The 144,179-nt window shown below is 40.1% G+C and overlaps 1 protein-coding gene across 3 annotated transcripts; it reads right to left on the reverse strand.

Annotated features, from left to right (window-relative positions):
• Window positions 1-13,452: 13,452 nt before the first annotated feature.
• On the reverse strand, window positions 13,453-110,223 carry SLC25A19 (solute carrier family 25 member 19). 3 transcript variants are annotated; one of them, XM_053708959.1, is made up of 7 exons: window positions 110,031-110,223; window positions 55,813-55,957; window positions 38,284-38,439; window positions 38,026-38,196; window positions 34,542-34,725; window positions 28,169-28,299; window positions 13,453-13,988 (listed from the first exon to the last, which is right to left on the reverse strand). In XM_053708959.1, exons 2-7 carry the CDS (start codon window positions 55,942-55,944, stop codon window positions 13,761-13,763), a joined length of 1,002 nt encoding a protein of 333 aa, XP_053564934.1. In that variant the 5' UTR covers window positions 55,945-55,957; window positions 110,031-110,223; the 3' UTR covers window positions 13,453-13,760. The 3 variants fall into 3 exon arrangements, with proteins under 3 accessions (XP_053564934.1, XP_053564924.1, XP_053564928.1); XM_053708949.1 differs by having other exon boundaries at window positions 55,813-55,960; XM_053708953.1 differs by lacking the exon at window positions 110,031-110,223 and adding an exon at window positions 109,945-110,019 and having other exon boundaries at window positions 55,813-55,960.
• Between the last annotated feature and the right edge of the window lie 33,956 nt (window positions 110,224-144,179).

Raw genomic sequence — 144,179 nt, forward strand, 5'->3', positions numbered from 1 at the left:
TTTAATTCAGCCCTAAATGAGCCGGTCCCAATAATCTGCAGTCAGTTTTTTTTATATTTTTAGATATTTTTTTATCTAGCTACAAGTTTAGCAAAAACAGTGTTGTCCCAACACCAGTATCACTCATTATTATACAGAGATATACACATTATACCAACACCAGTATCACTCATTATTATACAGAGATATACACATTATACCAACACCAGTATCACTCATTATTATACAGAGATATACACATTATCCCAACACCAGTATCACTCATTATTATACAGAGATATACACATTATACCAACACCAGTATCACTCATTATTATACAGAGATATACATATTATACCAACACCAGTATCACTCATTATTATACAGAGATATACACATTATACCAACACCAGTATCACTCATTATTATACAGAGATATACACATTATCCCAACACCAGTATCACTCATTATTATACAGAGATATACACATTATCCCAACACCAGTATCACTCATTATTATACAGAGATATACACATTATACCAACACCAGTATCACTCATTATTATACAGATATATACACATTATACCAACACCAGTATCACTCATTATTATACAGATATATACACATTATACCAACACCAGTATCACTCATTATTATACAGAGATATACACATTATACCAACACCAGTATCACTCATTATTATACAGAGATATACACATTATACCAACACCAGTATCACTCATTATTATACAGAGATATACACATTATACCAACACTAGTATCACTCATTATTATACAGAGATATACACATTATCCCAACACCAGTATCACTCGTTAGTATACAGAGAAATACACATTATCCCAACACCAGTATCACTCGTTAGTATACAGATATATACACATTATACCAACACCAGTATCACTCGTTAGTATACAGAGATATACACATTATCCCAACACCAGTATCACTCGTTAGTATACATAGATATACACATTATACCAACACCAGTATCACTCGTTAGTATACAGAGATATACACATTATACCAACACCAGTATCACTCGTTAGTATACATAGATATACACATTATACCAACACCAGTATCACTCGTTAGTATACAGAGATATACACATTGTCCCAACACCAGTATCACTCATTATACAGAGATAGTCTTTGGCTTCTATTTGGCATCACTTTTCCTACCCTATGGTTTAATTGTATTACAATGTTATCAGCGCTGCCGTCACCCAGACTGTACCTACATGCTGTGCTATTAGTATTATGACTACAGTGAAAAACAGAATTTATGCTTACCTGATAAATTACTTTCTCTTACGGTGTATTCAGTCCACGGATTCATCCTTACTTGTGGGATATTCTCAATCCCTACAGGAAGTGGCAAAGAGAGCACACAGCAAAGCTGTCCATATAACTCCCCTCAGGTTCCGCCCCCCCAGTCATTCGACCGACGGTTAGGAGAAAAAGGAGAACCATAGGGTGCAGTGGTGACTGTAGTTATTTTAAATTAAATTTGAACCTGACTTAAATGTCAGGGCGGGCCGTGGACTGAATACACCGTAAGAGAAAGTAATTTATCAGGTAAGCATAAATTCTGTTTTCTCTTACTTGGTGTATTCAGTCCACGGATTCATCCTTACTTGTGGGATACCAATACCAAAGCAATAGAACACGAATGAAGGGAGGGAACAAGTCAGGTAACCTAAACGGAAGGCACCACTGCTTGCAAAACCTTTCTCCCAAACATAGCCTTCGAAGAAGCAAAAGTATCGAATTTGTAAAATTTGGCAAATGTATGCAGTGAAGACCAAGTCGCTGCCTTACAAATCTGTTCAACAGAAGCCTCATTCTTGAAAGCCCATGTGGAAGCCACAGCTCTAGTGGAATGAGCTGTAATTCGTTCATGAGGTTGCTGTCCAGCAGTCTCATAAGCCAATCGGATGATGCTTTTCAGCCAAAAGGAAAGAGGTAGCAGTCGCTTTCTGACCTCTCCTCTTACCAGAATAGGCAACAAACAAGGATGATGTTTGCCTGAAATCTTTAGTTGCTTTTAAATACAATTTTAAAGCACGAACCACGTCAAGATTGTGTAAAAGTCGTTCCTTCTTAGAAACTGGATTAGGACACAGAGAAGGAACAATGATTTCATGGTTAATATTCTTATTAGAAACCACTTTTGGAAGGAAACCAGGTTTGGTGCGCAAAACAACCTTATCTGCATGGAACACCAGATAGGGTGAATTACACTGCAAAGCAGACAATTCAGAAACTCTTCGAGCAGAAGAAATGGCTACTAAAAACAAAACTTTCCAAGATAATAACTTAATATCTATGGAATGCAAAGGTTCAAACGGAACCCCTTGAAGAACTGAAAGAACTAAATTTAGACTCCATGGAGGAGCCACAGGCTTGTAAACAGGCTTGATTCTAACTAGGGCCTGTGCAAACACCTGAACGTCTGGTACGGCTGCCAGACGCTTATGTAACAGAATAGACAGAGCAGATATCTGTCCTTTTAAGGAACTAGCTGACAGGCCTTTCTCCAATCCTTCTTGGAGAAAGGCTAATATCCTTGGAATCCTAACCTTACTCCACGAGTAACCCTTGGATTCACACCAACCAAGATATTTCCGCCATATCTTATGGTAACTTTTCCTAGTGACAGGCTTTCTGGCCTGTATCAGAGTATCTATAACTGATTCAGAGAAACCACGCTTAGCTAGAATTAAGCGTTCAATCTCCAAGCAGTCAGTTGCAGAGAAACTAGATTTGGATGCTTGAAAGGACCTTGAAGTAGAAGATCCTGCCTCAATGGCAGTCTCCATGGAGGGACCGATGACATGTCCACTAGGTCTGCATACCAAGTCCTGCGTGGCCACGCAGGCGCTATCAGAATTACCGAAGCCTTCTCCTGTTTGATTCTGGCTATTAGCCGAGGGAGAAGAGGAAACGGTGGAAAGACATAAGCTAGACTGAATGACCAAGGCGCTGTTAAAGCATCTATCAATGCCGCCTTGGGATCCCTGGATCTGGATCCGTAAAGGGGAAGTTTGGTGTTCTGACAGGACGCCATCAGATCCAATTCTGGAATGCCCCATAGCTGGGTCAGCTGAACAAAAACCTCCGGGTGGAGTTCCCACTCCCCCGGATGAAAAGTCTGACGACTTAGAAAATCCGCTTCCCAGTTGTCTACCCCTGGGATGTGAATTGCAGATAGATGGCAGGAGTGATCCTCCGCCCATTTTATGATCTTGGATACTTCTTTCATCGCTAGGGAACTCCTTGTTCCTCCCTGATGATTGATGTACGCTACAGTCGTGATGTTGTCCGACTGAAATCTGATGAATTTGGACTCCGCTAGTTGAGGCCATGCTTGGAGCGTGTTGAATATCGCTCCCAGCTCCAAAATGTTTATCGGGAGAAGAGATTCTTCCCGAGACCATAGACCCTGATCCTTCAGGGAGTTCCAGACCGCACCCCAGCCTAACAGACTGGCATCGGTCGTGACAATGAGCCACTCCGGTCTGTGGAAACTCATTCCCTGAGACAGGTGATCTTGAGACAACCACCAGAGAAGAGAGTCTCTGGTGTTCTGGTCCATTTGTATTTGAGGAGATAAATCTGCGTAATCCCGATTCCACTGCTTGAGCATGCACAGTTGCAGTGGTCTCAGATGAATTCGGGCAAAAGGGACTACGTCCATTGCCGCCACCATTAAACCAATTACCTCCATGCACTGAGCCACCGAAGGCCGATGAATGGAATGAAGAGCTCGGCAGGTGTTCAACAGTTTGGACTTCCTGACCTCTGTCAGAAAGATTTTCATTTCTACCGAGTCTATTAGTGTTCCCAGAAAGGGAACCCTTGTAAGCGGGGACAGAGAACTTTTTTCTGCGTTCACCTTCCACCCGTGAGACCTTAGAAAGGCCAGAACAATGTCCGTATGAGCCTTGGCTCTGTGGAAAGACGAAGCCTGTATTAATATGTCGTCTAGGTAAGGTGCTACTGCAATGCCCCGCGGTCTTAGCACCGCCAGAAGGGACCCTAGCACCTTTGTGAAAATTCTGGGAGCGGTGGCCAACCCGAAAGGAAGGGCCACGAACTGGTAATGCTTGTCCAGAAAGGCGAACCTTAGGAACTGATGGTGATCTTTGTGGATAGGAATATGTAGGTACGCATCCTTTAGATTCAAGGTAGTCATATATTGACCTTCCTGGATCATCGGCAAGATTGTCCGAATGGTTTCCATCTTGAAAGACGGAACTCTGAGGAATTTGTTTAGAATCTTTAGATCCAGGATTGGCCTGAAAGTTCCCTCCTTTTTGGGAACTACGAACAGGTTTGAGTAAAAACCCAGTCCTTGTTCTGCAATTGGAACTGTGTGTATTACTCCCATTTTTATGAGATCTTCTACACAGCGTAAGAACGCCTGTTTCTTTGTTTGGTCTGAAGACAAACGAGAACTGTGGAACCTTCCCCTTGGGGGAGAATCCTTGAATTCTAGAAGGTACCCCTGAGCAACTATTTCTAATGCCCAGGGATCTGGAACATCTCTTACCCAAGCCTGAGCAAAGAGAGAAAGTCTGCCCCCTACTAGATCCGATCCCGGATCGGGGGCTACCCCTTCATGCTGTCTTGGTAGCAGGAGCAGGCTTCTTGGCCTGTTTACCCTTATTCCAGCCCTGCAAAGGTTTCCAGGTCGCCTTGGGCTGGGAAGCGTTATCTTGCTTTGCGGCAGCAGAGGTTGCGGCAGGTCCGCTCCTGAAGTTGAGAAAGGAGCGAAAATTAGCCTTGTTTTTGGCCTTAAACGGCCTATCTTGTGGAAGGGCATGGCCCTTGCCCCCAGTGATATCTGAAATAATTTCTTTCAGCTCTGGGCCGAATAGGGTTTTCCCCTTGAAGGGAATATTTAACAGTTTCGTTTTGGACGACACGTCGGCCGACCACGATTTGAGACAAAGCGCCCTTCGCGCCATGATGGCAAAACCTGAGTTTTTCGCCACTAGCTTAGCTAATTGGAGAGCGGAATCAGTGATAAAAGAATTAGCCAGCTTTAGAGCATGAATTCTATCCATGACCTCATCGTATGAAGTCTCCCTCTGGAGCGACTCCTCCAGGGCATCGAAACAAAAAGCCGCTGCAGTAGTTACAGGAATAATGCAGGCAATTGGTTGAAGCAGAAAACCTTGCTGAACAAAAATTTTCTTCAGCAATCCTTCCAATTTTTTATCCATAGGATCTTTGAAAGCACAACTGTCTTCTATTGGTTGTACGCTTAGCAAGTGTTGAAACAGCCCCCTCAACCTTAGGAACCGTCTGCCACTCGTCCTGCCTGGGGTCGTTTATGGGGAACATTTTCTTAAAGATAGGGGGGGGAACAAAGGGTACACCTGGTCTCTCCCACTCCCTAGTCACAATATCCGCCACCCTCTTTGGGATCGGAAATGCCTCAGTGTAAATAGGGACCTCTAAAAACCTGTCCATCTTACACAATTTTTCTGGGACCACCATGGGGTCACAATCATCCAGCGTAGCTAAAACCTCCTTAAGCAGTACGCGGAGGTGTTCCAGCTTAAATTTAAACGCTAAGGAATCAGAATCTGCCCGCTGAGAAACCTTTCCTGTATCAGAAATTTCTCCCTCAGACAGACCTTCCCCTCACTGCTACGTCTGAGTTTTGTGAGGGTACTACAGATAAATTATCCAAAGCGTCTGATTGCTCATCCTCTGTATTTAAAACTGAGCTAACACGCTTTCTTGGAAAAACTGGCAGTTTGGATAAAAATGCTGCAAGGGAATTATCCATTACTGCTGCTAATTGTTGTAAAGTAATAGGGGCCAATGCGCTAGAGGTACTAGGCATCACTTGCGCGGGCGTAACTGGTGTCAACACATGGGGAGAGGAAGAAGGACTATCCTCATTACCCTCAGTTAAAGAATCATCTTGGGCTACATTTTTAAGTGTCACTGGATGGTCTTTAAAATGCTTAGATGTTTTAGCACACTTCACACATAAATGCAATGGGGGTACCGCCATGGCTTTTAAACATAAAGAACAAGGTCTATCTGAAGTTTCAGACATGTTTAACAGACTTATACAGCACTACAATACAGAAAAAACATAATTTATGTAAGAACTTACCTGATAAATTCATTTCTTTCATATTAGCAAGAGTCCATGAGCTAGTGACGTATGGGATATACATTCCTACCAGGAGGGGCAAAGTTTCCCAAACCTCAAAATGCCTATAAATACACCCCTCACCACACCCACAATTCAGTTTAACGAATAGCCAAGAAGTGGGGTGATAAAAAAGTGCGAAAGCATATAAAATAAGGAATTGGAATAATTGTGCTTTATACAAAATCATAACCACCACAAAAAAAGGGCGGGCCTCATGGACTCTTGCTAATATGAAAGAAATGAATTTATCAGGTAAGTTCTTACATAAATTATGTTTTCTTTCATGTAATTAGCAAGAGTCCATGAGCTAGTGACGTATGGGATAATGATTACCCAAGATGTGGATCTTTCCACACAAGAGTCACTAGAGAGGGAGGGATAAAATAAAGACAGCCAATTCCTGCTGAAAACAATCCACACCCAAAATAAAGTTTAACGAAAAACATAAGCAGAAGATTCAAACTGAAACCGCTGCCTGAAGTACTTTTCTACCAAAAACTGCTTCAGAAGAAGAAAATACATCAAAATGGTAGAATTTAGTAAAAGTATGCAAAGAGGACCAAGTTGCTGCTTTGCAAATCTGATCAACCGAAGCTTCATTCCTAAACGCCCAGGAAGTAGAAACTGACCTAGTAGAATGAGCTGTAATTCTCTGAGGCGGAGTTTTACCCGACTCAACATAGGCAAGATGAATTAAAGATTTCAACCAAGATGCCAAAGAAATGGCAGAAGCTTTCTGGCCTTTTCTAGAACCGGAAAAGATAACAAATAGACTAGAAGTCTTTCTGAAAGATTTAGTAGCTTCAACATAATATTTCAAAGCTCTAACAACATCCAAAGAATGCAACGATTTCTCCTTAGAATTCTTAGGATTAGGACATAATGAAGGAACCACAATTTCTCTACTAATGTTGTTGGAATTCACAACTTTAGGTAAAAATTCAAAAGAAGTTCGCAACACCGCCTTATCCTGATGAAAAATCAGAAAAGGAGACTCACAAGAAAGAGCAGATAATTCAGAAACTCTTCTGGCAGAAGAGATGGCCAAAAGGAACAAAACTTTCCAAGAAAGTAATTTAATGTCCAATGAATGCATAGGTTCAAACGGAGGAGCTTGAAGAGCCCCCAGAACCAATTTCAAACTCCAAGGAGGAGAAATTGACTTAATGACAGGTTTTATACGAACCAAAGCTTGTACAAAACAATGAATATCAGGAAGAATAGCAATCTTTCTGTGAAAAAGAACAGAAAGAGCAGAGATTTGTCCTTTCAAGGAACTTGCGTACAAACCTTTATCTAAACCATCCTGAAGAAACTGTAAAATTCTCGGAATTCTGAAAGAATGCCAAGAAAAATGATGAGAAATACACCAAGAAATATAAGTCTTCCAGACTCTATAATATATCTCTCTAGATACAGATTTACGAGCCTGTAACATAGTATTAATCACAGCGTCAGAGAAACCTCTTTGACGAAGAATCAAGCGTTCAATCTCCATACCTTTAAATTTAAGGATTTCAGATCCTGATGGAAAAAAGGACCTTGTGACAGAAGGTCTGGTCTTAACGGAAGAGTCCACGGTTGGCAAGAGGCCATCCGGACAAGATCCGCATACCAAAACCTGTGAGGCCATGCCGGAGCTACCAGCAGAACAAACGAGCATTCCTTCAGAATCTTGGAGATTACTCTTGGAAGAAGAACTAGGGGCGGAAAGATATAGGCAGGATGATATTTCCAAGGAAGTGATAATGCATCCACTGCCTCCGCCTGAGGATCCCGGGATCTGGACAGATACCTGGGAAGTTTCTTGTTTAGATGGGACGCCATCAAATCTATTTCTGGAAGTTTCCACATTTGAACGATCTGAAGAAATACCTCTGGGTGAAGAGACCATTCGCCCGGATGCAACGTTTGGCGACTGAGATAATCCGCTTCCCAATTGTCTACACCTGGGATATGAACCGCAGAGATTAGACAGGAGCTGGATTCCGCCCAAACCAAAATTCGAGATACTTCTTTCATAGCCAGAGGACTGTGAGTTCCTCCTTGATGATTGATGTATGCCACAGTTGTGACATTGTCTGTCTGAAAACAAATGAACGATTCTCTCTTCAGAAGAGGCCAAAACTGAAGAGCTCTGAAAATTGCACGGAGTTCCAAAATATTGATCGGTAATCTCACCTCCTGAGATTCCCAAACTCCTTGTGCCGTCAGAGATCCCCACACAGCTCCCCAACCTGTGAGACTTGCATCTGTTGAAATTACAGTCCAGGTCGGAAGCACAAAAGAAGCCCCCTGAATTAAACGATGGTGATCTGTCCACCACGTTAGAGAGTGTCGAACAATCGGTTTTAAAGATATTAATTGAGATATCTTTGTGTAATCCTTGCACCATAGATTCAGCATACAAAGCTGAAGAGGTCGCATGTGAAAACGAGCAAAGGGGATCGCGTCCGATGCAGCAGTCATAAGACCTAGAATTTCCATGCATAAGGCTACCGAAGGGAATGATTGTGACTGAAGGTTTCGACAAGCTGCCATCAGTTTTAGACGCCTCTTGTCTGTTAAAGACAGAGTCATGGACACTGAATCTATTTGGAAACCCAGAAAGGTTACCCTTGTCTGAGGAATCAATGAACTTTTTGGTAAATTGATCCTCCAACCATGATCTTGAAGAAACAACACAAGTCGATTCGTATGAAATTCTGCTAAATGTAAAGACTGAGCAAGTACCAAGATATCGTCCAAATAAGGAAATACCACAATACCCTGTTCTTTGATTACAGACAGAAGGGCACCGAGAACCTTTGTAAAAATTCTTGGAGCTGTAGCAAGGCCAAACGGCAGAGCCACAAACTGATAATGCTTGTCCAGAAAAGAGAATCTCAGGAACCGATAATGATCCGGATGAATCGGAATATGCAGATATGCATCCTGTAAATCTATTGTGGACATATAATTCCCTTGCTGAACAAAAGGCAAAATAGTCCTTACAGTTACCATCTTGAACGTTGGTATCCTTACATAACGATTCAATATTTTTAGATCCAGAACTGGTCTGAAGGAATTCTCCTTCTTTGGTACAATGAAGAGATTTGAATAAAACCCCATCCCCTGTTCCTGAACTGGAACTGGCATAATTACTCCAGTCAACTCTAGATCTGAAACACAATTCAGAAATGCTTGAGCTTTTACTGGATTTACTGGGACACGGGAAAGGAAAAATCTCTTTGCAGGAGGTCTCATCTTGAAACCAATTCTGTACCCTTCTGAAACAATGTTCTGAATCCAAAGATTGTGAACAGAATTGATCCAAATTTCTTTGAAAAAACGTAACCTGTCCCCTACCAGCTGAGCTGGAATGAGGGCCGCACCTTCATGTGGACTTAGAAGCAGGCTTTGCCTTTCTGGCTGGCTTGGATTTATTCCAGATTGGAGATGGTTTCCAAACTGAAACTGCTCCTGAGGATGAAGGATCAGGTTTTTGTTCTTTGTTGAAACGAAAGGAACGAAAACGATTATTAGCTCTGTTTTTACCCTTAGATTTTTTATCCTGTGGTAAAAAAGTTCCTTTCCCACCAGTAACAGTTGAAATAATAGAATCCAACTGAGAACCAAATAATTTGTTACCCTGGAAAGAAATGGAAAGTAGAGTTGATTTAGAAGCCATATCAGCATTCCAAGTCTTAAGCCATAAAGCTCTTCTAGCTAAAATAGCTAGAGACATAAACCTGACATCAACTCTGATAATATCAAAGATGGCATCACAGATAAAATTATTAGCATGCTGAAGAAGAATAATAATATCATGAGAATCATGATGTGTTACTTGTTGCGCTAAGGTTTCCAACCAAAAAGTTGAAGCTGCAGCAACATCAGCCAAAGATATAGCAGGTCTAAGAAGATTACCTGAACACAGATAAGCTTTTCTTAGAAAGGATTCCATTTTCCTATCTAAAGGATCCTTAAACGAAGTACCATCTGACGTAGGAATAGTAGTACGTTTAGCAAGGGTAGAAATAGCCCCATCAACTTTAGGGATTTTGTCCCAAAATTCTAATCTGTCAGACGGCACAGGATATAATTGCTTAAAACGTTTAGAGGGAGTAAATTAATTACCCAATTTATCCCATTCTTTGGAAATTACTGCAGAAATAGCATTAGGAACAGGAAAAACTTCTGGAATAACCACAGGAGATTTAAATACCTTATCCAAACGTTTAGAATTAGTATCAAGAGGACCAGAATCCTCTATTTCTAAAGCAATTAGAACTTCTTTAAGTAAAGAACGAATAAATTCCATTTTAAATAAATATGAAGATTTATCAGCATCAACCTCTGAGACAGAATCCTCTGAACCAGAAGAGTCATCAGAATCAGAATGATGATGTTCATTTAAAAATTCATCTGTAGGGAGAGAAGTTTTAAAAGATTTTTTACGTTTACTAGAAGGAGAAATAACAGACATAGCCTTCTTTATGGATTCAGAAACAAAATCTCTTATGTTATCAGGAACATTCTGCACCTTAGATGTTGAAGGAACTGCAACAGGCAATGGTACTTTACTAAAGGAAATATTATCTGCTTTAACAAGTTTGTCATGACAATCAATACAAACAACAGCTGGAGGAATAGCTACCAAAAGTTTACAGCAGATACACTTAGCTTTGGTAGATCCAGCACTAGACAGCGATTTTCCTGTAGTATCTTCTGACTCAGATGCAACGTGAGACATCTTGCAATATGTAAGAGAAAAAACAACAACATATAAAGCAAAATTGATCAAATTCCTTAAATGACAGTTTCAGGAATGGGAAAAAATGCCAAAAAACAAGCTTCTAGCAACCAGAAGCAATGAAAAATGAGACTTAAATAATGTGGAGACAAAAGCGACGCCCATATTTTTTAGCGCCAATAAGACGCCCACATTATTTGGCGCCTAAATGCTTTTTGGCGCCAAAATGACGCCACATCCAAACGCCGACATTTTTGGCGCAAAATAACGTCAAAAAAATGACGCAACTTCCGGCGACACGTATGACGCCGGAAACGGAAAAGAATTTTTGCGCCAAAAAAGTCTGCGCCAAGAATGACGCAATAAAATGAAGCATTTTCAGCCCCCGCGAGCCTAACAGCCCACAGGGAAAAAAGTCAAATTTTTGAAGGTAAGAAAAAATGATTAAATCAAATGCATTATCCCAAATATGAAACTGACTGTCTGAAAATAAGGAAAGTTGAACATTCTGAGTCAAGGCAAATAAATGTTTGAATACATATATTTAGAACTTTATAAACAAAGTGCCCAACCATAGCTTAGAGTGTCACAGAAAATAAGATTTACTTACCCCAGGACACTCATCTACATGTTTGTAGAAAGCCAAACCAGTACTGAAACGAGAATCAGCAGAGGTAATGGTATATATGAGTATATCGTCGATCTGAAAAGGGAGGTAAGAGATGAATCTCTACGACCGATAACAGAGAACCTATGAAATAGACCCCGTAGAAGGAGATCACTGCATTCAAATAGGCAATACTCTCCTCACATCCCTCTGACATTCACTGCACGCTGAGAGGAAAACCGGGCTCCAACTTGCTGCGGAGCGCATATCAACGTAGAATCTAGCACAAACTTACTTCACCACCTCCATCGGAGGCAAAGTTTGTAAAACTGAATTGTGGGTGTGGTGAGGGGTGTATTTATAGGCATTTTGAGGTTTGGGAAACTTTGCCCCTCCTGGTAGGAATGTATATCCCATACGTCACTAGCTCATGGACTCTTGCTAATTACATGAAAGAAAAATCACTTTTTGAAAAAACGTTACTGTGTCTTTAAATAATAAAAAGCACACACTTTTTTTTCCAAATCACCAAAAAACATCCGATCTTTATGAAAATTTCACCACATGACCCTAATGCTTTGAAATGATTGCACACAAATTTTCAAATCAATTAACCCCTTATTGACCAAACCGGAGCAAATTGTAGTAAACAACCGGTTTAACACACTACAGCACGGTGCCACAGTCTTTGCTGCGGCCCTACCTTACCTTAGGGTTATTTGTAGCTGAAATATAAGCCTCCTTGATGTCCTCCTGCACTCTCAGGACTCTACACATGAAGCTGCATGAGCTGTCTTGAAAATCAACTGCGCAACTGAGGCGCGAAAATGAGGCCCCCTCCCTCTTCAGTCCAGAGTTATGGGGCCTTCCTGAGTCAGACTAGGCGTCTGATAATATGCCAGGCGAAATAAAAACCCCAAAAAGTGTTTACAACGTTTCAAACACTTAATAAATATAAGATTCCATCAATAAAACAATCGATTTAGCCCATCACAGTGTCTACCAGTATTTAAACCCTTAACTGAAGCCATCCTTCTATACTGCGTCTCAGAAAATGGCTTACCTTCCCTCATGGGGATTTCTATCAGCCTTCTAGCATTACCAGGTCTTGTTAGAAATAAATGACTGAGCATACCTTAAGCAGTTAAGCCTGCAAACTGTTCCCCCCAACTGAAGTTCTCCGGTACTCAACAGTCCTGTGTGGGAACAGCAATGGATTTTAGTTACAACATGCTAAAATCTTTTTCCTCTCAGCAGAAATCTTAATCACTTTCTGCCTCAGAGTAAATAGTACAAACCGGCACTATTTTAAAATAACAAACTCTTGATTGAAGAAATAAAACTACAATTCTAACACCACAAACTCTTTACCCTCCCGTGGAGATGCTACTTGTTAGAGCGGCAAAGAGAATGACTGGGGGGGCGGAGCCTGAGGGGAGCTATATGGACAGCTTTGCTGTGTGCTCTCTTTGCCACTTCCTGTAGGGATTGAGAATATCCCACAAGTAAGGATGAATCCGTGGACTGAATACACCAAGTAAGAGAAATATAACCAATGATCTATTAGGTGCCTTAGCCTGTCCTGATAACCTGCAGGCAAGAGGTCTCTCCACATTAGATACCTAGCACCTGGGTCATATTTTAGCCCAGGCAAACTAGACTTGTGCCTAGGGCAGCAGTATAATTTAAGGGTTAGTTTTATAGCATGATGTCTTTACTGCCTATACTCTGCAGATGTTATTTATTAATCTAGTGGGGATGCAAGATCTCTTCATGTGCCCTTGGCGTATGAATATGAGAAGTGTGTGTTGGAGGTCAGCACAGAAACAAACACAACCACTACCCAGCTTTGTCTGAGCCTGAGTAGGGAAGTCACAGTACATACAACGCAGCCTGATTCTGTTTGTAATACTCATATTCTGGCAATTAGTTTGAGCTATTTATTGAAGCTATAATGTTAATAAATACGATATTACAGAGACTGGGTATATAAAAATAAGACATTATATGAATATAAATAAAGAATATTAGACGTTATCATTCCATAAAACTGCCTTGTGCTCTCTCTAGCACCTGTGTAGTGTATAACAAGGCAATAAGGCATTGGCCCCCTCTAGTACAAGGGGGCAAGAGACAAATGTTTATCTTGTGATGCAGGAGGCTGGTGGGAGAGAAGTGAATGAGGAGTAAGCACAAGTATAAGTTCCCAGCACCACTTGCACAGGTTGTCAGGCTCAGGATCCCCGTGTGTGCACCACATTCTCGTTCTTCCTCTGCGGAGCCTCTTTTGCTTTCTTGATGTTAACAAGGAGGCTGCAGAATAATTCATAAGTAAAGAAGGTGAGTCCAGTTGAGAACGCAGCCTTTAGGATACTGGGTGAAAGTCCTTTAAAGAAACCGCGAAGCCCCTCCTCTCTCCTAATCCGTAATGCACAGTCCAGGAGGCCATTGTAAGTCCTGACCTGGGGGGAGAGAATATTAAAGGGACAGTCAAGTCCAAAATAAACTTCCATGATTCAAATAGGGCATGCCATTTTAAAAAAAACTTTCCAATTTACTTTTATCACCAATTTTTCTTTGTTCTCTTGGTATTCTCAGCTAAACCTAGGTAGGCTCATATGCTAATTTCTTAGATCTTGAAGGCCGCCTCTAATTTGAATGCATTTTTACCACTAGAGGGCGTTAGTTCAAGTGTGTAATATAGATACTTAGCATTGTGCTCATGCACGTGAAGTTACCTAGGAGTCAGCACTGATTGGATAAAATGCAAGTCTGTCAAAAGAACTGAGATAAGGGGGCAGTCTGCAGAGGCTTAGATACAGGGTAAAAAACATAATTTATGCTTACCTGATAAATTTATTTCTCTTGTAGTGTATCCAGTCCACGGATCATCCATTACTTGTGGGATATTCTCCTTCCCAACAGGAAGTTGCAAGAGGATCACCCACAGCAGAGCTGCTATATAGCTCCTCCCCTCACTGCCATATCCAGTCATTCGGACCGAAACAAGCCGAGAAAGGAGAAACCATAGGGTGCAGTGGTGACTGAAGTTTAATTAAAATTTAGACCTGCCTTAAAAGGACAGGGCGGGCCGTGGACTGGATACACTACAAGAGAAATAAATTTATCAGGTAAGCATAAATTATGTTTTCTCTTGTTAAGTGTATCCAGTCCACGGATCATCCATTACTTGTGGGATACCAATACCAAAGCTTAAGTACACGGATGATGGGAGGGACAAGGCAGGAACCACTGCCTGTAGAACCTTTCTCCCAAAACAGCCTCCGAAGAAGCAAAAGTATCAAATTTGTAAAATTTTGAAAAGGTATGAAGCGAAGACCAAGTCGCAGCCTTGCAAATCTGTTCAACAGAGGCCTCATTTTTAAAGGCCCAGGTGGAAGCCACAGCTCTAGTAGAATGAGCTGTAATTCTTTCAGGGGGCTGCTGTCCAGCAGTCTCATATGCTAAACGGATTATACTCCAAAGCCAAAAAGAAAGAGAGGTTGCCGAGGCCTTTTGACCTCTCCTCTGTCCAGAGTAAATAACAAACAGGTGTTTGTTATTTACTCTGGACAGAGGAAAATCTTTAGTAGCCTGCAAGTAAAACTTCAATGCACGGACTACGTCTAGATTATGCAAAAGACGTTCCTTCTTTGAAGAAGGATTAGGGCATAATGATGGAACAACAATCTCTTGATTGATATTCTTGTTAGAAACCACCTTAGGTAAAAACCCAGGTTTTGTACGCAGAACTACTTTATCTGAATGAAAGATCAGATAAGGAGAATCACAATGTAAGGCAGATAACTCCGAGACTCTTCGAGCCGAGGAAATAGCCATCAGAAAAAGAACTTTCCATGATAGAAGTTTGATATCAATAGAATGAAGGGGTTCAAACGGAACCCCTTGAAGAACTTTAAGAACCAAGTTTAAGCTCCATGGGGGAGCAACAGGTTTAAACACAGGCTTAATTCTAACTAAAGCCTGACAAAATGCCTGAACGTCTGGAACTTCTGCCAGACGCTTGTGTAAAAGAATAGACAGAGCAGAAATCTGTCCCTTTAAAGAACTAGCTGATAGTCCTTTGTCCAAACCCTCTTGGAGGAAGGACAATATCCTAGGAATCCTAACCCTACTCCATGAGTAATTCTTGGATTCACACCAATGAAGATATTTACGCCAAATCTTGTGGTAAATTTTCCTGGTGACAGGCTTTCGTGCCTGTATTAAGGTATCAATTACTGACTCAGAGAAGCCACGCTTTGATAGGATCAAGCGTTCAATCTCCATGCAGTCAGTCTCAGAGAAAGTAGATTCGGATGATTGAAAGGACCTTGTATTAGAAGGTCTTGTCTCAGAGGCAGAGTCCATTGTGGAAAGGATGACATGTCCACTAGGTCTGCATACCAGGTCCTGCGTGGCCACGCAGGCGCTATCAATATCACCAATGCTCTCTCCTGTTTGATTTTGGCAATCAGACGAGGGAGCAGAGGAAACGGTGGAAACACATAGGCCAGGTTGTAGAACCAAGGCGCTGCTAGAGCATCTATCAGTGCCGCTTCTGGGTCCCTGGACCTGGATCCGTAACAAGGAAGCTTGGCGTTCTGGCGAGACGCCATGAGATCCAGTTCTGGTTTGCCCCAACGGAGAACCAATTGAGCAAACACCTCCGGATGGAGTTCCCACTCCCCCGGATGAAAAGTCTGACGACTTAGAAAATCCGCCTCCCAGTTCTCTACCCCTGGGATATGGATCGCTGATAGGTGGCAAGAGTGATGCTCTGCCCAGCGAATTATCTTGGAGACTTCTGACATCGCTAGGGAACTCCTGGTCCCCCCTTGATGGATGATGTAAGCCACAGTCGTGATGTTGTCCGACTGAAATCTGATGAACCTCAGTGTTGCTAACTGAGGCCAAGCTAGAAGAGCATTGAATATTGCTCTTAACTCCAGAATATTTATTGGGAGGAGTTTCTCCTCCTGAGTCCATGAACCCTGAGCCTTCAGGGAGTTCCAGACTGCACCCCAACCTAGAAGGCTGGCGTCTGTTGTTACAATGGTCCAATCTGGCCTGTGAAAGGTCATAACTTTGGACAGATGGACCCGAGATAACCACCAGAGAAGAGAATCTCTGGTTTCCTGATCCAGATTTAGTAGAGGGGACAAATCTGTGTAATCCCCATTCCACTGACTGAGCATGCATAATTGCAGCGGTCTGCGATGCAGGCACGCAAATGGCACTATGTCCATCGCCGCTACCATTAAGCCGATTACTTCCATGCACTGAGCCACCGTGGGGCGCGGAATGGAGTTAAGAACACAGCAAGCATTTAGAAGTTTTGATAACCTGGACTCCGTCAGGTAAATTTTCATTTCTATAGAATCTATCAGAGTCCCTAGGAAGGAAACCCTTGTGAGAGGAGATAGAGAACTCTTTTCTTTGTTCACTTTCCACCCATGCGACCTCAGAAATGCCAGAACTATCTCTGTATGAGACTTGGCAATTTGAAAGCTTGACGCCTGTATCAGGATGTTGTCTAGGGAAGGAGCCACCGCTATGCCTCGCGGTCTTAGAACCGCCAGAAGTGAGCCCAGAACCTTTGTAAAAATTCTTGGGGCTGTAGCCAACCCGAATGGAAGAGCTACAAACTGGTAATGCCTGTCTAGAAAGGCAAACCTCAGGAACCGATGATGATTCTTGTGGATCGGAATGTGAAGGTAGGCATCCTTTAAGTCCACTGTGGTCATGTACTGACCCTCTTGGATCATGGGTAAAATGGTTCGAATAGTTTCCATCTTGAATGATGGAACTCTGAGGAATTTGTTTAGGATCTTTAGATCCAAAATTGGTCTGAAGGTTCCCTCTTTTTTGGGAACCACAAACAGATTTGAATAAAACCCCTGTCCTTGTTCCGTCCGCGGAACTGGATGGATCACTCCCATTACAAGGAGGTCTTGCACGCAGCTTAGGAATGCCTCTTTCTTTATCTGGTTTGCAGATAATCTTGAAAGGTGAAATCTCCCTTGTGGGGGAGAAGCTTTGAAGTCCAGAAGATATCCCTGAGATATGATCTCCAACGCCCAGGGATCCTGAACATCTCTTGCCCACGCCTGGGCGAAGAGAGAGAGTCTGCCCCCTACTAGATCCGTTGTCGGATAGGGGGCCGCTCCTTCATGCTGTCTTGGAGGCAGCAGCAGGCTTTCTGGCCTGCTTGCCCTTGTTCCAGGACTGGGTAGGTTTCCAGGCCTGCTTAGATTGAGGAAAAGTTCCCTCTTATTTTGAAGTAGAGGGAGCTGATCCTGCACCTGCCTTGAAATTTTGAAAGGCACGAAAATTAGACTGTTTGGCCCTTGATTTGGCCCTGTCCTGAGGAAGGGTATGACCCTTACCTCCAGTAATGTCAGCAATAATTTCTTTCAAACCAGGCCCAAATAAGGTCTGCCGCTTGAAAGGAATGTTAAGTAATTTAGACTTTGAAGTCACATCAGCTGACCAGGATTTAAGCCATAGCGCCCTACGCGCCTGGATGGCGAATCCGGAATTCTTAGCCGTTAGTTTAGTCAAATGAACAATGGCATCAGAAACAAATGAGTTAGCTAGCTTAAGTGTTCTAAGCTTGTCAATAATTTCAGTCAATGGAGCTGTATGGATGGCCTCTTCCAGGGCCTCAAACCAGAACGCCGCCGCAGCAGTGACAGGCGCAATGCATGCAAGGGGCTGTAAAATAAAAACCTTGTTGAATAAACATTTTCTTAAGGTAACCCTCTAATTTTTTACCCATTGGATCTGAAAAAGCACAACTGTCCTCAACCGGGATAGTGTTACGCTTTGCTAAAGTAGAAACTGCTCCCTCCACCTTAGGTACTGTCTGCCATAAGTCCCGTGTAGTGGCATCTATTGGAAACATTTTTTTAAATATAGGAGGTGGGGAAAAGGGCACACCGGGTCTATCCCACTCCTTACTAATAATTTCTGTAAGCCTTTTAGGTATTGGAAAAACATCAGTACTCGCCGGCACTGCATAGTATTTATCCAGCCTACACAATTTCTCTGGCACTGCAATTGTGTCACAGTCATTCAGAGCAGCTAATACCTCCCCAACACACGGAGGTTCTCAAGCTTAAATTTAAAATTAGAAATCTCTGAATCAGGTCTCCCCGATTCAGAGACGTCACCCACAGACTGAAGCTCTCCGTCCTCAGGTTCTGCATATTGTGACGCAGTATCAGACATGGCTCTTACAGCATCTACGTGCTCTGTATCTCGTCTAACCCCAGAGCTATCGCGCTTGCCTCTCAATTCAGGCAATCTGGCTAATACCTGTGACAGGGTATTATTCATGATTGCAGCCATGTCCTGCAAAGTAATCGCTATGGGCATCCCTGATGTACTTGGCGCCATATTAGCGTGCGTCCCTCGAGCGGGAGGCGAAGGGTCCGACACGTGGGGAGAGTTAGTCGGCATAACTTCCCCCTCGACAGACCAATCTGGTAACAATTCTTTTATAGATAAAGACTGATCTTTACTGTTTAAGGTGAAATCAATACATTTAGTACACATTCTCCTATGGGGCTCTACCATGGCTTTTAAACATAATGAACAAGTAGTTTCCTCTGTGTCAGACATGTTTGTACAGACTAGCAATGAGACTAGCAAGCTTGGAAAACACTTTAAACAAAGTTAACAAGCAATATAAAAAATGTTACTGTGCCTTTAAGAGAAACAAATTTTGGCAAAATTTGAAATAACAGTGAAAAAAGGCAGTTACACTAACAAAGTTTTTACAGTGTATGTAACAAGTTAGGAGAGCATTGCACCCACTTGCAAATGGATGATTAACCCCTTAATACAAAAAACAGATTAACAAAACGAAAAAACATAATTTATGCTTACCTGATAAATTCCTTTCTTCTGTAGTGTGATCAGTCCACGGGTCATCATTACTTCTGGGATATTACTCCTCCCCAACAGGAAGTGCAAGAGGATTCACCCAGCAGAGCTGCATATAGCTCCTCCCCTCTACGTCACTCCCAGTCATTCGACCAAGGACCAACGAGAAAGGAAAAGCCAAGGGTGAAGTGGTGACTGGAGTATAAATTAAAAAATATTTACCTGCCTTAAAAACAGGGCGGGCCGTGGACTGATCACACTACAGAAGAAAGGAATTTATCAGGTAAGCATAAATTATGTTTTCTTCTGTTAAGTGTGATCAGTCCACGGGTCATCATTACTTCTGGGATACCAATACCAAAGCAAAAGTACACGGATGACGGGAGGGATAGGCAGGCTCTTTATACAGAAGGAACCACTGCCTGAAGAACCTTTCTCCCAAAAATAGCCTCCGATGAAGCAAAAGTGGCTTTATGTATTTCTTACAGTGTAATTCTAGTGAAGTACCATTCCCCAGAATACTGAAGTGTAAAGTATACATACATGACAGATATAAAACTAAGTATAATCACCATAGTCCTCTCACACATCCTATCTAGTCGTTGGGTGCAAGAGAATGACTGGGAGTGACGTAGAGGGGAGGAGCTATATGCAGCTCTGCTGGGTGAATCCTCTTGCACTTCCTGTTGGGGAGGAGTAATATCCCAGAAGTAATGATGACCCGTGGACTGATCACACTTAACAGAAGAAATATGTTTTTTAAACAGTCATAACAACTGCCACAGCTCCTACTTTTGAAGCCTTTTGAGCCCATCAGAGATGTCCTATAGCATGCAGGGGACTGCTGAGGGAAGCTGAATGTCACAGTTTGTAATTTTAACTGCACCAACTGTAACTTTTATACTATAACAGTGGAAAGCCTCTGTTTCTAGGCAAAAATAAAGCCAGCCATGTGGAAAAAACTAGGCCCCAATAAGTTTTGTCACCAAACATATATAAAAACGATTAAACATGCCAGCAAACGTTTTATATTACACTTTTATAAGAGTATGTATCTCTGTTAATAAGCCTGATACCAGTCGCTATTAAATCACTGCATTTAGGCTTAACTTACATTAATCCGGTATCAGCAGCATTTTTCTAGCAAGTTCCATCCCTAGAAATATGTTTACTGCACATACCTTATTGCAGGAAAACCTGCACGCCATTCCCTCTCTGAAGTTACCTCACTCCTCAGAATATGTGAGAACGGCAATGGATCTTAGTTACTTCTGCTAAGATCATAGAAATCACAGGCAGATTCTTCTTCTAATGCTGCCTTTGATAAAACAGTACACTCCGGTACCATTTAAAAATAACAAACTTTTGATTGAAGTTAAGAAACTAACTATAATACACCACTCTCCTCTTACTCTCCTCTTACTACGCCCATCTTTGTTGAGAGTTGCAAGAGAATGACTGGATATGGCAGTTAGGGGAGGAGCTATATAGCAGCTCTGCTGTGGGTGATCCTCTTGCAACTTCCTGTTGGGAAGGAGAATATCCCACAAGTAATGGATGATCCGTGGACTGGATACACTTAACAAGAGAAAGTATATTTTTTATAACGGTGTTGTTTATGCAATACTGGGGATTGGGTAATTAAGGGATTATCTTTTTAAACAACAAAAAAACATAATTTATGCTTACCTGATAAATTCCTTTCTCCTGTAGTGTAGTCAGTCCACGGGTCATCATTACTTCTGGGATATTAACTCCTCCCCAACAGGAAGTGCAAGAGGATCACCCAAGCAGAGCTGCTATATAGCTCCTCCCCTCTACATCACACCCAGTCATTCGACCGAGAACCAAACGAGAAAGGAGAAACTATAGGGTGCAGTGGTGACTGGAGTATAATTTAAAAATTTAGACCTGCCATAAAAAACAGGGCGGGCCGTGGACTGACTACACTACAGGAGAAAGGAATTTATCAGGTAAGCATAAATTATGTTTTCTCCTGTTAAGTGTAGTCAGTCCACGGGTCATCATTACTTCTGGGATACCAATACCAAAGCTAAAGTACATGGATGACGGGAGGGACAGGCAGGATCTTTATACGGAAGGGACCACTGCCTGAAGAACCTTTCTCCCAAAAACAGCCTCTGAAGAAGCAAAAGTGTCAAATTTGTAAAATTTGGAAAAAGTATGAAGAGAAGACCAAGTTGCAGCCTTGCAAATCTGTTCAACAGATGCCTCATTCTTAAAGGCCCAAGTGGAAGCCACAGCTCTAGTAGAATGAGCTGTAATTCTTTCAGGAGGCTGCTGTCCAGCAGTCTCATAGGCTAAACGTATTATGCTACGAAGCCAAAAAGAGAGAGAGGTAGCAGAAGCTTTTTGACCTCTCCTCTGTCCAGAATAAACGACAAACAGGGAAGAAGTTTGGTGAAAATCTTTAGTTGCCTGTAAATAAAATTTCAGGGCACGGACTACATCTAGATTGTGCAGAAGTCGTTCCTTCTTTGAAGAAGGGTTAGGACACAATGATGGAACAACAATCTCTTGATTGATATTCTTGTTAGTGACAACCTTAGGTAAGAACCCAGGTTTAGTACGCAGAACTACCTTATCTGAATGAAAAATCAGATACGGAGAATCACAATGTAAGGCTGATAACTCAGAGACTCTACGAGCCGAGGAAATAGCCATCAAAAACAGAACTTTCCAAGATAACAATTTAATATCAATGGAATGAAGGGGTTCAAACGGAACACCCTGTAAAACGTTAAGAACTAAATTTAAGCTCCATGGTGGAGCAACAGTTTTAAACACAGGCTTAATCCTGGCTAAAGCCTGGCAAAAAGCCTGAACGTCTGGAACTTCTGACAGACGTTTGTGTAAAAGAATGGACAGAGCTGAGATCTGTCCCTTTAAGGAACTAGCAGATAAACCCTTTTCTAAACCCTCTTGTAGAAAAGACAATATCCTAGGAATCCTAACCTTACTCCATGAGTAACTCTTGGATTCGCACCAATGTAAGTATTTACGCCATATTTTATGGTAAATCTTTCTGGTAACAGGTTTCCTAGCCTGTATTAGGGTATCAATTACTGATTCCGAAAATCCACGCTTTGATAAAATCAAGCGTTCAATTTCCAAGCAGTCAGCTTCAGAGAAATTAGATTTTGATGTTTGAAAGGACCCTGAATTAGAAGGTCCTGTCTCAGAGGCAGAGACCAAGGTGGACAGGATGACATGTCCACTAGATCTGCATACCAGGTCCTGCGTGGCCACGCAGGCGCTATTAGAATCACCGATGCTCTCTCCTGTTTGATCCTGGCAATCAATCGAGGAAGCATCGGGAAGGGTGGAAACACATAGGCCATCCCGAAGGTCCAAGGTGCTGTCAAAGCATCTACCAGGACCACTCCCGGGTCCCTGGACCTGGACCCGTAACAAGGGAGCTTGGCGTTCTGGCGAGACGCCATGAGATCTATCTCTGGTTTGCCCCAAAGTCGAAGTATTTGGGCAAAGACCTCCGGATGAAGTTCCCACTCCCCCGGATGAAAAGTCTGACGACTTAGGAAATCCGCCTCCCAGTTCTCCACTCCAGGAATGTGGATCGCTGACAGGTGGCAAAAGTGAGACTTTGCCCAGCGAATTATCTTTGATACTTCCATCATCGCTAGGGAGCTTCTTGTCCCTCCTTGATGGTTGATGTAAGCTACAGTCGTGATGTTGTCCGACTGAAACCTGATGAACCCCCGAGTTGTCAACTGAGGCCAAGCCAGAAGGGCATTGAGAACTGCTCTCAATTCCAGAATGTTTATTGGAAGGAGACTCTCCTCCTGAGTCCATGATCCCTGAGCCTTCAGGGAATTCCAGACAGCGCCCCAACCTAGTAGGCTGGCGTCTGTTGTTACAATTGTCCAATCTGGTCTGCTGAATGGCATCCCCCTGGACAGATGTGGCCGAGAAAGCCACCATAGAAGAGAATTTCTGGTCTCTTGATCCAGATTCAGAGTAGGGGACAAATCTGAGTAATCCCCATTCCACTGACTTAGCATGCACAATTGCAGAGGTCTGAGATGTAAGCGTGCAAAGGGGACTATGTCCATTGCCGCTACCATTAAGCCGATCACCTCCATGCATTGAGCCACTGACGGGTGTTGAATGGAATGAAGGACACGGCAAGCATCTTGAAGCTTTATTAACCTGCCTTCTGTCAGGTAGATCTTCATTTCTACAGAATCTATAAGAGTCCCCAAGAAGGGAACTCTTGTGAGTGGAAAGAGAGAACTTTTCTCTTCGTTCACCTTCCACCCATGTGACCTTAGAAAAGCCAGTACTAACTCTGTATGAGACTTGGCAGTTTGAAAGCTTGACGCTTGTATCAGAATGTCGTCTAGGTACGGAGCCACCGAAATTCCTCGCGGTCTTAGTACCGCCAGAAGAGCGCCCAGAACCTTTGTGAAGATTCTTGGAGCCGTAGCCAATCCGAATGGAAGAGCTACAAACTGGTAATGCCTGTCTAGGAAGGCAAACCTTAGATACCGGTAATGATCTTTGTGAATCGGTATGTGAAGGTAAGCGTCCTTTAAATCCCCTGTGGTCATGTACTGACCCTTTTGGATCATGGGTAAGATTGTCCGGATAGTTTCCATTTTGAACGATGGAACTCTTAGGAATTTTTTAGGATCTTTAAATCCAATATTGGTCTGAAGGTTCCCTCTTTTTTGGGAACCACAAACAGATTTGAGTAAAACCCTTGTCCGTGTTCCGACCGCAGAACTGGGTGGATCACTCCCATTAGTAAAAGGTCTTGTACACAGCGTAGAAACGCCTCTTTCTTTATCTGGTTTGTTGACAACCTTGAAAGGTGAAATCTCCCTTGTGGAGGAGAAGCTTTGAAGTCCAGAAGATATCCCTGAGATATGATCTCCAACGCCCAGGGATCCTGGACATCTCTTGCCCAAGCCTGGGCGAAGAGAGAGAGTCTGCCCCCCACTAGATCCGTTTCCGGATCGGGGGCCCTCACTTCATGCTGTCTTAGGGGCAGCAGCAGGTTTTCTGGCCTGCTTGCCCTTGTTCCAGGTCTGGTTAGGTTTCCAGCCTTGTCTGTAGCGAGCAACAGCTCCTTCCTGTTTTGGAGCAGAGGAAGTTGATGCTGCTCCTGCCTTGAAGTTACGAAAGGCACGAGAATTAGACTGTCTAGCCCTTGGTTTGGCTCTGTCTTGAGGCAGGGCATGGCCTTTACCTCCCGTAATATCAGCGATAATTTCTTTCAAACCGGGCCCGAATAATGTCTGCCCCTTGAAAGATATGTTAAGTAATTTAGATTTAGAAGTTACATCAGCTGACCAGGATTTTAGCCACAGCGCTCTGCGCGCCTGAATGGCGAATCCGGAATTCTTAGCCGTAAGTTTAGTTAAATGTACGACGGCATCAGAAATAAATGAATTAGCTAGCTTAAGGGTTTTAAGCTTGTGTGTAATCTCATCTAATGGAGCTGAGTCAAGGGTCTCTTCCAGAGACTCAAACCAAAATGCTGCCGCAGCCGTGACAGGCGCAATGCATGCAAGGGGTTGCAATATAAAACCTTGTTGAACAAACATTTTCTTAAGGTAACCCTCTAACTTTTTATCCATTGGATCTGAAAAGGCACAGCAATCCTCCACCGGGATAGTGGTACGCTTAGCTAAAGTAGAAACTGCTCCCTCCACCTTAGGGACCGTTTGCCATAAGTCCCGTGTGGTGGCGTCTATTGGAAACATCTTTCTGAATATAGGAGGGGGTGAGAAAGGCACACCGGGTTTATCCCACTCCTTAGTAACAATTTCAGTAAGTCTCTTAGGTATAGGAAAAACGTCAGTACTCGACGGTACCGCAAAATATTTATCCAACCTACACATTTTCTCTGGTATTGCAACTGTGTTACAATCATTCAGAGCCGCTAACACCTCCCCTAGTAATACACAGAGGTTTTCCAGCTTAAACTTAAAATTTGAAATGTCTGAATCCAGTTTATTTGGATCAGATCCGTCACCCGCAGAATGAAGCTCTCCGTCCTCATGTTCTGCAAATTGTGACGCAGTATCTGACATGGCCCTAATATTATCAGCGCACTCTGTTCTCACCCCAGAGTGATCTCGCTTACCTCTAAGTTCTGGTAATTTAGACAAAACTTCAGTCATAACATTAGCCATGTCCTGTAGTGTGATTTGTAATGGCCGCCCTGAAGTACTCGGCGTTACAATATCACGCACCTCCCGAGCGGGAGATGCAGGTACTGACAAGTGAGGCAAGTTAGTCGGCATAACTTCCCCCTCGTTGTTTGGTGAATGATGTTCAATTTGTACAGAATGACTTTTATTTAAAGTAGCATCAATGCAATTAGTACATACATTTCTATTGGGCTCCACCTTGGCTTTTGCACATATAGCACAGAGATATTCCTCTGAGTCAGACATGTTTAACAAACTAGCAATTAAACTAGCAAGCTTGGAAATACTTTTCACTCAATTTACAAGTAATATGAAAAACGCACTGTGCCTTTAAGAAGCACAGGAAAAAATTATGACAGTTGAATAACAATGAACCGGAGAAATTATAAAAACCAAATTTTTCCCGGTAAAGGCATAAATTTAGCAAAGGATTGCCCCCATTAGTAATGGATAACTAACCCTTAAAAGCAGAAAAAAATGTACAAATATATAAACGTTTTTTATCACAGTCAAAGCACAATCTCACAGGTCTGCTGTGAGTGATTACCTCCCTCAAAATAATTTTTGAAGACCCTTGAGCTCTGTAGAGACGATCCGGATCATGCAGGGAGAGAAACAGACTTTTGACTGAATTTTTGATGCGTAGCAAAAGCGCCAAAATAGGCCCCTCCCCCTCACACACAGCAGTGAGGGAAGTTCAGTAAACTGTCTTAAATTAAAATAAACGACAGCCAAGTGGAAAAACAGTGCCCAAAACAATTTTTCACCCAGTACCTCAGATAATTAAACAATTTAGCATGCCAGCAAAAACGTTTAAAATCAAATAACATGAAATGTCATTAAACAGCCTGTTGCTAGACGTTCCCACTGCAAGTTAGGCTAAAAGTTATATGCATATAGTATTATCCCAGTGAAGTGCCATTCCCCAGAATACTGAAGTGTACACATATATACATAACAGCCTGATACCAGTTGCTACTACTGCATTTAAGGCTGAACTTACATTATATCGGTATTGGCAGTATTTTCTCAGTCAATTCCATTCCACAGAAAATAATATACTGCAACATACCTCTTTGCAGGTGAACCTGCCCGCTGTCCCCTGATCTGAAGTTTACCTCAATCCTCAGAATGGCCGAGAACAGCAAAATGAATCTTAGCTACGCCGGCTAAAATCATCCAAAAACTCAGGTAGATTCTTCTTCAAATTCTACCTGAGAAGGAACAACACACTCCGGTGCTGTTTTAAAATAACAAACTTTTGATTGAAGATATAAAAACTAAGTATAATCACCACAGTCCTCTCACACATCCTATCTATTAGTTGGGTGCAAGAGAATGACTGGGTGTGACGTAGAGGGGAGGAGCTATATAGCAGCTCTGCTTGGGTGATCCTCTTGCACTTCCTGTTGGGGAGGAGTTAATATCCCAGAAGTAATGATGACCCGTGGACTGACTACACTTAACAGGAGAAATCTGGTCTTGACTGTCTCTTTAAACATATATAATATATATCATTTAAAAAGAAAAAAAAGATTGTCAAATGTATTTTTTTGCTTTGTTTGTAGGGAGTGTTACTGTTCACTAATAGAGCTGTCGGGGGATTTCTTACCAGCAAGAGTTAACAGCTTATATACGTATACTAGTCTGTGATCAGCTACTGGTTGTCACATGATACAGGAGACAGGGCAATGAAAGGAAACTTTTTAATTAATCTAAGACAAATCTGCTTGTTTGAAATTCAGTGCTATTTTTATTTAATACTTAAGCAGTACTTAAGTCTCTAGCTTAAGATCATGGCCTCATGTTTTGGTGTTGCTCTTCTACCATATGCACAGTACAAGCTCTCAATAAAACAGCAATAACATTTGCTAGAAGCATTTTTTGTGAATGTGTGAATTTAAAAGGTTTACTTCTATTATCAAATTTGCATTGTTTAGTTGTTGTTCTTTGTTGAAGAGATATCTAGATAGGTAGTGTGCCTTAAGCACTACATGACAGGAAATAGTGCTGCCATCTACTGCTCTTGCTAATGTATAACATTATTGTAGAACTGCTGCCATATAGTACTGCAGACACATGCACACTCCTGAACTTACCTTCCTGCTTTTCAACAAAGGATAACAAGCCAACAAAATGTGATAATACAAGTAAATAGGAAAGTTGTTTCAAATTGTATGCATCCGAATCATGGATTTTATGTCCCTTTAAGCGTCACCTGATATGTGTAGCCTAGTAGCTAAGCTCTCTGGGTATTTTCTCGTTGAGCTCACTTCATTACTTGCTATGCATTCAGCACCCTTTTTTTTATCTTGACTGCATTAAATCGTGCAAAGGTATAAACTTTTATTAAAAAGGCAGCTTTGCACTATAAAACTTAAAAGGACATTAACCCTTTAAGGACACAGCTTTCAGTTTGCTCAATTGTTTTATGACGGAAAAATTCCGTCATATGTCCTTAAGAGGTTAAATCATGTTTTTTATTTGTTTACATTTTTGGGGGGTGTTTCTCAGGGCCATGGGGTTTATTGCTCCCAGGATGGCTGACTCACCTCTCCAAATGCTGCTCTCGCTTGCTCAAAACCGCCAACCTGAAGTCTCTTCTTGAAAAGATCAAGGGGGTAAGTGGCCGTTTTGCTGATCACTCCAGCACCGCTGCCGCACAACAGGTTCCTGATGTTGTCTAGGACAGAAGAGAAGAGGGTAAAGAGGAGAGAAGAGGGTAAAGAGGCGAGAAGAGGGTAAAAAGGATAGAAGAGGCAAGAAGAGGGTAAAGAGGCGAGAAGAGGGTAAAGAGGCGAGAAGAGGGTAAAGAGGCGAGAAGAGGGTAAAGAGGAGAGACGAGGGTAAAAAGGATAGAAGAGGTGAGAAGAGGGTAAAGAGGCGAGAAGAGGGTAAAGAGGCGAGAAGAGGGTAAAGAGGAGAGAAGAGGGTAAAGAGGAGAGACGAGGGTAAAGAGGAGAGACGAGGGTAAAAAGGATAGAAGAGGCGAGAAGAGGGTAAAGAGGAGAGACGAGGGTAAAAAGGATAGAAGAGGCGAGAAGAGGGTAAAGAGGCGAGAAGAGGGTAAAGAGGCGAGAAGAGGGTAAAGAGGCGAGAAGAGGGTAAAGAGGAGAGAAGAGGGTAAAGAGGAGAGAGAAGGGTAAAGAGGAGAGAGGAGGGTAAAGAGGAGAGAGGAGGGTAAAGAGGCGTGAAGAGGGTAAAGAGGCAAGACGAGGGAAAAAAGGAGAGATGAGGGTAAAGAGGCGAGAAGAGGGAGAAGAGGGTAAAGAGGCAAGAAGAGGGTAAAGAGGAGAGAAGAGGGTAAAGAGGAGAGATGAGGGTAAAGAGGAGAGATGAGGGTAAAGAGGAGAGAAGAGGGTAAAGAGGAGAGAAGAGGGTAAAGAGGAGAGAAGAGGGTAAAGAGGAGAGAAGAGGGTAAAGAGGAGAGAAGAGGGTAAAGAGGAGAGAAGAGGGTAAAGAGGAGAGAAGAGGGTAAAGAGGAGAGAAGAGGGTAAAGAGGAGGGAAGAGGGTAAAGAAGAGAGATGAGGGTAAAGAAGAGAGATGAGGGTAAAGAAGAGAGAAGAGGGTAAAGAGGAGAGATGAGGGTAAAGAGGAGAGATGAGGGTAAAGAGGAGAGAAGAGGGTAAAGAAGAGAGATGAGGGTAAAGAAGAGAGATGAGGGTAAAGAAGAGAGATGAGGGTAAAGAGGAGAGAAGAGGGTAAAGAGGAGAGATGAGGGTAAAGAGGAGAGATGAGGGTAAAGAGGAGAGAAGAGGGTAAAGAAGAGAGATGAGGGTAAAGAAGAGAGATGAGGGTAAAGAGGAGAGAAGAGGGTAAAGAAGAGAGATGAGGGTAAAGAAGAGAGATGAGGGTAAAGAAGAGAGATGAGGGTAAAGAGGAGAGATGATGGTAAAGAAGAGAGATGAGGGTAAAGAGGAGAGAAGAGGGTAAAGAAGAGAGAAGAGGGTAAAGAGAGAAGAGGGTAAAGAGGAGAGAAGAGGGTAAAGAAGAGAGATGAGGGTAAAGAGGAGAGAAGAGGGTAAAGAGGAGAGATGAGGGTAAAGAGGAGAGATGAGGGTAAAGAGGAGAGAAGAGGGTAAAGAAGAGAGATGAGGGTAAAGAGGAGAGAAGAGGGTAAAGAAGAGAGATGAGGGTAAAGAAGAGAGATGAGGGTAAAGAAGAGAGATGAGGGTAAAGAAGAGAGATGAGGGTAAAGAGGAGAGATGAGGGTAAAGAAGAGAGATGAGGGTAAAGAGGAGAGATGAGGGTAAAGAAGAGAGATGAGGGTAAAGAGGAGAGAAGAGGGTAAAGAAGAGAGATGAGGGTAAAGAGGAGAGAAGAGGGTAAAGAGGAGAGATGAGGGTAAAGAGGAGAGAAGAGGGTAAAGAGAGAAGAGGGTAAAGAGGAGAGAAGAGGGTAAAGAAGAGAGATGAGGGTAAAGAGGAGAGAAGAGGGTAAAGAGGAGAGATGAGGGTAAAGAGGAGAGATGAGGGTAAAGAGGAGAGAAGAGGGTAAATAGTATAGTGGAGGGAGGGGGGCATAAGAGAGTAGAAATAGGTTAAAGGGATATGAAACCCAAAAAATGTCTTTTGTGATTCAGAAAGAGCATATCATTTAAAAAAAATCCAATTTACTTCTACTATAAAACTTGCTTCGTTCTCATGATATTCTGTGTTGAAGAGATACCTAGGTAGGCATCTGGAGCACTACATGGCAGGAAATAGTGCTGCCATATAATGCTCTTGCAAAACTGCTGCCATAAAGAGCTCCAGAAATGGGCCAGCCCCTAAGCAAACGTCCCTGCTTTTCTACAAATGATAACAAGAGAACAAAGAAAAGTTTATAATCAAAGTAAATTATAGTTATTTAAAATTGCTGCTCTATCTAAGCCATAAAAGAAAAATGTTGAGGTGTAGTTCCCTTTAACAGGAAGAGGGAATGGAACAAATAATAAAAACATGAGAATGACTTAGCTCACTCCCTGGCATCTCACCCTCTAATAACCCTGAATGCCTATTGGTGTACCTCTCTAGCTGGTAACATGATAGCTTTTAATAGTGGAGTACACCTAGCGCCTACTAAATAAGACCTCTGGCTTTGATAATTTGACACCTAGTTGTCAAAATGGAAAGATGAAACTAATAAGGTATACCAAAGCGCCAACTATACGAAGGCTGGGTCTGGACCTAATGCAATATTGTCAAACGATTACAATAAACAATTTATTGAGTACACAAATAAGTTAAAAACATGGATCCATGTATAAACAATCAAATTTATACAACAATAATAGCTAAATGAATAGTTAAAACAAATAGTTATGTAACGGATATAGCATTTAAAATTGTGCAAACATTGCTCTTAAAAATATTCATAAAAAATTCCAAATTTAGTATAAGGCTCACAACAGAAATTCAACTTTGTGTTTACCATATACACATACACAGATTTGTACAGCAATAATAGCTAAATGAATAGTTAAAACAAATAGTTAAATAGCAGATATGACATTTAAAATTGTGCAAACAATGCTCTTAAAAAATATTCCTAAAAAATTCCAAATTAAGTATAAGGCTCACAACAGAAATTCAACTTTGTGTTTACCATATACACATACACAGATTTGTACAGCAATAATAGCTAAATGAATAGTTAAAACAAATAGTTAAATAGCAGATATGACATTTAAAATTGTGCAAACAATGCTCTTAAAAAATATTCCTAAAAAATTCCAAATTTAGTATAAGGCTCACAACAGAAATTCAACTTTGTGTTTACCATATACACATACACAGATTTGTACAGCAATAATAGCTAAATGAATAGTTAAAACAAATAGTTAAATAGCAGATATGACATTTAAAATTGTGCAAACAATGCTCTTAAAAAATATTCCTAAAAAATTCCAAATTAAGTATAAGGCTCACAACAGAAATTCAACTTTGTGTTTACCACATACACATAATAGGTGAAATATATTAGTCAGTTATATAATATCTAACCAATAATGTTCTCGATTCTATGCAATACTAAATATTGCCAATAGTGACTAATGTGTAGGGCTCTGAGTAAGACCTTTAACTGTGTGTTTACCACATACGCATTGTCAAGTAAAAAATATTGTGACAGCAATAAGCCAATGTAAAGAATGTGTATCAAAAAAGTTGTGTGCAAAAATTAGTGTACAAAAGATATTAATGATCAAAAAATAGGTTGATCTTCAAAAAACGTGAATTAAGAACAAAGATTGTGAAAAATGAAAAACCAAAAATTTACAAAAACATTGTGGTGTGTTCCAATAGTAACTTATATAAATGTAAATAATAGTCCAAAAAATAGTCCAACAGTGAAAACTTAATAGAAAAAATAATCCAACAATAAATTATAATAAGTAGTGTGTCTCTTTAAGAAAAAACACTAATCCTTAAAGTGTTGTAAATCCTAACAGCAATAGTTATGGTGATTTTCCAAGTGTTTTATAGTGAATAGCAGTGTCAGTACTTGTTAGCCTTTTCCAACCCAAAATTCTATCTTCTTGGCAAATATTTTGTTATAATCCCTGGATGATCCTTCTGTAAAAGAAAGATATGATGGTGTAGATTGTTTTTAGATCAATAGAAAATGAAATTGTGCTTACCAGTCGACGCGTTTCGGTCACAAAGAGACCTTTATCAAGACTTTATCAAGAGTCTTGATAAAGGTCTCTTTGTGACCGAAACGCGTCGACTGGTAAGCACAATTTCATTTTCTATTGATCTAAAAACAATCTACACCATCATATCTTTCTTTTACAGAAGGATCATCCAGGGATTATAACAAAATATTTGCCAAGAAGATAGAATTTTGGGTTGGAAACGGCTAGCAAGTACTGACACTGCTATTCAGTATAAAACACTTGGCTACTATGGCTAACAAGTACTGACACTGCTATTCAGTATAAAACACTTGGCTACTATGGCTAACAAGTACTGACACTGCTATTCTGTATAAAACACTTGGCTACTATGGCTAGCAAGTACTGACACTGCTATTCACTATAAAACACTTGGAAAATCACCATAACTATTGCTGTTAGGATTTACAACACTTTAAGGATTAGTGTTTTTTCTTAAAGAGACACACTACTTATTATAATTTATTGTTGGATTATTTTTTCTATTAAGTTTTCACTGTTGGACTATTTTTTGGACTATTATTTACATTTATATAAGTTACTATTGGAACACACCACAATGTTTTTGTAAATTTTTGGTTTTTCATTTTTCACAATCTTTGTTCTTAATTCACGTTTTTTGAAGATCAACCTATTTTTTGATCATTAATATCTTTTGTACACTAATTTTTGCACACAACTTTTTTGATACACATTCTTTACATTGGCTTATTGCTGTCACAATATTTTTTACTTGACAATGCGTATGTGGTAAACACACAGTTAAAGGTCTTACTCAGAGCCCTACACATTAGTCACTATTGGCAATATTTAGTATTGCATAGAATCGAGAACATTATTGGTTAGATAATATTATATAACTGACTAATATATTTCACCTATTATGTGTATGTGGTAAACACAAAGTTGAATTTCTGTTGTGAGCCTTATACTTAATTTGGAATTTTTTAGGAATATTTTTTAAGAGCATTGTTTGCACAATTTTAAATGTCATATCTGCTATTTAACTATTTGTTTTAACTATTCATTTAGCTATTATTGCTGTACAAATCTGTGTATGTGTATATGGTAAACACAAAGTTGAATTTCTGTTGTGAGCCTTATACTTAATTTGGAATTTTTTAGGAATATTTTTTAAGAGCATTGTTTGCACAATTTTAAATGTCATATCTGCTATTTAACTATTTGTTTTAACTATTCATTTAGCTATTATTGCTGTACAAATCTGTGTATGTGTATATGGTAAACACAAAGTTGAATTTCTGTTGTGAGCCTTATACTAAATTTGGAATTTTTTATGAATATTTTTAAGAGCAATGTTTGCACAATTTTAAATGCTATATCCGTTACATAACTATTTGTTTTAACTATTCATTTAGCTATTATTGTTGTATAAATTTGATTGTTTATACATGGATCCATGTTTTTAACTTATTTGTGTACTCAATAAATTGTTTATTGTAATCGTTTGATAATATTGCATTAGGTCCAGACCCAGCCTTCGTATAGTTGGCGCTTTGGTATACCTTATTAGTTTCATGATAGCTTTTAAGGCAACCAGATGTAAATTCAAATAGTTTTATGTTCATGCACTTTACACTGAGCTATTTTGCTGCCTTTTCTAAAATAGAAATATGTATGTGGCCACAGGTACTGCATGGGCACACTGGGCACAACTAAACATGCACGGTTTGGGTCTATCACCTATTATGCCTCTGCCTGGTGCACTCACCTTTATTACCCGTTTTCCTTTTTTAAAAACCCATTTCTACTAGAGATGAGTCAATACCACATAATCCCTCTAGTCAATACCAGTGTCTATATCTGAGCCTAATATTCACAGCTCCAATTTCTAATATATTTCATGTATGGAAAATAACATTCAGATATGAAATGTAACATTTGGATTTTTCAATGTAACATATCATGAAAAAAACACAAGTTTTAAGCCTTTTCTGACTTTTTCAACCAATGTTAATACTCCCTAATTATAAAGGGCATTGAGCCCTTGATGTTTTCAATACCTTGTCTCTAATTTCTACCTTCTCCCTCTGTTACCTCGTGTCCTCCCCTCTATCCTTCCCCCCTTCCCCCATCACTGCTCGTCTTCATGTCTTCACCTATCACACTTGTCTTTTGTTAACCCTTATGGTCCAGATTATGTCTCCATTTCATTTTTCAATTCCCTCATATGCTCCCGACATTTAACCTTCTATCTCCCCATCACTGTATGTCCCCTGTACTATATCTGACTTCTCTTGACACTCACCTCTCTTTCCCTTCTCTAGGGGCAGCACCCAATTCCAGGCTCTCTGCAGGACATTATAGAAGGAGAACTGAAACCCAGCATATGGGAACACAGCCAGCAGGGTGGGGGTAAGGCCCCTGTAGAATGTAAGTGGCCCCTCTGTCCTATACATGGTCAGCACAGCATGACGGAGATTTCTGTATACCTGCAAAATATAATACATGAGCTCCACATCTCACACTACAATATCAGTGATGCCTTTATGCTGTCTACAGAAACAACTTTCTCCTGTTTGCCCAATTAAAGGGACACTTTACTGTAATTTGTTCTTAATGTGTTCCCAAGGACTAGTTATACCAGATGTGGAGTGATTAGAAATTGCTCATTAAAGGGACAGTAAACACCTTGTAATTACAAGACATTTCTGCTGTGCTGCTATCGAATAACATATCAGTCAAGTCTTAACGTTCTTAAAACAAACTAACATCCTGCAAATAGTTTTCAATAGCCAGACTACACCTACTATTTGCCTTATTTGTCATAATGTTAGTATCAAGTACATTGTTTTGCATTTATTTATTTATTTATTGTATTTATTGTTATCTGATAAAGCCAATCAGAGACAGATATGTAGCAGGGTTAGGAATTCCAAGAACAACCAGAAAGAGAAGGGTCATATTACAAAAACAAACAGAAATAGATGATCGTCTGGGGTTGCCATATTCCTTGTTCAGAGAAAGATTGGCTGGTATTTCGGGGCTGGACTTATCTTGTTAGTTGGGATCAGACTCTTCTCTGTGAAAAGCACAATTGGGCTAAAAGAGGCTGCTCCCAGGTGGTAAATCGCCCTAGAACAAGCTACTGAGCTGTTTGTTCCTGAGAGAGCGCTTCTCTTTCTGTATACAATTATTATTATTATTATTATCAGGTATTTGTAGAGCGCCAACAGATTCCGTAATTTGTAATATAACCCCAGGGAGGTTTCCCTGAAGGTAATAGGGGAAACCAGACATGAACTACTTGCCCAACGTGCTTAGAGGAATATGGCTGCACCCCACGGACAAGGCCCATAGAAGGCCAAAGCGATCTTCTAGGGTTGCCATGTTCCTTGTTCAGAAAAGGATTGCCTGATTGTTTGTTCCAGAGAGGGTGCTTAACATTCTGTATGTATTAGGAATTCTAAGTACTCTGCACTCCAAGGAATAGCTCAAGGGTAAAAAAGTGAAAAATAAACCTTACTGTTCCATCCAAAGGGAATAAAAATGACAAGAGAATCTCCAGAATATAAAACAAATTAAACAAATCCGATGTATATATGGCCTGGGGAAGCATAGCCGTACATGTTTTGGGATACAATTATCCCTTGTATATAGCAGTAAAGTAAAAAAAAAAAAAAAAAAAAAAATGCAGAGCCAAATTATACGAAAAGGGGGCAAGATAAACAATGAAAGTTTAATACAAAGTTGTCTCATTACATAACTAAACATTTTATATAAAAAAATATATCAATGTGTTTACTGTCCTTTTAAAGATTCTTACAATTTAAATAGCTAGTTTTACTCAATCGTATATTTAACAAGCTGTGGATGCCTTCAGGCTGGCCGGACAAAAGTTAAAGGGACACTGAATCCAAATGTTTTCTTTCATGATTCAGATAGAGCATGAAATTTTAAGCAACTTTCTAATTTACTCCTATTATCAAATTTTCTTCATTCTCTTGGTATATATATTTGAAATGCAAAAAATTTAAGTTTAGATGCCGGCCCATTTTTGGTGAAGAACCTGGGTTGTTCTTGCTGATTGGTGGATAAAGTCACCCACCAATAAACAAGTGCTCTCCAGGGTTCTGAACCAAAAAATAGCTTAGATGCCTTCTTTTTCAAATAAAGATAGCAAAAGAATGAAGAAAAATTGATAATAGGAGTAAATTAGAAAGTTGCTTAAAATTGCTGCTCTATCTGAATCACGAAAGAAAAAATTTGGGTTCAGTGTCCCTTTAAGACCGCTGCTCCTTAACTCATCCTCCACCTCTGAGGTGGCAGACAGCAATCACCCCGATCGGATATGATGGGGATGACTGACACCCCCTGCTAGCAGCCAATTGGCCCTGATTGTGCAGGGGGCAGCATTGCACAAGCATTTCACTAGAACAACTTTCCAATTTACTTCTATTATTTAATTTGCTTCCTTCTCTTGTTATCCTTTGTTGAAAGGTTTATCTAGGAAAGTTCAGGAGCAGCAAAGAACCTAGGTTCTAGCTGCTGATTGGTGGCTGCATATATATACTGATTGTCATTGGCTCGCCCATGTGTTCAGTTAGAAACCAGTAGTGCATTGCTGCTCCTTCAACAAATGATACCAAGAGAATTAAGCAAATTTGATAATAGAAGTAAACTGAAAGTTGTTTAAAATGGTATGTTCTACCTAAGTCATGAAATAACATTTTGGGTTTCATGTCCCTTTAAAGCGGCATTACAAAAAGACATTAGATATAATGATGTTTTCAATACAAAGATTAGCCGGAGATGTATTTTTAAAAAACACATAAGTTGTTCAACTATTGAAAAAATAAGTTATGGTTTCTATAAAGCAATGTTGCTACCTAGGTTTGCATAAAAGGGACGTTAAACATTTTATACTACAATCTCAAGGTGGTTAATGCCACTTTTGTAGGAAACCACATTCTTAATTGGCCTCAGAAGAGAAGGAAACAAGTTACAATTTTGCAATGCAAATTGCTTTATGGACACTAAAACAGAGTCATTTTTTTCAATTTAAAGTAATCTAATTTACAAAATAATATATCTGCATATTATTCTTAGGCTAATATTTGTTTTGAATAAATCATTCCATCCAACATTTCTTTAGTATCCCTTCAAGACTCAAATATCAATTAGGAGGGAGTGGCCTACTTGTATATTACATTTAAAGGGATAGTAAAGTCCAAATGAAACATTCATTATTCAGATAGGGCATGTCATTTTAAACAACTTTCTAATTTACTCTTATCATCAAATTTGCTTTGTTCTCTTGTTATTCTTATTTAAAAAGCTAAACCTAGGTAGGCTCATATGCTAATTTCAAAGCCCTTGAAGGCCGCCTTCGCATTTGACAGTTTTTCACAGAGAGAGGGCATTAGTGCATGTATTTCATATAGATAACATTGTGCACATGCACGTGAAGTTATTTAAGAGTCAGCACTAATTGCCTGAAATGCAAGTCTGTCAAAAGATCTGAGATAAGGAGGCAGTCAGCAGAAGCTTAGGTACAAGGTAATTACAGAGGTAAAAAGTATATTACTATAACAGTGTTGGTTATGCAAAACTGGGGAATGGTAAATAAAGGGATTATCTATCTTTTTAAACAATAACATTTTTGGTGTTTACTATCCCTTTAATTCTATGACTTCATCAGATACGCTTCTGAATACGCACTATGAAGTATTTCTTAAAAGCGTTATTACAATGAGGCGTTATTGTACTAATTATGGAGTTTCTTCTTGTACCTTGGGCTCTCCTTGGGAAGCAAACCGTGTCCTCAGCGTGTCCAGTGGTTGCACAGCAAGAGTGGCTGAACAAGCCGCCAACCCACCACACAGGAAGTGAACTACCGGTGCCCTGGCATCCAGTGAAAGCGATTTGTAAAACACTTCTGTCAGTAACTCAAAACTCACAAACTGCAGGAAGGGAGAGAAGGGAACTTTCAATTAACCCTGACCGTACACACATCACATCCCCCCACCCCACCTGTATGTGTATCTCACCTGCACAGCCCCGTAACAGACAGACAAGAGTTGGGCTGGAACGTGCCCCTTCCAAAACCCTGACACCCCCTCCTCCTTCAGAATGAGTCTGGTAGCCTGTGCGATGCCTCTGTATTTCCCCTTTGTGTTACGTGCAGACAGACCCTCTATTTGCAGCTGTGTGAGGAAGGCAGACACAGTTATAGCAAATCACACTTGGCCTTTCACAACAATCTGACATCTATCTATCTATCTAAGATAGGACATTTTAAAAAGTATTTTTTTTTTGTAAAATGTGTGTGAACTGTAGATTAAAAATCAAAATATACACCCTTAACATAAAAAATATTTTTTAGCAAAGAACAAAAAAAAGGTTAAATACCATTAAATAAAGCAAAATTGCATAATCAACAAGTGTATAATACAAAGACAATGCTATGACATTTAGTATGAATTTTAAAGAAGTAATAGTTTGACTGACAAATTTCCAAGTTACTTCCATTTTTCCTGCCCCCTGTATCATGTGACAGCCACCAGCCAATCATAAAACACATATAGGTATATACTGTGAATTCTTGCACATGCTCAGTAGGAGCTGATACATAAAAAGACTGTGCATTTTGATAATGCAAGAAAATTTGAACGTTGTTTAAAATGACCTGCTCTTATTGAACCATGAGTTACAGGCTGAGAAACATGTTGCTGTTTTTAAAATAAAAGTTTTTAAATATACACTTGCTTTATCACAATTATTCTGCTCCTGTTTGGGGGCAGAGTGTGTGTGCTAGTTCTATCTTCCAAAGTGGTGATTTTCTGCATCCTGCAAATTGGATTCCACAGTCCACTGGGCGGCTGAGAGGTCCCAGTACTGCTGATATTGCACCTGGTGGTGCTTTGTTTCCTGTAATTACAACCTTGAATCCTTTTTTATCTGGTGTACAAACGTTACTGGGCTATGTGTGTGCCTTTTTTGCCCTTATAGGCATCATAGGATAGGCCCTCGCCAAGGATCATCTCTATCTGGCTGGAGACACCAGTGAGCTGGACCACTGTTTGATGTTCCTGGCTGCCACAATAGCACCATTTGGGTGCGCTACGCTTGTGAGTATATTTTCTATCCTGCTGATGTTTTGTATCTGACTGCCGTGACGTTACTAGGCCATGTTGGCGCCTCTGTGCTTCTTTCTCTTATAGATCACTATAATTCCACCCTTACATCCATCCTTGACAATCTGGCCCCTCTTACCATAGCTCGGAAATCACACACTCATCCTCAGCCCTGGCATACTCCTTTGACACGGTACCTACGCAGATGTTCCCGTACTGCTGAGTGGCACTGGAGAAAATCTCAGAGTTCAAGATGAATTTGTAATGAAGAAAATCAGCTGAACTCCTACTTTTCTGCCCTTAATCTCGATAAGCAACATTACTTCTCTACTCTTATCTCTTTTCTCTTTTTTTTAAACCCAAAACGTCTGTTCTCCACTTTCAATACTCTTCTCCGCCCACCCCCACCTCCTAATACAACTTCTCTGTCAGCTCAAGACGTTGCCAGCCACTTCAATAACAAAATCGACTCCATCAGAAATGAAATCAGCTCTTAACATAATTCCATTCTCTCACCACCTCAAATGCTTGCAATCAACCACAACCCACATAGCCATAAACTTAGCACTTTCTCCCCTGTTACTGAGGAAGAAGTTTCTGCACTTATACTGCGCTGTCACCTCACTAACTGTCCCCTTGACCCTATCCCATCACAGCTACTCCCTTCCCTCTCTTCTACCCTTACCCCTATACTCACACACACTTTCAACTTCTCCCTCAGCACCGGTAAATTTTTGCTCATCTCTGAAACATGCACTGGTCACACCTATCCTCAAAAAAACCTTTCCTTGATCCAACCTCCCCATCCAACTAGCGCCCCAATTTCCCTACTCCCTCTTGCCTCAAAGCTTCTCGAAAAGCTAATATATGCACGCCTATCCCATTTCCTTACATTAAACTCCCTTCTTGACACACTGCAATCTGGATTTCGTCCTCATCACTCCACAGAGACAGCAATCGTTAAGGTTACCAATGACCTACTTACAGCAAAATCAAAAGGCCACCTTTCTGCTTATCCTCCTTGATCTGTCCGCAGCCTTTGATACTGTTTACCACCCTCTTTTGCTCCAAACCCTAAAATCCTTCGACATTTGTGACACAGCCCGCTTGTGGTTCTCTTCCTACCTGTCAAACAATACCTTTAGTGTAGCCTTTTCTGGGGCCTCCTCTATCCCGTCACCACTTTCTGTCGGGGTACTGCAAGGCTCTGTCCTCTTCTCAATCTACACGTCATCTTTAGGTTCCCTAATTAAGTCCTACGGTTTCCAATATCATTTGTATGCCGACGACACCCAAACTACTTCTCTGCGCCAGACCTATCTCCTTCCTTGCTAACCCGTGTCACTAACTGTCTTTCTCACATCTCTTCCTGGATGTCCTCTCACTACCTCAAGCTAAATCTCTCCAAAACTGAGCTCCTTATTTTCCCCCCTTCTTCAAAAATCTTCACCCCCAATCTCTCTATAACTGTCGAGAAACTTGATCATTATCCCTACCCCTCATGCCTGATGTCGTGGGGTCACATTTGACTCAGATCTTTTTTTCACTCCGCACATTCAGTCCTTGGCTAAAGCCTGCCGCTTCCACCTTAAAAACCATCTCTAAAATTAGACATTTCCTTACACAAGACAAAACTAAGATTTTAATCCACTCTCTCATCCTTTCCCGCCTTGATTACTGCAACTCTGTCCTCTCTGGTCTCCCCAGCTGCTGCCTAGCTCCTTTACAATCCATAATGAATGCCTCTGCCAGGCTCATCTTCCTTACACGTCGCTCTTCATCTGCTGCACCTCTCTGCCAATCCCTTCACTGGCTTCCTCTTGCCTCTAGAAATAAACATAACATTCTCACTCTGTCATACAAAGCCCTCAACTGCACTGCTCCCCCTTATATCTCAGAGCTTGTCTCCAGATACTTTCCCTGCCGTCCCCTTCACTCTGCTCCTGATCTCCTACTATTCTCCTCTCTTGTTACCTCCTGACACTCCCGTTTACAGGACTTCTCCATCTTGTGGAACTCTCGGCCTCGCTCCACAAGACCCTCCCCCTAGTTTTGAAAGCTTCAAGCACTCCCTAAGGACTCTACTGTTCAGGGATGCATACAACCTACACTAACCTTTCTTTATACTAGTTCCTCTCCTACATTGCTATCCCATGAACCCCCTTAGCATGTAAGCCCAAGAGTCTAGCTGTTTGTAGATCATCTTCTTAAGAGCTGACTACAACAGTGAGACACTTGGCAGGGCCCTCTACCCGTTTGACCCATATAAATGTTTTGTTGTACTCCGCCTTTTTTTTATCACTGCGGAATCTGTTGGCGCTCTACAAATAACCGATAATAATACTAAAATAATAATAGGCAGGGCGGCCCACTCTCACCATAGAATCTTTAGCTATAGCTATCCATCAGAGAATTGAAGGTATTAAGATTGGTAAAAGAGAAATCAAGGTCGCCCTTTATGCAGACGACCTTTTAATTTACATTTATAATCTTTAGAGGAATATCCCGAACTTCTACAAGAGATTGAAATATTTAGTTTGTTCTCTGGTTATTAAGTAAATACAGTGAAATCAGAAATGTTTTGATCACTCTTCCAAAGTATCTATACCATTTAAAGTTGCAACTCACTCATTTACATATCTTGGTATCAATATCTCGCGAGATCCGTGCACTTGGTATAGGTTAAACATTACAAAAATACTATCTAAGGTTAAAGAAGATCTGCAGCATTGGCATAACCTGCCGATAAATATTTCAGGAAGGGTTGCCATGTTCAAAATGATCTCTTTTCCCAAGATTCTGTATGTAATCCAGAATATCCCTATAATTCTTTAAAAAAAAAAAAAAAGATCTTCGCAATTTTTATTTATCATTATCATACTTTATATGGCAAGGAAAAAGACCTAGAATTGCTTTGAAAAGATTATTTTTGGGAAGAGAGCATGGTGGTCTGGCACCTCCTGATCTGTAATTATATAGTTTATTCTCTTTGGCAAAATTTGTTGTAGGCTGGCTTGGGAATTCAAATTATTTTTCTCAGTTAGAACTTAAAGAAAACGTTTTATACCCATATTCACCTATAGCTAATCTTCATTGTAATTTTAAAACTATTCCTAGATCAGTTAAAAATGTAAACTCAATATATAATTTATTGTTAGCTTGACATAAGATATGTGCAAAAATGGGTCTTACTTATGCAATCTCTAATCACCAGATTACCACGGGGAACCCTGAATTTACTCCAGAAATTCTTTCCATGTTAACACAATTTGTAGACTTTAATCTTAAAACAGTCACATCTTTCTCTGACCTGAAAAAAAGAGTATTTTTTTAGACAATAAAGATTTCTTTTTTTTGCCTATCTTCAGATAAGACATTATATCCTCAATGTTACTACTCTACATGGGTGGAATTGGATTTGGGTAAATCTAGATTCTTGGATTAAACTAGTTCAAAATGGTCTTTTTTCTATCTCCCTGTCAGAGTGCCAGGAATCAGACTGAGACGAGAAGTGAAAAAATAATCACACCTTTATTAAAGCAAAAAATAATAAAAAAAATCCACAAGTCAAATAACAAGCCAGGAATCAAAACCAGAGCTGGTAGTCAGACGAGCCGAGTCAGGAGCCAAAGCGAGTAGTCAGACGAGCCGGAATCAGGAACAAGGAGAACAGCAGAATCAGGAACAAGCCAGGGATCAGTAACCAGGAGGGACGTCAGACAGCCAGGTAATACACAGGAGCTCTCACAAACAGGTCTGAGACAACGCAAGGGCAAAGCATACTGAACAGAGGCCCTTTAAATAATAAGTGATGACATCACAATTCTGAGACTGCATCCTGTCTCACACGGATGATGTACACCAGTCTGGCCATAAAAAGAAGTGCAGGAAATGAGCAGGATCACACAGTATGCACCAGAGTCAGCAAGAGAGGTGAGTAAAATGGCTGCCAGCAGCACATGGCATACAAAACAGGGAAAAAACCCTGACAGTACCCTCCCCTCAACGATCCCTCCCCCGCGGGAGGACAAAAGGCTTATTGGGGAAACGGGCATGGAAGGCACGGACGAGGGCGGGAGCATGAACATCAGAGGAGGGAACCCATGATCGCTCCTCCGGACTGTAGCCCCTCCAGTGAACCAAATACTGTACGCGGCCCCTGGACATACGAGAGTCAATAATGCTGCTGACCTCATACTCCTCATGGTTGTCAACAAAGATAGGACGGGGACGAGGCAACACAGTGGTAAACTGATTACAAACCAATGGTTTCAAGAGGGAGACATGAAAAACATTGGAGATGCGCATTGCAGGAAGAAGGTCAAGTGCGTAGGCCACAGGATTGACCCGTCGGAGTATTCGAAAAGGACCAACATAGCAGGGAGCCAGTTTATTGGAAGGCACACGAAGATTCAGGTTGCGGGAGGACAGCCAAACTCTCTCACCAACCTGGTAGGAAGGCGCGGGCAGATGCCTACAATCAGCCTGGAACTTTTGGAGCTGCATAGAACGATGAAGGCAATCCTGAATCTGCACCCACGTGGAACGGAGTTGGCGGAGATGCTCCTCCAAAGCCGGAATACCCTGAAACATTAATGAATCGGGCAACAAGGATGGTTGAAACCCATAATTCGCCATGAACGGGGTTAACTTGGAGGAAGCATTAATAGCACTATTACGAGCAAACTCTGCCCAAGGTAACAGTTCAAACCAATTATTGTGGTAATCTGAGACATAGCAATGGAGGAACTGTTCCAGAGCTTAATTAGACCGTTCCGCAGCCCCATTGGATTGAGGGTGATATGCCGAGGAGAAGGAAAACTGGATCCCCATTTGAGCACAAAAGGAACGCCAAAATCTGGAGACAAACTGGCTACCCCGTTCCGACACTATCTCCTTGGGTAACCCATGTAAACGGAAGACCTCCCGGGCAAAAATTGAAGCAAGCTCCTGAGCAGTAGGCAACTTCTTCAAGAGAATGCAATGTGACATTTTGGAAAAACGGTCAACCACCATAAGGATAACAGTATTGCCATTGGAAACAGGGAGCTCGACAATTAAGTCCATGGAAAGATGTGTCCAAGGACGCTCACCATTAGCAATAGGTTGAAGAAGACCCACAGGAAGACGTCGAGGAGTCTTATTCTGTGCACAAACTGAGCAGGAAACAACATACGTCGCAACATCAGAATGAAAACCTGGCCACCAGAATTGTCGAATGACAGACCAAATAATTTGGTTCTTGCCTGGGTGACCTGCGGCTTTAGGTTAGTGGTAAGTGTGCAAGAGTTTAGTTCAAAGATTCTCAGGAACAAAACACTTACCACTAGGTTTCTCAGGAGGTGCATTGGTTTGTGCAGCCAGGATCTCCTCCCTCAAGGGAAAAGTCAAATTAGTACGTATGGTAGCCAAAATATGGTCAGGAGGTATAACTGGAGTAGGTATAGACTCCTCCTTGGACAAATGGGGAAATTGTCAAGAGAGGGCATCAATCCTAACATTCTTACTACCAGACAGGTAGGAGACCACATAATTAAACCGAGACAAAAATAGCGCCCATCTGGCCTGTCGGGACGACATAGGTTTTTCTTCAGATAGATAAGTTAAATTGTTGTGGTCAGTAAGAATGAGCACTGGCACGCTAGTACCCTCGAGAAGATGCCTCCATTCCTTGAGTGCCAAAATTATGGCCAGTAATTCCCTGTCGCCAATTTCATAATTGCACATAATTGGAGACAATTTCTTAGAGAAGAAACCACACGGATGCAAGGAACCATCAGGCGTAGGACTTTGAGACAACAGGGCACCTACTCCAGTCTCAGACGCATCGACCTCAAGAACGAAAGGCAGGACAGGGTTAGGATGAGACAGAACTGGAGCAGCAGCAAAGGCAGTCTTAAGACTATCAAAGGCCTTAATGGCAGTAGGTGACCAATGGAGTGGATAATTCTCTTTACAAGCCATGTCTGTGATAGGTTTGACCAAGGAAGAAAAGGTTATTAAAAACTTTCTATAGTAATTGGCGAACCCCAAAAAATGTTGAATAGACCGAAGACCAACTGGGCGAGGCCACTGCAGAACTGCAGATAACTTGTCAGGATCCATGGAAAACCCTGCAACGGAGATAACATAACCTAGGAAGGTTACTTGAGTCTGATGGAACTCCCATTTCTCGAGTTTACAAAACAGGCTGTTCTCACGTAGTCTCTGAAGAACCCGTGTAACATCAGAACGATGAGCCTCAAGTGTGGGTGAGTGTATGAGGATGTCGTCCAAGTACACCACAACACACTGTTGCAACATATCTCGTAGGACATCATTAATAAATTCCTGGAAAACAGCAGGAGCATTACAAGATACTCATAATGCCCGCTCCTGGTGTTAAATGCTGTTTTCAATTCGTGGCCCTCCTTGATCCTAACGAGATTGTACGCTCCTCTCAAATCAAGTTTAGTAAAGACCGTAGCTCCCTTGAGGCAGTCAAAGAGTTCCGTAATGAGCGGAATAGGGTAAGCATTCTTAATGGTAAGATGGTATGATTAAAACCCCTATAATCGATGCATGGTTTTAACTCGCCACCATTTTTCTTCACAAAGAAGAAGCCAGCCCCTGCAGAAGAGCAGGATTTGTGGATGATCCCCGCGACAGAGCATCGGCAACATACTTCTCCATAGCACAATTCTCTGCAACAGACAGAGGGTAAACCCGGCCCTGAGGAGGAATGGCTCCGGGTTGCAGGTCTATGGCACAATCGTAAGACCAGTGAGGAGGCAACATACCGGCACGCACCTTGTCAAAAACGTCTAGGAACTCTCGGTACTCCTCTGGCAATTGAGATACCGAAGAAGTGCACAAGACTTTAACTGGTTTCCGAAGACAAGTGGATATACATTGCGGAGATCACAACAAAATTTCGGACCTCCGCAGACGAGTAGTCGAGACTGGGATTGTGCTTTTGGAGCCAGGGATAACCCAGAAGAACCGGAAAATGCGGAGAGTTTATCACCTGGAACTGGAGGGTTTCAAAATGGAGAACCCCAACAGCCATGGATAACAGAGCAGTTTTGTGAGTAACGAGTGCGGGCTGAAGAGGCCTGCCATCAATGGCCTCAATAGCAAGCGGAACGGACCGAGGCAAAACAGGAATGGAGTGCTTTGATACAAAAGCACTGTCAATGAAATAGCCCGTAGCACCGGAGTCAACAAGAGCCTGGGTGACTATGGAGGAGTCCACCCAGGAAAGGACAACCGTGACCAAAGGTTTCTCCTTTAGCAGTTCCGGGGACGAGGATAAACAACCGAAGGTCTGCCCCCGACAGGACCATAGGTGTGAGCGTTTCCTGGCCATGTAGGACAAGACTTCAAAAGGTGGCCCTGTAACCCACAATAGAGGCAGAGCCCCTCCCTCCTCCTAAAGGTCCTCTCCGCCACGGAGACGCACGTGAATCCCAACTGCATCGGCTCAGCAGTACCTGGTGACTCAGGACCAGGAGGCATGTGAGGAGAGGGAGGCATGGGTGGGAACGAACACATAGGAGACAACGGAATAGGAGACTTCCGCAAGCGCTCCTTGAAAGAGGGCCTCTCACTTAGTCTGATGTCAATTAGGATCAAAAAACATAATTTATGTAAGAACTTACCTGATAAATGAATTTCTTTCATATTGGCAATAGTCCATGAGCTAGTGACGTATGGGATATATAATCCTACCAGAAGGGGCAAAGTTTCCAAAACCTCAAAATGCCTATAAATACACCCCTCACCACACCAACAATTTAGTTTAACGAATAGCCAAGTAGTGGGGTGATAAGAAAGGAGTACAAAACATCAACAAAGGAATTTGGAAATAATTGTGCTTAATACAAAAAAATAATAACCACCATAAAAAAGGGTGGGCCTCATGGACTCTTGCCAATATGAAAGAAACAAATTTATCAGGTAAGTTCTTACATAAATGATGTTTTCTTTAATGTAATTGGCAAGAGTCCATGAGCTAGTGACGTATGGGATAGCAATACCCAAGATGTGGAACTTCACGCAAGAGTCACTAGAGAGGGAGGGATAAAATAAAAACAGCAATTTCGCTGAAAAAAAATAAATCCACAACCCAAATATAAGTTTATTCTCAAAAAATAAAAACTTAAATTATAAGCAGAAGGATCAAACTGAAACAGCTGCCCGAAGAACATTCCTACCAAAAACTGCTTCAGAAGAAGCAAACACATCAAAATGGTAGAATTTAGTAAATGTATGCAAAGACGACCAAGCTGCTGCTTTGCAAATCTGATCAACCGTAGCTTCATTCTTAAAAGCCCAAGAAGTAGAAACTGATCTAGTAGAATGAGCTGTAATTCTCTGAGGCAGGGCTTTACACGACTCCAAATAAGCTTGATGAATCAAAAGCTTTAACCACAATGCCAAAGAAACGGCAGAAGTCTTCTGAACTTTCCTGGAACCAGAAAAGATAACGAATAGACTAGAAGTCTTCCTGAAATCTTTAGTGGCTTCAACATAATATTTCAGAGCTCTCACCACATCCAAAGAATGTAAAGATCTCTCCAAATAATTCTTAGGATTAGGACACAAAAAAAGGACAACAATTTCTCTATTAATGTTGTTAGAATTCACAACCTTAGGTAAGAATTTAAATGAAGTCCGCAAAACTGCCTTATCCTGATGAAAAATCAGAAAAGGAGATTGACAAGAGAGAGCAGATAATTCAGAAACTCTTCTAGCAGAAGAGATGGCCAAAAGGAACAACACTTTCCAGGAAAGTAGTTTAATGTCCAAAGAATGCATAGGCTCAAATGGAGGAGCCTGCAAAGCCTTCAAAACCAAATTAAGACTCCAAGGAGGAGAGATTGATTTAATGACAGGCTTGATATGAACCAAAGCCTGTACAAAACAATGAATATCAGGAAGTTTAGCAATTTTCCTGTGGAATAAAACAGATAGAGCAGAGATTTGTCCTTTCAAAGAACTTGCAGACAAACCTTTATCCAAACCATCCTGAAGAAACTGTAAAATTCTAGGAATTCTAAAAGAATGCCAGGAGAATTTATAAGAAGAACACCATGAAATATAAGTCTTCCAAACTCGATAATAAATCTTTCTAGAAACAGATTTATGAGCCTGCAACAAAGTATTAATCACTGAGTCAGAAAAACCTATATGACTAAGCACTAAGCGTACAATTTCCATACCTTCAAATTTATTGATTTGAGATCCTGATTGAAAAACAGACCTTGAGATAGAAGGTCTGGCCTTAATGGAAGTAGCCAAGGTTGGCAACTGGACATCCGAACAAGATCCGCATACCAAAACCTGTGAGGCCATGCTGGAGCCACACGCAGCACAAACGATTGCTCCATGATGATTTTGGAAATCACTCTTGGAAGAAGAACTAGAGGCGGGAAAATATAAGCAGGTTGATAACACCAAGGAAGTGTCAACGCATCCACTGCTTCCGCCTGAGGATCCCTGGACCTGGATAGGTACCTGGGAAGTTTCTTGTTTAGATGAGAAGCCATCAGATCTATTTCTGGAAGCCCCCACATCTGAACAATTTGAGAAAACACATCTGGGTGATGAGACCATTCTCCAGAATGAAAAGTCTGACGACTGAGATAATCCGCTTCCCAATTGTCTATACCTGGGATATGAACTGCAGAAATTACACAGGAGCTGGATTCCGCCCAAACAAGTATCCGAGATACTGCTTTAATAGCTTGAGGACTGTGAGTCCCACCCTGATGATTGACATATGCCACAGTTGTGATATTGTCTGTCTGAAAACAAATGAACGGTTCTCTCTTCAACAAAGGCCAAAACTGAATAGCCCTGAGAATTGCACAGAGTTCGAAAATATTGATTGGTAATCTCGCCTCTTGAGATTTCCAAACCCCTTGTGCTGTCAGAGATCCCCAAACAGTTTCCCAACCTGAAAGACTCGCATCTGTTGTGATCACAGTCCAGGTTGGACGATCGAAAGAGGCCCCTAAAATTATATGATGGTGATCTAACCACCAAGTCAGAGAAAGTCGAACATTGGGATTTAAGGATTTTTAATTATAATATTCTTGTATAATCCCTGCACCATTGGTTCAGCATACAAAGCTGGAGAGGTCTCATATGAAAACGAACAAAGGGGGTCTAAAAGAGGCTGCTTCCGGGTGGTAAATCGCCATAGAACAAGCCACTGAGCTGTTGTTCGCTCCTGGTAGAGCGCTTCTCTCTTTGTATGCAAATTATTATGACCCTGGGGAAGTCTCCCTATGGGTGATGGGGGAAACCAGGCGTGGACTCCTTGCCCAGTGTGCTTAGAGGAATGTGGCTGCACCTCACTGACGAGGCCCATAGGAGGCTGAAACGATCGTCTGGGGTTGTCATGTTCCTTGTTCAGAGGAGAATTGCCTGGTATTTCGGGGCTGGACTGACCTTACTTGGCAGGATCAGACTGATATACTTCAGGAAAGTTTTCTTCTGTGAAAAGCACACTGGTCTAAAAGAGGCTGCTTCCGGGTGGTAAATCGCCATAGAACAAGCCACTGAGCTGTTGTTCGTTCCTGGTAGAGCGCTTCTCTCTTTGTGAACAAAGGGGATCGCGTCCAATGCTGCAGTTATGAGACCTAAAACTTCCATGCACATAGCTACTGAAGGGAATGACAGATTGAAAGTTCGGACAGGCTGCAACCAATTTCAAACGTCTCTTGCCTGTTAGAGACAATGTCATGGACACTGAATCTATCTGGAAACCTAAAAAGAACTTTTTGGTAAATTGATCCTCCAACCATGTCTTTGAAGAAACAACACTAGTTGATTCACGTGAGATTCTGCAGAACGTAAAGACTGAGCGAGTACCAAGATATCGTCCAAATAAGGAAACACCGCAATACCCTGCTCTCTGATCACAGAGAGTAGGGCACCGAGAACCTTTGAAAAGATTCTTGGAGCTGTTGCTAGGCCAAAAGGAAGAGCAACAAATTGGTAATGCTTGTCTAGAAAAGAGAATCTCAGGAACTGATAGTGATCCGGATTAATCGGAATATGAAGATATGCATCCTGTAAGTCTATTGTGGACATATAATGCCCTTGCTGAACAAGAGGCAGAATAGTCCTTATAGTCACCATCTTGAAAGTTGGTACTCTTACATATCGATTCAAAATCTTTAGATCCAAAACTGGTCTGAATTTTCTTTCTTTGGGACAATGAATAGATGTGAATAAAACCCCAGGCCCTGTTCCAGAAACGGAACTGGCATGATTACCCCTGATAACTCCAGGTCTGAAACACACTTCAGGAAAGCCTGAGCCTTTACTGGGTTTGCTGGAATGCGTGAGAGAAAAAATCTTCTCACAGGTGGTCTTACTCTGAATCCTATTCTGTACCCCTGAGAGACAATACTCTGAATCCAATGATTTTGGACCGAATTGATCCAAACATCTTTGAAGAATTTTAATCTGCCCCCTACCAGCTGAGCTGGAATGAGGGTCGCATCTTCATGCAGACTTGGGGGCTGGCTTTGATCTCTTAAAAGGCTTGGATTTATTCCAATTTGAGGAAGGCTTCCAATTGGAAACAGATTCCTTTGGGGAAGGATTAGATTTCTGTTCCTTATTATGTCGAAAGGAACGAAAACGGTTAGAAGCTTTAGATTTACCTTTAGGTTTTTTATCCTGAGGCAAAAAAACTCCCTTCCCCCCAGTGACAGTTGAAATTATTGAATCCAACTGAGAACCAAATAATGTATTACCTTGGAAAGAAAAAGAAAGCATTCTGGATTTAGAAGTCATATTAGCATTCCAAGATTTGAGCCACAAAGCTCTTCTAGCTAAAATAGCTAAAGACATATATCTAACATCAATTTTGATGATGTAAAAAATGGCATCACAAATATAATTATTAGCATGTTGAATCAACTTAACAATGCTAGACAAATCATGTTCTGATACTTGTTGCGCTAAAGTTTACAACCAAAAAGTTGAAGCAGCTGCAACATCAGCCAAAGAAATCGCAGGCCTAAGAAGATGACCTGAATATAAATAAGCCTTCCTTAGATAAGATTCAAGTTTCCTATCTAAAGGATCTTTAAAAGAAGTACTATCCTCCGTGGGAATAGTAGTACGTTTAGCAAGAGTGGAGACAGCCCCATCAACTATGGGGATCTTTTCCCAAAACTTTAATCTAACTGCTGGCAAAGGATACAATTTTTTAAACCTTTAAGAAGGAATAAAAGAAGTACCAGGCCTATTCCATTCTTTAGAAATCATATCAGAAATAGCATCAGGAACTGGAAAAACCTCTGGAATAACCACAGGAGGTTTATAAACAGAATTTAAACGTTTACTAGTTTTAATATCAAGAGGACTAGTTTCCTCCATATCCAATGTAATCAACACTTCTTTTAATAAAGAACGAATATACTCCATTTTAAATAAATAAGAGGATTTGTCAGTGTCAATGAGGCAGGCTCTTCTGAATCAGATAGATCCTCATCAGAGAAGGATAAATCAGTATGTTGCCAGTCATTTGAAATTTCATCAACTCTATGAGAACTTTTAAAAGACCTTTTTACGTTTATTAGAAGGCGGGATGGCAGACAAAGCCTTCTGAATAGAATCAGAAATACATTTTTTAAAATTTACAGGTAGATCTTGTACATTAGATGTTGAGGGGACAGCAACAGGTAATTAACTACTACTGATGGATACATTTTCTGCATGTAAAAGTTTATCATGACAACTATTATAAACCACAGCTGGAGGTATAATCTCCACAAGTTTACAACAAATGCACTTAGCTTTGGTAGAACTGTTATCAGGCAGCTGGGATCCAACAGTGAATTATGAGACAGGATCAGATTGAGACATCTTGCAAATGTAAGAGAAAAATACAACATATAAAGCAAAATTATCAATTTCCTTATATGGCAGTTTCAGGAATGGGAAAAAATGCAAACAGCATAGCCATTTGACATAGAAAAAGGCAAGAGGCAAATAAAAATGGGGTCTTAAATAATGAAAATATTTGGCGCCAAGTATGACGCACAACAAACATAAAAATATTTTTTGGCGCCAAAAACGTCACACTCGCGTCATAGATGACGCAACCTTGTGAAGGACTCGGCGTCAACTAAGACGCCGGAAATGACTAATTTGCGTCAATGAATGTAACTTTGCGCCAAAAAATCTCGCGTCAAGAATGACACAATAAACTTTGGCATTTTGCTCCCTCGGGACCCAAATTCTGCCCGCGAATTTAAAAGACAGTCAATTTGAAAAAGAGACTAAACCCTAGGTAAGAAATACATTTTCATAAAAAAAGCATTTCCCAGATATGAAACTGACAGTCTGCAAAAAGGAAATATACTGAAAAAACCTGAATCATGGGAAATATAAGTACAATACATATATTTAGAACTTTATATAAATACATAAAGTGCCAAACCATAGCTGAGAGTGTCTTAAGTAATGAAAAAATACTTACCAAAAGACACCCATCCACATATAGCAGATAGCCAAACCAGTACTGAAACGGTTATCAGTAGAGGTAATGGAATATGAGAGTATATCATCGATCTGAAAAGGGAGGTAGGAGATGAATCTCTACGACCGATAACAGAGAACCTATGAAATAGATCCCCGTGAGGAAAACCATTGCATTCAATAGGTGATACTCCCTTCACATCCCTCTGACATTCACTGTACTCTGAGAGGAATCAGGCTTCAAAAAATGCTGAGAAGCGCATATCAACGTAGAAATCTTAGCACAAACTTACTTCACCACCTCCATAGGAGGCAAAGTTTGTAAAATTGAATTGTGGGTGTGGTGAGGGGTGTATTTATAGGCATTTTGAGGTTTGGGAAACTTTGCCCCTCCTGGTAGGATTATATATCCCATACGTCACTAGCTCATGGACTGTTGCCAATTACATGAAAGAAAAGACACCAATGCCTCAAGATCTTCTGGTAAATCTCTGGCAGCAACTTCGTCTTTAATCGCATCAGAGAGCCCATTAAAGAAGGCTGTAACAAGGGCTTCATTTTTCCAACCTACCTCTGCGGCAAGCATACGGAACTCAATGGCATACTGAGCAACAGATCTTGTACCTTGCTGAATGGACATGAGTCGTTTAGCAGCAGAGGAGGAGCGAGCCGGAGCATCAAATGTCCTTCAAAAGGAGGCCACAAATTCAGGGTAATTTGAAATCACAGGTTTATTAGTCTCCCACAAGGGATTAGCCCAGGCAAGAGCTGTGTCAGAGAATAACGAGATGAGAAATCCCACCTTAGCTCTGTCAGAGGGAAACGCCTGAGGTAACATCTCAAAGTAAATGCCCACCTGGTTCAAAAACCCTCTGCACTGATTAGGATCGCCTCCATAACGCTGAGGTAGAGGTGCAGAACCGGACATGCTCCTGGTAGGACTAGGTGCAGCAGCGGAAACAGGAGCAGCCATAACTTGCGGGACACTTTGGTCCAAATGTGCAGTGCGAGTCAGCAGGGTTTGCAGGGCTAGTGAAAATTGATCTAAGCGGTGATCCTGTTCATCCATCCTGGAAATTATGGCAGGTAAAGGTGGATTATTAGCACCATCAGGATTCATGGCCCTTGCGTAATGTCAGGGTGCCAGGAATCAGACTGAGACGAGAAGTGCAAAAATCATCACACCTTTATTAATAGCAAAAAATAATAAAAAGTCCACAAGTCAAATAACAAGCCAGGAATCAAAACTAGAGCTGGTAGTAAGACGAGCCGAGTCAGGAGCCAAAGCGAGTAGTCAGACGAGCCGGAATCAGGAACAAGGAGAACAGCAGAGTCAGGAACAAGCCAGGGATCAGGAACCAGGAGGGACGTCTGACAGCCAGGTAATACACAGGAGCTCTCACAAACAGGTCTGAGACAACGCAAGGGCAAAGCATACTGAACAGAGGCCCTTTAAATAATAACTGATGACATCACAATTCTGAGACTGCATCCTGTCTCACACGGATGATGTACACCACTCTGGCCATAAAAGGAAATGCAGGAAATGAGCAGCATCACACAGTATGCACCACTCAGCAAGAGAGGTGTGTAAAATGGCTGCCAGCAGCACATGGCAAACAAAACAGGGAAAAAACCCTGACACTCCCCTTGGTATAAAACATTATTGGGACTTAGGAGACGAAAATGTAATTTATATTGTTAATAATTGGCAACCCTTACTTGTAAATCTTCATATTCATGACATAAAGCACTCTATTAACCGGGTGTGTGAAACCACATTATCGGCCTCCTGGAGAGAATCACATCTCAAACTTTTGTATATGACTTATTACACTCCACATAAGGGACATAAGTGGTACAATTTAGACTTTAACAAATGCCCTAAATGTCAATTACTAGTAGCTGATTTAATGCATACGCTATGGGAATGCCCTAAGATAAAACAACGGTGGTTAAAAATAGAATATGGGATCAATACGGTCTTAAAGATATCTATCTCCTTTAATTTGTTCCAAGCATAGCATAGTCCTCACCTCCTATAATATAGACTTGTCTAATAACAAGCTTATTAACTCTTTCATTTTATGTATAAGAAGCCTCATCTTCCACAAATGGAAAGATAACGCAATACCTAAATTTACAGAAATAATGAGTTTTATAAAAAAACAATGTATTATTGAACAGAGAGACACAGATACCAACTTAGAACCACAAGTATGGTCTTTTTTTGGAAAATGGTCAATTTTTCTTAAATCACTATCTAAGGAAGAACAAGACCTTATCATATTTCCATTTAGAAACACAGACTTACTACTTCTTGGAATATGGCAGGATCTATAGACCGGGTTATTGAGGGAGACAACAATCCTTTTTTTTTTCTCACTTTGTTTGTTTTGAGGTATGGAAATATTAGAGAAAATTAGACAGAGTGCACAAACTATTAGTCTTAACTTAACACAGATATCAAGATGCCATGGATTATTTATGTTAATAATTATATATGTCTAGTTATAATATTCTGTGTTTTCTTCTCATTTTTGCTTTTTGTACCCTGCCGCTTTCTAAATAAAATAATAAAAATAAAAAATAACGTTTACTTCTATTATCAAACTTGCCTCTTAGTACTTTGTTAAAACGTAGTACCTTTCATGAAGGCATACAGAGATAGACTAAGGAGCGTTCACATGCCATGAAAAGAATATGTCAGTGAAGCTTGTAACATGTAAAAAATGATATGCATACAGTGTACAAGTAACGTACACACCCCTGAGCCTACCGAGATATGCTCTCATGGCATTATGTTGAAAAAAAAGGACACACAGAGAAAGAACTACATTTTGATAATATAAGTCCGCTCTATCGGAATAAAAAAAAATTGACTTCCATATCCCTTTAACTTATGCCCAGATGTAGGAAATGCAGTGGGATCCCAAATCATAACAAGATCAAAAGCACCTGGAAGCGGATCTTAATGACATCCAGTGGGCTAATCAAGCCTCGAGTGACCATTCCAGATAGGGATCCAGCAGCAGCAACCTCCGTGTTAGAGAGCACCCGACCCTCCGAACCGGGGTCATATCCTACCATCCTCCGGAGGGACCTGCTGGAAGAAGAAATAAGACAATGGTCATGAGGTGCTGGAAGATATTTTTCTACAACAAAGTGATATAATCTCTACAGTTCCGCTATGTTGAGGGTTGGGGGTTGATTCCTGCTAGAGATGCCAGTGCCACCTTGGCCATGCTTTCCTGGATACTTATGAGTTACACATGCTGCACAGTAAGTGGGGGGAACATGTATTGTGCCTCTGTACATTGTCAAGGTATTTGAAATATTATTAAATAATATATAGAAATATATTTAACTTTATCTAATAAATCTGTGGATGTGAACATGGTCTGTAGGACAAAGGATTAGATCTCCCCCACTCCAATTGCACAGGAGACATTCTTGGCTGAAAGGAGAACAAAGGATTATCTCTGGCAGATCTCACACACTCAATATGTTAAATTATGCAATTGTATAATTTAGCAAGGAACTAAAATATAACAGTTTCAGGATACAGGCAAATATATGGAGACGAAATGTCTGAATTACCCTTTTGGAACTGATCAAAATCATGGAGAGACAGCTTTTATGCACATGGTGTTAATTTTTAAATACACATCTGCACTGCTGGCTAAACAGGAAATATGCTGTTTTAAAGACTCTTACAACTCCTCATGGATTGACCCCATGTGGAGCAATAAAGGCCTTGGAAAACACAGACAAATGCTAAGGTGTGACTCTGGAAGTTCACGTAAGCAGACAGCAAATAAACATTTTTTTTTCTCTCTCTGTTTAAATACATGCCCCAGAATGTATTAAATATAGAAATTTGGGAAATTGTCTAAATTCTATATTATTATTACATGGGTATTTGCTAAGCTTGGGAGGTAACTGTTTTAGTCAGTCAAAAATGTGTAATAACCTCTGTTTTTGCTTATATTTTTCAGACAGATAAATTCAGATATACATAGAAATGATATATATGTTTTGAAAACACAAAAGATCTTACTTAGCCTCTGTGTTTTTAAGAATATAAATAAATACTTATGGACCATACACATACTAATGATTGGATCATCTCTAATAATTATTTCTATTTTTATTGCAGACAACCATTGGTCATGAGCATCAATCTTAGAAAGAGACGGAATGCTGCATGAAATGAATTAAGTCATATCATATAAACATACAAATAAATGTTTATAAAGTTTCACATACATCTTTTAAAATATAGTGAGATGAAAATATGGAAGTTACTTTGATGTGATATGACTATGAGATATATATTTGATGTGATATAACTATGAAATATAAGTTATTTTAATATAATGTTAGATATGTGATGTTTCATATCAAAATGATCAGAAAATTCATTAAGATATAACTTATCCAAAACAAATATTATGAATAGTTGTCGCAGTAAATTATGATAAAAATTAATAACCATTTCATAGAAATACTGACTTAAGCTGTTTCAAATGTTGCTGTGTCTGTTTGTGCTGCCACCTGGTGTTATGTTGCGAGAACTACAGCCAGAAGGTTCTTTCTGGCTGTTAAAAATGAAATTTCCAAGGGCCAATCCGATTTAGACTTCCCAGATAACCAATGGGAAGGTCAGCTCCCGTAGTGCCACCCACATGATGTCATCAATGATTATATAATGGGAGTGTTGAATGCACAAGAGAGAGTTGTCTGTAACTTGTTGAAAATTAGTGATCTGATTTTGGCTGCGATATACCTGAAAAAAAAAAAGTTCACTTCAGCAAGGAGCTTAAAACTTATCCTTGATTTGTGCAAAAACCTTCTTTCAAATGAGATGACCTAAAGACCGCTACGAATTGGTTCAAAATTGGTGAAGTATATTGTATTTTAAATTGGTAGTTATAAGCCTAGGTATTGTTCAAATCTGTGTCTGAATTGGCTAAGTAACTCATCTATATAAGTTCTGATATTGTCGGTTAATTTTGTATTAGGATAAATTGCAGTTAAATAGCAGAATATATATTTTATCCTATTGTTTTATAAACACTGTTTAGAATTGTATTGCTTGGATGTTAAAGGTTTTTAGTCCCATTGTGTTAAATAAATAAGGCTGAATTGTGAAGGTATATTGTTCTGGGTTTTGTAAGAAGAATAGCATATCTTAAGAGTTGGTTCTAACGCATATAAACTTTTATTTAGTTTCCTTTTATTGCAAATATAGTTCAATATGTTTATGGATATTAACTAAATAAAAGAATTCAGATATTTATATTAATTGTATGGTCTAGTAGGTGCATGGTTGATAAGGGTTTCTATTTCTTTGTATTGTGTTTATAACCCTGCCATAAACTTATATATATTATTTGGATAGCACTACTAAGATTTTCATAAATATACTGACATAATAATTGGAGGCATTGCATGAGATTTAATAATATCCATCATAATTGATATAATATATTTGTAAGTAAATAGAAATTATTATAAAAGAGAAAAAAAAAAAAAAAATTCATATTTCGATATTAATATTTTGAAGATATAATTTTTTTTTGAAAGGTTGAAATATTGATTTTCATATTTCGAGATTGACATTAATATCTTGAAATATTATTAAAGATTAATTTTGAAAAATTAATAAAAATATTAATTTTTCATATTTCAAAATTAATCAAAAATATTAATTTTTCATATTTTCAAAGTTAATCAAAAAATATTAATTTTTCATATTTCGGAATATTAATTTTTCATATTTCAAAATTAATAATATTTTTTTTTTTTTTTGAAATATAAAATTTTTCTCTCTTTTTATTGGCAAAAATTGTATTAGCATTTTAGTTAAATAAATACTAAACCAATACAATAATGTCTGTAGCCAGAAGTGACTCATTTAATTCTATACATAGCAATGAAATTGGTCCCATAACCATACCTATTACTAAAGGTCAGGTCCTTAAGAAAGATATCTTAAGTTACCTTAAAGGGAAGTTTAATATTGCGGGTGAATTAAATGATTTTATGGATATGCTTGAAACTAGGGCTAAAAATATTACCGTTAATAATAATATGTGGAATGAAGAGAATGAATTCTTCCAGGAATTATTAATGATTAATCAATGCGAAGCTCCCAAAAAGCGAGATGAACTAATACTAAAATCCTGGCCCCTTTTAATATGCATAATTGACGAAATGTCGTTTTGTGTCACAGACAAACGATTGCAAATACAGGAGCTAGAAAATAGTATTCGTTCCTTGCGCAGACGCGAAGAGGGTTTAAAAATAGCCAAAAATAAAATGGATGAATTTGCCCAAAACCTAGCCACCTTAGATAAGCACAATATGGACTTAATCGCGCAGATACAAGATTTAAATAAACAGCTTGCGCAAAGCCAGAGAGAATTAAGCGATTTAAAAAGGTCATATCGCCATAATGAAAACCCCTATATTAGCAATGAGAATAATACAGATAATGCTAACTCCTTTAGCGAACGCGTCAGGGACGAGGTACGAAAATATATAGAACAACATAGACAAATGACCCCTAACGGGTCAGAAGTAGATTTCCCAAATAGACAATCCCCTCAGGATGTAAATCCAGAGGACAGCTGTAGCGCAGCTGATGCGGGGGAGGGAAACTCTAACAGAGAATCCCAAAATAAGTCTGATAAAGTCTATGATTCCCATAAAATAATCACCTTCGTACAACGCGCAGTACCTATATTCTCCAATAAGGGAACAACATCTGTAATTGATCATTTACAGGCTTTTGAAAATGCGTTAGCTATAATGAATGTTACAAGTGAGAAATTGAAAATTGAATTTCTGCCTTGGGTATTTGACAGTAAGCATCACAAATTCTTTGCTTCACTAAAGGATATGAATATTCATTCCTGGAATGGGGTAAAACAACAATGCAGAAAAGAATTCGGGCAATATCGCACTAAAACTGCCGCGAAAATAGCGGTATATGGTTTAAAGTGTCGTGCGAATCAGAGTCCAGTCGAATTCCTTTCTGTATTGAAAAATGCGTACAGTATGGCTGAAGATAATCCCAGATTTGATGGCTCAGAATTTGTAAATTTATTTTTTGAAGCATTGCCTACACCCATCAAAATCAACTTAGCTAGAGATTTTGATGAGGACTGCTCATTGGAATGGCTGATCAAAGAGAGTACGAAGTTATACTCTATTCAGCAGTCCAGTGAGCAGGGGGTTAAAAAGGAGTCAAAACCCAAAATTGTGGCAGAAACTAGGGTGTCACCTAGCCCCCTCAATTTGGAGTCTAACAAGAGGACTTATGCAGAGGTGGCCAGTCAAAACAGGCCATCTCCACAGAGGTTTAATTCTGCCCCTCCCCCTACACAGGTTGAGGCGCAGGGAGACTATAACCAAAGTGGGGGACATAATCAGGTGAATAATTACTCACAAAGAGAATACTCACCAAATAATTGGTATCCGCGCAAGGGTAGATACAATAGACGGCGAAGATATTCTCAGGGTAACCAGACACCCCAGGTATATAATGCTTCCCAAAATATTAATACTGAACAAGCTGAACCCCAGGGGCAACCACGCCAGAATAGAAATAGTGGCCCTGATTCTGAGGGAACCCAATGGTCCAGGAATCAGTACAATGGGGCACCAAGAGATAGGCCCAGGGGTAGAGGTAACTTGTACAATCAGGTAGATATGCTGTTTACCCAATTAAATCGGTTGAGCGAACAAATCGCTAATATGAGTCAAAAATCTACGGCTCAGCAACCGAACAATACTTTTTTAGGGGTACAGCCAGTGGTCAGCAGTGGACCACAGGCACAGTCATAAATACTGCAGTATCACCTGAAGGGGAGGGTAGAGATATACAAACTGTAATAATAAATATCAATGATACTAATCATGTTATCTCCCCACAGACCGGAAACGGACGATTTGGCCGTGATGACAAGCAACCTCATCCGGGAAAAGTTAACAAATCTCTTCCCTTGCAGCTCTCTCCTAACCTTATCTCCACAGATGCAGTACAAAAGAATCCAACCAACCCTGTCATAGAGGAAACAGGTAGGTATGAAGGTTCCTCTGCATCGAATGACACAGCGAATTCAGGTAAAACGTGGCGAAGCCCACAGATGTACAAGAATGCAAATTTTATGTGTGAAATGTTAGAAACTGCAGGAAGATATTATGTACTAGTTGAGCTGCAAGATTCAGTCTCCAACCCTATCAGAGGATTAATTGACACTGGGTCACAGGCAACTATCTTATCCCACAGGTACTACACACAGCTAAATGAGCTAACACCCCACAAACCTAAAATAAAAGAATTTGACGGTTCTCTAATAGGTGTTGGGGGTGACTCCCTAAAAGTCTACGGTACTGCCTGGTTAAAATTTAAATTGGGGAACAGGGTCATAAGACACCCTGTCATTATAGTGGATCTGCCAACTGATCGTTTAATTATTGGTAGTGATCTCCTGAAACGATTAAGCACCATAATTGATTGCATAAATAATGTAATTTGGTCGCAAGTTAAACGGCCTATCAATTATGAAAAATCTGGTACATCTCGCGCCCGACATAGCTGTCACGTGGTGGAAGAGAAACCAGATGCTGTGGAGATTCATTTCAGGAATAACCCTACACCTGAAATCACTATTCTACAAATAGATGATCAGACTCCTTTTAGTGGCTCTGATGGTAATACTTTTAAAATATCGCCTGGAAAGATAGCGAATATTTCCCTAGATGGCGATGTATTAACCATAGCACTCCACAAGGGGGATCATAAAATCCCTAAGGGGGGAGGCCACACTCAATACCTCACAGGGATTGAGAGAGTTAAAGAGGATCTATTTATCCCTATACAAGTGCATGACCTTGGTAAAACCAAGTATGCTAAAATAAATTTAAAACAGGAAGCTAGCTATATAAGCGAAGGTTTATTAGCGCAAATAGCTGAACCTAAAGTGATTAAATATCTTTCTCCCCAAGACCACTGTGTCAACGGCCTGGATGACAGGTCTGAAAGCTATAACATCACAGCTAAGTGCTTATTATCTATCTCTATTGGTAATAAGTCAGTGAAGCACCTGTTTTTAGCTTTATATACTCCCCATAATCAAATATACATTGGCAATGATATCTTACATAGATATGCCATACAAATAGATTTGATTAATTCTTGCCTCTGGAGCAGGTTAAAGGGGGACCCTGAAGTATTTCAGGATGAAAATGCAGCCCTGAAATCAAACCAGCAATTGCCATATGCTGTGAATATGCAGGTATCTAGCGATGTTATAATTCCTGCTGGGGCTGATAAATTTCTTTTACCCTTACAGGTAAAGAGAGGTCAGAAATTAAAAACTTCTGAAACACTGATTTGCCTCTCCCATAGAATACAAAATCTGGGTGTCTCAGTAACCTACACTCCTATGGTGAATATTGGAACTGTTCCAATACATATTATTGTGCATAACATGACCCCACAGGATATAACATTATCCAAGGGAACTACCTTAGGATATGCACTGGAATCAAGTTATTACACTTTTGGATTCCAGAATAATGTAATTGGGCTAATACCTGAAGGATACCTAACTGAAGAACAATTAATAGAACAATCCTTTGCATCTATGCCAGAGGGTCTATTTAATATTCAGTCTATTTATCCCTTCAGCTCAGAGGAAGGCATCTGTAAAATTGAAGAAGCCTCTCTAGTGTTTGATCAGCCAATCAAACAGCAAGATTACCCCAATACCCAGAGTCATGGGAGCAATGTAAATTATAATCAAGGGGATCTCACCTCTAGACTGGAAGAAGCCTATGAAATAGGACAGCCTGAAATCTTTCCAGGATTTCAGCAAATAGTCGAAGAGCAAATATCCTTAGCTAATGGCTGTTCCAGCGATGATGAACGCCAACAGCTGCGAGAACTCCTGATGGAGTACAAGGATATTTTCGCTAAGGATTCTTATGACTGTGGTACTACAGACTTGCACATTGCAAGGATACAAACAGATCCTAATGCGCCACCTGTATTTGTCAAACAATACAGACTTCCCTTAGCCTCATATGATTCTCTTGCAGAGATCATAAGGAATTTGGAAGAAAGAGGTATTATCAGACAGGTGCACAGCTCTTATAATAATCCTATTCTAGGTGTCCTTAAGCCCAATGGACAATGGCGTTTGTGTGCTGATTTAAGACAGCTAAACAAACGAGTATACATGTCTGGCTGGCCTGTACCATACATTGACCAGTGCCTAGCACAAATGCAGGGATCCAAAATATTCACTGCCATTGATTGTGCACAGGGATATTGGACCATAAAGGTACATGAAGAGGACCAATATAAGCTAGCATTCTCCTTCCAAAAGGTTCAGTATGCATTCCAGAGACTTCCATTTGGATACATAAATTCTGGACATGAATTTGCTGTATTCATGCATAAGGCTATGCCTGACGCACTGGAAAGGGGGACCTTATCTTATGTTGATGATGTTTTAATCAAAAGCACAGACTTTGAAAAACACATCGCAGAGCTTAAACACGTCCTCAGCCAACTTAAAAGGGCAGGAGTCAAATTATCCCTGCAAAAAGCTCAATGGTGCCGCACTCGTGTAAACTTCTTGGGACATGAAGTTACCTCTGAAGGATTAAATCCCCAAAAGAAAAAGGTGGAAGCTATAGTAAATTCTAAAAACCCAACTAACTTAAAGGAATTGAGATCATTCCTGGGTACGACGAATTATTCTCGCAAATTCATTGATAATTATGCGGAATTAGCTAAACCACTACTACTTCTTCTAAAGAAAGATGTGAAATGGCACTGGAGTGAGTCTCAAGAGACAGCCATCAGAGAGCTGAAGAGAAAACTCACTCAAGCACCTTGCTTAGCGTACCCTGAAGGTGGCAAACCTTTCTTCTTAGAGACAGGTTACACAGATATAAGCATGAGTGCTGTGTTATACCAAAAGCATGATAATTTGAACAAAGCCATTGCTTATGCGAGCAAAAATCTATCCCCAGTAGAAATAAAATTTAGCGATTGCGAAAAAGCCCTCTTATCTACTGTATGGGCTCTACAAAATTTCCGCAGCTATATACAGGGCGAGAAAATTATTGTGGAAACGGCCCACCAGCCTTTGCTATATTTGCAAAGTGAGAGAATAAGAGATGGGAATTTGTCTAATAGCCGCATAACAGCGTGGACTCTTTCCTTACAAGGCTGGCCCTTAGAAATTCGCTACAAGCAGAATAAAAAGAATCCAGTCGCACAAGGGCTTGCTGAGCTCCACGACTGTACTGCTAGAGATCCTGGGGAAGAATTATCAGAAGATGATTTTCTGGAAGAACAATTGCTTTCCCCATATAAAATGTACAATGAGGACCATTGCCAAACATTACCTTGGGTATATGTTGATGGTTGTTCTTACCATGCCACTATTGATAATGAGCGCAGATTAGTCGCTGGCATTGGTATAACTGGGGCAAACGGATTCTCAAATATATCTGTAGGTTTCAACATTGGACCAAGATCCAGTCAAGTTGCAGAACTAACTGCTGTTTTCAAAACCATTGAAATGGCTATTGAACATGGTATTCATGAATTTGTGATCATAACTGACTCAAATTATGTGCGTGACAGTTTTGTTGAATACCTGCCAACTTGGAAAAGAAATGGCATGCAGAAAAGCAATAACAAACCAGTCAAGCATGGCAAATTGTTCTGCGAGATTGATAATCTGGTAGTATCCAATGATTTAACCATACACTGGAAAAAGACCAAGGGTCATTCCAGAATTCTAGGTCCGGATAAGGAAGGCAATGACCTTGCGGATTCATTAGCCAAACAAGGAGCCATAACTGGAGAACTCCTTAATATTGACCACTTAATGGGTGCAATTCAGGTAGAAGCCATTACCAGAAACCAGGCAAAACAACAGAGTGAGCCTAATTTGGTACAATGGAGTCAGGATTCTCCTAGTGAGGACCTGATCACTAGTCAAAAAAAAGACCCCATTGTAGGCATCTTCTATAAACACATAGAAGATCCTGAAAGCAACCCCATCTCAAAAGATGATTGCATTGGCAAAGAAGATCTTAGAATCTTAATGAAATCTAGATCACAATTCAAGTTACAGGATGGTTTGTTAATTAGAACCTCCAAAACTGGCATCCAGCAGTGGGTAGTACCCACCAAGTTCAGAGGTCTAATGCTTCAACATGCCCATGATGCTCCCACATCTGGTCATCGGGGTGCCAAACTCACGTATGAAATATTGCGTGATTATGCTTTTTGGCCACACATGTTGAAAGATGTTCAAACCTACTGTCAAGGGTGTTTAATCTGTCCACAGTTCCAACCCACTGCACCAACGCATAGAGCGCCATTGCAGAAAAGGGGGATGGTAATGCCATGGTCAGATATACAAATTGATTTTATTGGCCCAGTAACAAGATCATCAAGAGGTAACAAATACATGTTAACCGTGACATGCCTGTTCACTAAATGGGTAGAGTGCATTAGTGCACCTAACAATAGTGCTGAAACATGTGCAGCATTGCTCATCAACCATGTATTTTCCAGATTTGGTCTGCCCCAAAGAATCGAGTCAGATCGGGGGACCCACTTCACTAGCGAAGTGATGACAAAAATGTGGAAAATACTAGGGGTTAAAAGAAAGCTCCATATTGCTTATAGAGCTGCCTCAAGTGGTGGTGTAGAGCGTTACAACCAGTCCATTGTTAAAATCCTCAAAAAGTTTGTGAGTGAAACAGGTAAAGACTGGGATGTAAAACTACCTCTAGTCTTAATGGCATTAAGAGCAACTCCAAGTAGTGCTACCAAGATGTCACCTTTTGAACTGATGACTGGTAGAAGAATGGTTCTACCTCAGCATCTGCTGTACCGTACATCAGACCAAAACTTGATAAACGCTGCCAATACACATCAATATGTGGAGAACTTAAGAAAGCACCTGCAATATGCCTTTGCATTTGCTCAAAGGAATTTAGAAAGAGCCGCAACTGCCACTAAAACCTATTATGATCTCAAAACATCCAAAAAGGAATATGAAATAAATGATAAAGTTTATCTTTATAACTTTGGAAGAGGTCAGGTTAGGGAGAAGAAATTTCTTCCCTCATGGAAAGGTCCTTTTGTCATTACTGACAAAATATCTCCAGTGGCCTATAAAATACGGATCCCCAAAAATGAAGGTTTCATAGATAAATGGGTACATATCAATCAATTGCGGGCATGTCATCCCAGATCCCAACTACAAGTCATAGAGGGAGAATGAAGTGTCATATCCCCAAATGCACTAAAGACATACTGTAATTTAAAGATGCCTAACTGATAAACATGAAAGCTCAAAATAACAAACTTTCTTCATAAGAGACTGTCTATGAGGTATACGGTTGATCCTCATCAAATACCACTGACTTTAAGCCAATTCAAATACATGTGTCCTACATCTATTTGAAGTTGAAAGGGGGATTTATGTCAAGGTATTTGAAATATTATTAAATAATATATAGAAATATATTTAACTTTATCTAATAAATCTGTGGATGTGAACATGGTCTGTAGGACAAAGGATTAGATCTCCCCCACTCCAATTGCACAGGAGACATTCTTGGCTGAAAGGAGAACAAAGGATTATCTCTGGCAGATCTCACACACTCAATATGTTAAATTATGCAATTGTATAATTTAGCAAGGAACTAAAATATAACAGTTTCAGGATACAGGCAAATATATGGAGACGAAATGTCTGAATTACCCTTTTGGAACTGATCAAAATCATGGAGAGACAGCTTTTATGCACATGGTGTTAATTTTTAAATACACATCTGCACTGCTGGCTAAACAGGAAATATGCTGTTTTAAAGACTCTTACAACTCCTCATGGATTGACCCCATGTGGAGCAATAAAGGCCTTGGAAAACACAGACAAATGCTAAGGTGTGACTCTGGAAGTTCACGTAAGCAGACAGCAAATAAACATTTTTTTTTCTCTCTCTGTTTAAATACATGCCCCAGAATGTATTAAATATAGAAATTTGGGAAATTGTCTAAATTCTATATTATTATTACATGGGTATTTGCTAAGCTTGGGAGGTAACTGTTTTAGTCAGTCAAAAATGTGTAATAACCTCTGTTTTTGCTTATATTTTTCAGACAGATAAATTCAGATATACATAGAAATGATATATATGTTTTGAAAACACAAAAGATCTTACTTAGCCTCTGTGTTTTTAAGAATATAAATAAATACTTATGGACCATACACATACTAATGATTGGATCATCTCTAATAATTATTTCTATTTTTATTGCAGACAACCATTGGTCATGAGCATCAATCTTAGAAAGAGACGGAATGCTGCATGAAATGAATTAAGTCATATCATATAAACATACAAATAAATGTTTATAAAGTTTCACATACATCTTTTAAAATATAGTGAGATGAAAATATGGAAGTTACTTTGATGTGATATGACTATGAGATATATATTTGATGTGATATAACTATGAAATATAAGTTATTTTAATATAATGTTAGATATGTGATGTTTCATATCAAAATGATCAGAAAATTCATTAAGATATAACTTATCCAAAACAAATATTATGAATAGTTGTCGCAGTAAATTATGATAAAAATTAATAACCATTTCATAGAAATACTGACTTAAGCTGTTTCAAATGTTGCTGTGTCTGTTTGTGCTGCCACCTGGTGTTATGTTGCGAGAACTACAGCCAGAAGGTTCTTTCTGGCTGTTAAAAATGAAATTTCCAAGGGCCAATCCGATTTAGACTTCCCAGATAACCAATGGGAAGGTCAGCTCCCGTAGTGCCACCCACATGATGTCATCAATGATTATATAATGGGAGTGTTGAATGCACAAGAGAGAGTTGTCTGTAACTTGTTGAAAATTAGTGATCTGATTTTGGCTGCGATATACCTGAAAAAAAAAAAGTTCACTTCAGCAAGGAGCTTAAAACTTATCCTTGATTTGTGCAAAAACCTTCTTTCAAATGAGATGACCTAAAGACCGCTACGAATTGGTTCAAAATTGGTGAAGTATATTGTATTTTAAATTGGTAGTTATAAGCCTAGGTATTGTTCAAATCTGTGTCTGAATTGGCTAAGTAACTCATCTATATAAGTTCTGATATTGTCGGTTAATTTTGTATTAGGATAAATTGCAGTTAAATAGCAGAATATATATTTTATCCTATTGTTTTATAAACACTGTTTAGAATTGTATTGCTTGGATGTTAAAGGTTTTTAGTCCCATTGTGTTAAATAAATAAGGCTGAATTGTGAAGGTATATTGTTCTGGGTTTTGTAAGAAGAATAGCATATCTTAAGAGTTGGTTCTAACGCATATAAACTTTTATTTAGTTTCCTTTTATTGCAAATATAGTTCAATATGTTTATGGATATTAACTAAATAAAAGAATTCAGATATTTATATTAATTGTATGGTCTAGTAGGTGCATGGTTGATAAGGGTTTCTATTTCTTTGTATTGTGTTTATAACCCTGCCATAAACTTATATATATTATTTGGATAGCACTACTAAGATTTTCATAAATATACTGACAACATCACATGACTAGTGCTGATGAACAGCAAAGTTCATGTTGCTCCCTGCACACCCTACACTATGTGCAACTCATAGCCGTGGTGGCAACCTTAATTCCTGCACATGTCAATGTTACCCCTAGAAGATATTTTACTCTAAAGTACTATGTTAATTATGTATTAATATTATTGCTGTTATCATTATTATTCATATACACTTATTTATTTGACAAAAAAATGGTCAGATCTAACATCAAAACCACAGTGAGGAGCGCAAAAGAATAGAAATACAAGATAATAAAAACTCAAAACATAGACACTGTTATTAGTGTCTAAAAAATCGTTTAGACACTAAACGGCCGATTGAGCCGAGAAACGCATTGCTGTTACCTTATATGTTTTTATAATTTTAATAAAAACTTGTTTTTATATGGACACGTTGCCACTCCTCTATATATCCTGATGTCTGGATCTTTGGCTATCTGGTTATTCTGATAGTGGGACCTGCAATTCATCTATATGCCAGAGCACTTGCACTAAGGGCTAGCACTGGAGATCGGGGTGTGTCTGACAGTTTGTTTGGTTTTCTTCCCTGGATATCAGCCCAGCCGTGGCGTTGATGAGTCTACCGAGCGACTCTTAGGTCTCGGTTTGCCGTATATAGCACTGAGTGTGCTCCTCCAAATTGTGAGTTGCCATCTGTATACCTATGTACATCTGGTGTTAGACGTTACCATACCATAAAGCGTCTCTCCTTTGTCTTCTAGGACTATCTACACTTATTTATTGAATATTATTAAAAGAATTGTGCAAGCAATACAAATGGTTTAGACAATGTGCAGGCAATAAAACTGTTTTATAAAGCTCTGGTGCAGAGGTAATAATACAAACCTTCCCTTGAAGCCGGTTACGAATACAGAAGTGTGTACTCATCTGAGATACCAAATTTGAAAATAGAGAAAACTAGGTTATACAATGGGCAAAATTTATCAAGCCCCGAAAAAAATGCGCCTAAAAAGTTGCGATTATTTCCGCAATAGTTCACAATGTGTGAAGTCAAAAATGTCGCCAGTATTTATCAAAATTCTAGAGACATTTTTGGGGCAAAACCTTTTTGCAATGTCAAGCGAATGGCTGATCCTAGTTTTCTTGCGAAAATTTCATTTTCACTTTATTTATCAATCTTAATTTTAGACACCGGTAAATGGTTTATTGTTTTAATCAAGTGATCGTTTGTAGGAATGTTATTTCTTATATATTAAAGTTATTTTTATTTTGCCCCTTCTTTGTCTCTTTTTCATTGAGGAAGGTTGCCCTTTTTTGGAGCTTATATTCGTTCTTTTTAAAACACTTATTTCAATTGCACTTAAATTATTTTACTTTTTTATAAATTTGTGTATACTGTACCTTTTTGTTATTTAATTATTATTATTATTCAGGTTCTGCGCCTTGTTGTGAGCAATTTCTAACCCTAGATACAGCAAGAAAAATACATATTTCTATTTTCCCTCCAGACAAACAACAATATCGCTCTTTATTTTTCACTCCTCGCAAAACCTACAAATTGGCGAGATTAAAAACTGTGAATATTGCATGCACCACTTTTCATAAATATATGAGAACTTCGTATATATATATATGGGCATTTTAAAATGCCAATAGAGATTAATACAAGATTTAGGCATTTCCAGACAACTTATTCGCATATATTTAAGACTTGCGAATGGTCATAAGTCAATTTGTACGCACATATGAAAAGTTGCGACTTTATTGGCGCATAACCTTTCATAAATATGGTGATATAATTAGTGAAAAAAATTTACGACAAATGTGAGAATTTTCTTATTCTCACTTTGATAAATCTTGCCCAATATACTATTATCAAATACATATTTGCGAGTGGTATAACATTAGGTGCCCAGTTAGAAAGAAAGAAATCAAAAGACAATCCCACAAAGGGCAAGATGGATAGAGGAACCTGCCCATAAGTTTACATCTGATGTATACCCCTTTTACCCATGATGATCTGCAGGACCCTTGGTCATGATAATAGGGTTACAGAAGAGAGAAATAAAAGTATCTGAGGTACAGATTGTATCCTTGAACAGGTGCATCTGAAACTCTATAGAAAAGCTCTGTAAACGGCAATGTGACCAAGTAAAGAGAGGTAATGAGCAGAGCAAACAGCTGGAAGAGTAATTGCAGACATATAGGAGGGCTTTGTATATATGGTTCAAGATTTTTTTCTTCAGGTTAAAAGGACATTAAATGGTATGCTGCACTTCTTTATACCTGGGGTATTCAGGTACATATCGGTACAGTCATACAATGCTTTATACTGGGGGTATTCGGGTACATATCGGTAAAGTCATGCAATGCTTTATACTGGGGGTATTCGGGTACATATCGGTAAAGTCACGTAATGCTTTATACTGGGGGAATTCAGGTACAGTCATGCAATACTTTATACTGGGGGTATTAAGGTACATATCGGTACAGTCATACAATGCTTTATACTGGGGGTATTCAGGTACATATCTGTCAGGGTTTTTTCCCTGTTTTGTTTGCCATGTGCTGCTGGCAGCCATTTTACTCACCTCTCTTCCTGACTATAGTGCATTGTGGGGGATGCTTCTCATTTCCTGCACTTCCTTTTATGGCCAGACTGGTGTGAATCATCCATGTGAGACAGGATGCAGTCTCAGAATTGTGATGTCATCACTTATTATTTAAAGGGCCTCTGTTCAGTATGCTTTGCCTTTGCGTTGTCTCAGACCTGTTTGTGAAAGTTCCTGTGTATTACCTAGCTGCCTGACGTCCTTCCTGGTTCCTGATCCCTGGCTTGTTCCTGACTCTACTGTTTTCCTTGTTCCTGATTCCGGTTCGTCTGACTATTCGCTTTGGCTCCTGACTTGGCTCGTTTGACTACCTGCTCTGGTTTTGACTACTGGCTTGTTATTTGACTTGTGGACTTTTTATTATTTTTTGCTATTAATAAAGGTGTGAGTATTTTTGCACTTCTCGTCTCAGTCTGATTCCTGGCACCCTGACATTACGCAAAGGCCATGAATCCTGATGGTGCTAATAATCCACCTTTACCTGCCATCATTTCCAGGATGGATGTACAGGATCACCGCTTGGATCAATTTGCACTAGCCCTGCAAACCCTGCTGACTCGCACTGCACATATGGACCAAAGTGTCCCACAAGTTATGGCTGCTCCTGTTTCCGCTGCTGCACCTATGCCTACCAGGAGCATGTCCGGTTCTGCACCTCTACCTCAGTGATATGGAGGCGATCCTATTCAGTGCAGAGGGTTTTTGAACCAGGTGGGCATTTACTTTGAGATGTTACCTCAGACGTTTCCCTCTGACAGAGCTAAGGTGGGATTTCTCATCTCGTTACTCTCTGACACAGCTCTTGCCTGGGCTAATCCCTTGTGGGAGACTAATAAACCTGTGATTTCAAATTACCCTGAATTTGTGGCCTCCTTTCGAAGGGTATTTGATGTTCTGGCTCGCTCCTCCTCTGCTGCTAAATGACTCATGTCCATTCAGCAAGGTACAAGATCTGTTGTTCAGTATGCTATTGAGTTCCGTACGCTTGCCGCAGAGGTAGGTTGGAACAATGAAGCCCTTGTTGCTGCCTTCTTTCATGGGCTCTCTGATGCGATTAAAGACGAAGTTGCTGCCAGAGATTTACCAGAGGATCTCAAGGCATTGGTGTCTTTTTTGATCCTAATTGACATCAGACACAGAGAGGCCCTCTTTCAAGGAGCGCTTGCGGAAGCCTCCTGTTCCGTTGTCTCCTATGTGTTCGTTCCCACCCATGCCTCTCTTTCCTCCCATGCCTCCTGGTCCCGAGTCACCAGGTACTGCTGAGCCGATGCAGTTGGGATTCACGCGTCTCTCCGCGGCGGAAAGGGCCTTTAGGAGGAGGGAGGGGCTCTGCCTCTATTGTGGGTTACAGGGCCACCTTTTGAAGTCTTCTCCTACACGGCCGGGAAACGCTCACACCTAAGGTCCTGTCGGAGGTAGACCTTGGGTGGTACGTATTGTCCCCGGAACCGCTTAAGGAGAAACCTTTGGTCACGGTTGTCCTTTCCTGGGTGGACTCCTCCATAGTCACTCAGGCTCTTGTTGACTCCGGTGCTGCGGGCTATTTCATTGACAGTGCTTTTGTATCAAAGCACTCCATTCCTGTTTTGCCTCGGTTTGTTCCGCTTGCTATTGAGGCCATTGATGGCAGGCCCCTTCAGCCCGCACTCGTTACTCATGAAACTGCTCCGTTGTCCATGGCTGTTGGGACTCACCATTTTGAAACCCTCCAGTTCCAGGTGATAAACTCTCCGCATTTTCCGGTTGTTCTGGGTTATCCCTGGCTCCAAAAGCACAATCCCAGTCTCGACTGGCGCAGGTCCGAAATTTTGTCGTGGTCCCCGCAATGTCTTGTGCACTTCTTCAGTATCTCATTTGCCAGAGAGTACCGAGAGTTCCTAGATGTTTTTGACAAGGTGCGTGCCGGTACGTTGCCTCCTCACCGGTCTTACGATTGTGCCATAGACCTGCAACCCGGAGCCATTCCTCCTCGGGGCCGGGTGTACCCTCTGTCTGTTGCAGAGAATTGTGCTATGGAGGAGTATGTTGCCAATTCTCTGTCGCAGGGGATCATCCGCAAATCCTGCTCTCCTGCAGGGGCTGGCTTCTTCTTTGTGAAAAAAAAGGGTGGCGAGTTAAAACCATGCATCGATTATAGGGGTCTTAATCGTCTTACCATTAAGAATGCTTACCCTTTTCCGCTCATTACGGAACTCTTTGACCGCCTCAAGGGAGCTACGGTCTTTACTAAACTTGATTTGAGAGGAGCGTACAATCTCGTTAGGATTAAGGAGGGCCACGAATGGAAAACAGCATTTAACACCAGGAGCGGGCATTATGAGTATCTTGTAATGCCCTTTGGCCCATGTAATGCTCCTGCTGTTTTTCAGGAATTTATTAATGATGTCCTACCAGATATGTTGCAACAGTGTGTTGTGGTGTACTTAGACGACATCCTCATACACTCACCCACACTTGAGGCTCATCATTCTGATGTTACACGGGTTCTTCAGAGACTACGTGAGAACGGCCTGTTTTGTAAACTCGAGAAATGTGAGTTCCATCAGACTCAAGTAACCTTCCTAGGTTATGTTATCTCCATTGCAGGGTTCTCCATGGATCCTGACAAGTTATCTGCAGTTCTGTAGTGGCCTCGCCCAGATGGTCTTCGGTCTATTCAACGTTTATTGGGGTTCGCCAATTACTATAGAAAGTTAATTAAAAACTTTTCTTCCTTGGTCAAACCTATCACAAGCATGACCCATAAAGAGAATGATCCACTCCATTGGTCACCTACTGCCATTAAGGCCTTTGATAGTCTTAAGATTGCCTTTGCTGCCGCTCCAGTTCTGGCTCATCCTAACCCTATCCTGCCTTTCGTTCTTGAGGTCGATGCGTCTGAGACTGGAGTAGGTGCCCTCTTGTCTCAACGTCCTACGCCTGACGGTTCCTTGCATCAGTGTGGTTTCTTCTCTAAGAAATTGTCTCCAGCGGAGTGCAATTATGAAATTGGCAACAGGGAATTACTGGCCATAATTTTGGCACTCAAGGAATGGTGGCATCTTCTCGAGGGTACTAGCGTGCCAGTGCTCATTCTTACTGACGACAAGAATTTAACTTATCTATCTGAAGCAAAACGTTTGTCTCCCCGAAAGGCCAGATGGGCGCTATTTTTGTCTCGGTTTAATTATGTGGTCTCCTACCTGCCTGGTAGTAAGAATGTTAGGGCTGATGCCCTCTCTCAACAATTTTCTCCTCTGTCCAAGGAGGAGTCTGTACCTACTCCTGTTATACCTCCTGACCATATTTTTGCTACCATACGTAATAATTTGACTTCTCCCTTGGGGGAGGAGATCCAGGCTGCACAAACCAATGCACCTCCTGAGAAACCTAGTGGTAAGTGTTTTGTTCCTGAGAATCTTCAAACTAAACTTTTGCACACTTACCACTATCCTAAAGCCGCAGGTCACCCAGGCAAGAACCAAATGATTTGGTCTGTCACGCGACAATTCTGGTGGCCAGGTCTTCGTTCTGATGTTGCTGCGTATGTTGCCTCCTGCTCAGTTTGTGACTCCTCGACGTCTTCCTGTGGGTCTTCTTCAACCTATTGCTTATGGTGAGCGTCCTTGGACACATCTTTCCATGGACTTCATTGTCGAGCTCCCTGTTTCCAATGGCAATACTGTTATCCTTATGGTGGTTGACCGTTTTTCTAAAATGTCACATTGCATTCCCTTGATGAAGCTGCCTACCGCTCAGGAGCTTGCTTCAATTTTTGCCCGGGAGGTCTTCCGTTTACATGGGTTACCCAAAGAGATAGTGTCTGACCGGGGTAGCCAGTTTGTCTCCAGATTTTGGCGTTCCTTTTGTGCGCAAATGGGGATCCAGCTTTCCTTCTCCTCGCCTCGACATATCAACCTAAATCAAATAGGGCTGGGGAACGGTCTAATCAAGCTCTGGAACAGTTCCTCCGTTGCTATGTCTCAGATCACCACAATAATTGGTCTGAACTGTTACCTTGGGCAGAGGTTGCTCGTAATAGTGCTATTAATGCTTCCTCCAAGTTATCCCCGTTCATGGCGAATTATGGGTTTCAACCATCCTTGTTGCCCGATTCATTCATGTCTCAGAGTATTCCGGCTTTGGAGGAGCATCTCCGGCAACTCCGTTCCTCGTGGGTGCAGATTCAGGATTGCCTTAATCGATCTATGCAGCGAAGTTCCAGGCTGATCGTAGGCGTCTGCCCGCATCTTCCTACCAGGTTGTTGAGAGAGTTTGGCTGTCCTCCCGCAACTTGAACCTTTGTGTGCCTTCCAATAAATTGGCTCCCCGTTATGTTGGTCCTTTTCGAATACTCTGACGGGTTAATCCTGTGGCCTACGCTCTTGACCTTCCTCCTGCTATGCGCATCTCCAATGTTTTTCATGTCTCCCTCTTGAAACCATTGGTTTGTAATCAGTTTACCACTGTGTTGCCTCGCCCCTGTCCTATCTTTGTTGACAACCATGAGGAGTATGAGGTCAGCAGCATTATTGACTCTCGTATGTCCAGGGGCCGTGTACAGTATTTGGTTCAATGGAGGGGCTACGGTCCGGAGGAGCGTTCTTGGGTTCCCTCATCTGATGTTCATGCTCCTGCCCTCCTCCGTGCCTTCCATGCCCGTTTCCCCAATAAGCCTTTTGACCTCCCGCGGGGGAGGGGTCGTTGAGGGGAGGGTACTGTCAGGGCTTTTTTCCCTATTTTGTTTGCCATGTGCTGCTGGCAGCCATTTTACACACCTCTCTTCCTGACTATGGTGCATTGTGGGGGATGCTACTCATTTCCTGCACTTCCTTTTATGGCCAGACTGGTGTGCATCATCCATGTGAGACAGGATGCAGTCTCAGAATTGTGATGTCATTACTTAAAGGGCCTCTGTTCAGTATGCTTTGCCTTTGCGTTGTCTCAGACCTGTTTGTGAGAGTTCCTGTGTATTACCTGGATGCCTGACGTCCTTCCTGGTTCCTGATCCCTGGCTTTTTCCTGACTCTGCGGTTTTCCTTGTTCCTGATTCCGTATCGTCTGACTATTCGCTTTGGCTCCTGACTCGGCACGTCTGACTATCTGCTCTGGTTTTGACTCCTGGCTTGTTATTTGACTTGTGGACTTATTATTATTTTTTGCTATTAATAAAGGTGTGATTATTTTTGCACTTCTCGTCTCAGTCTGATTCCTGGCACCCTGACTATATCGGTACAGTCATACAATGCTTTATACTGGGGGTAATCAGGTACATATCGGTACAGTCATGCAATGCTTTATACTGGGGGTATTCAGGTACATATCGGTACAGTCATACAATGCTTTATACTGGGGGTATTCAGGTACATATCGGTACAGTCATGCAATGCTTTATACTGGGGATATACAGGTACATATCGGTACAGTCATGCAATGCTTTATACTGGGGGTATTCAGGTACATATCAGTACAGTCATGCAATGCTTTATACTGGGGGTATTCAGGTACATATCAGTACAGTCATACAATGCTTTATACTGGGGGTATTCAGGTACATATCAGTACAGTCATGCAATGCTTTATACTGGGGGTATTCAGGTACATATCAGTACAGTCATACAATGCTTTATACTGGGGTTATTCAGGTACATATCAGTACAGTCATGCAATGCTTTTTACTGGGGGTATTCAGGTACATATCAGTACAGTCATACAATGCTTTATACTGGGGATATTCAGGTACATATCAGTACAGTCATGCAATGCTTTTTACTGGGGGTATTCAGGTACATATTGGTACACTCATGCAATGCTTTATACTGGGGATATACAGATACATATCGGTACAGTCATGCAATGCTTTATACTGGGGGTATTCAGGTACATATCGGTACAGTCATGCAATGCTTTATACTGGGGATATTCAGGTACATATCAGTACAGTCAAGCAATGCTTTATACTGGGGATATTCAGGTACATATCAGTACAGTCATGCAATGCTTTATACCGGGGGTATTCAGGTAAATATCAGTACAGTCATGCAATGCTTTATACCTAGGAGTATTCAGGTACCTATCGGTACAGTCATGCAATGCTTTATACTGGGGGTATTCAGGTACATATCGTTACAGTCATGCAATGTTTTATACCGGGGTATTCAGGTACATATCGGTACACTCATGCAATGCTTTATACTGGGGGTATTCAGGTATATATATCGGTACAGTCATGCAATGCTTTATACTGGAGATATTCAGGTACATATCAGTACAGTCATGCAATGTTTTATACCGGGGTATTCAGGTACATATCGGTACACTCATGCAATGCTTTATACTGGGGGTATTCAGGTACATATCGGTACAGTCATGCAATGTTTTATACCGGGGTATTCAGGTACATATCGGTACAGTCATGCAATGCTTTATACTGGGGATATACAGATACATATCGGTACAGTCATACAATGCTTTATAATGGGGGTATTCAGGTACATATCGGTACAGTCATGCAATGCTTTATACCGGGGTATTTAGGTACATTTTGCTACAGTCACATAATGCTTTATACCGGGGTATTCAGGTACATATCGGTACAGTCATACAATGCTTTATACTGGGGGTATTCAGGTACATATCAGTACAGTCATACAATGCTTTATACTGGGGGTATTCAGGTACATATCGGTACAGTCTGTCAAGGTATTTGAAATATTATTAAATAATATATAGAGGTATATTTGTCTTTATTTGATAGATTTGTGGATATGAACATGGTCTGTAGGACAAAGGATTAGATCTCCCCCACTCCAATTGCACAGGAGACATTCTTGGCTGAAAGGAGAACAAAGGATTATCTCTGGGAGATCTCACACACTCAATATGTTAAATTATGCAATTGTATAATTTAGCAAGGAACTAAAATATAACATAGTTTCAGGATACAGGGAAATATATGGAGACGAAATGTCTGAATTACCCTTTTGGAACTGATCAAAATCATGGAGAGGCAGCTTTTATGCACATGGGTGTTAATTATCAAATACACATCTGCACTGCTGGCTAAACAGGAAATATGCTGTTTTAAAGACTTTTACAACTCCTCATGGATTGACCCCATGTGGAGCAATAAAGGCCTTGGGAAACAAAGACAAATGCTAAGGTGTGAACATACAGCACACAGTGAAGACACATGACTTACATTATGATTTTAAAATAACTGTATATATTTTAATGGATATGAGATGTGTATATGTGTGTATATATATATATATGTATATATATATATGTGTATATATATGTATGTGTGTGTGTACATATATGTGTATATTTTGAAGGCATGAATATCTTGGCCTCTGTGTGTTTGAAAACATGAGTGGATGTTTGTGGACCTGAGGAGAGGTGATTATTGACATTTATTTTTTTTTTTATTTCAGATCTACATAGACAGGATTCACTTGGAATACAGTACAATACTGAAATAAAAAAATAGGCTGTTATTTGCAAAGAAGTGCCAGAATGCTGACAAAGTTGTGATGCATTTTGGGCTAGTAATTGGCAGTGTTAAATTACCTTAATATAATAAAATGTTAATAATATAACATATTTGGTATCAGAATAATCAGAAAAAAATAACCTAATATTAACCATCTGTAATTGGGGTTATATATGATTAATGCAGAGAGTGTGATCTGATTAAATAACCATTTTATGAAAAAAAATAAAAAAAAAATTTAACTTGCTTAAAAATGTTAGAGATGGTCTTGTTGTATTTGTTTGTTTGTACGTCTGCTGCCACCTAGTGTTATGATGCGGAATTGCAACCATGAGATGATTGGTTGTTGCAAAGAATGCATTTCCTTGACAACACATTTACCAAATAAACCAATCCATGTTCAGTTGCAAAGAACTAATCCAAGACAAGGCCGTGGGCGTTTCCAATATTCACCAATGACTGATAAATAATCAAAAAGGGGAGGGGTAAGATCAGATGATTTAACCCCAGCATAGAGACTAAGAAAGGGTGGTGTTATTTTGATCCAAAAAGGAGTAACTGCGGCAGTTATTAATCAAAAGCACACATCTACCATTGGACTCCATATGCTTTACCCCAATTTTGAATTTCTGAGGTGAATTGGATCTGTTGCAAAACATTGGAACTGGATTGCTGTTTATTTGGGTGATGTATACAAGGTTTTTGTAAGATAAGTTATAAGCATAGCCACTACAGTAAAATTACAATTTTTGAATTGGAAAGAACAAATTGGGCTTTTAGATTGTATTATATAACCTTAAATAGCTCTTAGCCTGCCTGTTTATATGCAAGCATTTAAATTAAACATTTATTATTGCTGTACTTAGCAGAGTTAAGGAAATATTTCAAGTTAGCATTTCATAGCCTATGTATTATTATACTAATCCCAATCCTAAATTGTTTATCTATGCAAATATATAATAATAATTCAGAAGTGTATATTGTATTTCAAATTGCTAGTCACAGCCTATATATTGTATTGTTGTTTAAATCTGTGTCTGATTGGATAAGTAACTCATCTATGCAAGTTCTGATATTGTCAGTTAATTTTGTATTAGGATAAATTGCAATTAAATAGCAGAATATATATTATCCTATTGTTTTATAAACACTGTTTAGAATTGTATTGCTTGGATGTTAAAGGTTTTTAGTCCCATTGTGTTAAATAAATAAAAGGCTGAATTGTGAAGGTATATTTTTCTGGGTTTTGTAAGAAGGATAGCATATCTTAAGAGTTGGTTTTAACGCATATAAATTTTGTTTCATTTCCTTTTATTGCAAATATACTTCAATATGTTTATGGATATTAACTAAATAAAAGAATTCAGATATTTATATTAATTGTATAGTCTAGTAGGTGCATGGTTGATAAGGGTTTCTATTTCTTTGTATTGTGTTTATAACCCTGCCATATAACTTATATATATTATTTGGATAGCACTGCTAAGATTTTCATAAATATAATGACATAATAATTGGAGGCACTTTGCTGAGATTTAATAATATCCATCATAATTGATATAATATATTTGTAAGTAAATAGAAATTATTATAAAAGAGAAAAAAAAAAAATTAATTTTTTTTTTCATATTTCGATATTAATATTTTGAAGATATAATTTTTTTTGAAGAGTTTAAATATTAATTTTCATATTTCGAGATTGACATTAATATCTTGAAATATTATTAAAGATTAATTTTGAAAAATTAATCAAAAATATTGATTTTTCATATTTTCAAAGTTAATCAAAAATATTAATTTTTCATATTGCGGAATATTAATTTTTCATATTTCAAAATTAATAATATTTTTTTTTTTGAAATATAAAATTTTTCTCTCTTTTTTTTTTTTTTTTTTTTTTTTTTTTTTTGTTACGTTTTAAAGAATTTTTATTGGTAGAAATAAAGGAAATATACAGGGAACAAGGAGACGCAGCTCCAATCCGACAATATCAAGTTTACAATAATGACAAGTGGGGGTCTGCGTCAGAAAAATAAATTAAAAAAACAAAAAACCAAAAATAGAAACATAATTTCAACACTTACAGAGTACTATGAGCAGATATGACCTGTCAAGCCTTGATTCATGGCTGACAAGTCTAAGATCAGGGGGGGGGGTCTGAAGGGCTGGTCGTACACCAGATTCTCTAAGAGGAAGAAGGGAGGGAGTTGAAAAGGAGGTAAGGAAGTAGGGGAAGTGGTATGAGGAAGAGTGTGAGGAGGGGATTATGGATCATCAATCGAAGGATGTGTTTATGTTAGGTAGTCTATAGTCGTAAGGGGGATATGGGCGTGGGGCTAAGTGTCTTGTGCAGTTACGTTAGGTCTCCAGTCTGTGTTTTGAGACTCCTTCCAGTCAGCCCAAATCATTTCAAACAGGTCAGATTTATTTAATTTATAGAAAATATCTTTTTCCATTGTATAAATGTATGCCATATTATTGCAGATCATTGCCCAACTTGGGGCTCGTTCCTTCTTCCAGGTGCATGCAACAGAGTACTTTACAGTCATGAAAAAGTAAATGCAGAAATACGCATGGTTTTTAGGTAGTGAATGGAGATTTAAATGAAGGAGGGCTGAGTCAGCTAGCCTGGGAAGCCTAATACCCATGCCCTGTAGGACCGAAAAGCATTTTAACCATAGAGGCTGGATCGCGGGACACTCCCACCATATGTGTAGCGCGTTACCCCTAAGACCACAATTTCTCCAACACTTGGGGGACACCTCCGGAAATATTTTCGCCAACCTAGTGGGTACATAGTACCAATGAGTGAGGAGTTTGAAATAAGTTTCATAAAACGTAGTGCAATGTATAGCTTTCTGGGTCAGGGAAAAAGCTCGTTCCCACTCCTCCGGGGAGGCGTGCTTACCTATTAGCGTCTCCCATCGGGTAAGATGGCAAGGAGTCTCCGGGTCTTGGGATCCCCCAAGTAACTTATAATGGACTGAGAGAGGCCTACTCAGCCTATCCCCTCTTGTCCAGATGGACTCCCAGAGAGTCAAAGGTCTGTCTAGGGTAGGCTTAAAACCCCAACTGCTTAAAAAACTCTTGATCCTCTGGTATTCAAAAGATAGATACTGTGGTACCTGGGTCTCGGCACCGATCTGTGTTAATGGTTTGAAAGAGCTTCGAGGGGACGTGGACCAAAGGTCCGCTATATTGTTAATACCTAGTTGAATCCATTTGTTAGGGTGAGAGTCTTGGAGGCCCGATAGGAGACCTGCCATGGAAGTGACTGGGGAGGGGTGCGGGGCCACGTGGGGGTGATGTCGTATTCTGTCCCAGAAGCTGAGGCAGTCACATACCACTGGGTTAGTTAAGGCAAGCTCTCTACGGCAATGTATTTTTCTCTCTTTTTATTGGCAAAAATTGTATTAGCATTTTAGTTAAATAAATACTAAACCAATACAATAATGTCTGTAGCCAGAAGTGACTCATTTAATTCTATACATAGCAATGAAATTGGTCCCATAACCATACCTATTACTAAAGGTCAGGTCCTTAAGAAAGATATCTTAAGTTACCTTAAAGGGAAGTTTAATATTGCGGGTGAATTAAATGATTTTATGGATACGCTTGAAACTAGGGCTAAAAATATTACCGTTAATAATAATATGTGGAATGAAGAGAATGAATTCTTCCAGGAATTATTAATGATTAATCAATGCAAAGCTCCCAAAAAGCGAGACGAACTAATACTAAAATCCTGGCCCCTTTTAATATGCATAATTGACGAAATGTCGTTTTGTGTCACAGACAAACGATTGCAAATACAGGAGCTAGAAAATAGTATTCGTTCCTCGCGCAGACGCGAAGAGGGTTTAAAAATAGCCAAAAATAAAATGGATGAATTTGCCCAAAACCTAGCCACCTTAGATAAGCACAATATGGACTTAATCGCGCAGATACAAGATTTAAATAAACAGCTTGCGCAAAGCCAGAGAGAATTAAGCGATTTAAAAAGGTCATATCGCCATAATGAAAACCCCTATATTAGCAATGAGAATAATACAGATAATGCTAACTCCTTTAGCGAACGCGTCAGGGACGAGGTACGAAAATATATAGAACAACATAGACAAATGACCCCTAACGGGTCAGAAGTAGATTTCCCAAATAGACAATCCCCTCAGGATGTAAATCCAGAGGACAGCTGTAGCGCAGCTGATGCGGGGGAGGGAAACTCTAACAGAGAGTCCCAAAATAAGTCTGATAAAGTCTATGATTCCCATAAAATAATCACCTTCGTACAACGCGCAGTACCTATATTCTCCAATAAGGGAACAACATCTGTAATTGATCATTTACAGGCTTTTGAAAATGCGTTAGCTATAATGAATGTTACAAGTGAGAAATTGAAAATTGAATTTCTGCCTTGGGTATTTGACAGTAAGCATCACAAATTCTTTGTTTCACTAAAGGATATGAATATTCATTCCTGGAATGGGGTAAAACAACAATGCAGAAAAGAATTCGGGCAATATCGCACTAAAACTGCCGCGAAAATAGCGGTATATGGTTTAAAGTGTCGTGCAAATCAGAGTCCAATCGAATTCCTTTCTGTATTGAAAAATGCGTACAGTATGGCTGAAGATAATCCCAGATTTGATGGCTCAGAATTTGTAAATTTATTTTTTGAAGCATTGCCTACACCCATCAAAATCAACTTAGCTAGATATTTTAATGAGGACTGCTCATTGGAATGGCTGATCAAAGAGAGTACGAAGTTATACTCTATTCAGCAGTCCAGTGAGCAGGGGGTTAAAAAGGAGTCAAAACCCAAAATTGTGGCAGAAACTAGGGTGTCACCTAGCCCCCTCAATTTGGAGTCTAACAAGAGGACTTATGCAGAGGTGGCCAGTCAAAACAGGCCATCTCCACAGAGGTTTAATTCTGCCCCTCCCCCTACACAGGTTGAGGCGCAGGGAGACTATAACCAAAGTGGGGGACATAATCAGGTGAATAATTACTCACAAAGAGAATACTCACCAAATAATTGGTATCCGCGCAAGGGTAGATACAATAAACGGCGAAGATATTCTCAGGGTAACCAGACACCCCAGGTATATAATGCTCCCCAAAATATTAATACTGAACAAGCTGAACCCCAGGGGCAACCATGCCAGAATAGAAATAGTGGCCCTGATTCTGAGGGAACCCAATGGTCCAGGAATCAGTACAATGGGGCACCAAGAGATAGGCCCAGGGGTAGAGGTAACTTGTACAATCAGGTAGATATGCTGTTTACCCAATTAAATCGGTTGAGCGAACAAATCGCTAATATGAGTCAAAAATCTACGGCTCAGCAACCGAACAATACTTTTTTAGGGGTACAGCCAGTGGTCAGCAGTGGACCACAGGCACAGTCATAAATACTGCAGTATCACCTGAAGGGGAGGGTAGAGATATACAAACTGTAATAATAAATATCAATGATACTAATCATGTTATCTCCCCACAGACCGGAAACGGACGATTTGGCCGTGATGACAAGCAACCTCATCCGGGAAAAGTTAACAAATCTCTTCCCTTGCAGCTCTCTCCTAACCTTATCTCCACAGATGCAGTACAAAAGAATCCAACCAACCCTGTCATAGAGGAAACAGGTAGGTATGAAGGTTCCTCTGCATCGAATGACACAGCGAATTCAGGTAAAACGTGGCGAAGCCCACAGATGTACAAGAATGCAAATTTTATGTGTGAAATGATAGAAACTGCAGGAAGATATTATGTACTAGTTGAACTGCAAGATTCAGTCTCCAACCCTATCAGGGGATTAATTGACACTGGGTCACAGGCAACTATCTTATCCCACAGGTACTACACACAGCTAAATGAGCTAACACCCCACAAACCTAAAATAAAAGAATTTGACGGTTCTCTAATAGGTGTTGGGGGTGACTCCCTAAAAGTCTACGGTACTGCCTGGTTAAAATTTAAATTGGGGAACAGGGTCATAAGACACCCTGTCATTATAGTGGATCTGCCAACTGATCGTTTAATTATTGGTAGTGATCTCCTGAAACGATTAAGCACCATAATTAATTGCATAAATAATGTAATTTGGTCGCAAGTTAAACGGCCTATCAATTATGAAAAATCTGGTATATCTCGCACCCGACACAGCTGTCACGTGGTGGAAGAGAAACCAGATGCTGTGGAGATTCATTTCAGGAATAACTCTACACCTGAAATCACTATTCTACAAATAGATGATCAGACTCCTTTTAGTGGCTCTGATGGTAATACTTTTAAAATATCGCCTGGAAAGATAGCGAATATTTCCCTAGATAGCGATGTATTAACCATATCACTCCACAAGGGGGATCATAAAATCCCTAAGGGGGGAGGCCACACTCAATACCTCACAGGGATTGAGAGAGTTAAAGAGGATCTATTTATCCCTATACAAGTGCATGACCTTGGTAAAACCGAGTATGCTAAAATAAACTTAAAACAGGAAGCTAGCTATATAAGCGAAGGTTTATTAATGCAAATAGCTGAACCTAAAGTGATTAAATATCTTTCTCCCCAAGACCACAGTGTCAACGGCCTGGATGACAGGTCTGAAAGCTATAACATCACAGCTAAGTGCTTATTATCTATCTCTATTGGTAATAAGTCAGTGAAGCACCTGTTTTTAGTTTTAAATACTCCCCATAATCAAATATACATTGGCAATGATATCTTACATAGATATGCCATACAAATAGATCTGATTAATTCTTGCCTTTGGAGCAGGTTAAAGGGGGACCCTGAAGTATTTCAGGATGAAAATGCAGCCCTAAAATCAAACCAGCAATTGCTGTGAATATGCAGGTATCTAGCGATGTTATAATTCCTGCTGGGGCTGATAAATTTCTGTTACCCTTACAGGTAAAGAGAGGTCAGAAATTAAAAACTTCTGAAACACTGATTTGCCTCTCCCATAGAATACAAAATCTGGGTGTCACAGTAACCTACACTCCTATAGTGAATATTGGAACTGTTCCAATACCTATTATTGTGCATAACATGACCCCACAGGATATAACATTATCCAAGGGAACTACCATAGGATATGCACTGGAATCAAGTTATTACACTTTTGGATTCCAGAATAATGTAATTGGGCTAATACCTGAAGGATACTTAACTGAAGAACAATTAATAGAACAATCCTTTGCATCTATGCCAGAGGGTCTATTTAATATTCAGTCCATTTATCCCTTCAGCTCAGAGGAAGGCATCTGTAAAATTGAAGAAGCCTCTCTAGTATTTGATCAGCCAATCAAACAGCAAGATTACCCCAATACCCAGAGTCATGGGAGCAATGTAAATTATAATCAAGGGGATCTCACCTCTAGATTGGAAGAAGCCTATGAAATAGGACAGCCTGAAATCTTTCCAGGATTTCAGCAAATAGTCAAAGAGCAAATATCCTTAGCTAATGGCTGTTCCAGCGATGACGAACGCCAACAGCTGCGAGAACTCCTAATGGAATACAAGGATATTTTCGCTAAGGATTCTTATGACTGTGGTACTACAGACTTGCACATTGCAAGAATACAAACAGATCCTAATGCGCCACCTGTATTTGTCAAACAATACAGACTTCCCTTAGCCTCATATGATTCTCTTGCAGAGATCATAAGGAATTTGGAAGAAAGAGGTATTATCAGACAGGTGCACAGCTCTTATAATAATCCTATTCTAGGTGTCCTTAAGCCCAATGGACAATGGAGTTTGTGTGCTGACTTAAGACAGCTAAACAAACGAGTATACATGTCTGGCTGGCCTGTACCATACATTGACCAGTGCCTAGCACAAATGCAGGGATCCAAAATATTCACTGCCATTGATTGTGCACAGGGATATTGGACCATAAAGGTACATGAAGAGGACCAATATAAGCTAGCATTCTCCTTCCAAAAGGTTCAGTATGCATTCCAGAGACTTCCATTTGGATACATAAATTCTGGACATGAATTTGCTGTATTCATGCATAAGGCTATGCCTGACGCACTGGAAAGGGGGACCTTATCTTATGTTGATGATGTTTTAATCAAAAGCACAGATTTTTTTGAAAAACACATCGCAGAGCTTAAACACATCCTCAGCCAACTTAAAAGGGCAGGTGTCAAATTATCCCTAAAAAAAGCTCAATGGTGCCGCACTCGTGTAAACTTCTTGGGACATGAAGTTACTTCTGATGGATTAAATCCCCAGAAGAAAAAGGTAGAAGCGATAGTGAATTCTAAAAACCCAACTAACTTAAAGGAATTGAGGACGGTGGGGTTCCGGTTCCGTTGGGAGGAGCTAGCGTCGTAATGGTGGAGTCTGGACGCTAAGAGCTCGAGACAGGAAAATCTTCCCTTCCACAAGCCCGTTGTTGGAGTGAACCAATACTTCCTAGGGCAATTGCATCACATCGGTGGTGCTGGTGGCGGAACGGCGGAGCAAGCAGCGCGACTCAGCTGCATGAGTCAGTCCCCTAAAAGCAGAGTACTGCATTGGAGACAACACAGGTCTGACCTATGACCCAAAGGCTGGAGTGAGGGCGCGGGATTGGATACTGTGCCCTAAGAGATATCGCTGGTAAAGAGCTGGTAAAGAGCTGCAGAGCAAGTGTGGGGGCCAGACTTTGCCAAATAGATCCGTGAGGTGAATCAAAGAACAGGCCTCAATCGCTGGAGCATCGCTAAACACAGTGCACCGCTCAGGCGGATAGGAGTGTTGCGCTGAGCGGAGGATTAACCCTGGCCGCGAACGAAAGGGGCGTTGGATCACTACATACACAGCTCTCCCTGCCATCACAGGAGATCTAGTGACAGCTGCCTGAAGACAACCCAGTAGTACTGCGAGATACAGTAAAGCCTGGTCCAGTAAGTTTTTTGCACAAAAGAGAGGAAGCGGACATTTCCAAAGTTAATACGCAGATCTGGTGGACATATGCAAGTATACGCAAGTATATAAAAGAAAAGATAAGAAATGCTTTGACCTACATGTCTCTCCTCTGCTTTGTTTTGTTTTTTTTTCTCCCCCTATCCTTCCGGACATATCTGGCCTGTATTTTTTTGTTTCACTCTGAGCTGCTGGAACTATAACTCAGGTCTGTTGCCAATTTTTGTCCTTCCTAGAGAGTGCTAAATATAAGGCAACACGTAACATTCTCTGGACTTTCTCATTGTGGCATTGGATACGGGGTTAAAAGTCAGAGGAAGAGGAAGATAGGAGGGAAGAGCAGTCCTCCCTGGAAAGTTATAAATATAAATCCACAGTCCTGATAAATTTAGTTTGAGAGAAAAATGTAATGGTTTAGAAAGTCTAGATATTTTACAATACAATGTTTGTTGTTCAGGAGATGTGTTTGGTTAAATAATATAGCCGGAGGTATTGGCAACAAGGTAAAATAGTTATATGCAAGAGAGCTGAGTGCCTAAAGTGAACTAGGCAAAAACAGGTTGCTTTTATTTTTTTTGTCTGTTTCCAGCCTAAATATCAAACTGATACGCTTTAAACTACTTTTCAAATTGATATGTTAAGTTAAAACATGATGTAAGGAGTTATTACAAGAAAAATTCCAGTCTCAGTTAAAGAGATGGATGGGTGGTCAGGAGAACAACGGGTGATTTAAACTTAAAAGGTTGTCACTTCACATAGGTTTGCTTCACAACCAAGGTTTTTTGCTGTTTTTTGTTGGTTTTTTTCACTTTTGTTGTTTTATTTGAGGGGAAGAGGGTTAAAGAGGGAGAAGGAGGAGAAACAAGGAGAAGAGAAAGGGAAAGGAAAAAAAAAAAAAAAAAAAAAAGAGGAATAGTATATACAGGTTTACTATTTTAGACAAACACACAACACAACCTGTAAGCACAGACACACAAAGTTTATGGTCATATTACTCTAAGGTAAGAGTTAAAGAAATCACAGTCACAGAATTTTAGCCACTACACTGTACATGGATAAATTTATCACGCACAATAAAAGTCACTCCCTGGCCATGCCTCCCAGGCAAAAAGATTAGAAAACAAGGGTTTCAGATACTCACATAGAAAGTACTCCTGAGCCGATAATGCAAAAAGATGATATTCAGCTCTTAGTATCCCAGATGTCTGAAATTTTCCTGCCTCAATTTGAAATGCTTAAAAGCCAAACAGCTAACATAATGACAGAACTTAAACAAATTAATAGCCGTCTCACAGAAGTTGAAGACAGAGTATCTAGCAATGAGGATATAATTTATAAGCAGGAAAAAACCATAACAGATAATAGTAAGACACTGAGTAGGCTACAAGATAAAATCCATGAGTTAGAAGATCGATCAAGACGTAATAACTTGAAAATTATAGGTTTACCAGATAAGGGCGAATTTCCAGACTTAATAACCTTTGCCAGTATTACCCTACCCAAGGCACTGGGTATTATATCCAGTGACACGCCAATCTTAGTCGAAAGGGCACACCGGCTGGGTATGCCCAGAGACAACCTAAGAGATAAGAATTACAACAGGCCGGTCCTCGTAAAATACTTAAATTATCAGGATAAGAATAGTATCCTGAGGGCATACAGGAAAACAGCAAAGTTAGAAATTAATCAAAACAAATTATTGCTCTTTCAGGATTTTTCCAGTGACACGTCAATGAAAAGAAAAGAGCTAGCCCCCTACTGTACCAGGTTAATTAATGCCGGCATGAAGGCTAGATTAATATACCCTGCAAAGATAATAGTGGAGGAAGCGGAGGGCAATGTTACGCTGGTTAACACAGAAGAAGTGAGAGACTTTTGTAAAACTAGGCAAATAAGGTAAAACAAAGGGTTAAAGAAGAGACCTTAATTGAATATATTTTTTTTTTTTCCTCTTTTTGTGCTTTGTGTTCTCTCCCTCGCTGCAGCTCTCAGGAAGTAATGATAGAGGGAAAATGGCAAGGATATAAAAAATTAAAGGGCTACTAATAAGATGAGGAAGATCAAATTTATTTCATGGAATGTAGGAGGGATAACAACCCCCAAAAAAAGAAAGCTGATAATTAGGCACTTAGCTAAATTTAAACCTGACATTGTCCTATTGCAGGAAACACACTTGAAAAACACTGAAGCTCAGAAACTCAAATGCAACTGGGTAGGACAAGTAATAGCATCAGACTGTTCTAGGAGGAAACGGGGGGTCGCTTTCTTATTTAACAAAGATTTGGAATATAATATCCGAGAAAGTCAAATAGATTTTAATGATAGATGGATAATTTTAACAGTGGACATTAAAAAAATAAAATATGTAGTGTGTAATGTATATGGGCCTAATGTCAAAGACCAACTATTTTGGAGTGACATGACGGCAAGATTAATGTTGAAAGAGGATCCAAATATAATTCTTGCTGGAGATTTCAACTTAACCCCTATACCATCATTAGATAGGTTGTCTCACAGACAGAATAGAAGACCTATGCAAAATTCTCAAATATTTTTCCAAATATGTGAAGAACTAAGTTTACACGATATATGGCGGGTGCAGCACCCCGGGGGAAAAAGTTTTACTTGTGAATCTCAAGTACATAGATCTCTCTCGCGCATTGATTTTTTCCTAGTCTCAAATGCTTTATTGCAGGAGGAGATATGTACAGATATCGGTGAAATTATAATATCAGATCATGCTACAATATTTCTGGAGGTAGGGGCACGTGATCAATATATACGGGGGGGAAACAATTTTTTTTTTCCAAAGCATATGATTAATGATGGATCCTTCCAAATATGGATAAAAAATAAATGGCGCAAATATTGTGTTAACAACCAAGAGTACGCTAATAATTACGAAATATTTTGGGAAGCAGCCAAAGCATATCTAAAGGGAGAGATTAAAGTATATATGATTACTTTAAAAAAAAAAAAGAGTATAGCTCGCGAGATTCAGTTAACAAAAACTGTTGCTAGGGCGCTTCACAACTATACAAATAACACCCTAAGGAAATACTGGCTAGAATATAGAAAGGCCAAACAAGAAAGAGACTCGTTTCTCTTAGCTAAAATGATAAAGCAAGAAGCCAGAGTAAACTCTGCTTATGGTGGTAGATATGGTAAATCAGTGAAGTATCTGTCAAAGTTAGAGAAAGTCAGGAACCGGAAGAATATAATTGAGAATGTGATAGTAGAGGGTCAAAATTACACACAAACCGAAGATATTAGTAAAGCTTTTTATGGATATTATAAAAATATATATGCCTCGAAAGCTATAGATAACGAAGCCAGCAAGACATTTTGGACCTCTATTACTTGTCCACAGATTACTGCAGATCAAGTGAAGGGATTGAATTTGCCTATTTCCCCAGACAAGGTCATAAAAGCGATAGAGGCATCGAAATTGGGCAAGGCACCTGGACCAGATCAAATACCGGCCGAGTTTTACAGGCTCCTAAAATCAGAAATTGTTCTTATTCTAACTTGTCTATTCAATGAATATTTTATGGAGGGAAAATTAATGTCAAGGTTTTTCTCCACGTCAGTCATAACACTTATACCAAAAAAAGATAAAAATTTAACAGATCTAGGGTCATATAGACCTATCTCCTTGTTGAATATAGATTACAAACTGTTAACATCTATAATAGCGAATCGTCTTAAGGAAGTACTCCAAGAAATTATCCACCAAGACCAAGCGGGTTTCATGTGTAATAGATCACTTACTAAAAACATTAGAAAAGCATATACGCTAATAGAATATTTTTGGAACAAAATTAATAAGGAGAAAATAACATACCAAGATGATATTGCTATGGTTATGATTGACGCGGAGAAGGCATTTGATTCCATAATATGGGATCATTTATATGTGGCCCTGACAAAATTTGGCTTTACAGGAAAGCTGACAGAATTTATCAAAACTATATACAATTATCCAATTTCCTCAATAGCGATTAATAATACCCAAACTCCTTTTTTTAAAATGGAGAAAGGCACACGTCAGGGTTGCCCACTGTCCCCCCTTTTATTTAATTTGGCCATTGAACCCCTGGCAATCTATCTACGCCAAGAACTCGAGGGGATAAATATAGGCGAACAGAAATTAGTTTTGTCACTCTATGCAGATGACCTATTACTATATTTTAAACATACATATAAAAATATTCCCATAGCGTTTGGTGCTTTAGAACTATTTAGCAAAATCTCAGGCTATAAGGTAAACACAATTAAATCCGAGATACTATGGATATATAAAAAGAAGGATAGCAGGATCCAATATGATCTAAAAGAGGTCGAGACTCTCAGATACCTTGGGATTATACTACATAGAGATCCAAACAGTTGGTACAAACTTAATTTTACTCCTTTTTTTACTAATATTAAAGCTAAACTACAACGTTGGGCATTACTTCCAATTTCTCTTTCAGCTAAAATCATAATGATAAAAAATATCTTGTTCCCACAGATATTATTTGTAATGAATAATCTCCCTCTATTTATTAAAGCAAAAGATATTAAAATATTTAACCAGGCCTGTGCTAAGTTCCTTTGGAATAAGTCAAGACAGATGATTTCGATTAAAAAATTATCTCAACAGAAGGAACAGGGTGGTTTAGCTCTCCCAGACATTAAGTCATATAACTTAGCTATCTTGGCACGCTATGGGATAGACTGGCTGCATGATGGCAAGGCATTGACGAATTTTAGTCTAGAAGAGACTATTATATACCCGTTTTCCTGTAAAACAATTCTACATTGTGTTAGTGTCCAATTACCAAAAAGTATAAAATTGTACACCAGTATTTATAATGTAGTTAAAGCCTGGCAACTTCTTTGTTCTCGGCTTAAGATTAATTTCCACATATCATCTTTTCTATTGATCAGAGGAAATCCTGAGTTTCCACCTGGGTGTTCTTATAAGCCATTTAGAGAATGGGACAATAAAGGGCTCTCTAAGATAACACAGCTCTTAGATGAGCAAGCCAATATAAGAACCTTTGAAAGTATTGTCAATGAATTTAATCTGTCCAACAAACATTTCTTTGCCTATTTACAGCTACGTAATTTCTTGAATAAGAAATTACAGCTTGGAAACTGGTCGGAATGTTTTGCTGAAATTGGAGGGTATATAAAGTTATATAAACAAGGAAAACACTCTATTTCGCTCTTATACAATATCCTGCTGGCTAAGCAGGGTCAATTATACTCTGAGCAACATATCTCTCATTGGTTGAGATACTTTGAAGGAGTTAATCATGAGTTAATTAAAAAAAGTATTAAATGGTTGGTGAAAGCGCCCTTTCGTTCCTCCTGGCATGAATCCCATCTAAAATTACTCAATAATGCATACATCTCACCGAAAAGATTAGCACAGTGGTCGCAGGACAGTATGGGCCTCTGTTATAAATGCTCTTTGCCCTGGGCAGATCTATTACATTGTTTTTGGTATTGCCCGAAAGTGTGGCAATTCTGGCAGAAAGTTAATTTTTGGTTAAACAAGCTGGACTCGGAGTATTCTATTTCTAACCCAAAAATGATTGTTTTCTTAAATCCAGAAGGACACAATGCTGACCTGATTAATACAATTATACTAATTGTCCGCAATCTACTACTAAAAAGCTGGAAACACAGAAAAGCCCCCTCTTTCATTAGATTTTTGGAAGCTGTAAAACAACAGATTATTTTTGAACAATATAATATTTCTAAAATACATAGCAAACAAATTCAAAGATTTTTTAATAAATGGACCAAAATTATTCAAACATATCCGCTTAACATACAGTATATATTCTTACTAAAGAGTTACATAGAACAGAATATTTTGAAGGCTTAATTTTGAGAGAAGTGTTCCCAGTGGCATGGTTCTGAGAGCTTATAGCGGGGGAGAGGTAACAAATTTAATAAAATTGTTTTTTTTTTTTTTTTTTGTTTTTTTTTATTTCTTTTCGCTTGGACAAGTATGCATATAAACAAAATTAATGTTCTGTATGACGTACTGATCATTTGATCGCTTATTATGCATGTACCTTGATTTACCCTGCGTGGTGCACAAATATGAGCGAATGTGCTCTTTTGTTACTCTTTACTTTTTTCTTCTGTCAAAAATTAAATAAAACATTTAAAAAAAAAAAAAGGAATTGAGATCATTCCTGGGTATGACAAATTATTCTCGCAAATTCATTGATAATTATGCGGAATTAACTAAACCACTACTACTTCTCCTAAAGAAAGAGGTGAAATGGCACTGGAGTGAGTCTCAAGAGACAGCCATCAGAGAGCTGAAGAGAAAACTCACTCAAGCACCTTGCTTAGCGTACCCTGAAGGTGGCAAACCTTTCTACTTAGAAACAGGGTACACAGATGTAAGCATGAGTGCCGTTTTATACCAAAAGCATGATAATTTGAACAAAGCCATTGCTTATGGGAGCAAAAATCTATCCCCAGTAGAAATAAAGTTCAACGATTGCGAAAAAGCCCTCTTATCTACTGTATGGGCTCTACAAAATTTCCGCAGCTATATACAGGGCGAGGAAATCATTGTAGAAACGGCCCACCAGCCTTTGCTATATTTGCAAAGTGAGAGAATAAGAGATGGGAATTTATCAAATAGCCGCATAACAGCATGGACGCTTTCCTTGCAAGGCTGGCCATTAGAAATTCGCTACAAGCAGAATAAAAAGAATCCAGTTGCACAGGGACTTGCTGAGCTCCACGACTGTACTGCTAGAGATCCTGGGGAAGAATTATCAGAAGATGATTTTCTGGAGGAACAATTGCTTTCCCCATATAAAATGTACAATGAGGACCATTGTCAAACATTACCTTGGGTATATGTTGATGGTTGTTCTTACCATGCCACTATTGATAATGAGCGCAGATTAGTCGCTGGCATTGGTATAACTGGGGCAAATGGATTCTCAAATATATCTGTAGGTTTCAACATTGGACCAAGATCCAGTCAAGTTGCAGAACTAACTGCCGTTTTCAAAACCATTGAAATGGCTATTGAACATGGTATTCATGAATTTGTGATCATAACTGACTCAAATTATGTGCGTGACAGTTTTGTTGAATACCTGCCAACTTGGAAAAGAAATGGCATGCAGAAAAGCAATAACAAACCAGTCAAGCATGGCAAATTGTTCTGCGAGATTGATAATCTGGTAGTATCCAATGATTTAACCATACACTGGAAAAAGACCAAGGGTCATTCCAGAGTTTTAGGTCCTGATAAGGAAGGCAATGACCTTGCGGATTCATTAGCCAAACAAGGAGCCATAACTGGAGAACTCCTTAATATTGACCACTTAATGGGTGCAATTCAGGTAGAAGCCATTACCAGAAACCAGGCAAAACAACAGAGTGAGCCTAACTTGGTACAATGGAGTCAGGATTCTCCTAGTGAGGACCTGATCACTAGTCAAAAAGAAGACCCCATTGTAGGCATCTTCTATAAACACATAGAAGATCCTGAAAGCAACCCCATCTCAAAAGATGATTGCATTGGCAAAGAAGATCTTAGAATCTTAATGAAATCCCGATCACAATTCAAGTTACAGGATGGTTTGTTAATTAGAACCTCCAAAACTGGCATCCAGCAGTGGGTAGTACCCACCAAGTTCAGAGGTCTAATGCTTCAACATGCCCATGATGCTCCCACATCTGGTCATCGTGGTGCCAAACTCACGTATGAAATATTACGTGATTATGCTTTTTGGCCACACATGTTGAAAGATGTTCAAACCTACTGTCAAGGGTGTTTAATCTGTCCACAGTTCCAACCCACTGCACCAACGCATAGAGCGCCATTGCAGAAAAGGGGGATGGTAATGCCATGGTCAGATATACAAATTGATTTTATCGGTCCAGTAACAAGATCATCAAGAGGTAACAAGTACATGTTAACAGTGACATGCCTGTTCACTAAATGGGTAGAATGCATTAGTGCACCTAACAATAGTGCTGAAACATGTGCAGCATTGCTCATCAATCATGTATTTTCCAGATTTGGTTTGCCCCAAAGAATCGAATCAGATCGGGGGACCCACTTCACTAGCGAAGTGATGACAAAAATGTGGAAAATACTAGGGGTTAAAAGAAAGCTCCATATTGCTTATAGAGCTGCCTCAAGTGGTGGTGTAGAGCGTTACAACCAGTCCATTGTTAAAATCCTCAAAAAGTTTGTGAGTGAAACAGGTAAAGACTGGGATGTAAAACTACCTCTTGTCTTAATGGCATTAAGAGCAACTCCAAGTAGTGCTACCAAGATGTCACCTTTTGAACTGATGACTGGTAGAAGAATGGTTCTACCTCAGCATCTGCTGTACCGTACATCAGACCAAAACTTGATAAATGCTGCCAATACACATCAATATGTGGAAAACCTAAGAAAGCACCTGCAATATGCCTTTGCATTTGCTCAAAGGAATTTAGAAAGAGCCGCAACTGCCACTAAAACCTATTATGATCTAGAAAACATCCAAAAAGGAATATGAAATAAATGATAAAGTTTATCTTTATAACTTTGGAAGAGATCAGGTTAGGGAGAAGAAATTTCTTCCCTCATGGAAAGGTCCTTTTGTCATTACTGACAAAATATCTCCAGTGGCCTATAAAATACGGATCCCCAAAAATGAAGGTTTCATAGATAAATGGGTACATATAAATCAATTGCGGGCATGTCATCCCAGATCCCAACTACAAGTCATAGAGGGAGAATGAAGTGTCATATCCCCAAATGCACTAAAGACATACTGTAATTTAAAGATGACCAGCTGATGAACATGAAGGCTCGAAATTGACAGACTATCTACATAGAAGACTGTCCATGATGTGTACGGTCAACATCCTCACCAAATACCACTAACTTTGATCCAATTCAGATACATGTGTCCTACATGTTTTTGAATTGGAAAGGGGGATTTATGTCAAGGTATTTGAAATATTATTAAATAATATATAGAGGTATATTTGTCTTTATTTGATAGATTTGTGGATATGAACATGGTCTGTAGGACAAAGGATTAGATCTCCCCCACTCCAATTGCACAGGGGACATTCTTGGCTGAAAGGAGAACAAATGATTATCTCTGGGAGATCTCACACACTCAATATGTTAAATTATGCAATTGTATAATTTAGCAAGGAACTAAAATATAACATAGTTTCAGGATACAGGCAAATATATGGAGACGAAATGTCTGAATTACCCTTTTGGAACTGATCAAAATCATGGAGAGGCAGCTTTTATGCACATGGGTGTTAATTATCAAATACACATCTGCACTGCTGGCTAAACAGGAAATATGCTGTTTTAAAGACTTTTACAACTCCTCATGGATTGACCCCATGTGGAGCAATAAAGGCCTTGGGAAACAAAGACAAATGCTAAGGTGTGAACATACAGCACACAGTGAAGACACATGACTTACATTATGATTTTAAAACAACTGTATATATTTTAATGGATATGAGATGTGTATATGTGTGTATATATATATATATATATATATATATATATATATATATATGTATATATATATATATATGTGTATATATATGTATGTGTGTGTGTACATATATGTGTATATTTTGAAGGCATGAATATCTTGGCCTCTGTGTGTTTGAAAACATGAGTGGATGTTTGTGGACCTGAGGAGAGGTGATTATTGACATTTATTTTTTTTTTATTTCAGATCTACATAGACAGGATTCACTTGGAATACAGTACAATACTGAAATAAAAAAATAGGCTGTTATTTGCAAAGAAGTGCCAGAATGCTGACAAAGTTGTGATGCATTTTGGGCTAGTAATTGGCAGTGTTAAATTACCTTCATATAATAAAATGTTAATAATATAACATATTTGGTATCAGAATAATCAGAAAAAAATAACCTAATATTAACCATCTGTAATTGGGGTTATATATGATTAATGCAGAGAGTGTGATCTGATTAAATAACCATTTTATGAAAAAAAATTAAAAAAAAATTTAACTTGCTTAAAAATGTTAGAGATGGTCTTGTTGTATTTGTTTGTTTGTACGTCTGCTGCCACCTAGTGTTATGATGCGGAATTGCAACCATGAGATGATTGGTTGTTGCAAAGAATGCATTTCCTTGACAACACATTTACCAAATAAACCAATCCATGTTCAGTTGCAAAGAACTAATCCAAGACAAGGCCGTGGGCGTTTCCAATATTCACCAATGACTGATAAATAATCAAAAAGGGGAGGGGTAAGATCAGATGATTTAACCCCAGCATAGAGACTAAGAAAGGGTGGTGTTATTTTGATCCAAAAAGGAGTAACTGCGGCAGTTATTAATCAAAAGCACACATCTACCACTGGACTCCATATGCTTTACCCCAATTTTGAATTTCTGAGGTGAATTGGATCTGTTGCAAAACATTGGAACTGGATTGCTGTTTATTTGGGTGATGTATACAAGGTTTTTGTAAGATAAGTTATAAGCATAGCCACTACAGTAAAATTACAATTTTTGAATTGGAAAGAACAAATTGGGCTTTTAGATTGTATTATATAACCTTAAATAGCTCTTAGCCTGCCTGTTTATATGCAAGCATTTAAATTAAACATTTATTATTGCTGTACTTAGCAGAGTTAAGGAAATATTTCAAGTTAGCATTTCATAGCCTATGTATTATTATACTAATCCCAATCCTAAATTGTTTATCTATGCAAATATATAATAATAATTCAGAAGTGTATATTGTATTTCAAATTGCTAGTCACAGCCTATATATTGTATTGTTGTTTAAATCTGTGTCTGATTGGATAAGTAACTCATCTATGCAAGTTCTGATATTGTCAGTTAATTTTGTATTAGGATAAATTGCAATTAAATAGCAGAATATATATTATCCTATTGTTTTATAAACACTGTTTAGAATTGTATTGCTTGGATGTTAAAGGTTTTTAGTCCCATTGTGTTAAATAAATAAAAGGCTGAATTGTGAAGGTATATTTTTCTGGGTTTTGTAAGAAGGATAGCATATCTTAAGAGTTGGTTTTAACGCATATAAATTTTGTTTCATTTCCTTTTATTGCAAATATACTTCAATATGTTTATGGATATTAACTAAATAAAAGAATTCAGATATTTATATTAATTGTATAGTCTAGTAGGTGCATGGTTGATAAGGGTTTCTATTTCTTTGTATTGTGTTTATAACCCTGCCATATAACTTATATATATTATTTGGATAGCACTGCTAAGATTTTCATAAATATACTGACAAGTCATACAATGCTTTATACTTGGTATATACAGGTACATATCGGTACAGTCATACAATGGTTTATACTGGGGGTATTCAGGTACATATCGGTACAATCATACAATGCTTTATACTGGGGGTATTCAGGTACATATCGGTACAGTCATACAATGCTTTATACCGGGTATTCAGGTACATATCGGTACAGTTATGCAATGCTTTATACTGAGGGTATTCAGGTACATATCAGTACAGTCATGCAATGCTTTATACTGGGGATATACAGGTACATATCGGTACAGTCATGCAATGCTTTATACTGGGGGTATACAGGTACATATCGGTACAGTCATACAATGCTTTATACCGGGTATTCAGGTACATATCGGTACAGTTATGCAATGCTTTATACTGAGGGTATTCAGGTACATATCAGTACAGTCATGCAATGCTTTATACTGGGTGTATTCAGGTACATATCGGTACAGTCATGCAATGCTTTATACCTAGGGGTATTCAGGTACATATCAGTACAGTCATGCAATGCTTTATACTGGGGGTATTCAGGTACATATCGGTACAGTCATGCAATGTTTTATACCGGGGTATTCAGGTACATATCGGTACAGTCATGCAATGCTTTATACTGGGGGTATTCAGGTACATATTGGTACAGTCATGCAATGCTTTATACTGGGGGTATACAGGTACATATTGGTACAGTCATGCAATGCTTTATACCGGGGTATTCAGGTACATATTGCTACAGTCACATAATGCTTTATACCTGGAGTATTCAGGTACATATCGGTACAGTCATGCAATGCTTTATACTGGGGGTATACAGGTACATATCGGTACAGTCATGCAATGCTTTATACCGGGGTATTCAGGTACATATTGCTACAGTCACACAATGCTTTATACTGGGGGTATTCAGGTACATATTGGTACAGTCATGCAATGCTTTATACTGGGGGTATTCAGGTATATATCGGTACAGTCATGCAATGCTTTATACTGGGGATATTCAGGTACATATCAGTACAGTCATGCAATGTTTTATACCGGGGTATTCAGGTACATATCGGTACACTCATGCAATGCTTTATACTGGGGTATTCAGGTACATATCGGTACAGTCATGCAATGTTTTATACCGGGGTATTCAGGTACATATCGGTACAATCATGCAATGCTTTATACTGGGGGTATTCAGGTACATATCGGTACAGTCATGCAATGCTTTATACTGGGGGTATTCAGGTACATATCAGTAGTCATGTAATGCTTTATACCGCGGTATTCAGGTACATATCGGTACAGTCTTGCAATGCTTTCTACCGGCATATTCAGGTACATATCGGTACAGTCATGCAATGCTTTATACCAAGGTATTCAGGTACATATCGGTACAGTCATGCAATGCTTTATCCTGGGGGTATACAGTTACATATCAGAGTCATGCAATGTTTTATACTGGGGGTATTCAGCTACATATCGGTACAGTCATACAATGCTTTTGTCAGGGTGCCAGGAATCAGACTGAGACGAGAAGTGCAAAAATAATCACACCTTTATTAAGAGCAAAAAATAATAAAAAGTCCACAAGTCAAATAACAAGCCAGGAGTCAAAACCAGAGCTGGTAGTCAGACAAGCCGAGTCAGGAGCCAAAGCGAATAGTCAGACGAGCCGGAATCAGGAACAAGGAAAACAGCAGAGTCAGGAACAAGCCAGGGATCAGGAACCAGGAGGGACGTCAGGCAGCCAGGTAATACACAGGAACTCTCACAAACAGGTCTGAGACAACGCAAAGGCAAAGCATACTGAACAGATGCCCTTTAAATAATAAGTGATGACATCACAATTCTGAGACTGCATCCTGTCTCACACGGATAATGCACACCAGTCTGGCCATAAAAGGAAGTTCATGAAATCAGCCGCATCCCCCACAATGCACCATAGTCAGCAAGAGAGGTGAGTAAAATGGCTCCCAGCAGCACATGGCAAACAAAAAGGGAAAAAACCCTGACAGTACACTCCCCTCAACGACACCTCCCCCGCGGGAGGACAAAAGGCTTATTGGGGAAACGGGCATGGAAGGCACGGAGGAGGGGGGAGCATGAACATCAGAGGAGGCAACCCAAGAACTTTCCTCCGGACCGTAGCCTCTCCAGTGAACCAAATACTGTACACGGCCCCTGGACATACGAGAGTCAATAATGCTGCTGACCTCATACTCCTCATGGTTGTCAACAAAGATAGGACGGGGACGAGGCAACACAGTGGTAAACCGATTACAAACCAATGGTTTCAAGAGGGAGACATGAAAAACATTGGAGATGCGCATAGCAGGAGGAAGGTCAAGAGCGTAGGCCACAGGATTAACCCGTCAGAGTATTCGAAAAGGACCAACATAAAGGGGAGCCAATTTATTGGAAGGCACACGAAGGTTCAAGTTGCGAGAGGACAGCCAAACTCTCTCACCAACCTGGTAGGAAGGTGTGGGCAGACACCTACGATCAGCCTGGAACTTTTGGCACCGCATAGAACGATGAAGGCAATTCTGAATCTGCACCCACGTGGAACGGAGTTGCCGTAGATGCTCCTCCAAAGCCGGAATACCCTGAGACATGAATGAACCGGGCAACAAGGATGGTTGAAACCCATAATTCGCCATGAACGGGGATAACTTGGAGGAAGCATTAATAGCACTATTACGAGCAAAATCTGCCCAAGGTAACAGTTCAAACCAATTATTGTGGTGATCTGAGACATAGCAACGGAGGAACTGTTCCAGAGCTTGATTAGACCGTTCCGCAGCCCCATTGGATTGAGGGTGATATGCCGAGGAGAAGGAAAGCTGGATCCCCATTTTAGCACAAAAGGAACACCAAAATCTGGAGACAAACTGGCTACCCTGGTCCGACACTATCTCCTTGGGTAACCCATGTAAACGAAAGACCTCCCGGGCAAAAATTGAAGTGAGCTCCTGAGCGGTAGGCAGCTTCATAAAGGGAATGCAATGTGACATTTTAGAAAAACGGTCAACCACCATAAGGATAACAGTATTGCCATTGGAAACAGGGAGCTCGACAATGAAGTCCATGGAAGATGTGTCCAATGACGCTCACCATTAGCAATAGGTTGAAGAAGACCCACAGGAAGACGTTGAGGAGTCTTATTCTGTGCACAAACTGAGCAGGAGGCAACATACGCAGCAACATCAGAACGAAGACCTGGCCACCAGAATTGTCGAGTGACAGACCAAATCATTGGGTTCTTGCCTGGGTGACTTTCGACTTTAGGATAGTGGTAAGTGTGCAAAAGATTAGTTCGAACATTCTCAGGAACAAAACACTTACCACTAGGTTTCTCTGGAGGTGCATTAATTTGTGCAGCCAGGATTTTCTCCCCCAAGGGAGAAGTCAAATTAGTACGTATGGTAGCCAAAATATGGTCAGGAGGTATAACAGGAGTTGGTACAGACTCCTCCTTGGACAGAGGTGAAGATTGTCAAGAGAGGGCATCAGCCCTAACATTCTTATTACCAGGCAGGTAGGAGACCACATAATTAAACCGAGAGAAAATAGCGCCCATCTGGACTGTTGGGGCGACAAACGTTTTGCTTCAGATAGATAAGTTAAATTCTTGTGGTCAGTAAGAATGAGCAAAGGCATGCTAGAACCCTCGAGAAGATGCCTCCATTCCTTGAGTGCCAAAATTATGGCCAGTAATTCCCTGTTGCCAATTTCATAATTGCACTCCGCTGGAGACAATTTCTGAGAGAAGAAACCACACGGATGCAAGGAACCGTCAGGCATAGGACGTTGAGACAAGAGGGCACCTACTCCAGTCTCAGACGCATCGACCTCAAGAACGAAAGGCAGGACAGGGTTAAGATGAGCCAGAACTGGAGCGGCAGCAAAGGCAGTCTTAAGACTATCAAAGGCCTTAATGGCAGTAGGTGACCAATGGAGTGGATCATTCTCTTTACGGGTCATGTCTGTGATAGGTTTGACCAAGGAAGAAAAGTTTTTAATAAACTTTCTATAGCAATTGGCGAACCCCAAAAATCGTTGAATAGACCGAAGACCAACTGGGCGAGGCCACTACAGAACTGCAGATAACTTGTCAGGATCCATGGAGAACCCTGCAATGGAGATAACATAACCTAGGAAGGTTACTTGAGTCTGATGGAACTCACATTTCTTGAGTTTACAAAACAGGCCGTTCTCACGTAGTCTCTGAAGAACCCGTGTAACATCAGAATGATGAGCCTCAAGTGTGGGTGAGTGTATGAGGATGTCGTCTAAGTACACCACTACACACTGTTGCAACATATCTGGTAGGACATCATTAATAAATTCCTGAAAAACAGCAGGAGCATTACATGGGCCAAAGGGCATTACAAGATACTCATAATGCCCGCTCCTGGTGTTAAATGCTGTTTTCCATTCGTGGCCCTCCTTAATCCTAACGAGATTGTACGCTCCTCTCAAATCAAGTTTAGTAAAGACCGTAGCTCCCTTGAGGCGGTCAAAGAGTTCCGTAATGAGCGGAATAGGGTAAGCATTCTTAATGGTAAGACGATTAAGACCCCTATAATCGATGCATGGTCTTAACTCGCCACCCTTTTTCTTCACAAAGAAGAAGCCAGCCCCTGCAGGAGAGCAGGATTTGAGGATGATCCCCCGCGACAGAGCATCGGCAACTAACTCCTCCATAGCACAATTCTCTGCAACAGACAGAGGGTACACCCGGCCCCGAGGAGAAATGGCTCCGGGTTGCAGGTCTATGGCACAATCGTAAGACCGGTGAGGAGGCAAAGTACCGGCACGCATCTTGTCAAAAACATCTAGGAATTCTCGGTACTCCTCTGGCAATTGAGATACCAAAGAAGTGCACAAGACTTTAACTGGTTTCTGAAGACAAGTGAAAATACATTGTGGGGACCACGACAAATTTACGGACCTGCGCCAGTCGAGACCGGGATTGTGCTTTTGGAGCCAGGGATAACCCAGAACAACCGGAAAATGTGGAGAGTTTATTACCTGGAACTGGAGGGTTTCAAAATGGAGAGCCCCAACAGCCATGGACAATGGAGCAGTTTTGTGAGTAACAAGTGCGGGCTGAAGGGGCCTGCCATCAATGGCCTCAATAGCAAGCGGAACAGACCGAGGCAAAACAGGAATGGAGTGCTTTGATAAAAAAGCACTGTCAATGAAATAGCCCGCAGCACGGGAGTCAAGAAGAGCCTGAGTGACTATGGAGGAGTCCACCCAGGAAAGGACAACCGTGACCAAAGGTTTCTCTTTAAGCGGTTCCGGGGACAAGGATAAACCACCCAAGGTCTGCCCCCGACAGGACCTTAGGTGTGAGCATTTCCCGGCCGTGTAGGACAAGACTTCAAAAGGTGGCCCTGTAACCCACAATAGAGGCAGAGCCCCTCCCTCCTCCTAAAGGCCCTCTCCGCCGTGGAGAGACGCGTGAATCCCAACTGCATCGGCTCAGCAGTACCTGGTGACTCGGGACCAGGAGGCATGGGAGGAGAGGGAGGCATGGGTGGGAATGAACACCTAGGAGACAACGGAACAGGAGGCTTCCGCAAGCGCTCCTTGAAAGAGGGCCTCTCTGTGGCTGATGTCAATTAGGATCAAAAAAGACACCAATGCCTCGAGATGCTCTGGTAAATCTCTGGCAGCAACTTCGTCTTTAATCGCATCAGAGAACCCATGAAAGAAGGCGGCAACAAGGGCTTCATTGTTCCAACCTACCTCTGCGGCAAGCGTACGGAACTCAATAGCATACTGAGCAACAGACCTTGTACCTTGCTGAATGGACATGAGTCGTTTAGCAGCAGAGGAGAAGCGAGCCGGAACATCAAATACCCTTCGAAAGGAGGCCACAAATTCAGGGTAATTTGAAATCACAGGTTTATTAGTAATTTGAAATCACAGGTTTATTAGTCTCCCACAAGGGATTAGCCCAGGCAAGAGCTGTGTCATAGAGTAACGAGATGAGAAATCCTACCTTAGCTCTGTCACAGGGAAATTCCTGAGGTAACATCTCAAAGTAAATGCCCACCTGGTTCAAAAACCTTCTGCACTGAATAGGATCGCCTCCATATCGCAGAGGTAGAGGTGCAGAACCAGACATGCTCCTGGTAGGCATAGGTGCAGCAGCGTAAACAGAAGCAGCCTTAACTTGCGGGACACTTTGGTCCAAATGTGCAGTGCGAGTCAGCAGGGTTTGCAGGGCTTGTGCAAATTGATCCAAGCGGTGATCCTGTACATCCATCCTGGAAATGATGGCAGGTAAAGGTGGATTATTAGCACCAACAGGATTCATGGCCTTTGCGTAATGTCAGGGTGCCAGGAATCAGACTGAGACGAGAAGTGCAAAAATAATCACACCTTTATTAATAGCAAAAAATAATAATAAGTCCACAAGTCAAGGAACAAGCCAGGAGTCAAAACCAGAGCTGGTAGTCAAACGAGCCGAGTCAGGAGCCAAAGCGAATAGTCAGACGAGCCGGAATCAGGAACAAGGAAAACAGCAGAGTCAGGAACAAGCCAGGGATCAGGAACCAGGAAGGACGTCAGGCAGCCAGGTAATACACAGGAACTCTCACAAACAGGTCTGAGACCACGCAAAGGCAAAGCATACTGAACAGAGGCCCTTTAAATAATAAGTGATGACATCACAATTCTGAGACTGCATCCTGTCTCACACGGATGATGCACACCAGTCTGACCATAAAAGGAAGTGCAGGAAATGAGCAGCATCCCCCACAATGCACCATAGTCAGCAAGAGAAGTGAGTAAAATGGCTGCCAGCAGCACATGGCAAACAAACAGGGAAAAAACTGTGACAGCTTTATACTGGGGGTATTCAGGTACATATCGGTACAGTCATGCAATGCTTTACACTGGGGGTATACAGGTCCATATCAGTACAGTCATACATTGTTTATACTGGGGGTATTCAGGTACATATCGGTACAGTCATGCAATGCTTTATACAGGTGGTATACAGGTACATATCGGTACAGTCATGCAATGCTTTATACTGCGGATATTCAGGTACATATCGGTACAGTCATGCAATACTTTATACTGGGGGTATTCAGGTACATATCGGTACAGTCATGCAATGCTTTATACTGGGGGTATTCAGGTACATATCAGTACAGTCATGCAATGCTTTATACTGGGGATATTCAGGTACATATCGGTACAGTCATGCAATGCTTTATACTGGGGGTATTCAGGTACATATCAGTACAGTCATGCAATGCTTTATACTGGGGGTATGCAGTTACATATCGGTACAGTAATGCAATGCTTTATACTGGGGGTATTCAGGTACATATCGGTACAGTCATGCAATGCTTTATACTGGGGATATTCAGGTACATATCGTACAGTCATGCAATGCTTTATACTGGGGGTATTCAGGTACATATCGGTACAGTCATGCAATGCTTTATACTGGGGGTATACAGCTACATATCGGTACAGTCATGCAATGCTTTATACTGGGGGTATTCAGGTACATATCGGTACAGTCATGCAATGCTTTATACTGGGGGTATTCAGGTACATATCGTACAGTCATGCAATGCTTTATACTGGGGGTATTCAGGTACATATCGGTACAGTCATGCAATGCTTTATACTGGGGGTATTCAGGTACATATCAGTACAGTCATACAATGCTTTATACTGGGGGTATTCAGGTACATATCAGTACAGTCATACAATGCTTTATACTGGGGGTATTCAGGTACATATCGGTACAGTCATACAATGCTTTATACCGGGGTATTCAGGTACATATCGGTACAGTCATGCAATGCTTTATACTGGAGGTAATCAGGTACATATCGTACAGTCATGGAATGCTTTATACTGGGGGTATTCAGGTACATATCGGTACAGTCATGCAATGCTTTATACTGGGGGTATTCAGGTACATATCAGTAGAGTCATGCAATGCTTTATACTGGGGGTATACAGTTACATATCGGTACAGTCATGCAATGCTTTATACTGGGGGTATTCAGGTACATATCAGTAGAGTCATGCAATGCTTTATACTGGGGGTATTCAGGTACATATCGGTACAGTCATGCAATGCTTTATACTGGGGGTATTCAGGTACATATCAGTAGAGTCATGCAATGCTTTATACTGAGGATATTCAGGTACATATCGGTACAGTCATGCAATGCTTTATACTGGGGGTATTCAGGTACATATCAGTACAGTCATGCAATGCTTTATACTGGGGGTATTCAGGTACATATCAGTACAGTCATGCAATGCTTTATACTGGGGGTATTCAGGTACATATCAGTAGAGTCATGCAATGCTTTATACTGGGGGTATACAGATACATATCGGTACAGTCATGCAATGCTTTATACTTGGGGTATTTAGGTACATATCAGTACAGTCATGCAATGCTTTATACTGGGGGTATTCAGGTACATATCGGTACAGTCATGCAATACTTTATACTGGGGGTATTCAGGTACATATCGGTACAGTCATGCAATGCTTTATACTGGGGGTATTCAGGTACATATCAGTACAGTCATGCAATGCTTTATACTGGGGATATTCAGGTACATATCGGTACAGTCATGCAATGCTTTATACTGGGGGTATTCAGGTACATATCAGTACAGTCATGCAATGCTTTATACTGGGGGTATGCAGTTACATATCGGTACAGTAATGCAATGCTTTATACTGGGGGTATTCAGGTACATATCGGTACAGTCATGCAATGCTTTATACTGGGGATATTCAGGTACATATCGTACAGTCATGCAATGCTTTATACTGGGGGTATTCAGGTACATATCGGTACAGTCATGCAATGCTTTATACTGGGGGTATACAGCTACATATCGGTACAGTCATGCAATGCTTTATACTGGGGGTATTCAGGTACATATCGGTACAGTCATGCAATGCTTTATACTGGGGGTATTCAGGTACATATCGTACAGTCATGCAATGCTTTATACTGGGGGTATTCAGGTACATATCGGTACAGTCATGCAATGCTTTATACTGGGGGTATTCAGGTACATATCAGTACAGTCATACAATGCTTTATACTGGGGGTATTCAGGTACATATCAGTACAGTCATACAATGCTTTATACTGGGGGTATTCAGGTACATATCGGTACAGTCATACAATGCTTTATACCGGGGTATTCAGGTACATATCGGTACAGTCATGCAATGCTTTATACTGGAGGTAATCAGGTACATATCGTACAGTCATGGAATGCTTTATACTGGGGGTATTCAGGTACATATCGGTACAGTCATGCAATGCTTTATACTGGGGGTATACAGTTACATATCAGTAGAGTCATGCAATGCTTTATACTGGGGGTATTCAGGTACATATCAGTAGAGTCATGCAATGCTTTATACTGGGGGTATACAGTTACATATCGGTACAGTCATGCAATGCTTTATACTGGGGGTATTCAGGTACATATCAGTAGAGTCATGCAATGCTTTATACTGGGGGTATTCAGGTACATATCGGTACAGTCATGCAATGCTTTATACTGGGGGTATTCAGGTACATATCAGTAGAGTCATGCAATGCTTTATACTGAGGATATTCAGGTACATATCGGTACAGTCATGCAATGCTTTATACTGGGGGTATTCAGGTACATATCAGTACAGTCATGCAATGCTTTATACTGGGGGTATTCAGGTACATATCAGTACAGTCATGCAATGCTTTATACTGGGGGTATTCAGGTACATATCAGTAGAGTCATGCAATGCTTTATACTGGGGGTATACAGATACATATCGGTACAGTCATGCAATGCTTTATACTTGGGGTATTTAGGTACATATCAGTACAGTCATGCAATGCTTTATACTGGGGGTATTCAGGTACATATCGGTACAGTCATGCAATGCTTTATACTGGGGGTATTCAGGTACATATCGGTACAGTCATGCAATGCTTTATACTGGGGATATTCAGGTACATATCGGTACAGTCATGCAATGCTTTATACTGGGGGTATTCAGGTACATATCAGTACAGTCATGCAATGCTTTATACTGGGGATATTCAGGTACATATCGGTACAGTCATACAATGCTTTATACTGGGGGTATACAGGTACATATCGGTACAGTCATACAATGCTTTATACTGGGGGTATTCAGGTACATATCGGTACAGTCATGCAATGCTTTATACTGGGGGTATTCAGGTACATATCGTTACAGTCATGCAATGCTTTATACTGGGGGTATTCAGGTACATATCGGTACAGTCATGCAATGCTTTATACTGGGGGTATTCAGGTACATATCGGTACAGTCATACAATGCTTTATACTGGGGGTATACAGGTACATATCGGTACAGTCATGCAATGCTTTATACTGGGGGTATTCAGGTACATATCGGTACAGTCATGCAATGCTTTATACTGGGGGTATTCAGGTACATATCAGTACAGTCATGCAATGCTTTATACTGGGGGTATTCAGGTACATATCAGTACAGTCATGCAATGCTTTATACTGGGGATATTCAGGTACATATCAGTACAGTCATGCAATGCTTTATACTGGGGGTATTCAGGTACATATCAGTACAGTCATGCAATGCTTTATACTGGGGATATTCAGGTACATATCGGTACAGTCATACAATGCTTTATACTGGGGGTATACAGGTACATATCGGTACAGTCATACAATGCTTTATACTGGGGGTATTCAGGTACATATCGGTACAGTCATACAATGCTTTATACTGGGGGTATACAGGTACATATCGGTACAGTCATACAATGCTTTATACTGGGGGTATTCAGGTACATATCGGTACAGTCATGCAATGCTTTATACTGGGGGTATTCAGGTACATATCAGTAGAGTCATGCAATGCTTTATACCGGGTATTCAAGGACATTACGGTACAGTCATGCAATGCTTTATACTGGGGGTATACAGGTACATATCGGTACAGTCATGCAATGCTTTATACTGGGGATATTCAGGTACATATCACATATCAGTAGAGTCATGCAATGCTTTATACCGGGTATTCAAGGACATTACGGTACAGTCATGCAATGCTTTATACCGAGGTATTCAGGTACACAATAACACGCTGACTGATCGGTACCGGGTCAGACTGCAGGGGACGCGCTCGGCTTTTCTAGTACTCACCTTGCTTTTTCTCGTTAAACTCAGACTGATTTGTAAACCACGCCCCCTCAGACAGCGCCCTCGTTTTTTTCCAATAGTGAAATAAAGATCCTTGTCCTTGGTTATGAGATTGGCCAATCACAGCCCGCTTGCGCGTAGCTTTAAATGGAACCGCCAGAGTTTTCCAGTTACCTAAGCAAGTGTTTTGTTATGGGCGGGGCTATGGGTCACACTATGGTGAGGTCATGAAACCCGGAAGTAGATTTACATATGTTGCCCTTCGCCGCACCTTTATAAGGAATGACGTAACCGCCCGGACTGACTGGGAAGGGAAGTTGTTGTGAACTTGTGTGTAGATAGAATCCTAAGCTTGTGGTACTGACTGAGGCTAAATGCTGGTGCCTGAGGCTGTACAAAATGGTGCTCAGTGTAGAAGTGGTAGATAAAACGTGTTGCTCTCCAGTGCTAATAAATGTGCTTACAGCAGGCGCAGATCTAAATACCCAGAGGAATTGGAGGGGTTAAATCACAAACCTGTATATATCAGGTGTGACACTAAATGTATATGTGAAGTCTTTGTAATACATATGGCCCATATCCATGCGTTAGTAATGTAATTGTAACCTGTTTTGTTTACCCAGGCTTCCTCATATCAGCAGGTTATGTCGCTACACCTGATGATTGTTACAAAAGACACATTTAAAGTGATGGTAAACTTTGTATAAACAGATACAGAATGTTAGTATATATAATATATTATATATATATATAAATATATTATATATATATATATAGATATATAATATTTATATATATATATATATATATATATATATATATATATATATATATATATATATATATATATATATATATATAAAATAATGAGGAGTTCACTCTCATGATGCTGAAGTTAGCTACTTATTCGGCCAGCTTCTTATTCGAATGCTGAAGTTAGCTACTTATTCGGCCAGCTTCTTATTCGGCCAGCTTCTTATTCGAAGATTCAAGTTAGCTTACTATTCACCCAGCATCCTATTCTAGTTAGCTTCTTATTAATGAAATAAATTATTTATTAAACAACAATTAGCAAAGTTAATATGATATTAATCATTAAATTTGGCACCAAAGGTGGCACCATAATTTTCATTTATTTTAATAGGGAAATTCTGAATAAGATAACAAGCTTTTAAGCTTGGCTCACTCACATTTTACTTGTTTTATACTAATTGGGCATCCCTCTATAGAAAAAGAATCAATCTTGCCTGAGCCAAATTATATTGATCATGTAATATGGCACCAAACCTGGTACCCTCATTTCAATGCATTTCAATGGGAGAATTTGAATAAGTAACCAAGCTTTTAATCTATGAAAACCATCTTGGCTCACTTACATTTTACTTGTTTTATACTAATTGGGCATCCCTCTATATAAAAATAATCAATCTAGCCTGAGCCAAATGATATTGATCATGTAATATGGCACCAAACCTGGTACCCTAATTCCAATGCATTTCAAAGGGCAATTCTGAATAAGTAACCAAGCTTTTAATCTATGAAAAACATCTTGGCTCATTCACATTTGGCCTGTTTGCACTCTCCAGGACTTTTTAGAAGTTTAATTCCAATATGTCACTCCTCATTATTTTCTATTTACTTATCTGCTGCACCCTGGGCATTGGAACTGGATTTCTGGAGTGCTTGTCTATCCTGAACTTTTATATATATATATATATATATATATATATATATATATATATATATATATATTTTATTTACACATAATTAAGCCCCCACAAAAAAAAATGACCAGCAGACACAGCCAAGTATTACTTACAGTGTGGCTGCACTGCTCTGCACTTGTTGGCTTAGGAAGGCTGCGTACTGCTGGCTGCTGCACAGGACCCACTAAGGTAAAAAATGGCCATGTTTCAGCAGGCAGACACAGCCCGCTGCGCGGCCACCGCACCACCAACACACCTGCCTGCCTCAGTCTCTCTGTTGCTCTCAGCCTGCAGCCGGAATCGGATGTGTCGACTCCTCGACCCTCTTCCCCCCTCCCACTGTCCCTCCCACACCAATCTCCGTCTCTCTCCTGCAGGCAGCAGACTCACCCGTTTTGTAACCCCGGGCTAAGCGGTCCTCTGGCCAGCTAATGTTTTGTAAAGTCTGCTCACTGCTGCACCAGGGGAGCGCTTCGCCCGGGGTATTTGAGGCTAGTTCCGGGACACGGGACACAGAGCCTCAGACCGGGATGGTCCCGGTGAAACCGGGGCGGGTGGCAACCCTAGTTAGCTCACCTAAAAATATTACTTTTCAAGTGGGCGGCCAGAGCACTGGGTATTTGAAAAAATAAGTTATAGCGCATCTTCTTTTCAACTGATGAATTAATCTAAAATATCACTTTTATTCTGTATCTCTTTATACAAAGGGGAACGTTTACGATCACTTTAAATATACACTAGTAGCTTTGTAACAACAACTATGTTTCACAATAGGTGCTTATACCTGAAGGTGGGCTTCCTGTTTTATGTTTTGCATTTCCCATTGTAGTTGTTTCCTCCCTCCCTCTCTGTTCCCTTTCCCTATCTCATTGTTTTTTGCGGTTTCTATTTTTTTGACTCTTTCATTTTCCCCCTTCAAAGATATTACTGCCTTTACAATGCAAGCCCCCAACTCATTGGCAACACCCAATATGAACAAAGAGAGTGAAGCTCAACCCATGGGACTATGTTCACACTGGAGATCCCCTGATCCCAGTGTTGTCACATACCTGCAGCCCTGTTCAAGCATAGCCTTTGGTGTGTTTCTTTCCTGTCTTGATCAAATGTTCCTTATCTGTTATTTTTGTATTGAAGCTCTTATAATCGATCCTCAGCCTCTTTTGAGTGATCTTATTTTAAAAATAAAAAGGTCCATCAGTCTCACAGTAATCCACAAGGGATGGTCTCCTGCATTACCATTCTCAATTAAAGCTTTGTGTATTTTAGGTTAATTAGTTAACTGTTAGGGAGCATTGGGCTGAGAAACATATCAAGTGAGAACTCCTTTTGGCGTAGAACTCTTAATTACCTTGATGAGCTAATTACACAACCAACGGGGCATTTAAAATTGTATAAATTAAGATTCAATTGCTCCCATTGCAAAGTACCCTTTATACTTTTTATTTTATTAACTGAATTTAGTAAAGGGACAGTCTACTCCAAAATTTTTATAGTTTAAAAAGACAATCCCTTTAATTACCCATTCCCCAATTTTGCACAACCGACACAGTTATATTAATACACTTTTCACCTCATTACCTTGTATCTAAGCCTTTGTAGACTGCCCCCTTATCTCAGGGTTGTCAGAAAGTGTATCTTAGACAATTAGTGCAGACTCATGAATAACTCCACGGGAGTGAGCACAATGTTATTTATAAGGCACACATAAACTAGTCCTTTCTGGCTGTGAAAAGCTATAATAATGCATAATATCAGGGTACCTGTGAAATAACATTAAATAAACTACAGAAGTATCACATAATTTAATATTTCATTTTAGCTAATATCTAATTTGATATGAATTGGTCTCACTACAGCCCCTGTCCCCCTCACTGCTTAAGACAAGTTGAGGACAAAAGGGAAACATTTGTTCAGTTAAAGAAGATAACTAACTGCTGTGGATAAACAGCCGAGAGATCTACAATATTCAACTCTTTGAAGTTTAAAGGGACGCTGAACCCAATTTTTTTCTTTTGTGATTCAGATAGAGCATGATATTTTAAGCAACTTTCTAATTTACTCCAATTATCAAATTTTCTTCATTCTCTTGGTATCTTTATTTGAAATGCAAGAATGTAAGTTTAGATGCCGGCCCATTTTTGGTGAACAACCTGGGTTGTCCTTGCTGATTGGTGGATAAATTCATCCACCAATAAAAAGTGCTGTCCAGAGTACTGAACCAAAAAAAAAAAAAAAAAAAAAAAAAAGCTTAGATGCCTTGATAATAGGAGTAAATTAGAAAGTTGATTAAAATTGCATGCTCTATCTGAATCACATAAGAATTTTTTTTGGGTTCAGTGTCCCTTTAAGTGTATGCAGAGAAGAACCAGTTTTACAGGGAAAGTGACCATTCACACTTCAATACAAATTGGTACATGCTGAGTTTTCAATAAACATCCTCCCCAGACTGGGTGACAACTTAAACCTTACTAGCAAAATGTGTACTTTGAAAGCATAAATGTCTTGAAGAGTTAAAGTTTAAACAAACTATCTATATAGCTTTCAAATATTTAATATATGCCTCAGACTGTCCAAATAAATCGTATAAACGTATATTTGTGGATCTGAAAAAAAATGCCTAACAGTAACATATTAGATAAGTATTTGATAACTTTAATGAGTAGCTATATAGTCAATGTAAAATGTTTAACCCCTTGGTGAACAGACTACTTTTCCATTTGTTGACCGTCTGGGACCAGGGCTATTTTTACATGTCTGCTGTGTTTGTGTTTAGCTGTAATTTCCCTCCTACTCATTTACTGTATCCACACATATTATATACCATTTTTCTCGCCATTAAATGGTCTTTCTAAAGATACCATTATTTTTATCATATCTTATAATTTACTATAAAAAAATATAAAATATGAGGAAAAAATGGAAAAAAACACACTTTGACCCCCAAAATCTGTTATACACCTACAACCACCAAAAATACCCATGCTAAATATTTTCTATTTTTTTTCCTGAGTTTAGAAATATCCAATGTTTAGATATTCTTTGTTTTTTTTTAAAGTTATAGGGCAATAAATACAAGTAGCATTTTGCTTTTTTCAAACAATTATTTTTTTTTCAAAATTAGCAATAGTTACATTGGAACACTGATATCTGTCAGGAATCTCTGAATAACCCTTCACATGTATGTATATATATATAGATATATATATATATATATATATATATATATATATATATATATATATATATATATATTTAGTAGACAACCCAAAGTATTGATCTAGGCCCATTTTGGTATATTTCATGCCACCATTTTACCACCAAATGCGTTTAAATAAAAAAATCATTAGCTTTTTCACAAACTTTTTCACAAACTTTAGGTTTCTCACTGAAATTATTTACCAACAGCTTGTGCATTTATGGCATAAATAATTGTAAATGCTTCTATGGGATCCCCTGTGTTCAGAAATAGCAGACATATATGGCTTTGGCATTGCTTTTTGGTAATTAGAAGGCCGCTAAATACCGCTGAGCACCACACGTGTATTATGTCCAGCAGTGAAGGGTTATTTAGGGAGCTTGTAGGGTTAATTTTAGCTTTAGTGTAATGTAGTAGACAACCCAAAGAATTGATCTAGACCTATTTTGGTATATTTCATGCCACCATTTCACCGCCAAATGCGATCAAATAAAAAAAATAGTTAACTTTTTCACAATTTTAGGTTTCTCACTGAAATTATTTACAAACAGTGCAATCATGGCACACATGGTTGTAAATTCTCCTCTAGGATCCCCTTTGTTCAGAAATAGCATATATATATGACTTTGGCATTGCTTTTTTGTAATTAGAAGGCTGAAAAATGCTGCTGCGCATCACACGTGTATTATGTCCAGCAGTTAAGGTGTTAATTAGGGAGCTTGTAGGGTTAATTTTAGCATAAGTGTAGAGATCAGCCTCCCACCTGACACATCCCACCCCCTGACCCCCCCTCAAACAGCTCCCTTCCCTCTCCCACAATTGTCACCGCCATCTTAAGTACTGGCAGAAAGCCTGGCAGTATAAAAATAAAGGTGTTTTTTTAATATATATAAGTGTAGGATCCCCCTGTACGTCCTTGGTCCTTAAGGGATTAATCAACTTGTTTCAAAATGGATAACATATTCTTATATTTTTCAGGCATCTAATAAGTGCATTTGTAATTGGTGCTGTAAATTATATCATGTGTTTTTATACACTCAGCAAGAGATATACAAATATGCAATATTTATATTAATATGGGATAATAATCCAATATAAATATAGCTATATGAAATTACATCTTATTGCTAATCTCAAGGTATGTATGTGATATTAAGATGATAACTGAGATATGAATTAGATCCATGCTAAAAGTATTAAAATCCTTTTAAATACCCATATATTTAAATGTATAGGAATTACTTTGTAATGTGGTACTAGAGATATACTCATGTTTAATATGAAAATACTCAGACTAAATTATATTAAATAGACCATGTATGGAACATATAGTTATTAAAACTAGGAGATTAAAAGTTTATAAAAATAGGCATTTAATAAAAAAAATATATAAGAATCTGTATTTACTGTTACCATTATTGATGGTGAGACTGCATTTCTGGTTGTCTGCTGCCACCAATAGTTAAAAAATGGTATTTGACTGCTCAGGGAGGCATTTCCCAAATAGCCTTTGAGATGTTCAGATCCGAGGGCCAATCAGGGACAAGCTCCTTTAAGGGCCTATCAAAGGGACAAGCTTCCGTAAGTGCGTATCCAAAACGTTCACCAATGATTACAAAATACAAGCGGGGTCATCACTTGATAAACTCATGCAAGAGGAAGGAAAGAGGTCTTTTGGTCTTTGCTGCTGAATTTTTGACTGAATTGAATAACCTTGCTGCCTTTGAACACAGTCTTTACAAAGCAAAACTGGGCCTTACTTTTCTTATCCATATTGCAATACCTCTCTTATTTATGAGGTAAACTGGGTCTCTCAAACAAAAACAGTTAGGAGCACCAAAAAGCGAGTGAAAAACAAAATTTATTTACAGTTATTTTAACAAAAGGGTTAGTTAACCCCAGGGTAAGAGTGTGTTCACAAAAAAACGAAATACAGAGAACAAAAAGGCTGACCGGTTTCGGCGTCTGCCTTAATCCTAGGCTAGGATTAAGGCAGACGCCGAAACCGGTTATGAAGCAGCGGTCATAACCCTGTCCGTCTGCTCTGAGCAGGCGGACAGGAATCGCCGGAAATCAACCTGATTGAGTACGATCGGGTCGATTGACACCTCCCTGCTGGCGGCCGATTGGCCGCGAGTCTGCAGGGGGCGGCGTTGCACCAGCAGCTCTTGTGAGTGCTGGTGCAATGTTAAATGCAGAGAGCGTATTGCTCTCCGCATTTAACGAGGTCTTGCGGACCTGATCCGCACTGTCCGATCAGGTCCGCAAGACCTTTGATAAATAGCGGCCATTATCTATATTTTTAAACAATAAAACATTTGGTGTAGACTGTCCCATTAAATAAGTGTGCTCAGAAAAGGCTTAGAATGGAGGATGTGAGCTTCAAACAAAGAAGAACCCCACTTTTTGGTGAAAATTAAGAATATTTCAAAACAGAAAAGAACCAATAACAGAAGAATATTTTTTAATTAATGAAGGCTCAGGTAGGTTAATATATTGGTTTCATAGGCATGCAGTAAGGTTTCATAATCTTGCAGCTAAATGTCATACTGATGAGAGAATATTGGGGACAGCAATCACCAGGGCCTCCATCAGGGGGTGAATAGGGTGAATTGAATAACCTTGCTGCCTTTGAACACAGTCTTTACAAAGCAAAACTGGGCCTTACTTTTCTTATCCATATTGCAATACCTCTCTTATTTATGAGGTAAACTGGGTCTCTCAAACAAAAACAGTTAGGAGCACCAAAAAGCGAGTGAAAAACAAAATTTATTTACAGTTATTTTAACAAAAGGGTTAGTTAACCCCAGGGTAAGAGTGTGTTCACAAAAAAAACGAAATACAGAGAACAAAAAGGCTGACCGGTTTCAGCGTCTGCCTTAATCCTAGGCTAGGATTAAGGCAGACGCCGAAACCGGTTATGAAGCAGCGGTCATAACCCTGTCCGTCTGCTCTGAGCAGGCGGACAGGAATCGCCGGAAATCAACCTGATTGAGTACGATCGGGTCGATTGACACCTCCCTGCTGGCGGCCGATTGGCCGCGAGTCTGCAGGGGGCGGCGTTGCACCAGCAGCTCTTGTGAGTGCTGGTGCAATGTTAAATGCGGAGAGCGTATTGCTCTCCGCATTTAGCGAGGTCTTGCGGACCTGATCCGCACTGTCCGATCAGGTCCGCAAGACCTTTGATAAATAGCGGCCATTATCTATATTTTTAAACAATAAAACATTTGGTGTAGACTGTCCCATTAAATAAGTGTGCTCAGAAAAGGCTTAGAATGGAGGATGTGAGCTTCAAACAAAGAAGAACCCCACTTTTTGGTGAAAATTAAGAATATTTCAAAACAGAAAAGAACCAATAACAGAAGAATATTTTTTAATTAATGAAGGCTCAGGTAGGTTAATATATTGGTTTCATAGGCATGCAGTAAGGTTTCATAATCTTGCAGCTAAATGTCATACTGATGAGAGAATATTGGGGACAGCAATCACCAGGGCCTCCATCAGGGGGTGAATAGGGTGAATTGAATAACCTTGCTGCCTTTGAACACAGTCTTTACAAAGCAAAACTGGGCCTTACTTTTCTTATCCATATTGCAATACCTCTCTTATTTATGAGGTAAACTGGGTCTCTCAAACAAAAACAGTTAGGAGCACCAAAAAGCGAGTGAAAAACAAAATTTATTTACAGTTATTTTAACAAAAGGGTTAGTTAACCCCAGGGTAAGAGTGTGTTCACAAAAAAACGAAATACAGAGAACAAAAAGGCTGACCGGTTTCGGCGTCTGCCTTAATCCTAGGCTAGGATTAAGGCAGACGCCGAAACCGGTTATGAAGCAGCGGTCATAACCCTGTCCGTCTGCTCTGAGCAGGCGGACAGGAATCGCCGGAAATCAACCTGATTGAGTACGATCGGGTCGATTGACACCTCCCTGCTGGCGGCCGATTGGCCGCGAGTCTGCAGGGGGCGGCGTTGCACCAGCAGCTCTTGTGAGTGCTGGTGCAATGTTAAATGCGGAGAGCGTATTGCTCTCTGCATTTAGCGAGGTCTTGCGGACCTGATCCGCACTGTCCGATCAGGTCCGCAAGACCTTTGATAAATAGCGGCCATTATCTATATTTTTAAACAATAAAACATTTGGTGTAGACTGTCCCATTAAATAAGTGTGCTCAGAAAAGGCTTAGAATGGAGGATGTGAGCTTCAAACAAAGAAGAACCCCACTTTTTGGTGAAAATTAAGAATATTTCAAAACAGAAAAGAACCAATAACAGAAGAATATTTTTTAATTAATGAAGGCTCAGGTAGGTTAATATATTGGTTTCATAGGCATGCAGTAAGGTTTCATAATCTTGCAGCTAAATGTCATACTGATGAGAGAATATTGGGGACAGCAATCACCAGGGCCTCCATCAGGGGGTGAATAGGGTGACTCCTGTCAGGGGCCCAGTGTGCCAGGGAGCCCCATGAGGCAAGCACAACTATTATGTAAAAAATAAGGGCACTATAGCAGAGTTCTATTGAGTGTGGGAAATGTAATTACAAGTAGTAAAAAAATTAGCATTTGCAGGGATTTCTGAGTGTGCACTAAATCACTATGCACAGTGTGAGACAGATTTGGCACTTTAATTTGAACAGTGTGTGCCTGAGTCAGGCGACAGATCACTTTCATTTGCAGAGTAGGTAGAACTTACTTAGTAAATGTTTTTTTATTTATTTGTGCAATTTCAGATTGTAACTTCAGTGTGGTAGTTGTGTGGTGGGGCAAGGAGTCCATAAAAACATTTTTTTTGGCAATATGCAGCAAAGTATTTATGATTATTTGACAATGCTGTAGAAATTCTATATTTAAAACCATGCAGACATATTTCCTCCTTAATACACAAATGGTAGGCGCCCTTTTGGCAGATATGATTTTTTTACTTCGATATATATATATATATATAATTACATTCCAGTTTACTGCCCCCTTATGCAAGGACTTTGCAGATGCCAGGAGGCATTTTATCTAAGATTTTTACATCTGCATAAAATGTTATACTCTCAGGCTAAGATTGTTCAGTGTTTGAAATGAGACAGGTTAACTTAACACTGTTAGGTTTACACTACAGCTGACTTAATTTTGAAATACATACAAACAAGCCTTAATCCTGCATTTAACCAGATTTAATGGTATGAGACCTAGTGCCACAGCTTATGGTTCCACCAAGACCATATAGAGTACAGCATTTTCAAAATCCATAAGTACAGCTGACAGATGGGAACATTTGTACACCAGATTTGAAGTGGTGCTCTTGGTTGGGGAAAATGGGGGGGGGGGGCCACAAACATATGTCAACCTTTCAAAAGTACTTCTTCATCTACCCATATGGACAGATCAATAATGTACAAGGTTGAATTCACAAAATTATTTTTGTTTGCACATTTAGAAATATGATTCTTTAAAAAGGGATCTCTTAATTTCTGCTATTTTTTATCATGCATGTCACACACTGTTAATTTAGGGGATGGCAATGTGCAGAAATTTTACCTGCTGCAATTGTTTCTGTGGGTGTCTGTGTTTATGTCTTTGTGCTTTTGTTGGTGTCTCTATAAGTGTGTATGCATTTTTTTTCTGTGGATCTCTCTGTGAGGGTTTGTGTGTATGTTTGTCTTTGTGTGTTTTCTGTGGATGTCTCTGTGAGGGTGTGTGTGTATGTTTGTCTTTGTGTGTTTTCTGTGGGTGTCTCTGTGTGTGTATGTCTTTGTGTGTTTTCTGAGGCTGTCTCTGTGGGTGTTTCCTTGGGTGTATGTGCAAGTTTGAGTTTGTGTGTGTGTGTGTGTGTGTGTCCATTGTCTGCTCCTTTTCAGGACATTTTGACCTTACTACTGATTATTCATATCTTTCTACAGACTTTGAGACTAATGAGACCTTTCTGGAAGTCACAAATCCACTAATTAACCTTTAAATTATTGTTTAGGCAGTGCAGGGCCCATCTTTTCAGCCACTGCATGCTGTTGTAATCATATAGGCCTCGCTTCCATTGAGTCGTTAAAAATGGAGCCGTAAGCTACCGAAGCGTCCGACAGCTAAAAGTAATTTACGGCTCCATTTTAGTACCAGGTTTCCATTGAAATAATTAGCGTGTTGCGCGCAGTCGCTCTTTTCGTGTAGCTGTAAGTTAACGTTGTGTTAACGCTTCCATCTGACGTCGGATTTCTTGAAAATCAATTAGTTGCTAAGGTAACCCGACCTTACGCTATAGAATTTACGTTTAACGTCCATGCTTCAGAGTGGTGCTGGAACGAGAAGTTGATCCAGATAAAACAGAAGCAGAAAACCAAAATAAAGGTGTTCACTTTTACTTACACCATGTCTTGGTTTCTGCAGTGGCGATGAAATCCTTTGAGTGAGCTGCAGCGGAGCCAGGTGAACCTTGAAAGCGGTAAAGATTTTCCTTTTTGTGATCCCGCTCAAGTTTGGAACAAACACAGATGCCGGTCTGTGAAAGTGGTGCAGCGTCGAATGACGTGTGGTGGGAGGAGCAACGCGTTTCAGCCCGATCAGGGCCTTTGTCAAGCTCCAGAAGAGTGTCTGGCAGAGACTTTTAAACCTGTATAGGCTGATACTCATTGGTTAACAGTTACTAATAGGCGTGCCAGTACAGACGCAAGGTAAAATGATAGCAACAATTTCGCTACAACCTGTTAACCAATGAGTATCAGCCTATACAGGTTTAAAAGTCTCTGCCAGACACTCTTCTGGAGCTTGACAAAGGCCCTGATCGGGCTGAAACGCGTTGCTCCTCCCACCACACGTCATTCGACGCTGCACCACTTTCACAGACCGGCATCTGTGTTTGTTCCAAACTTGAGCGGGATCACAAAAAGGAAAATCTTTACCGCTTTCAAGGTTCACCTGGCTCCGCTGCAGCTCACTCAAAGGATTTCATCGCCACTGCAGAAACCAAGACATGGTGTAAGTAAAAGTGAACACCTTTATTTTGGTTTTCTGCTTCTGTTTTATCTGGATCAATTTCTCGTTCCAGCACCACTCTGCCAAACCTAACTTCAGCTGTGGATGTCGACTATCTCCGTTGGGAATTCCACCGTCTGGATTCATCACAGGGCCCAATTTGTCCTCATTTCTTACTAATCATCTATTCTATTTTGTTTTGTTATTTATTTATTTGATGCTACACTTATTTAGTTTATTTAGTTTGTTTATGGTCTATTTTGATAGGTGTTTTTAGTTTTTACTTATGTGTATTTAGTTTTTAATTTTTATTCACTTTAGCTAATTTGTGCTGCAATTTCTTGTGCAAACATATGTTGCAAATATTTGTTACATCTTTTTAATCCATTCATCCGCTGATCAGCTTTTAAACATATTGTATTAAATAAATATTTTTTATATTGTTATCCAACTCTGAGGCCAAGTACAGGTAGCCCTCAGTTTACGCCGGGGTTAGGTTCCAGAAGGAATGGTTGTAAATCGAAACCATTGTAAATTGAAACCCAGTTTATCATGTAAGTCAATGGGAAGTGAGGAAGATAGGTTCCAGGCCCCTCTCAAAATTGTCATAAGTAACACCTAATACATTATTTTTAAAGCTTTGAAATGAAGACTTTAAATGCTAAACAACATTATAAACCTAATAAAATAATCAAAAAATGAAATGAACAAAAACATTTGCTAAACAGCATTATAAACCTAATAAAATAATCACACAACACAGACTTCACTTGCATTTTTCTGCAAACAGTTATTTCTATGCATTCCAATCTGGACTGATTTATAGACAGGAAGATCTTCCTTTGAAATCTGCTCGATAGCTCAGGTCTGGATAAACTGATTCATTTCAGCTTGCTTGGCTTTGCTGCAACACAAGCGGACAGCTCCTCCTCCTGGCTATTTTAATAAATGCACTGCTTCTCAATGCTTTTCAATAGCAGTCACATGACTGGAAAAAAAGGTTGTTATTCTGAAACGTTGTAAATTGAACCGTTGTAAAACGAGGGCCACCTGTATTTACTTTGTGCATCTTGACTTATAACAGAGCATATCCCTTTATTATTAGTTTTAGCCGCAATCTGCAGCACCAAGGTATTTAAAAGTCTTTTTTCTCTCTTTTGAGGAAGAGGCTGTTTAAATTATATTTTTTCTGGTAGTTATTTGGAGATAAGGGTTTCTCCTGTTCTCCTTGGCTTACTAATTACTTTTTCCCAGCGCAGGGTGACACTACTCCCTTGTTCCTTATTCAAAATCGGGCAATGATAAATAAAGGTACTATCTATCTTTTTAAACAATACCATTTTTGGTGTTTACTGTCCCTTTAAAAAATCAGATAATAGAAGCCCCAGAGTGGCCATGTACATTTTTTTTGGATGTTTTGTTTAATCTCGTATACATTAGCAGATTGTTCCCACAATTCCATTGGTAGCCATGAAATCTTTCAACTTTGTGTAAATTAGTAAATACTTAATTACCTCACTCAGATCATCATATTGATGACGACATAGTCCATTCGCATTTTGAATGCAGTGCCTAGCAAGAGTTGTCAGTATATCTTTGTAAGGCATACAGAAACTGAAGTATAACCTAATTAAAAAATCTCTTTCCATAATGATCTCATAATACATAACAAATGCACGTAGGTGGCATATGTGTATCATCCCCTTCAAGTAAAGTGTGCTTAGGAAATACTGAACTATGCACATGATTTTACAAGTTTAAAACGTGCACATTAAATATAACATTTTATTTAATCATTTAACAAATCGTGGCCACAAAATTGTAAAAACGTGCGCACAATTTATTTAAAGAACTCTTGATTTTGATGCTAGGTTAGTTCATCACTTCTTACTTTTTGTTCTCAATACAAGGTATATACTTTCATAGTTGATCCTTTTGTTGTTGCTCCTCCGTCCGCCCCTCACTTAAGTGCTTTTTTTTTTCTTCCTTGCGGCATCCAATCACGTGGTGTGCCGTGCGGCACTTATAGAGAAAAAGGAAAGAGATGGGCAGTAGCAGTGCGTCTCGTGCTCACGTCACCAAACACGGGTGGAGGGAGGTGTGGGGGCAGAGAAGGCACACTGTTATTGTGCAGATTAAACTCATGGTTTGTTTAAAATATGATTGTAAAGAAGGAACAAAAAACTTTGAGTATTTGGCTGACATGGATTTAAGAGGCCGCTTTGGAGATGACAAAATTTACCATCACTTTAATAGGTGCATTCGATGTCTTTTCTCTGCCTGTGTCGGATCTTGCTTGAGGGATACTTGAGTAGCAGCAGAGAGAAGGCAGCAAGAGTGTGCCCATTCTCTCTCTAAATCTAGCACTAGAGCTTCTGATTGTCACTAGCACTCCATTTCTATAACGGAAGACTGGGAAAAAGGACGAGTCAGGTAAGTAAAGTTATAAACTGTTTGATTATGCAGGTTTTCAAGTTAATTTTATCTCTTACAGCACTTGAAAGATTGTATGCATGTGTATATATATATATATACTGTATATATATATATATATATATATATATATATATATTGAGAGAGAAATAGAAAATAATGAACTATCTTTTTTATGGGACCAACTAATACATTGTTTGCAACTAGAACTGGGTTACTAGAACTGGAGGAGGAACATACATGAAATACAATTGTTTTCTTTTATGATTCAGATAAATTATTCTATTTTAAACATGTTTGCTTCATTCTCTTGGTATTATTTGTTGACAAAGCAGGAATGCACTACTGGGCGCCATCTGAACACACCAGGAGAGCCAATGACAAGAGGCATATATGTGCAGCCACCAATTAACAGCTAGCTCCCAGTAGTGCATTGCTGCTCCAGAGCCTACCTAACTATGCTTTTCAATCACGGATACCAAGAGTTCAAAGCAAATTAGATATATGAGCTTTCAGGACATTTTGGAAGGTATGTAACCACTCCATTCTAGAACATGGAATTTTACTAAATTCTTTCCAGTGACCTACTGGGGTAGCATATGGGAGATGAAGAGGGACATAGTTGAGTTAATGTCTGGGTGGACTGAGTATGAGGTTTGATTACTGCATTCTGGAAGGACTGGGAGGTATGAGATTGTCATTTTTAAGTACAAACTAAAACAAAAAAATATTTGAACTGAAAAACAGTTTTTTTCGGGATGATGAGAGTCGATAGGTGTCCATAACATGTGGGATATGTTTTCTGCCACTAGAATGAGATCAAGAACTTTCATAAGAGCTTTAATCCCTTTCACCTCCTCTCCCCACTCAGTTTATGTATAGCCGAGCAGAGGAGAGAGACAGAAAAGTTAAGAAAGACAGAAAGCAGGGTTAAGAGGTGCAAATAAGAACTGGCGCTAATATAGCAAAAACCCGGGTGAGTCCTATAGACTCTCATCATCCCAAAAGAAAGAAATTAATCAGTAAGTATCAATTCTGTTTTCTTTCGTAAGATGATGAGAGTCCATAGGTGTCTATAACATGTGGGATACAATATGTCAAAGTGAAGGTAAATTTTATGGTTTGCGATTAAACCCAAAGTCGCTAACTTTTTTTCTATGTTTCTATTCTATTTTATATAATATACAATTATAAATGTCCGTGCCGTTTCCTATCCGATTCCTCCCAGCAGCTACTTCCGTGTTTTACTGTTTCCTACCTGAGAGCGGTCCCACCCTCTCTCTGCGTCGGCTAAAAGCGCGTCTCATGAACGAGCACCCTCAGAAAATTGCATTCTAATGTGTTAGTTATATTCGGTGGGGCTACAAACATGGCTGCAAAATAATAAGCAAAACTGCATCTAATTTGGAAATACAGGTATATTCCAAAGCTTAAAAAATGTGTATTTACTACAAATACAACAAACAGCCTATAAGAAACACCTTAGAACCCCAGAAGACATAGAAAAAACATAATTTATGTAAGAACTTACCTAATAAATTCATTTCTTTCATATTGGCAAGAGTCCATGAGCTAGTGATGTATGGGATATACAATCCTACCAGGAGGGGCAAAGTTTCCCAAACCTCAAAATGCCTATAAATACACCCCTCACCACACCCACAATTCAGTTTAACGAATAGCCAAGTAGTGGGGTGATAAAGAAAGGAGTAGAAAGCATCAAGAAAGGAATTTGGAAATAATTGTTCTTTATACAAAAAAATCATAACCACCATAAAAAGGGTGGGCCTCATGGACCCTTGCCAATATGAAAGTATCCAAATAATTCCATTCTGTTTCCTGGACACTGCAACTTAACAAACTCTGAACTTTATTATAAATCACAAGTATGCTTTTGTTTATTATCATCACACTCTAATTACAACTACATCATCTTACTCAGAACTTTATAACTATTTCTCTGCTACAAGTTGTCATAGCTGAAATAACCAACTGCAAATATGTTAATATATTCAGAACTCTGCATCTATGTGTTCAGTTAAAAGCTTCCATGTGATTCTCCAATATATACACAAACAGTAATTAATGCCTTTTAATTTGCAACTTGTCTATCACTTGTGCTGCTCTGCTTAATTTTGACATTCAGCTCTATATAATACTATGTACTGTGAACCTGCAACAAACCTTAGTCTGCATCTATGAGTCAATCTTCTACCAGTTTACTCTAAAGCCTGAACATCCTACATTGCTATATTTTCCTCTCATTGAATCCTGCAGCTACTCCTATTATCTAACTATAGTCAGAGTGAAGCCAGAATATATTGTATAGTTTAACAAGAAATAGCAAGAGCACTACACTGGTGAGGTTGGAACGCTCTGTGTCTTCTTTTAATAAATACAGAGAATATATTTAAGTTGTTTGCAAACAACGTATCCTTTTCTATGACTATGTCTGGATATCGTGCATATGATTATCAAATTTCTGTATTTTTAATATAGGGTATATACATATATGCCTGGTGAGCTTGAGTGCTTGTGCATGAAATGACAACGATTGCGAGAATAGTCTATATCATAGAAGATATAGACTGAAAGAATGCACCTAGGTAGCACTTCGGTTCCTAGTACAAATATTGATATAGATATGAAACTTAAACAACCATTGTAAACCAAAGGTTTGAAAAAAGAAAATTAAAACATAACTTTTATTAAATCAACATTGGATTAAAACCGTTCTTGATTGTGTAAGTGTGTGTACTTTAAAAACACATAGCAACTTTACTGAATATAAGAAAGTGGCACTGAATTTCGAATGGATAGATTGCCTCTATTATAGAATATTCAGGAATATCTGAATAGGAATTATTGATCTATCAAATAAATAATTGGCTGGTATTCTGGGGTATTCTACACCGCTGATTATTTCAACAATCTGTCATGCATACATTCCAGTATATAGTTAAAAAACCGTATTTGAGAAATATATACTAAAGTTAACTCCTTCAGTTAGATTACTGAGTTCCAGATAGATGTAAGTTCTTAATACGGCTTAAACTTTATCTTAGTATATTGTCCCTTAGGTTGCAATAGATTATATTAAGGATATGTATACATAATATAGCTTTATGAATATCAGAAGTGCTTTGGATATCTTTAGTATATATTGTGAAATTAATCAATTTTTGCAACAGGGTTTTTTATTAAGGATATCTTGGTTAGGAGTCTGGCAAATGTTGGTGCTTTGGTGTACAACCTCCTATGGTCTATACTTAGTGGCAAACAGTATGTCTTACTAAGTATATTATCAACTGTTTTTAGTCACTTTGCAGCCTTGACAAATTTTGCTTGCATAATGTAATACATGAGAGACGGTATTTATAGACAACTTACTTAGAGTAATATATTCTGTGCAGCCTACTCAGGTTTGTATATCAGTAACCTGTCGCTACTAGTTGTAGTGTATATATAAGTAGCCAGTTGTAGGTTCTGTCTATTGTGGCATAAGAATATTCACATAATATTAATCTTAGCTATGTGTTAAAGAGGCTGTCTTTAATTTCTTTTAGAGTTGGCTATTGCAACTTTATACCGTCTGAAATAATTGAAATAGTCTTAAGGTACTGTTATTGCTAGTACCCAGCTTTTCTGCAGTTGTGCTAACAACAGGTGATTGTTGTAGTATAATTTTGAGCTGCCTGTATGTGTGGCTAACAGTTAAAGTATTGGTCCGTAATTGGCTTTTCAAAGTTGTCACTAGCTGACCGCTATTGTTATAAGGTATTATTATATAGCTTTTTAAAGTCTATGTCAGTGCGATTGATTTCGCAAATTGACCGTTAAAGCTGTTATTTCTATTACCCTATGAATAGCTTCTGACAATTGCCACTAGCGGTTTTCAAAATACCCCCAAATTATTGATACTAATTTTGCCCAGATGCCACTATATCAAAACGTTTACTTGTTAAAGTTGGCTATGCCATTAAAAAGAAAAACAACAGGGTATTGTCAGATACCCATCCCTAACATGTTTCGCCGATAGCGTTTCGGCTTTTTCAAAAAAAAAAGCCGAAACGCTATCGGCGAAACATGTTAGGGATGGGTATCTGACAATACCCTGTTGTTTTTCTTTTTAATGGCATAGCCAACTTTAACAAGTAAACGTTTTGATATAGTGGCATCTGGGCAAAATTAGTATCAATAATTTGGGGGTATTTTGAAAACCGCTAGTGGCAATTGTCAGAAGCTATTCATAGGGTAATAGAAATAACAGCTTTAACGGTCAATTTGCGAAATCAATCGCACTGACATAGACTTTAAAAAGCTATATAATAATACCTTATAACAATAGCGGTCAGCTAGTGACAACTTTGAAAAGCCAATTACGGACCAATACTTTAACTGTTAGCCACACATACAGGCAGCTCAAAATTATACTACAACAATCACCTGTTGTTAGCACAACTGCAGAAAAGCTGGGTACTAGCAATAACAGTACCTTAAGACTATTTCAATTATTTCAGACGGTATAAAGTTGCAATAGCCAACTCTAAAAGAAATTAAAGACAGCCTCTTTAACACATAGCTAAGATTAATATTATGTGAATATTCTTATGCCACAATAGACAGAACCTACAACTGGCTACTTATATATACACTACAACTAGTAGCGACAGGTTACTGATATACAAACCTGAGTAGGCTGCACAGAATATATTACTCTAAGTAAGTTGTCTATAAATACCGTCTCTCATGTATTACATTATGCAAGCAAAATTTGTCAAGGCTGCAAAGTGACTAAAAACAGTTGATAATATACTTAGTAAGACATACTGTTTGCCACTAAGTATAGACCATAGGAGGTTGTACACCAAAGCACCAACATTTGCCAGACTCCTAACCAAGATATCCTTAATAAAAAACCCTGTTGCAAAAATTGATTAATTTCACAATATATACTAAAGATATCCAAAGCACTTCTGATATTCATAAAGCTATATTATGTATACATATCCTTAATATAATCTATTGCAACCTAAGGGACAATATACTAAGATAAAGTTTAAGCCGTATTAAGAACTTACATCTATCTGGAACTCAGTAATCTAACTGAAGGAGTTAACTTTAGTATATATTTCTCAAATACGGTTTTTTAACTATATACTGGAATGTATGCATGACAGATTGTTGAAATAATCAGCGGTGTAGAATACCCCAGAATACCAGCCAATTATTTATTTGATAGATCAATAATTCCTATTCAGATATTCCTGAATATTCTATAATAGAGGCAATCTATCCATTCGAAATTCAGTGCCACTTTCTTATATTCAGTAAAGTTGCTATGTGTTTTTAAAGTACACACACTTACACAATCAAGAACGGTTTTAATCCAATGTTGATTTAATAAAAGTTATGTTTTAATTTTCTTTTTTCAAACCTTTGGTTTACAATGGTTGTTTAAGTTTCATATCTATATCAATATTTGTACTAGGAACCGAAGTGCTACCTAGGTGCATTCTTTCAGTCTATATCTTCTATGATATAGACTATTCTCGCAAGAATATATTGTATACTTATGTTGCACTCTCCATGAATTCTGCAATAAATTCTTGCAACTATGAATCACAGAATATCATCTATCCACGTCCAGGATACTCTTCCCCGGGTCAGGGGTCGGTGTCTCCAAATCCCTACCACTGCCCCGAAGGTCTGTGTCCTGAGCGCATGTACACCGGATCATGACAGGAACAAAATTTCTCTATTAATGTTGTTAAAATTCACAACCTTAGGTAAGAATTTAAAAGAAGTCAGCAAAACCGCCTTATCCTGATGAAAAATCAGAAAAGGAGATTCACAAGAGAGAGCGGATAATTCAGAAACTCTTCTAGCAGAAGAGATGGCCAAAAGAAACAACACTTTCCAAGAAAGTAGTTTAATATCCTAAGAATGCATAGGCTCAAATGGAGCAGCCTGTAAAGCCTTCAAAACTAAATTAAGACTCCAGGGAGGAGAGATTGATTTCTCTTACATGGTGTATCCAGTCCACGGATTCATCCTTACTTGTGGGATATTCTCGATCCCTACAGGAAGTGGCAAAGAGAGCACACAGCAGAGCTGTCCATATAGCTCCCCTCAGGCTCCGCCCCCCCCAGTCATTCTCTTTGCCGCTCTAACAAGTAGCTTCTCCACGGGAGGGTAAAGTGAATGTGGTGTTAGATTTGTAGTTTTTATTTCTTCAATCAAGAGTTTATTTTAAAATAGTGTCGGTTTGTACTATTTACTCTGAGGCAGAAAGTGATGAAGATTTCTGCTGAGAGGAAAAAGATTTTAGCATGTTGTAACTAAAATCCATTGCTGTTCCCACATAGGACTGTTGAGTACCGGAGAACTTCAGTTGGGGGGAACAGTTTGCAGGCTTAACTGCTTAAGGTATGCTCAGTCACTTTTTTTCTAACAAGACTTGGTAATGCTAGAAGACTGACAGAAATCCCCATGTGGGAAGGTAAGCCATATTCTGAGACTCAGTATAGAAGGATGGCTTAGTTTAAGGGCTTAAATCACTGGTGGACACTGTTATGAGGAAAATCGATTTTCTCCAACATTGGTGTGTCCGGTCCACGGCTTCATCCTTACTTGTGGGATATTCTCTTCCCCTACAGGAAATGGCAAAGAGAGCACCCAGCAAGAGCTGTCCATATAGCTCCCCCTCTGACTCCGCCCCCCAGTCATTCTCTTTGCCGCTCTGAACAAGTAGCATCTCCACGGGGATGGTAAAGAGTATGTGGTGTTAGTTGTAGTTTTTTATTCTTCTATCAAGAGTTTGTTATTTTAAAATAGTGCCGGTTTGTACTATTTACTCTAAAACAGAAAAAGATGAAGAGTTCTGTTTAAAGAGGAGTATGATTTTAGCAGCAGTAACTAAAATCAATTGCTGTTCCCACGCAGGACTGTTGAGCCCAGAGAACTTCAGTTGGGGGGAACAGTTTGCAGACTTTTTCTGCTCAAGGTATGATCAGTCATATTTCTAACAAGACATGTTAATGCTAGAAGACTGTCAGTTTTTCCCTTAAGGGGTAAGTAAGCCATTTTCTTAGACTCATAACAGATTAAGGCTTACAAATGGGCTCTACACTGGTTGGCACTATTGTGGGCTAAATCGATTGTTTTATTTCATATTTTAATGGCATTTAGAGTGTTTTGTGCACTTAAAAGCACTTTTGGGAAAGTTTTTATCGCCTGGCATTTAGTTAGACTGCTATTTCAGTCAGGAAGGCCCCTTCACTCTGGTAGGCAGAGGAAGGAGGCCCCGTTTTCGCGCCTCAATTGCGCAGTTTACTTCCATGGCAGTGCATGCAGCTTCATGTGAGGGGTCCTGTGGCATACTAAAACGGACTCTGGAAGGTTTATTTCATTGCTGAATAACTCTCAGGGAAGGTAAAAAGCCGCAGCAAGGCTGTGGCTGTGATTGTGATGGTGATTGCTTAATATTCCTTTCAAGGGTAAGACCCTTTTCGGGCCGGAATTGAAAGAGATTATTTCAGACATTACTGGTGGAAAGGGACATGCCCTCCCACAGGATAGGCCTTTCAAGGCTAAGAACAAATCTAATTTTCGTTCCTTTCGCAATTTCAGGAACGGACCGAATCCTAACTCTGCGGCCTCCAGACAAGAAGGCAACTCTTCCCAGCCTAAGCCAGCATGGAAACCATTGCAAGGCTGGAACAAGGGTAAACAGGCCAAGAAGCAGACTTTCTTCGCTGAGGCTTGGGGGCAGACTTTCTTCGCTGAGGCTTGGGCAAGAGACGTTCCGGATCCCTGGGCACTAGAAATAGTCTCTCAGGGGTATCTTCTAGAGTTCAAGGAACTTCCTCCAAGGGGAAGGTTCCACATCTCTCGCTTATTTTCAGACCAGATAAAGAGACAGGCATTCTTACATTGCGTAGGAGACCTATTAAAAATGGGAGTGATAAACCCAGTTCCAACAGCGGAACAAGGTCTGGGTTTTTACTCAAACCTGTTTGTAGTTCCCAAGAAAGAGGGAACTTTCAGGCCAATTCTGGATCTAAAAATTCTAAACAAATTCCTCAGAGTTCCATCATTCAAAATGTAAACCATTCGGACAATTTTACCAACAATCCAGGAGGGTCAATATATGACTACCGTGGACTTAAAGGATGCGTACCTGCATATTCCTATCCACAAAGATCATCATCAGTTCCTGAGGTTCGCCTTTATGGACAAACATTACCAGTTTGTGGCTCTTCCATTCGGTTTAGCCACTGCTCCCAGAATCTTCACAAAGGTGCTAGGGTCCCTTCTAGCGGTTTTACGACCGAGGGGCATTGCTGTAGCACCTTACCTAGACGACATTCTAATCCAAGCGTCGTCTCTTTCCAAAGCAAAGGCTCATACAGACATTGTTCTAGCCTTTCTCAGATCTCACAGGTGGAAGGTGAACGTAGAAAAGAGTTCCCTGTCTCCGTCAACAAGAGTTCCCTTTTTGGGAACAATAATAGATTCTTTAGAAATGAAGATCTTCCTGACAGAGGTCAGAAAGTCAAAGCTTCTAAACGCTTGTCAAGTTCTTCACTCTATTCTTCAGCCTTCCATAGCTCAGTGCATGGAAGTAGTAGGATTGATGGTTGCAGCAATGGACATAGTTCCTTTTGCTCGAATTCATCTAAGACCATTACAACTGTGCATGCTCAATCAGTGGAATGGGGACTATGCAGACTTGTCTCCCCAGATTCAAGTAGACCAGGTAACCAGGGATTCTCTCCGCTGGTGGTTGTCTCACGATCACCTGTCTCAGGGAATGAGTTTCCGCAGACCAGAATGGGTCATTGTCACGACCGACGCCAGTCTCTTAGGCTGGGGTGCGGTCTGGGACTCTCTGAAAGCTCAAGGTCTATGGTCTCGAGAAGAGTCTCTTCTTCCGATAAACATTTTAGAACTGAGAGCGATATTCAATGCGCTCCTGGCGTGGCCTAACCTAGCAAAGGCCAAATTCATAAGGTTCCAGTCGGACAACATGACAACTGTAGCGTACATCAATCATCAGGGGGGAACAAAGAGTTCCTTAGCGATGAGAGAGGTATCCAAGATCATCAAATGGGCGGAGGATCACTCATGCCACCTATCTGCAATTCACATCACAGGAGTGGACAACTGGGAGGCGGATTATTTGAGTCGTCAGACTTTTCATCCGGGGGAGTGGGAACTCCACCCGGAGGTTTTTGCCCAGTTAACTCAACTATGGGGCATTCCAGATATGGATCTGATGGCGTCTCGCCAGAACGCAAAGGTTCCTCGATACGGGTCCAGATCCAGGGATCCCAAGGCAACACTGGTGGATGCATTAGTGGCGCCTTGGTCGTTCAACCTAGCTTATGTATTTCCACCGTTCCCTCTCCTTCCCAGGCTTGTAGCCAGGATCAAACAGGAGCAGGCCTCGGTGATTCTAATAGCCCCTGCGTGGCCACGCAGGACTTGGTATGCAGACCTGGTGAATATGTCATCGGCTCCACCATGGAAGCTACCTTTGAGGCAGGATCTTCTAGTACAAGGTCTGTTCGAACATCCAAATCTAGTCTCTCTCCAACTGACTGCTTGGAAATTGAACGCTTGATTCTATCTAAGCGTGGGTTTTCAGATACAGTTATAGATACTCTGGTTCAAGCCAGAAAACCTGTAACTAGGAAGATTTACCATAGGATATGGCAAAAATATATCCGTTGGTGTGAATCCAAGGGATTCCCTTGGAGTAAAATTAAAATTCCTAGGATACTTTCCTTTCTCCAAGAAGGTCTGGATAAAGGTTTGTCAGCTAGTTCCTTAAAAGGACAGATATCTGCTTTGTCTGTTTTTTTACACAAACGTCTGGCAGCAGTGCCAGATGTACAGGCGTTTGTACAGGCGTTAGTTAGAATCAAGCCTGTTTACAGACCCATGACTCCTCCTTGGAGTCTAAATTTAGTTCTTTCAGTTCTTCAGGGGGTTCCGTTTGAACCCATGCATTCCATAGATATTAAGTTACTATCTTGGAAAGTTCTGTTTTTGGTTGCTGTTTCTTCTGCTAGAAGAGTTTCTGAATTATCTGCTTTGCAGTGTACTTCTCCCTATCTGGTATTCCATACAGATAAGGTAGTTTTACGCACCAAGCCTGGTTTTCTTCCAAAGGTCGTTTCCAACAGGAATATTAACCAGGAAATTGTTGTTCCTTCTCTGTGTCCGAATCCAGTTTCAAAGAAGGAACGTTTGTTACACAATCTAGATGTGGTCCGTGCTTTAAAGTTCTATTTAGAAGCAACAAAGGATTTCAGACAGACATCATCCTTGTTTGTTGTGTATTCTGGTAAGAGGAGAGGGCAGAAAGCTACTGCTACCTCTCTTTCTTTTTGGCTGAAAAGCATCATCCGATTGGCTTATGAGACTGCCGGACGGCAGCCTCCTGAACGAATTACAGCTCATTCTACTAGAGCTGTGGTTTCCACATGGGCCTTCAAGAACGAGGCTTCTGTTGATCAGATCTGTAAGGCAGCGACTTGGTCTTCTCTGCATACTTTTGCCAAATTTTACAAATTCGATACTTATGCTTCTTCGGAGGCTATTTTTGGGAGAAAGGTTTTGCAAGCCGTGGTGCCTTCCATTTAGGTAACCTGGTTTGCTCCCTCCCTTCATCCGTGTCCTAAAGCTTTGGTATTGGTTCCCACAAGTAAGGATGAAGCCGTGGACCGGACACACCAATGTTGGAGAAAACAGAATTTATGTTTACCTGATAAATTTCTTTCTCCAACGGTGTGTCCGGTCCACGGCCCGCCCTGGTTTTTAATCAGGTTTGAAAAATTTCTTTCTTTATACACTACAGTCACCACGGCACCCTATAGTTTCTCCTTTTTCTCCTAACCGTCGTTTGAATGACTGGGGGGCGGAGCCAGAGGGGGAGCTATATGGACAGCTCTTGCTGGGTGCTCTCTTTGCCATTTCCTGTAGGGGAAGAGAATATCCCACAAGTAAGGATGAAGGCGTGGACCGAACACACCGTTGGAGAAAGAAATTTATCAGGTAAACAGAAATTCTGTTATTTATTACTATAATCTTATATTTGCACAAGTGTTTATTAAGTTTGGAACACTTTTTGGGGGTTTTATACGCCTGGCATATTTTTAGACACCTATTTTGGCTTAGGAAGGCCCCGCAACTCCGGAGTGAAGAGGGAGGGGGCCTAATTTTCGCGCCTCAGTTGTGCAGTTCTTTTGCAAGACAGCTTCATGCAGCTTCACGTGTAGAGTCCAGAGATTGCAGGAGGACTCCAGGGAGGCTTATTTTCGTCCAAAACTAATCCCCAAGGAAGGTAGGGCCACAGCAGAGACTGTGGCATGGTGCTGTAGTGTGTTAAACCGATGGCCTGCTTCAATTTGCTCCGGTTTGGGCAATAAGCGGTTAATTGTCTTGAAACTTACTGTGCAATCATTTCAAAGCATTAGGATCATATGGTGAACATTTCATAAAGATTGGATGTTTTTTTGAGATTTGGTAAAAAAGTGTGCGCTTTTTATTATTTAAAGGCACAGTACCGTTTTTTCAAAAAGTGTATTTTACTGTATTTGAGTGCTGTCTAAGTCTGTCTAACATGTCTGAGCCTACAGATAGACCCTGTTCTATGTGTTTAAAAGCCATGGCGGTACCCCCATTGCATTTGTGTTTAAAGTGTGCTAAGGTATCTAAACATTTTAATGACCATGCAGTGACACTTAAAAATGTAGCCCAAGATGATTCTTTAACGGAAGTTAATGAGGATAGTCCTCCTTCCTCTCCCCATGTGTCGACACCAGTTACGCCCGCGCAAGCATTGCCTAGTACCTCTAGCGCATTAGCCCCTATTACATTACAACAATTAGCAGCAGTCATGGATAATTCCCTTGCGGCCTTTCTATCCAAACTGCCAGTTTTTCCAAAGAAGCGTGATAGCTCAGTTTTAAGAACAGAGGATGAGCAATCAGAAGCTTTGGATGATTTATCCGTTGTACCCTCACAACACTCTGAAGTGGCAGTGAGGGATGGTCTGTCCGAGGGAGAAATTTCTGACACAGGAAAAGTTTCTCAGCGGGCAGAGTCAGATTCCTTAGCGTTTAAATTTAAGCTGGAACACCTCCGTGTCCTGCTTAAGGAGGTTTTAGCTACGCTGGATGATTGTGACCCCATAGTGGTCCCAGAAAAATTGTGTAAAATGGACAGGTTTTTAGAGGTCCCTGTATACACTGATGCGTTTCCGATCCCGAAGAGGGTGGCGGATATTGTGACTAGGGAGTGGGAGAGACCAGGTGTACCTTTTGTTCCCCCCCCCTATCTTTAAGAAAATGTTCCCCATAAATGACCCCAGGCGGGACGCGTGGCAGGCGGTCCCTAAGGTAGAGGGAGCAGTTTCAACACTTGCTAAGCGCACAACTATACCAATAGAAGACAGTTGTGCTTTTAAAGACCCTATGGATAAAAAATTGGAAGGTTTGCTGAAGAAAATGTTTGTTCAGCAAGGTTTCCTTCTTCAGCCAATAGCATTATTCCTGTAACTACTGCAGCGGCTTTTTGGTTTGAGGTGCTGGAGGAGTCACTCCAGAGGGAGACTTCATATGACGAAGTCATGGATAGAATTCATGCTCTAAAGCTGGCTAATTCTTTTATCACTGATGCCGCTTTCCAATTAGCTAAGTTAGCGGCGAAAAATTTGGGTTTTGCCATTATGGCGCGAAGAGCGCTTTGGCTCAAATCATGGTCGGCTGACGTGTCGTCCAAAACAAAGTTACTAAACATTCCTTTCAAGGGAAAGACCCTTTTTGGTCCTGAGTTGAAAGAAATTATAGCGGATATCACTGGGGGGAAGGGCCATGCCCTCCCGCAGGATAGACCATTTAAGGCCAAAAACAAGGCTAATTTTCGCTCCTTTCGCAACTTCAGGAGCGGACCTGCTGCAACCTCTGCTGCCGCAAAGCAAGATAACGCTTCACAGCCCAAAGCAACCTGGAAACCCTTGCAGGGCTGGAATAAGGGTAAACAGGCCAAGAAGCCTGCGCCTGCTACCAAGACAGCATGAAGGGGTAGCCCCTGATCCGGGACCGGATCTAGTAGGGGGCAGACTTTCTCTCTTTGCTCAGGCTTGGGCAAGAGATGTTCCAGATCCCTGGGCATTAGAAATTGTTGCTCAGGGGTATCTTCTAGAATTCAAGGACTCTCCCCCAAGGGGAAGGTTCCACATTTCTCGTTTGTCTTCAGACCAGACAAAGAAACAGGCGTTCTTACGCTGTGTAGAAGATCTTCTAAAGATGGGAGTGATACACCCAGTTCCAATTGCAGAACAAGGACTGGGTTTTTACTCAAACCTGTTTGTAGTTCCCAAAAAGGAAGGAACTTTCAGGCCAATCCTGGATCTAAAGATTCTAAACAAATTCCTCAGAGTTCCATCTTTCAAAATGGAAACCATTCGGACAATCTTGCCGATGATCCAGAAAGGTCAATATATGACTACCGTGGATCTAAAGGATGCGTACCTACATATTCCTATCCACAAAGATCATCATCAGTTCCTAAGGTTCGCCTTTCTGGACACGCATTACCAGTTCGTGGCCCTTCCTTTTCGGGTTGGCCACCGCTCCCAGAATTTTGCTAGGGTCTCTTCTGGCGGTACTAAGACCGCGGGGCATTGCAGTAGCACCTTACCTAGACGACATCTTAATACAGGCGCCGTCTTTTCACAGAGCCAAGGCTCATACGGACATTGTTCTGACCTTTCTAAGGTCTCACGGGTGGAAGGTGAACGTAGAAAAGAGTTCTCTGTCCCCGCTCACAAGGGTTCCCTTCCTGGGAACACTAATAGACTCGGTAGAAATGAAAATATTTCTGAAAGAGGTCAGGAAGTCAAAGCTTTTAAATACTTGCCGAGTTCTTCATTCCATTCCTCGGCCTTCTGTGGCTCAGTGCATGGAGGTAATCGGATTAATGGTTGCGGCAATGGATGTTGTCCCTTTTGCCCGAATTCATCTAAGACCACTGCAACTGTGCATGCTCAAACAGTGGAATGGGGATTATGCAGATTTGTCTCCTCGAATACAAATGGACCAGAAAACCAGAGACTCTCTTCTCTGGTGGTTGTCTCAGGATCACCTGTCTCAGGGAATGAGCTTCTGCAGACCGGAGTGGGTCATTGTCACGACCGATGCCAGTCTGTTAGGCTGGGGTGCGGTCTGGGACTCCCTGAAAGCTCAGGGTCTATGGTCTCGGGAAGAATCTCTTCTCCCGATAAACATTTTGGAACTGAGAGCGATATTCAATACGCTCCAGGCATGGCCTCAACTAGCGGAGGCCAAATTCATCAGATTTCAGTTGGACAACATCACTACTGTAGCGTACATCAATCATCAGGGAGGAACAAAGAGTTTCCTAGCGATGAAGGAAGTAACCAAGATCATCAAATGGGCGGAGGATCACTCCTGCCATCTATCTGCAATTCACATCCCAGGAGTAGACAACTGGGAGGCGGATTTTCTGAGTCATCAGACTTTCCATCCGGGGGAGTGGGAACTCCACCCGGAGGTTTTTGCTCAGCTGACCCAGTTATAGGGCATTCGAGAATTGGATCTGATGGCGTCCCGTCAGAACACCAAACTTCCCCTTTACGGATCCAGGTCCAGGGATCCCAAGGCGGCATTGATAGATGCTTTAGTAGCGCCTTGGTCATTCAGTCTAGCTTATGTCTTTCCACCGTTTCCTCTTCTCCCTCGGCTAGTAGCCAGAATCAAACAGGAGAAGGCTTTGATAATTCTGATAGCGCCTGCGTGGCCACGCAGGCCTTTGTATGCAGACCTAGTGGACATGTCATCGGTTCCACCATGGAAACTGCCATTGAGGCAGGATCTTCTAATTCAAGGTCCATTCAAGCATCCAAATCTAGTTTCTCTGCAACTGACTGCTTGGAGATTGAACGCTTAATTCTAGCTAAGCGTGGGTTCTCTGAATCAGTTATAGATACTCTGATCCAGGCCAGAAAGCCTGTCACCAGGAAAATTTACCATAAGATATGGCGGAAATATCTTTGTTGGTGTGAATCCAAGGGTTACTCGTGGAGTAAGATTAGGATTCTGAGGATATTGTCTTTTCTCCAAGAAGGATTGGAGAAAGGTTTGTCAGCTAGTTCTTTAAAGGGACAGATATCTGCTCTGTCTATCCTGTTACACAAGCATCTGGCAGCTGTACCAGACGTTCAGGCGTTTGCACAGGCCCTAGTTAGAATCAAGCCTGTCTACAAACCTGTGGCTCCTCTATGAAGTCTAAATTTAGTTCTTTCAGTTCTTCAAGGGGTTCCGTTTGAACCTTTACATTCCATAGATATCAAGTTATTATCTTGGAAAGTTTTGTTTTTGGTAGATATTTCTTCTGCTCGAAGAGTTTCTGAATTGTCTGCTTTGCAGTGTAATTCACCCTATCTGGTGTTCCATGCAGATAAGGTTGTTTGGCGTACCAAACCTGGTTTTCTTCCAAAAGTGGTTTCTAATAAGAATATTAACCAGGAAATCATTGTTCCTTCTCTGTGCCCTAATCCAGTTTCTAAGAAGGAACAACTGTTACACAATCTTGATGTGGTTCGTGCTTTAAAATTCTATTTAAATGCAACTAAAGATTTCAGACAAACATCATACTTGTTTGTTGTCTATTCTGGTAAGAGGATAGGTCAGAAAGCGACTGCTACCTCTCTTTCCTTCTGGCTGAAAAGCATCATCCGATTGGCTTATGAGACTGCTGGACAGCAGCCTCCTGAACGAATTACAGCTCATTCCACCAGAGCTGTGGCTTCCACATGGGCTTTCAAGAATGAGGCTTCTGTTGAACAGATTTGTAAGGCAGCGACTTGGTCTTCACTGCATACATTTGCCAAATTTTACAAATTCGATACTTTTGCTTCTTCGGAGGCTATTTTTGGGAGAAAGGTTTTGCAAGCAGTGGTGCCTTCCGTTTCGGTTACCTGACTTGTTACCTCCCTTCATCCGTGTCCTAAAGCTTTGGTATTGGTATCCCACAAGTAAGGATGAATCCGTGGACTGGATACACCATGTAAGAGAAAACAGAATTTATGCTTACCTGATAAATTACTTTCTCTTACGGTGTATCCAGTCCACGGCCCGCCCTGGCAATTAAGTCAGGTTCAAATTTATTTTTGTAAAACTACAGTCACCACTGCACCCTATGGTTTCTCCTTTTTCTCCTAAACGTCGGTCGAATGACTGGGGGGGCGGAGCCTGAGGGGAGCTATATGGAAAGCTCTGCTGTGTGCTCTCTTTGCCACTTCCTGTAGGGATTGAGAATATCCCACAAGTAAGGATGAATCCGTGGACTGGATACTCCGTAAGAGAAAGTAATTTATCAGGTAAGCATAAATTCTGTTTTTATGACAGGCTTGATATGAACCAAAGCCTGCAAAAAACAATGAATATCAGGAAGTTTAGCAATCTTTCTATGAAGTAAAACAGAAAGAGCAGAGATTTGTCCATCCAAGGAACTTGCAGACAAACCTTTATCCAAACCATCCTTAAGAAACTGTAAAATTCTAGGAATTCTAAAAGAATGCCAAGAGAATTTATGAAAAGAACACCATGAAATGTAAGTCTTCCAAACTCGATAATAAATCTTTCTAGAAACAGATTTACAAGCCTGTAACATAGTATTAATTACTTAGTCAGAGAAACCTCTATGACTAAGCACTAAGCGTTCAATCTCCATACCTTCAAATTTAATGATTTGAGATCCTGATAGAAAAATGGACCTTGAGATAGAAGGTCTGGCCTTAGTGGAAGTGGCCAAGGTTGGCAACTGGACATTCGGAGAAGATCCGCATACCAAAACCTGTGAGGCCATGCTGGAGTTACCAGCAGCACAAACGATTGCTCAATGATGATCTTGGAGATCACTCTTGGAAGAAGAACTAGAGGCGGGAAAATATAAGGTTGATAACACCAAGGAAGTGTCAATGCATCTACTGCTTCCGCCTGAGGATCCCTGGACCTGGACAGGTACCTGGGAAGTTTTTTGTTTAGATGAGATGCCATCAGATCTATTTCTGGAAGCCCCCACATCTGAACAATTTGAGAAAACACATCTGGGTGGAGAGACCATTCTCCCGGATGTTAAGTCTGACGACTGAGGTAATCCGCTTCCCAATTGTCTATACCTGGGATATGAACCGCAGAAATTAGACAGGAGCTGGATTCCGCCCAAACAAGTATCTGAGATACTTCTTTCATAGCTTGAGGACTGTGAGTCCCACCCTGATGATTGACATATGCCACAGTTGTGACATTGTCTGAAAACAAATGAACGGTTCTCTCTTCAACAGAGGCCAAAATTGAAGAGCCCTGAGAATCGCACGGAGTTCCAAAATATTGATTGGTAATCTCGCCTCTTGAGATTTCCAAACCCCTTGTTGTAACATATCTCAGCCTAATGTCACTATCCCTTTAAGACTGCCTTCCCTGATTCTGGCACTAATGCTGGTTTTGGGCAGTATTTGCATTCAGCTTGCCTGCCTGATTAATCATTCATGCACCTGATTCCCTCAGCCTCTTTTTAAGCCTTCTCAGGTCTAATGTGCTTTGCATTAACTTTGAAGTTGTGTTCCTGAAAACAACTGAGGTCTGTGGCTGATCCTGCATGAATTCTACCAACTTATTCAAGCTTCAGCTTTTCCTATTTACTCTGCTTAAAATCATCAAATCGCAAGAATCCAAATAATTCCATTTTGTTACCTGGACACTGCTACTTAACAAACTCTGAACTTTATTATAAATCAAGTATACTTTTGGTTATCATCACTCTAATTATTACAACAGCATCTTACTCAGAACTTTATAACTATTCTCTGCTACAAGTTGTCATAGCTGAAATATCCTTCTACAAATATGTTCAAATATTCAGAACTCTGCATCTATGTGTTCAGTTAAAAGCTTTCATATGATTCTCCAATATATGCACAAACAGTCAACACCAGAATTTTTGTTGTTTAAAAAGAAAGATAATCCCTTTATTACCCATTCCCCAGTTTTGCATAACCAACACAGTTATAATAATACATGTTTTACCTCTGTAATTATCTTGTATCTAAGCTTCTGCTGACTGCCCCCTTATTTCAGTTCTTTTGACAGACATGCAGTTTAGCTAATCAGTGCTCACTCCTAGGTCACTTTACGTGCATGAGCTTAATGTTATCTATATGAAACATGTGAACTAATGCCCTCTAGTGGTCAAAATGTATTCAGATTAGAGGCAGCCTTCAAGGTCTAAGAAATTAGCATATGAACCTCCTAGGCTTAGCTTTCATCTAAGAATACCAAGAGAACAAAGCAAAATTGGTGATAAAAGTAAATTGGGAAGTTGTTTAAAATTGCATGCCCTATTTAAATCATGAAAGTTTTTTTTTTGGACTTGACTGTCCCTTTAACTAACTATAAGTCACAGTGAAGCCAGAATATATTGTATACAAATATTGCACTCTCAATTTATTCTACAATAACTTCTAGCAACTATGAATCACAGAATATCATCTATCCACGTCCAGGATACTCTTCCCTGGGTCAGGGGTCGGTGTCTTCAAATCCCTTCCACTGCCCCGAGGGTCTGTGTCCTGAGCGCATGTACACCGGAACATGACACTTGTGCTGTCAGAGATCCCCAAACATCTCCCCAACCTGAAAGACTCGCATCTGTTGTGATCACAGTCCAGGTTGGATGGACGAAAGAGGCCCCTAAAATTATATGATGGTGATCTAACCACCAAGTCAGAGAAAGTCAAACATTGGGATTTAAGGATATTAATTGTGATATCCTTGTATAATCCCTGCACCATTGCCTTGTATAATCCCTGCACCATTGGTTCAGCATACAAAGCTGGAGAGGTCTCATATGAAAACGAGCAAAGGGTATCGCGTCCGATGCTGCAGTCATGAGACCTAAAACTTCCATGCACATAGCTACTGAAGGGAATGACAGACTGAAGGTTCCGACAGGCTGCAACCAATTTCAAACGTCTCTTGTCTGTTAGAGACAAAGTCATGGACACTGAATCTATCTGGAAACCTAAAAAGGTTACCCTTGTCTGAGGAATCAAATATCTTTTTGGTAAATTGATCCTCCAACCATGTCTTCGAAGAAACAACACTAGTTGATTTGTGTGAGATTCTGCAGAACTTAAAGACTGAGCGAATACCAAGATATCGTCCAAATAAGGAAACACCGCAATACCCCGCTTTCTGATTACAGAGAGTAGGACACCTAGAACCTTTGAAAAGATTCTTGGAGCTGTCGCTAGGCCAAAAGGAAGAGCAACAAATTGGTAATTCTTGTCTAGAAAAGAGAATCTCAGGAACTGATAATGATCTGGATGAATCGGAATATGAAGATATGCATCTATTGTGGATATATAATGCCCTTGCTGAACAAAAGGCAGAATAGTCCTTATAGTCACCATTTTGAAAGTTGGTACTCTAACATATCGATTCAAAATCTTTAGATCCAAAACTGGTCTGAATGAATTCCCTTTCTTTGGAACAATGAATAGATTTGAATAAAATGCCAGACCCTGTTCCTGAAACGGAACTGGGATGATTACCCCTGATAACTCCAGGTCTGAAACACACTTCAGAAAAGCCTAAGCCTTTACTGGGTTTACCAGAATGCGTGAGAGAAAAAATCTTCTCACAGGTGGTCTTACTCTGAATCCTATTCTGTACCCCTGAGATACAATACTCTGAATCCAATGATTTTGGACCGAATTGATCCAAACATCTTTGAAAAAATTTAATCTGCCCCCTACCAGCTGAGCTGGAA

The sequence above is a fragment of the Bombina bombina genome, chromosome 1 (assembly GCF_027579735.1).
Source record: "Bombina bombina isolate aBomBom1 chromosome 1, aBomBom1.pri, whole genome shotgun sequence".
Lineage (NCBI taxonomy): Eukaryota > Metazoa > Chordata > Amphibia > Anura > Bombinatoridae > Bombina > Bombina bombina.

Excerpts from the sequence above, each read along its gene's own strand:
- SLC25A19 (XM_053708959.1), bottom strand. The coding sequence starts at position 55,944 with ATGGTAGGATATGACCCCGGTTCGGAGGGTCGGGTGCTCTCTAACACG. Across the intron at positions 38,440-55,812 it reads TCATTAAGATCCGCTTCCAG|CTGCAAATAGAGGGTCTGTC; the intron begins GTGCTTTTGATC and ends TTCCTCACACAG. Across the intron at positions 38,197-38,283 it reads TCTGTTACGGGGCTGTGCAG|TTTGTGAGTTTTGAGTTACT; the intron begins GTGAGATACACA and ends CCCTTCCTGCAG.